General features: G+C 50.0%; 1 protein-coding gene and 1 long non-coding RNA gene across 2 annotated transcripts; both read right to left on the bottom strand.

The window, feature by feature from the left end:
- Positions 1-28,598: 28,598 nt before the first annotated feature.
- Positions 28,599-87,721, bottom strand: LOC144599171 (uncharacterized). Its single transcript, XR_013547973.1, has 3 exons — positions 87,585-87,721; positions 37,146-37,283; positions 28,599-28,676 (listed from the first exon to the last, which is right to left on the bottom strand). It is a non-coding gene; the product is annotated as an uncharacterized LOC144599171 (long non-coding RNA).
- A 21,843-nt stretch (positions 87,722-109,564) lies between these two features.
- Positions 109,565-117,553, bottom strand: LOC144599170 (transmembrane protein 212-like). The gene is made up of 4 exons (XM_078409907.1): positions 117,395-117,553; positions 113,694-113,753; positions 110,382-110,702; positions 109,565-109,692 (listed from the first exon to the last, which is right to left on the bottom strand). The coding sequence occupies exons 1-4, from the start codon at positions 117,551-117,553 to the stop codon at positions 109,672-109,674; spliced, it is 561 nt and encodes a 186-aa protein (XP_078266033.1). The 3' UTR covers positions 109,565-109,671.
- Between the last annotated feature and the right edge of the window lie 10 nt (positions 117,554-117,563).

Below are 117,563 nucleotides of genomic sequence, written 5' to 3'. Positions count from 1 at the left end.
GATCGGCGATATTTCGGGTCTAGGTCTGAAGAAGGGTAAGCAGTGCACTGGTACAGTCGCTGCCTCACAGCGCCAGAGATCTGCGTTTGATCCTGACTACGGGTGCTGTCTGTACAGAGTTTGTACGTTCTCCCCGTGACCGTGTGGGTTTTCTCTGGGTGCTCCGGTTTCCTCCCACACTCCAAAGAGGTGCAGGTTTGTAGGTTAATTGGCTTCGGTAAAATTGTAAATTGTCCCTGGCGTGTAGGATCGTGCTGGTGCACGGGGTAATCGCTGGTCAGTGCGGAATCGGTGGGTCAAAGAGCCTGTTTCCACGCTGTAGCTCTGAAGGCTAAAGTCTAAAGTCATATGGTTCTGCATTACCTCAGAAAGGCAGCCAGCATCATCAGAGAGCCACACCACACTGGCCACACTCTCATCTCTCTGATACCATCGAGACGTAAGAACAGGAGCCTGAAATCCATGACCTTCAGGTTCAAGAATACTGTCTGTCCCGTAGCCAGTGGCTGGTGGAGCCAGCCGTGTCTTTATTCCTTGGAGCGCAGGAGGGTGAGGGGTGATCAGTTAGAGGTTGTACAAGATCATGAGAGGAACAGATTGGGTAAACGAACGCACAGAATCTCTCATCCAGAGTAGGGGAATCAAGAACTGGAGGTCATATGTTTATGGTGAGGGGGGGAAAGATTTTATATGAACCTGAGGGGCATCTTTTTTTTACACAAAGGGTGGTAGGTGTATGGAACAAGGTGCCAGAGGAGGTAGTTGAGGCAGGGCCTATCACAATGTTTAGGAAACATTTCAACAGGTACGTGGATAGGAGAGGTTTAAAGGGATATTTGACCATAGTGGACCCATTGGGCCCAAACCTCTCCTGCATTGGTACAGCACCCTCTCCTCCCCCCCCTCCCCCCCCTCCCCACCCCCCCCTCCCTCCCCCTCTGCTCCCCTTCCCCTCCACTCCATCCCCCTCAACCCCCCCTTATCCTCCCTCCTCCCCCTCCCTTATCCTCCCTCCTCCCTCCCCCATCCTCCCCCCTCCCTTCCTCCACCCCCCCCCCCCCCCCACCCTCCCTAGGAGATAGATTTAAACTTTAAAATGTGAATAACTTAAAAAATATAACACTGATTTCAATGAAACCTCTTCCATTAGCACCAAAGCGACGACGGTGAGTAAGGTGGGCCTAAAATTGTCGCGCTATCGGGTACAGTTTTGGCTGTAGTTCAGTAACAAACAAACAAACAAACGAGAGTTTTAGTATATAGATGGGCCAAAAGCAGGCAGGTGGGATTAGTGTAGATGGGGCATGTTGGTCGGCGTGTGCAAGTTGGGACGAAGGGCTGTCTCCATGCTGTATGACTCTATGTCTGGAGATTATGGATAGGTAGGAAAGAACTGCAGATGCTGGTTTAAATCGAAGGTAGACACAAAATGCTGAGTAACTCAGTGGGACAGGCAGCATCTCTGGAGAGGAGGAATGGGTGACGTTTCAGGTCAGTCTGAAGAAGGGTCTCGACCCGAAACGTCACACATTCCTTCTCTCCAGAGATGCTGCCTGTCCTGCTGAGTTAGTCCAGCATTTTGTGTCCACCTTCGATTATGGATCGGTGATGTTTTGGGTCTGAAGAAGGGCCCCGACCTGAAACGTGCCTATCCGCGTTCTCCAGAGATGCTGCCTGGCCCGTTGAGTGACTCCAGCACGTTGTGCTCCGTACGGGACCTCCGCTGGGTTTCCCATTGTGAGGGCCTGCTATTAGGGTATTTGCGGCACTCAGCAGGTCTGACATCAGACAGCATCAGGAACAAACAGCAGCACAACATTATTCCAGGGAAACATGCGGAAAATCACATTAGCAAACCATTTTAATCTGGCGTTTCAGAGTAACACGCCGAGAGCAGTCCCTGACTTCCCAGTGTCAGTCTCTGCCATCCCCACCGGCCACAGGTTCAATCCCCAGGAACAAGACAACCCCTTCCCCGGAGCGCCGAGGTTTGAGGGGCGGCCTGGCAGAGGTGCATCAAATTAGGAGAGGCACAGATCGGGTGGACAGTCAGAATCTTATCCCCATGGATGGGAATGTCAAGGGCGAGGGGGCATAACTTTGAAGTGAGAGGGGCAAAGTTTAAACGGGATGTGCAGGGGGAGTTTTTTTAAACACAGAGTGTGGTGGGGGCCTGGAACGCGCTGTGGGAGGGTGGGGTGGAGGCAGGTACGACAGTGGTGTTTAGATAGGCACATGGATATGCAGGGAATGGAGGGATATAGATTACGTGCAGACAGAGGAGATTAGTTTAACAAGGCATCATGTTCGGTATGGACATTGTGGGCTGAAGGGCCTGTTCCTCTGCGTCCTGTGTTCTATGTTCTATGAACCCTGCACTGCCAGAGGACTTACCTCACTGATCCAACCTCCCTCTCTCTCTCTGGTGGCCTATGGATTTCATCCTCCCTCCAGGCAAGGGTCGTTCAGATACAGCATGAAAACAGGCCCTTCAGCCCAGCGAGTCCAAGCCGACCATCGATCACCCCTTCACACTATCCCACTTTCCCATCCACTCCCCACACACCGGGGGCAATTAACCTACAAACCTGCACATTTTGGGGATGTGGGAGGAAACCGGAGCACCCAGAAGAAACCCACATGGTCACGGGAAGAAGGTGCAAACTCCACACAGACAGCAGCCGAGGTCAGGATCAAAGCCGGGTCTCTGGTGCTGTGAGGCAGCGGCTCTACCAGCTGCACCAAACCCTAATTTGCACCAATAAACAGTCAACAAAAAGGTATTATCAAACATAATTTCTGCAAGAGGAATTAGAGGAAGTAAGAATGCTAACTATTCAGATTTAAGGCCGAAACTCAAAGTAATTCAGAATTACCTAATTTACTTGCAGAGCCGACAGAATGCTCCTGATCACAATATCCCGTGATTCACGATCCCGATAATGCACAACAATCCCCCACGCCCATTAACACAGCGACAGACCCGTCCCCACCAGTACTGTACCCTAGTGTTATTCAGTGACAGACTCGTCCTCACCAGTACTGTACCCCAGTGCTATACAGTGTCATACCCATCCCCACCACTGTACCCCAGTGCTATAGAGTGTCATACCCATCCCCACCAGTACTGTACCCCAGTGCTATAGAGTGTCATACCCATCCCCACCAGTACTGTACCCCAGTGTTATAGAGTGTCATACCCATCCCCACCAGTACTGTACCCCAGTGCTATAGAGTGTCATACCCATCCCCACCAGTACTGTACCCCAGTGCTATACAGTGTCATACCCATCCCCACCACTGTACCCCAGTGCTATACAGTGTCATACCCATCCCCACCAGTACTGTACCCCAGTGTTATACAGTGTCATACCCGTCCCCACCAGTACTGTACCCCAGTGTTATTCAGTGACAGACCCGTCCCCACCAGTACTGTACCCCAGTGTTATTCAGTGACAGACTCGTCCTCACCAGTACTGTACCCCAGTGCTATACAGTGTCATACCCATCCCCACCAGTACTGTACCCCAGTGCTATAGAGTGTCATACCCATCCCCACCAGTACTGTACCCCAGTGTTATACCGCGACAGACCCATCCCCACTGGTACTGGAAGGAGAGAGGGATGGAGGGAGAGAGGGATGATGGAAGAGTGGGTGGAAGTAAGGAGGTGTGGACAGCGAGAGCGATGGAGGGAGTAAGAGAGAAAGAGGGAGAGAGGGTGAGTAGGAGTGAGGGAGAGAGCGATGGTGGGAGAGTGGGATGGAGGGAGAGAAAGGTGTTCAGTGAGAGGGAAGGAGGGAGCAAGAGATAGAGGGAGAGAGGACACAAAGTGATGGAGTAACTAGGTGGGTCAGGCAGCATCTCTGGAGAACATGGATAGATGACATTTCTGGTCGGGTCTAAAGAAGGCACAGTGGTGCAGCGGTAGAGTTGCTGCCTTCCAGCACCAGAGACCCAGGTTCGATCCTGACTACAGATGCTGTCTGCATGGAGTTTGTACGTTCTCCCTGTGACCCTGTGGGTTTTCACTAGGTACTCCGTCCCAAAGACGTACAGGTTTGTAGGTTAATTGGCTTCGGTACAAATTATAAATTGTCCCTAGTGTGTAGTATAGTGCTATTGTATGGGGCGATCGCAGGTTGGCACGGACTCGGTGGGCCGAAGGGTATGTTTCTGTGCTGTATCTCTAGTCTAAAGACACCTATCCATCCTACATAGAAACACAGAAAATAGGTGCAGGAGGAGGCTATTCGGCCCTTCGAGCCAGCACCGCCATTTATTGTGATCATGGCTGATCATCCACAATCAGTAACCCGTGCCTGCCTTCTCCCCATATCCCTTGATTCCACTAGCCCCCAGAGCTCTATCTAACTCTCTCTTAAATTAATCCAGTGATTTGGCCTCCACTGCCCTCTGTGGAGGTCAAATCTCTTCTCCAGAGATGCTGCCTGATCTGCTGAGTCACTCCAGCACTGACTTTAGATACAGCGCAGAAACAGGCCCTTCGGCCCACAGAGTCCACGCTGACCAGCGATCACCCCTATACACTAACCTACACACACTCGGGACAATTTTACAACTTACCAAAGCCAATTAAGCTACAATGGGGAGGGACTGCCTGTGTCTGTCCTGTGTAATCTAAGGTGTATTATATCCCCAGCAGTCTTGGCTCACTACTCCTGAGTCAGTCTGGGTCTGGCATCGATGGTGATCCACTGCCAGCGCTGGGCCCAAGCCCGTGAAGATTTCCACACAGGCAGCTGGGGAATGATGTTCAGCTAATCAATTAATTCGTCTCAATAATGACCGGCAAATTACTTAATTAGCGTAATAATTCAGTTAGCTCAGAAATTCCCAACAGGGTGTGTTTCTCGTCTGGCCACTATGTCACTCGTGACCCAGCTATCAGTAGGGCCTTTGCCTCTCTGACATGGCCCCAAGGCACCTCTCTGACATGGCCCCAAGGCACCTCCCTCTGTGACATGGCCCCAAGGCACCTCTCTGACATGGCCCCAAGGCACCTCTCTGACATGGCCCCAAGGCACCTCCCTCTCTGACATGGCCCCAAGGCACCTCTCTGACATGGCCCCAAGGCACCTCCCTCTGTGACATGGCCCCAAGGCACCTCTCTGACATGGCCCCAAGGCACCTCTCTGACATGGCCCCAAGGCACCTCCCTCTCTGACATGGCCCCAAGGCACCTCTCTGACATGGCCCCAAGGCACCTCTCTGACATGGCCCCAAGGCACCTCTCTGACATGGCCCCAAGGCACCTCTCTGACATGGCCCCAAGGCACCTCTGTGACATGGCCCCAAGGCACCTCTCTGACATGGCCCCAAGGCACCTCCCTCTCTGACATGGCCCCAAGGCACCTCTCTGACATGGCCCCAAGGCACCTCTCTGACATGGCCCCAAGGCACCACCCTCTCTGACATGGCCCCAAGGCACCTCTCTGACATGGCCCCAAGGCACCATGAGTTGGGGACAATTAAACAGACATATTCAATGCTGGCTTCATGCTAACCGGTGTGAACATTCATACCACAGAGTGGATTACACAATGAAGCCGTGACAATCAGATCACCATTATCCCAACAGGCCAAGCCGTGTCATGGGGGTCACACGGCGTAGAAAGGCCCCTCGGCCCATCTACACTAGTCTCACCTGCCCGCGTTTGGCCCATATCTCTAAACTTCCTATCCATGCACCTGTCTAAATGATTTATAAACATTGCAATTGTACCAGCCTCAACTATCGCTTCCGGCAGCTCATTCCACATACCTGCTACCCTTTGTATGATAACGCACCCCTCAGGTTCTTGTGAAATCCTCCCCCCTCACCTTAAACGTATGTCCTCTGGTTCTCGGTTCCCCTACTCTGGGCAAGGAGCTCTGTGTGACTGCCCGATCTGGTGAACCATGGTCTCACTGAAGATGAGACAAGTAGTGAATGTGGACACGGGGAATTGCAGACACTGGTTTACAAACGAGACGCTAAATGCTGGAGTAACTCAGCGGGTCAGGCAGCATCGCTGGAGAATATGGACAGGTGACGTTTTGGGTCAGGACCTTTCTTCGGACTCAGCAGGAATTAAATAGGGGGAGCAGCGAGAGAGGGTCAAACTGAAGATGGATCCCCACCCTTCATTGGTCGGGCTATTGAGTATAAGAGTCAGGATGTCATGTTGCAGCTTTATAAAACCTTTGTCGGCCACCTTTGAATATTGCGTGCGGTTCTGGTAGCCTTATTACAGGAAGGACGTGGGGTCTTTGGAGAGGGTGCAGAGGTTTACCAGAACGCTGCCTGGATAGAGGGTATTAGCTGTACGGGGTCCAAGTCCACAACTCCATCAAAGTAGCAGCTCAAATAGACAGCGTGGTAAAGAGGTCTTATGCTATGCTTGCCTTCATAGGTTGGGCCATCGAGTGTATGAGTCAGGATGTCATGTTGCAGCTTTGTAAAACTCTGCCTCAACCTATCCATGTTCTCCAGCGATGCTGCCTGACCCGCTGAGTTACTCCAGTGCTTTGTGTGTTGATTTTTTCCAGGAGATGGATGACTTGATCCCGCTGTTACTTAGAGGGCTTCCCCAGTGCATCACAGACAGACCATGAAACCAAACCCTCGGCACAACCTCGCCTTTGGCCACCGTTGCCCATCTCTCCTTCCTCTGTCTCTCACCTCCCCCGTCCGTCTCTCGGTGTCTATCTCTGCCCCTCCCCCGTCAACCCCTCAGTGCTCCCCGCTGTCCAGGCATCTCGGTCCAGCTCGTGATTTGACTCGCTGATCGGACACGGTCCCAGATGTCGGACTGTCACACTGGCTTACGCATCCGTTCAGGAATGTTCAGAGGACTTTCGCAACGGAGCAGCCAAAAGAAAAGGAGAATGCTTCAAACCGTGGCCCACAACAGCTGCCCGCTGCACTGCCAACAACGCGTCACGGAGCAGGCATCTGTTGTACACGCAGACACTCTGCATTCATGGGCAACCGCCCAGCGGCCTGCTCCAGCACCCCGTTCCGTGCCAACTCTGTGCACCCACCACCCCTAGTGCCCACACACTGGCACAGCAGGAACATGATCGGCTGGGAAAGTGGGCTGAGGAACGGCTCATGGAGTCTCACGCAGATAAGTACGAGATCATAGTTTAGTTTAGTTTATTGTCACGTTTACCGAGGTACAGTGAAAAGCTTTTTTTATTGTGTGCTAGCTATCCAGTCGGCAAAAAGACTACACATATTTACAATCACGCCCTACACAGTGCAGATATACAGGATAAAGGGAATAACGTTTAGTGAAAGATGAAGTCCAGCAAAGTCCGATTAAAGATAGTCCGAAGGTCTCCAATGAGGTAGTTGGGAGGTCGGGACCGCTCTCTAGTTGGTGATCGTTCAGTCGCCTGATAACAGCTGGGAAGAAACTGTCCCTGAATCTGTACCTCAGTCACCTTGTGGGAGAGGGGAGAAGAGGGAGTGACCGACCGGTGTGAGATTCGTCCTTGATCGTGCTGGTGGCCTTGCTGAGTCTGTATGAATTGTGGATGGGGTCAGTGGAAGGGAGGTCGGTTTGTATAAGTGATGGTCTGGGCTACGTCCGCAACTCCCTGCCATTTCTTGCGGTCTTGGATGGAGCCGTTCCAAAACCAAGCTATGGTGCATCTCAATAAAATGCTTTCTATGGCGCTTCTGTAGAGGTTTCCGGGAGTTGTTGGGGACATTCCCAACTTCCTCAGCCTTCTAAGGAAGTCGAGGTGTTGGTGTGCTTTCTAGGCCATAGAGTGATACAGCACGGAAACAAGCCCTTAAGTCTAACTCCATGCCAACCAAGATGCCCCATCTACGCTAATTCCACTTAGTTTAAGAAAATAACTGCAGATGCTGGTACAAATTGAAGGTATTTATTCACAAAGTGCTGGAGTAACTCAGCAGGTCGGGCAGCATCTCGGGAGAGAAGGAATGGGTGACGTTTCGGGTCGAGACCCTTCTTCAGACTGATGCCCACTTAGTTGAGTTTAGTTTACTATTGTCATGTGTACCGAGGTACAGTAAAATTATCTTTTGTTGTATAATATCCAGTCAGCAAAAAGACTATGCATGATTAAAATCATGCCATCCCTAATGTACAGTTACAGGGCACATTTCCTATCCTATAAACCTTTCCTATCCACATACGTGTTCAAATGTCTTTTAAATGTTATTACAGTATCTGCCTCAACTACCTCCTGTGGCAGCTCGTTCCATACACCCACCACTCTGTGTGAAAAAGTTGTCCCTCTGGTACCTATTAAATCTTTCCACTCTCACCTGAAACCTATGTCCTCTGGTTCTTGTTTCCGCTGCCCTGGGGGGTAAAAGACTGTGCATTCACCCGATCAATTTCCCTCCTGATTTTATACACCTCTATAAATTCATTCCTCAGCCTCCTGTGCTCCAAGGAATAACGTCCTAGCCTGCCCAACCTCTCCCAATACTCAACCCCTCAAGTCCTGGAAACATCTTCGTAAATCTCCTCTCCACTCTTTCCAACTTAATGGCATCCTTCCCATTGCACTGTGTTATATACTGAATTGCTCCAACACTTTATGTCTTTCTTTACACTGGTACTCAAGAACTGTGTCTCTTTTTTGTAGATGCTGCCTGACCTGCTGAGTTACTTCAGCACTTGGTGCCTTTTTTTGTAAACCAGCACCTGCAGTTCCTTGTAACTACTACAAAATCCATCCTGATTAGCGTCAGCTCTAACCTCCGCTCTCTCTGGGGAAGGAAATCTCTTTGGAAAGAGCCAGCAGATGTTTCGACTTTGCATAAGTATCTGTGGTGATATCATGGCATCTGCATCCATTTTCTGGGCTCCAGGATCTGATGATCGGACTGGTCACCGATCTCCGATCCCGCCAATCCCAACTCCTCAATCCCCATTTTGCCCGTTAACCTCTATCCCCCCCCACCCCCCCGCTCAGCCCATTCCCATTTGTGAAACACCATGTTTCATGCCTGATCTCGACTCAAATTCAGATTGTTCAGTCTGAAGACGGGTCTCGACCCGAAATGTCACCCATTCCTTCTCTCCCGAGATGCTGCCTGACCCTCTGAGTCACTCCAGCATTTTGTCTCAACCTTCAACTCAATGATCAGTCCCACCTCTGGTGTCTGAGTCAGCAGGTTTAGGGGGGTTCAAAGGGGCAGCAGTGGTTGAGTTGCTGCAATAAAGTGCCAGAGACCCGGGTTCAATCCTGACGATGGGTCTGTCTGTATAATGTTTGTACCTTCTCCCTGTGACCTTGTGGGATTAGTGTGGGATTGATACCGGGCTGTGGGGAGAGAGTGGGACAGTGGGATTAGTGTGGGATTGATACCGGGCTGTGGGGAGAGAGCGGGGCAGTGGGATTAGTGTGGGATTGATACAGGACTGTGGGATTGAGAGCGGGGCAGTGGGATTAGTGTGGGATGGATACAGGGCGGTGGGGAGAGAGTGGGGCAGTGGGATTAGTGTGGGATTACAGCAGTACAAACGGGCTCCTGCTGTGCCTTGCACCTCTCTGGGCCCCTGTCCTGGGATGGTGCAGTGCTGAGATGTCAGGGGCTGGGCTGCGGCAGTGAAGGAGTTAACTTGCCAGTCTGACGTTCTCCTGCTGTGTTCCAGATGCCAGCCGCAGAACCCGCCCATCGGTTCCAGAGTCAACGCATCGCCCACGTTCCACGCTCACTGCCCAGATCACAGCTGGACTTGCACCACCCCGACCCCCCCGTCCCCGTCCCCCCGTCCCCACCGCCACCTCCCCTCCCCTCCCACCCCCAACCCAACCACAACCCCCTCCCCTATCTCCACAAGTCCAATGAACCCATTGGGCCAGTGGTCAGTCCACTGCCTGTAACTCTCTCTCCCATCTTCTCCTCGCACTCCCTCTCACTCTGAGTAAAATAGGTTGTGACTCCAGCAGCTGTAACGTTCCATTGTGGAAGCCTTTAACTCTTTGCAATCCTGGGAGTTTAATTTCATTTAGTTTAGAGATGCAGCGTGGAAACAGGAAGCAGGAGGCGGCACGATGGCACAGCAGCAGAGTTGCTGCCTCACAGCACCAGAGAGCCGGCTTCCATCACGACCTCGGGCGCTGTCTACAAGTGTGTTTTCTCCGGGTTCTCCGATTCCCTTCCACACTCCAAAGGATTACAGGTTTGGAGGTTAATTGGCTTTGGTCAAAATTGTAAATTGCCCCTAGTGTGTAAGATAGTGCTAGTGTCGGGGTGATCACTGGTCGGCACCGACTCGGTGGGCTGAAGGGTCCGTTTCAACGCTGTATCCCTGAAGTCTAAAGTCTAAGTATAAAGTCTTGTACAGGCCCTTTGGCCCCACCGGGTCCATTCCGTACCCTGCATATCCATGTGCCTATCTAAAAGCTTCTTAAACACCACTATGGTATCTGCCTGCACCACCACCACTTCTTGCAGTGTGTTCCACGACCGCCTGTGTAAAAAAAACTTGCCTACACATCCCCTTTAAACTTTGCCCCTCTTCCAGGGAGTTAAGGCCTTGGACCCAAGATCCCTCCGTGCATCAGTGCTGTTATGGATTTTCTAGCCATCGTTGAAATTCAGGAAGGCCTGGATGGAGTGGATGTGAAGACGATGTCTCCACTACTGGGAGAGTCTAGGACCAGAGGCCACAGCCTCAGAATAAGAGGACGTACCTTTAGAAAGAAGACGAGAAGGAATTTCTTTAGTCAGAAGGTGACGAACCTGTGGAATTAATTGACACAGATGGCTGTTGAGGCTAAGTCAATGGATATTTTAAAGGTGGAGATCGATAGATTCTTGATTAGTACTGGTGTTAGGGGTTACGGGGAGAAGGCAGGAGAATGAGGTTGAGAGGGAAAGATAGATCAGCTATGATTGTCTGGCGGAGTAGACTTGATGGGCCGAATGGCCTAATTCTGCTCCTAGAACGTATGAATGCAACACACTGGAACAGCATGGGGCCAACTCCTGCATTCAACGGACTTTATTTGAGATCCATCACCCGTGGAGTCATAGAGTGTGAGAACAGGCCCTTCGGCCCAACTTGCCATTATTGACCAACATATCCCATCTGCACAAGTCCCACCTGCCTGCGTTTGGCCAATATTCCTCTCAACTTATCTGATCTATGTACCTGTCTAAATGTTTCTTAAACGTTGCAATATACCTGCGACCCCAACTCTCATCCTCCCCAGACCAGCCTCTCCACAGAGCGAGGCAGCCACCGACCAACCCTGCCAGCCTTCACTGGGGAACATTAGAGTTAAACACATCTTCCCCCCCTTCCTCCCCTCCCCTCCCAACACAACACAACACAACAAACCCAAGCATTTCTAATATAAATGGGAAATTAAGTGGGTGAGTTATTTCATTGCCATTTCAAATATCTGGAGCTGTTAATGTAATCATTCAGCTGGGTTGCAGCTTGCTGTTTTCATTAACCCCTCTCCATGTTCTCATGGACACTGTCCCTCTGACTCACTCTCACTGTTTGAACCTCTCTCTCCCTCTCTGACACTCTCTTTCTCGCTCTGACCACTTCCCTCACTGACACTCTCTCGCTCTGTCCCTCTCTCTGTCTCTTGTCCCCCTGTCTCTCTTCCTCTGTCTCTCCCTCTGTCTCTTTCCCTCTCTCTGTCTCTCCCTCTGTCCCTCTCTCTGTCTCTCGCTCCTCTCTGTCTCTCTCTGTGTCCCTCTCTGTGTGTCTCTCTCTCTCTCTGTCCTTCTCTCTGTCCCTCTCTCTGTCTCTCTCTGTGTCCCTCTCTGTGTGTCTCTCTCTCTCTCTGTCCTTCTCTCTGTCCCTCTCTCTGTCTCTCTCTGTGTCCCTCTCTGTGTCTCTCTCTGTCCCTCTCTCTGTCTCTCTCTCTCTGTCTCTCTCTCTATCTCTCTTGCTTTCTCCCTCTCTTTCTCTGATCCCCTCTGTCCCCCTTTCTGTTTCTCTTTCTCTCTGTTTTCTTTCTCTGTTTTTGTGCGCACTGTCTCTCTCTCCCTCACTGTCTCTTCCTCTGTCTCTCTCCCTCTCTGTGTCCCTCTGTGTCCCTCTCTGTGTCCCTCTCTCTGTCTCTCTCTCTGTGTCTCTCTCTCGCTTTCTCCCTCTCTTTCTGTGATCCCCTCTGTCCCTCTTTCTGTTTCTATTTCTCTCTGTTTTTGTGCGCACTGTCTCTGCCTCTCTTTCTGTCTCTCTCTCTGTCTCTCCCTCTCTCCCTCTCTCCCTCCCTCCCTCCCTGCCCCTGTCAGTAGGAGGCGTGCTGCTGTGCTCCTGGCACGGGGCAGCTGCAGACGGTGTTGCTGTGAGCTGGATTTCCTGATGACGTGGCTGCCCCAATGCAGTGGAGTGGAGTGTGGGAGTGTGTCAGTGGCACAGCGGGAGGGCCAGCTGACGCACCCCCCCCCCCACCCCCCTCCCCTCCCTCCCCTTGCTCTCCTTCTCATGGTGTTTCTTTCCACCAACCTGACCTGAACACAGGACGGCAAGCACGTTTGTATGTTAAAGTAATACTGACCCAGACTCCAACCACTTCCATGCCCTGCAGAGATGCTGCCTGGCTCGCGTTTGGAGAAACTTTGTGTCTTTTTTTGCACACCAGCAGCTGGAGTTATAAAATCAGAGACATACAGCATGGGAATAGGCCCTGTGGCTCATCATGCCCATGCCCCATCTATGCTAGTCCCACCTGCCCGCGTTTGACACATGTCCGTCCAGACCACTCTTATTCCATGCATCTGTCCAAGTGTCTTTCAAATGTTGTTATAGAACCTGTCTCAGACATTGGACTCTAGATACAGTGCGGAAACAGGCCCTTCGACCCACCAAGCCCACGCTGACCAGCCATCACCCCGTACACTCGCACTCGGGACAATTTACAATTTACAGGAGCCATTTAACCCACTAAACCTCCCTTGGAGTGTGGGAGGGAACCGGAGCACCCGGATCACAGGGAGAACGTGCAAACTCCGTACAGACAGCATCCATGGTCAGGATTGAACCCAAGTCCCTGTGGAAACAGGCCTTTTGCACCACCGAGTCCATTCCGTTCAGTGATCAACCATTCACAAGGTCTATCAGAATTTACAGATGTCAATTAACCTACAGACCTGCACGTCTTTGGGATGTGGGAGGAAACCGGAGCACCCGGAGGAAACCCATGTGATCACAGGGAGAACGTACAAACTCCACACAGACAGCACGCCGGGTCAGAACCCGGGTCTCTGGTGCTGTCAGGCAGCGACACTACCGCTGTGGTATTGTGCACCCACTGATTATTGATTCCCCTTCTCTGGATAAAAGACTGTGCATTCACCCTCTCTATTCCCCTGGTGGCCCAGTTCCTTGTGTCTCTAACTAAACATGTCTTCCTAACCAGAACAATCTGGAATTAATCTTAGAGACCAGCACATATCTCCTTCATGAGTCAAACTAGACGGTACATACTGGTACAAGTCTTAAAGGTGCGGACATTCTTAATCCATACCACCTTGCTTTCCCTTTCAAAAAACTAATAAAACTATAACAATGACTATATGCATTAAATTATATCGACAATATAAAACTGTAATAATTCATTACACGTAGCCAACTAAAATAATTGCCTATTTTCTAATCCACTCACCGACAACAGCCCAATATACTCGAGAGTCACACAGACAGAAACAGGCCCTTCAACCCACTGAGTCCCTGCTGAAAATCAAGTAACACAGTCTGATGGGTCCTGACCCGAAACGACACCTATCCGTGTTCTCCAGAGATGCTGCCTGACCCGGTGAGATACCCCAGCACTTTGCGTCCTTCTGAGAATCATATTCCTACCTGTACAAATTCAACTTACCTTCGGCCCACCTAGTCCACACGGATCAACGATCCCAGCACATTAACACTACCCTACACACATTCGGGACAATTTTACATTTACACCAAGCCAATTTACCTACAAACCTGTATGTCTTTGGAGTGTGGGAGGAACTCGAAGATCTCAGAAAAAAAACTCATGCAGGTCACCGGGAGAATATACAGTGCCCTCCATAATGTTTGGGACAAAGACCCATCATTTATTTATTTGCCTCTGTACTCATCAATTTGGGATTTATAATTTTAAAAAATCACATGTGGTTAAAGTGCACAATGTGAGATTTTATTAAAGGGTATTTTTATACATTTTGGTTTCACCATGTAGAAATTACAGCAGGGTTTATACATGGTGAAACTAAAATGTATAAAAATGGCCTTTATTCAAATCTGACAATGTGCACTTTAACCACATGTGATTTTTTCTATTACAAATCTCAAAGTGTGGAGTACAGAGGCAAATAAATAAATGATGGGTCTTTGTCCCAAACATTATGGAGGGCACTGTATAAACTCCGTACAGACAGCACCCGTAGTTGGATACAACCCGGGTCTCTGGTGCTGTAAGGCAGCAACTCTACCACAATGCCACCGTGCCACCTCTAGTACTCGGTATTAGAATAGATCGGGCAAACGCACAGTCTTCTACCCAGAGTTGGGGAATCAAGAACCAAAGGACAGAGGTTTAAGTCAGGGGTGGGGGAAATTTAATAGGAACCAGAGTGATGGGTATAAGGAACGGGCTACAGAGGAGGTGGTTGGGGCAGGTACTATCACAATGCTTAAAAAAAACATTTGGCCAGGTACATGGATGGAATTCATTTTATTTTAGTGTAGTTTAGATTATTGTTATATGTACTGAGTAAAAAACTTTTTGTTGCGTGCTAATAAGTCAGCAGAAAGACTACATATGATTATAATCAAGCTGTTCAATCAATCATCCTACCACAACTAAAGAGGAGTGCTGAACTGCTATCTAGCTCCCCAGTGATCTTCAGACTCTCCTTGATCGGACTTTGCTGGCTTTTCCTTGCACTAAACGTTATTCCCTTATCGTATATCTATACACTGTAAATGGCTTGATTGTAACCAGGTATTGTCTTTCTGCTGCCTGGATAGTCAAGTCAAGTTTATTTGTCACATACATATACAAGATGTGCAGTGAAATGAAAGTGGCAACGCCTGCGGATTGTGCTAAAACTACAAAACAGAATAGAAAAAAAAAATTTAACACAAAAAAAAAATTAATAAAGTAAATTAAATTAGTCCCTGGTGATATGAGAGTTAACAGTCCTGATGGCCTGTGGGAAGAAACTCCGTCTCATCCTTTCTGTTTTCACAGCGTGACAGCGGAGGCGTTTGCCTGACCGTAGCAGCTGGAACAGTCCGTTGCTGGGGTGGTAGGGGTCCCCCATAATGTTGTTGGCTCTGTATCTGCACCTCCTGATGTATAGGTCCTGCAGGGGGGCGAGTGTAGTTCCCATAGTGCGTTCAGCCGAACGCACTACTCTCCGCAGAGCCTTCCTGTCCTGGGCAGAGCTATTCCCAAACCAGATTGTGATGTTTCCGGACAAGATGCTTTCTACAGCCCCAGAGTAGAAGCACTGAAGGATCCTCAGAGAGACTCTGAATTTCCTCAACTGTCTGAGGTGGTAAAGGCACTGCCTTGCCTTACTCACCAGTGCGGCAATGTGCGGCAACAAAAGCTTTTCCCTGTACCTCGGGACGATTAACTAAACTGTCGCTGTTCACAATGTACAGGTACACGAGAAAGGGAATAACGTTTAGTACGAGATAAAGCCCAGTAAAATCCGATTAAAGATAGTTTGAGGGTCTCCAATGAGGTCTCCAATGAGGACCGCTCTAGTTGGTGAGAGGACGGTTCAGTTGCCTGATAACAGCTGGGAAGAAACTGTCCCTGAATCTGGAGGGGTGCGTCTTCACACTTCTGTACCTCTTGCCTGATGGAAGAGGGGAGAAGAGGGAGTGACCGGGGTGAGACTGGTCAATGATGTCAGTGGCCTTGCCTGGGCAGCGTGAAGTGTAGATGGAGTCAATGGAAGGGAGGTTGGTTTGCGTGATTGGACTACGTCCACAGTTCTCTCTGTAAATCAGAACATCGTCACTCTGGCTATCTTCCTGAATACCTCTTCCAATAGTGGGGAGAAGCATCTTTGGCAGGGAAAACTCAAAGACAAGATGTGCGGAACAGGATCCAATGGCCAAACACAGCTCTAATTAAAGACAATTGTCAAATCTTGGATCGGTATGGAAGTGCTGTGCGGGACACTCTCGAGAACCGGTTCCAACTGAAACATGTGCTCACCAGTATGTCACCAGAAAGTGGCCATTCAGCCCATCGATCCAGTGCCAGCATTGTGAACGTGTTCTCCAATTAATCCTTCTGACCCTCTCTCTAGAGTCATAGAGCTGTACAGCATGGAAACAGGCCTTTCGGCCCACTTTGTCCATGCTGGCCAAGCTGGCATATTGGGCTAGTCTCATTTTCCTTCGTTTTGCCCATCTCCCTCTACACCCATCCTATCCTTACGGTGGTGCAGCAGTAGAGCCGTTGCCCCTCAGCGCCAGAGACCCGGATTCGATCCTGACCACAGGTGCTGTCTGTAAGGAATTTACACGTTCTCCCTGTGACCACGTGGGGTTTCTCCAGGTGCTCCAGTGTCCTCCCACTTCCCAAAGACGTACAGGTTTGTAGGTTAATTGGCTTCGGTAAAGATTGTAAATAGACCCTAGTGTGTCGGACAGAGTTACTGTATGGGGAATCTGGGTGGAAGGGACTCAGTGGGCCGAAGGGCCTATTTCCACGCTGGATCTCTAAACTATCCATATATCTGTCCAAATATCTTTTAACGGTGGTAATCGTTTCCGCTTGTACAGCTTCCTCTGGCAGCTCGTTCCAGGTACAGACAAACCTGCCAGTGAAAAGGTCACCCCTCTTAAATCTCACCCTCTCACCTGGAGCCTGTGCCCTCCAGTTTTAGAATCTCTACCCTGGGGGTAAAAGACTGTGAGCGTTCACTTTATCCATGCCCCTTATGATCTTGTACTCCTCATCAAGGTCACCCCTCAGCCTTCCACAGTCCAAAGGAAAAAGTCCCAGCCTGTCCAGCCTCCCCCTACAACTCAAACCCGCAGGCCTGGGCAACAATTATTTTTTCTCTTTTCCATGTTTTTTTTCTCCAGACCTGTTTGGAAAGTTCTGGGCGGTGGGTGCCAGATCACAGTGACTCACACGAGGGTTTGCTCTCCACCTCAGGCTAACCTGCCAGTGATGTGACCCACTCTGTCCTGAGAATGTTGAACTGTACTGGCCTTTCGGCCCATCGAGTCCATGCCAACCATGACGCTAAATTAAACCAATCCAGAGATGCTGCTTGTTCCGCTGAGTTAATCCAACACTTTGTGTCTATCTTCGGTGTAAACCAGCATCTGTAGTTCCATCCTAAACTAATCCTGCATTTGGCTGAGCGTAATCTCTACCCTCCATTCCCTGCGTGGCCACGTGCCTTTCTGAATGCTCCTCAAACAGTGCCACCTCATCTGCGTCCACCACCACCCCTTCCAGACACCCACCACACTCTGTGTAAAACAAAATTGTCCCGCACATCTCTTTTAAACTTTCCCCTTCTCATTTTAAAGCCATACTCTCTAGTCTTTTTGACATTTCCACCCTTCCGAAAAGTTTCTGACTGTCTACCCTATCCATGCCTCTCATAATTGGATACACTTCTGTCATGCCTTACAATCAGGCCCCGATGTTTCAGAGAAAACATAAAACGTTGAACATTACAGCGCAGGAACACTTCAGCCCATAATGCCTGTGCCCAACATGCTGCCAAAACTAACTCTTGTCTGCCTGCACATAATCCATATCCTCACTGGAGACTTTTGAGCCATCTTTAATCGGACTTTATCGTGCACATGAATGATATACCCTTTATCCTGTATCTGTACACTCTGGACTGCTTGATTGTAATCATGTACAGACTTTTCGCTCGTCTGGATAGCATGCAACAAAAAAGCTTTTCACTGTACCTCGGTACACATGACAACAATAAATTAAGCTAAACTAAACTAAATTAAGCATTCTGGTAAACCTCCCCTGCACCCTCTCCAAAGCCTACACATCCTTCCCGTAATAGGGCAACCAGAACAGCACATAATTCTCTATATATGGACTAACAAAAGTTTTATAAAGCTGCAACTTTATGACTCTTCATGACTCTTATACCCAACCAATGAAGGCAAACATCCCATACGCCTTCTTTACCACTCTATCTACTTGTGTGCTTGCCAGGTAATGTCCTGACATTTACAATCCTTATTCCCTCATCTTGTCTGATACTTTGTTAAAGGTTCTGGGGAAACTGATAAAACAAAATTGTTTGGACCTGTGGTGCAGCAGGTAGAGCCACTGCCTCACAGCGCCAGAGACCTGTCTTCAATCCTGTGTTCAATGCTCTCTGTATGAAGTTTACATGTTCTCCCTGAGACCACGTGGGTTTCCACCAGGTGCTCCGATTCCCCCCCCCCCCCCCCCCCCCACATCCCAATAAAGTTAATTGGCCAATCGTAAACTGGCCCTTGTGTAGCTCAGTGGCAAGAAGGTCACAGGGATGTCACAGAGTCGTACAGCACGGAAACAGGCCCTTCGGCACAACTTGCCCCTTCTACACTAGTCCCAACTGCCCATGTTTGGCCCAAATCCCTCACAACCTTAGATAGATACAAAATGCTGGAGTAACTCAGCAGGTCGGGCAGCATCCCTGGAGAAAATGGAGAAGTGACATTTTGGGTCGGGACTCTTGTTCAGAAATCATTCCCGCTAAACCTTTCCTATCCATGTACCTGTCCAAGTATCGTTTAAATGTTGTAGTAGTACGTGCCTCAACTACCTCCTCTGGCAGCTCGTTCCGTATACCCACCACCCTCTGAGTGAAAATACTTGCCCCTCAGGTTCCTATTAAATCTTTGCCCTCTCACCTTAAACCTCCAGTTGTTGATGATTCACTGATACTTTATTGTCCCACGTACCTGGGGGCAGTGAAATGCTTTGTTTTGCCGACAACCCGGTGGAATCATGCAGCAGACCTCGCCGACGCAGTACACAAGTGCCGCCATGTTTTGGCGCTGACAAAGTTGCACAAAAGTTGACCGAACAGTCAGTCGCATCTACTGCCTCCCGCCACATGTGGCAGCAGCCCCCCCCACCGAGCCCCTCCCTGCTGATTCCCCCATCCTGGGTAAAATATTCTGTGCATCCACCCGATCTGTCCCCCTCATGACCTTAGACACTGGACGGGCAGGTGGGAATAAGTAAGAGGGTTATAGGGTAGTGAGGAGAGGGGGACTGATACGTTTCCCTGGCATTCGGCATGGGTCGGATGAGCCGACAACTTGATGGCAGCTATGGGACCACTGGCAAGGCCACTGGCGGGGAGGACTCACTGCCAGAGGCACAGGACTCCTGCCTAGAAAATTCCAAGAAACACATAGGAACTTGGCGAGAAGCTGGAAAAGAAAACAGGAAGCTAAGCCTGGCCTGTTTGTAAATAGCTTTGGTTCAGTTTAGTTTAGTTTAGAGATACGGCTCTTTTTTAAGTTCTACCCCTCTCAACTTAAAGCTATGCCCTCTCCAGTTTGGCATTTCCATCGTGGCGGAAGAGGCCTCTCTCTGACTGTCAACCCTGTCGATGCCAAAACGGTTTTTTTTGACGCAGCAGGAAAACAGGCCCTTCACCCAGGTCCTATCATAACCTTTAAAAGACATTTGGACGGGTAAATGGTTTGGAAAGGTTCAGAGGGAAGTGGGCCAAATGAGGGAAGGTGGGACGAGTGTAGATAGGGCATCTTTGACAGCATGGGCAAGTCAGGCCGAAGGGCCTGTTGCCCTGCTGTATGACTCTATGAGACGTTGCACAGTGAGACGTTGCACAGTGCCGCAGCTGGTAGAGTCACTGCCTCACAGCGCCAGGGACCCGGGTTCGATCCTGACCTCGGGTGTTGTCTGTGCGTGGAGTTTGCATGTTCTCCCTGTGACCGTGTTGGTTTTCTCCGGGTGCTCCGATTTCCTCCCACATCCCAAAGACATGCAGGTTTTGTAGGTTAATTGGCCCGTTGTAAATTCCCCCTAGTGTGTTGGGACTGGTGTGAAAATGGGATAACGCAAACCTAGTGTGAACCGGCGATCGATGGTCGCATAGACTCGATGGGCCGAAGAGCCTGTTTCCATGCTGTATCTCTAAACTAAACTGCAGTCTCAGGGACATATCCCAGACCACATTTACATGAAGTATTGGTATGAGCAATCAATGGTATAATCACTGAAGGAGGGTCACCTATGCATGTTCTCCAGAGATGCTATCTGACCCGCTGAGTTACTCCAGCACTTTGTGTCTATCTTTGTTTTCACAGAGACATTGTTTGTATGCATTTAGAGTTCTATGGGAAAACTTGTGTCAAGCCATGTTCTCTAGAGATGCTGCCTGACTCGCTGAGTTACTCCAGCACTTTGAGTCTATCTCCGGTGTAAGCATAATGGAGTTCACAGGAACATTATCAAAGAGCGCTTGGCTCAAACGACATAAGGAGCTATTATCTTTAATTAAATTCTTTAATTAGGCCTCCTCCCAGTGCACGCTTTCGCGCAGTTTAGTGTGCCAGATTTTGAACAGTTCAATGAAACATTTCCATCTCATCTCTCAGGAATGCTCTTGCCATTCCCCTGCATTAGTGGGACCCACTTTCCCGGAGACAGACCCCCGCACATCTCCGCACCCAAGCTTCCACAGATGGCTGCAAGGCCCGGTGTCAATGACAAAGCCCCAGCTATGGCAGAACCAGTGATTTCACAAACGTATGCCATAACTTCCTCTCTGGGTAGTCAGATCAAAGAGCCGGCCTGTGCAAACAGACGGTTCCCAGGCAGTTGGAGAGCCTGGATGTAACTGACAACAACTCCCTGGCAGTCACTGTCTTCTGCTTTTCCCTGCTGGGATAGAACACGGTACAGTACAGCAAGGGAACAGGCCCTTCGGCCCACAATCTCCCTGCCCGACAGGCTGACAAAACCATCTCTTATCTGCCTGCACGTGATCCTTATCCCTCTATTCCCCGCATATCCATGCGCCTATCTAGAATCCTCTGAAACGCCTCTATTATATCTGCCTCCACCACCACCCACTTGGTTTACATTCTCCCACAAGAGGAAACCATCTCGACTGCCTTAGAAGATCAAGGAGACTCGGTATGTCGATGAATATCCTTATTGAATTACTGCAGGTGTACGCTGGAGAGCATATTGACTGCTTCCATCACGGCCTGGACCGGCAACTTGAACGCTTAGAAACAAAGGCAATTGCAAAACTCTCAAATGCTGCTATCGTATCTGCCCCCATCGCTAGCCCTGGCAACACGTTCCGGACACTCTTTAAAAACTTGCCCTGCATGTCTCCTTTAAACTTTACCGCTCTCACCCCAAAGCTAGGCACTCTAGTCTTGGCCATTTCAATCTACGCCCTCTGGTCTTGGCCATTTCCCCACCAGGAAAAATGTTGAGACGGTTGACCTTTGCAACGCCTCTCATAAGTTTACACACTTCTATCGGGTCTCCCCACAACCTCAGACGTCCCAGAGAAAACTATCCTGCGGTTGATACCCCCTAATTCAGGCATTTTTCTGGTAAACCTCCTGTCCACCATCGCCAAAGTCTCCACAACCTTCCTGCAATGGGGCGGCCAGAACTGCACTCACTACTCAGGGTGGCACAGTGGGGCAGTGTGGTAGAGCTGTTGCCTCACTGCGCCAGAGACCTGGGTTCGATCCCGACTACGGGTGCTATCCGCACATAGTTTGTGCGTTCTCCCTGTGACTGCATGGGTTTTCTCAGGGTGCTCTGGTTTCCTCCGACATTCCAAAGGTTAATTGGGTTCAGTAAATTGTCCCTGGTGTGTCGGATAGTGCGAGTGTAAACGGCCGATCACTGGTCGGGTGATCACGGGTCGGCGAGAACTCGGTGGGCTGAAGGGCCTGTTTCCACGCTGTATCGCCAAGGCAGGCCATGCCAAGCTAAGCCGCCAAACCAAACCAAATCAAATCACTCCAAAGGACAATGCTTGCAACATGCACGGTGGATGAAGCTCTCTCTCCTTCCACAGGTATGTCTGTAATACACCCCCTAATGCAAAATCACAAAGAACAAACTCTATCCCAACTTGCCCCCAGGGCAAAACCATTTTTTTAAGACAGTGAAATTAGCTAGGATTTATTTCTGTCATAAACATCAAAGGCCAAGGTACAAGAGGAACTCGTCAAGTTTCCAAAACTAATTTACCCAAAGGAAAAACAGCAATTGGGATGCCATCGTCGCAGAGGTTAATTACAGTACGGTGTGTGAGATGAGCTAACAAGCAGACAAAGGCCCTGTTCAAAGCAGCTTTATTAAATTGCATAATTCACACTCGACGGGCACAGTGGCTCCCTTCCTTTGATTTCCTTGTGGAGACCGTTTAAAAGCAATATTTTCTTTTCATCAACACAAAACAATAGGGTGGAAAGAACAAACAGCACAAAATTGGATCTCAGCAAAACCTCCCGACTCAAAATTCCACAACACTGTGGGCAGCGCGATTGTAATCACGTGTGGTCTTTCCGCTGACTGGGTAGCAGGCAACAAATAAGCTTTTCACTGTACCTTGGTCCACGTGACAATAAACAAAACTAACTAAAGGTCCACTGCTCAAAACTCCACTACTCAAAACCCCACTATTCAAAACATAATTGAAAGATTTTGCTAAACTCACTAACAGGTAGTCATAGTGTCAAAGAGTCATGCAGCATTGAAATGGGCCCTTTGGCCCAACTAGCCCATGCCGACCAAGATGCCCATTTAATCTAGTCCGATTTCCCCATGTTTGGGATATAGACCTTTTCTATTTAAATAACTGTCCAAGTGTCTTTTAAGTGGTGTTATAGTACCTGCCTCAACTACATCCTCTGGCAGCTCGTTCCTTACACCCACCACTCTCTGTGTGAACAGGTTTTTCCTCAGGTTCCTATTAAACCTTCCCCCTCCGCCCTTAAACCAATGTTCTTTAGTTCTTGATTCCCCTACTTTGGGTAAAAGACCATATCAATGCCCCTCATGATTTTATACACCTCTACAAGATCACCCCTCAGCTTCCTGCCTGCCCAACCTCTCCCTGTAGCTCAAGCCCTTGAGTCCTGGCAACATCCTCGTAAATCTTCCATGCACCCTTTCCAGATTAATGACATTCTTTCCTATCGCAGAGTGACCAAAACTGAACACAGTTCTCCACATGCAGCCTCTTGTACAACTGTCACATAACAACCCAACTTCTATACTCATTTAGACACAAGGAGCAGCAGATGTTGGTTTATAAAAAAGAACACAAAGTGCTGGGTAACTCAGCAGATCAGGCAGCATCTCCGAAAATCATGGATAGGTGTGTTTCGATTCAGAGCCCTTCTTCGGCCCCAACCCAAAACATCACCTTGCTATCTGCAAGAGGAAGGGTGTCGTTAAGCTGGAAGGGGTGCAGAGAAGATTTATGAGGAAGTATAGACATGGGTCAAACGCAGGCTTGTGGGACTAGTGTGGATTGGGGCATGTTGGTTGCCATGGACAGGTTGGACTGAAGGGCCTGTATCCATGTTGTAAAACTCTATGACTATATGAGTTGAAGTTTGTGGATTCTACTCAGGCTATGGGGAGCCAAAAGTGTGTGTGCTTTGGAGATCGGCCTTTGTTAATAAGCTATGTGCTTAGCATAGAGCAAGGGCAGGTCAGAACACCTTGCTCTGGCATTCGAACATCGTCACCAGGTCACTCCTGTTCAGTCTCCAGGCTCTTGGCCAAAGATTCGTCGAGATGGTCTCAGCTGAAAGCTAGGCGGACCATTGGGGTATTCTGAAGAATGGTCCCGACCGGAAACGTCTCCTATCCATATTCTCCAGAGATGTTAGCTGACCCATTGAGTTGCTCCAACACTTTGTATCTACCCGTGATAGTCAAACTGCCCGGGACCCAAAACAAAACCAGAAAAGCCCAGGAGGTTGAACAGCATCTGCACGGAAAGGAACAGGCAATACTGAAGAGGAATTTCTTTAGCCAGCGAATGGTGATTCTGTGGAATTCATTGCCACTGATAGCAGTGGAGGCCAAGTCATTGGGTATTTTTAAAGTGGAGATTGATAGGTTATTGATTAATAAAGACGTCAAAGGTTACGGGGAGAAAGCAGATGAATTGGGTTGAGAGGGAAAATTAGATCAGCCATGATCGAATGGTGGAGTAGACTCAATGGGCCTAATGGTCTAATTCTGTTCCAATGTCTTATGATAATTGTGTGGCAAAAACCACATAACGGCCTTTCACCTGAACAACGAGGAAGCTCAACGCCAGCTAACCGTCACCCTCAATGGGTCACCCCTACTCTACAACCCATTTCCTACATACCTCGGGGTGAAACTAGATTGGCAGCTGACCTACAAGCAACACCTTGAAGCACTCCGTGCTAAAGTCTCGGCACGGAACAACCTCCTGCGTTGCTTGGCTGGATTGTCATGGGGTGCCAAGACATCTACTCTCCGAACCAGTGCTCTTGCACTCGTGTACAGCGCCACTGAGTACGCCGCCCCAGCATGGTGCCGCAGCGCTCATACTAGCATGCTAGACGCCACCCTCAACAGCACCATGCAGATCATCACTGGCTGCCTACGCCCTACTCCGACAGATCTCCTGCCGGTGCTCGCAGGTATCGCACCTGCCAAGCTTCGCAGAGAGTTCTTCGCTCATAGGCTGGTGTGCAAGACCCCATCTGAAGCCAAACATCCTTTGCACCACCTCGCCCAGGATTCACAGCAACTGGGACCTCAACGCCTGTCATCTCGTCGCCCCTACTCCCGTCACGCAGCGACCCTCTGTGGCTCCGGCTTCAACATACTAGGAGCATGGAGAACCAGCTGGGAACAGACTTCGCGACCTCCTCAATTCACTGTCGCACCGAACACCACAGCCCCACCCGGCTCGGACATGCCCCACAAAGAGTGGGTCGCCCTGAACGGCTCCGCACAGAGGTCGGCCGGTTCAACGCCAACATGCATCGTTGGGGTTTGCGTTCATCAGCAGCCTGCGTGTGTGGAGCAGACCAGCAAACAGCGCAGCACGTCATTTTCGACTGCGCTATCCCCCGTCCCCCTGGTGGAGGGGTAGACCTCACGGCCCTCGACAACAGCACATTGCACTGGCCACAGCGCCTGGAGGGCGTTACATAATTTCTGCTGCCTCAAACGCAAGAAGAAGCAGATGATAATCTTATGACATAGACAAAACTATTGAACCAAGTGCTGGTCAATGGGCTTGTTATAGATTGGTGTTTGAAGGTAGCATGGATGTGTCGGGCTGAAGAACCTGACTCCACGAGACAATGGAGTCATTCGGAGTCTGGTTGGTGAGATATCACTGGGAGGGCCCAACGAGGAGAAGGCAGGACAACGGAGTTGAGAGGGAAAGAGAGATCAGCCATGATATTAGCAAAGCTGACTCGATGGGCCGAATGGTCTAATTCTGCTCCTATGCTCCTCATAGTCTAAATTTCTGACCAAAGCCCACGCCTTGAGTATCTCACTCTACACAAATGCCTTCCTTCTCCCACTTGTTTCCACGCAGTGTGACTTTATGACTCTCTGTGACTATGAGACGTGCCCCTGCCTCTTGTGTTAGTTGGGCCGTTGCTTTGTTTATCTGTAAAACTCAGAGCCTTTCTCCTGGCGACAGACGCGCACTGCTCCGAATAAAGTACTGGAGCCTCCACGTCTGCCGCTGGGATAAGAGCGACCGATTTAGAACTCGAGTGTTGCAGCTGAACACACAGCACACGCCGGCCGGCCGCCTCTCCAATACCCCTCTCCCCCTCCATCAGTCAGCGCACTGAGGATGGAGTTTGGGACACACAAGGAACCCCTGATGATAGACACAAAATGCTGGAGCAACTCAGCGGGTCAGGCAGCATCTCTGGAGAGAAGGGATAATTGGCGTTTCAGCTCGAGACCCTTCTTCAGACTGAAAGTCAGGGGAGAGGGAAACCAGAGGATGTGAAAAAGTACAAAGAACAAATGAACGAAAGGTATGAAGAGTATAAAATCAATACGGAGGGGGAGCAGCGAGAGAGAGTGTTGCAGAACTGAACAGGGTGTTACAGTCTGAAGAAGGGTCCCGACCCGAAACATCACCCATCCTTTTTCTCCAGAGATGCTGCCTGACACGCTGAGTTACTCCAGCACTTTGTGTCCATTCCTGGAGAGCATGGGCAGGTGATGTTTCGGGTGAGGACCTTTCTTCTGACTGATTGTAGAAGGGGTGAGAAAGCTGGAAGAGAGGTGGGGGTGGGTGGGGCACGTTGTAGGTTATTTGGCTTCCATAAATTGTGCCTAGTAGGACAGTGCTAGTGTGCGGGTGATCGATGGTTGGCATGGACTCCCTCTCCCTCTCCCTCTCCCTCTCCCTCTCCCTCTCCCTCTCCCTCTCCCTCTCCCTCTCCCTCTCCCTCTCCCTCTCCCTCTCCCTCTCCCTCTCCCTCTCCCTCTCCCTCTCCCTCTCCCTCTCCCTCTCCCTCTCCCTCTCCCTCTCCCTCTCCCTCCCCCTCCCCCTCTCCCTCCCCCTCCCCCTCTCTCCCTCCCCCTCTCCCTCCCCCTCTCCCTTTCCCTCCCCTCCCCCTTTCTCTCCCCCCCCCCCCCCTCGCTTCACTAATTTTTTCCCATGAAAGGCATCGCAATGTTTTTTGAAAAAACCCATTTAAGGTGCAATGGGCAAGCAGGTAACTGAGTTACCCGTGGCAACCAAACAAAGACACCGAACAGCGTAAAATAACAGCTCGACACTTGACCTCTGGTGCATGTTAATTGCGAGTCCCTGACCCTGGGATCCTGAGGTTTATAAGTTCATACATTATAGGAGCAGAATTTGGCCGTTCAGCCCATCAAGTCTACTCTGCCACTCAATCATTGCTGATCTTTCATTCCCTCTCAACCCCATTCTCCTGCTTTCCCTCCTTAACCCCCTGACACCCCCTAATGAAAAACTGTGAATCTCTGCGTTAAAAAAGCCAAAGACAGCCTCCACATCGTGGCAATGAATTCCACAGAATCAACACCCTCCGACTAAAGAAATTCCTGCTCATCTTTCAAAAGGTACGACCTTTTATTCTGAGGCTGTTCCCTCTGATCCCAGACTCTCCCACTAGTGGAAACACCCTCTCCACATCCACTCTACCCAGGCGTTTCACTATTCGGTAAGTTTCAATGAGGTCTCCACTCATCCTTCTAAACTCCAGTGAGTACAGGCCCAGTGCCGTCAAACGCTCATCATACGTTATTAACCCAGTCATTGCTGGGATCATTCTCTTAAACCTCCTCTGGACTCTCAGTCAGGCAGTCAGTCAGAAACATCCCATCAAACCTCTGGCACCAGCGGCTCTGTGCGCCCAGGGGATTGTAAAGCAAACAGGCGAGGCAACCGGAGACATGGGCTGACTCACAAACAACCATCAAACCTAGATTTCACTTTGTCCATCATTCCTATCTTGTATTGACAGCGTGGAGACAGGAACCTCTGCCATCGAGTCCGCATCGACCATAGAACATAGAACAGCACAGCACAGGAACAGGCCCTTCAGTAAAACACACTGTGAATTCACCCTATCTATTCCCTTCATGGTTTTATACACCTCTGTAAGATCACCCCTCTTCCCCCTGCACTCCAAGGAATAAAGTCCTAGCCTGCCCAAACACTTCCTGTAGCTCAGGCCCTCGAATCCTGGCAACATCCTCGTAAATCTCTACACCCTTTCCAGCTTACAACATGCAGCACAGGAACGGGTCCTTCAGCCCACAATGTCCGTACAGAACACAAGCCAAGTTAAACTAATGTCTGCCTGCATGCAATCCATATTCCCATCCATTCCCTGCATATCTAAAAGCCTCTTAAACACCACCATCTTTCCTGCCTCCAACCCCACCCCCTGGCAGAGCGTTCTAGGCCCCCACCACCCTCTGAATAAAAAAACTTACCCTTTAAACTTTCCCCTCTCAACTTTAAACATATGCCCTCGACTTTAGACTTTAGAACAGGCCCTTTGGCCCACCGTGAATGGGGCGACCAGCGATCACTTTGTACACGAGCGAGCACTATCCTACACATTTGGGACAATTTCCAATGTTACAGAAGCAAGTAAACAGAAGCAGGTAGATTTATCCTCCCACATACTAAAGGTCTAACTTGTACCTCTTCGGAATGTAGGAGGAAACCGGTGCGCCTGGAGAAAACCCCCGTGGTCACAGGGAGAACGTACAAACTCCATACAGGCAGCACCCGTCGCCAGGATTGTATCCAGGTACCTGGTGCTGTGAGGCAGCAACTCTACCACTGCACCACTGTGCCACCTTGGTCTTTGTCATTCGCACCCTGGGAAAAGGGTTCGAAAGTGAGCGTTTATCTTATCTATTCCCCTGATGGTGAGAAAATGGCATCAGGGGACAAGACTGCCATATCTGGGATCTTGTCCCAAGTGATCTCGCCCTCCTGCCTCACCACACCAAACGCATGTGCATTGCGTTAGATGGTTTGCAGAGAAGATGCCACCACCTCTCTCTGGTCTCTACCCTTGGTGTCACGGACCTCTGTCCACGGCTGGCCGGCTTACCTTGGATGCACTGCAGGGACCCATCTTCTGCCCTGATGGTGAATGTTTCTCCAGGGTTAACCTGAACCAGAATGACCTGTGCAGGACAGAGAGACAAGGGTTAGCTACAGATCCAGCGCTGAATGGCCCAGACCCAGACCCACCCCACTGCTCATCTTCCGGGGACTGGAAGGCCCAAAACGGCCCCTGTCCACATTGAATGTGGGTCCTGTCCATCCATGGAAAAGATGGACACAACCCTCACCGCATGACAACATCAAAAGCAGCTGGGAACAACATTTTAGGATTCAAAAGGAGATAAGAGGAACTGAAAATGGTGGTTTACCTAAAAAGAAGGGTCAGAGGAAGGGCCCCGACCCAAAACGCCACCTATCCACGTTCTACAGCGATGCTTTACATTAGACTTTATAGATACAGCGGGGAAAAAGGCCCTTCGGCCCACCGAGTCTGCGCAGGCCAGCGATCACCCCATACACCAGCACTATGCTGCACACTAGGGACAATTTACAATTGTATCTAAGCCAATTAACCCACAAACCTAGATGTTTTTTGGAGGAAACCGAAGCAACCAGAGAAAACCCACATGGTCACTGGGAGAAAGTACAAACCCCGTAAAGACAGCACCCGTAGTCAGGATCGAACCCGAGTGTCTAGCGTTGTGAGGCAGCAACTCTACCGCTGCACCACTGTGCCGCCTCACCACTGTGCCGCCCCACCACTGTGCCACCCCACCACTGTGCCACCCCACCACTGTGCCGCCCCACCACTGTGCCGCCCCACCACTGTGCCACCCCACCACTGTGCCGCCCCACCACTGTGCCGCCCCACCACTGTGCCGCCCCAAGATGCTGCCTGACCCGCTGAGTTATTCCAGCGCTTCTGTTTTTGGGACTAAATGTGGCCAGAGGTACTGGTCACCACTGGGCTTAGGAAGATGTCATAGAGTCACACAGCACGAATACAGGCCCTTCAGCCCAACCCATCCATGCCCACCAAGATCCCCCATATAAACTGGCCTTGTCTGCCTGCATTTGCCGCGTTTCCCTCTAACCTTTCCTATCCATGCATCTGTCCAAGTATGTTTTAACTTTGTGACCTTTGGTGTGATCACCAGCATCTGTAGTTCCTTGTTTCTACTACCCATGCACCCATCCAAACGTCTTTTGAATGCTGTTATATTACCTGCCTCCACAACCTTCTCTAGCTGCTGGTTCCACATATCCATCACCCTCTGTGTGAGGACATTGCCCCTCAGGTTATGATGAGTTTACAGTGGCGTAGCGGTAGAGCTGCTGCCTGACAGTGCCAGACACCCAGCATCAGCATCAAATTGCCCCGAGTGGGTAGGGTGTTTGAGGATGCTGAGTGGTTTGCTACGGTCATTGACAGCAACACACAAAGTGCTGGGATATAACTGCGGCTCAGGCAGCATCTTGGGGCAGCACAGTGGCACAGCGGTAGAGTTGCTGCCTCACAGCGCCAGAGACCCGGGTTCGATCCTGATTACGGGTGCTGCCTGTACGGGGTTTGTACATTTTCTCTGTGACCACGTGGGCTTTCTTCAGGTGCTCCGGTTTCCTCCCACACTCCAAAGACATGTTAATTGCAGGTTAATTGGCTTCGGTAAAAATTGTACATTGCCACTAATGCGTAGGATTGAACTAGAGTGTGGTGAGATCGATGGTCGGCTTGAACTCGGTCGGCCAAAGGCCCTGTTTCCACCCTGTATCTCTAAACCAAACTAAAGCCACAAATACCATCACCACCAACATGAAAGAATTAACCATTGCAATCTGATTATAAATAAAGTCCATGGTCTGTAGCTTACTGCTAACTCTCAGGAACACTAATCTTTCCTAGTTTTGCAGTAAATAGTTGCCACAATTGTTGCTAGTTTATTTTTGTCACGTGTACCGAGATACAGTGTGAAACTTTGTTTGTGTGCGACCCAGTCCAGCCATGCCATACATGAGTACAACAGGTCGTGCAAAGAGAAAAATACCAGAGTGTAGAATATAGAGTTACAGCATGACAGCGATACAGAAACTGAGAAATGTTTCCAGTGTTGGGGGAATCCAGAACCAGGGGCCACAGTCTTAGAATAAAGGCGAGACCATTTAAAACCGAGGTGAGAAAAAACGTTTTCACCCAGAGAGTTGTGAATTCGTAGAATTCTCTGCCACAGAAGGCAGTGGAGACCAATTCACTGGATGAATTTTTAAAGAGAGTTAGATAGAGCTCTAGGGGCTAGTGGAATCAAGGGATATCTAGAGAAGGCAGGCACAGGTTTCTGACTGTAGATGATCAGCCATGACCACAATGAATGGCAGTGCTGGCTCGAAGGGCCAAATAGCCTCCTCCTGCACCTATTTTCTATGTTTCTATGTTTCTAAAAAGTGCAGATAAACAAAAGGCCAAGGGTTGTCGTTTCATTAGCATGCAATCCTGTGGCTGTGAAATGATTGCTCTCAAATTGATTGAGATAGGTAACGAGGGATTGTTTTCTTAATTTAGACAATACACAATAGACAATAGGTGCAGGAGGAGGCCATTCGGCCCTTCGAGCAAGCACCGCCATTCACTGTGATCATGGCCAATCATCCGCAAACAGTACCCCGTTCCTGCCTTCCCAATATCCCTTGACTCCGCTATCTTTAAGAGCTCTATCTAACTCATCGGCGATTATATTTACCAAATATAAGCGTCAATTACTGCCCGTTCCAATTGTCCCTTGATAAGGTGCTGATGAACCACCTTAGAAAACTAAATGTAGAACAGCACAGCACAGGAAGAGGCCCTTCTGCCCATGTTTGTGCCAAACATGATGCCAAATTAACCTAATCTCCTCTGCCTGCATGTGAACCATATCCCTCCATTTGCTGCACTTCTATGAGCCTATCTAAAAAACTCTTAAATGCCACTATGGTATCTGCCTCCACCACCATCCCTGGCAGCACGATCCAAGCACCCACCACTCTCTGTATTAAACTTTGCCCCTCTCAACCTTAAAGCTATGCCCTCTAGTATTTGGAATTCGCACTCTTGAGACTTTGTAAAGCTTTTTAGATTTTTAGAGACACAGTGCAGAAATAGACCCTTCAGCCCCCCGAGTCCGTGCCGACCAGCAATCACCCCGTACATGAGTACTATCCAATACGCTAGGGATGATTCAACAATTGTATTGAAGCCAATTAAACAAACCCACACATCGTTGGAATGTGGGAGGACACCGGAGCACTCGGAGAAAACCCACGTAGTCACAGGGAGAACGTACAAACTCCACACAGACAGCACCCAGAGAAAACCCACGCGGTCACAGGGAGTACGTACAAACGCCATGCAGACAGCACCCATAGTCAGGATCGAACCCAGGTCTCTGGCGCTGTGAGGCAGCAGTGCACCACTGTGCCACCTCTGGGAAAGAGCTGTGGCGTTTATCTTATCTATTCCCCTCAAAGTGAGAAAGTGGCATCCAGGGACAACATTGCCTTGTCGGGAGCCATCTCCCAAGTGATCTCACCCTCCTGCCTCACTATAGCACAGCAGTCACCACACCAAACACATCTGCATTGTGTTAGCTGGTTTGCAGAGGATGGGAACATCCCCAGGGCCAGGAAGGATGGCAGGCAAATTCAAACCTTTGCTTCAATAGCTGAAGATAATGTCAAGGCAGTCTCCCGATCAACACACTGTTGTGTCTCTGCGTGATTTCATTGGAACAGCCTGTCTCCTGCCTTCCTGGTTTCCTTTAACCCATCGTTTGCAGAGTCCAAAGATAGACACGGACTGATTGGCAAGGGTGTCAGTGGTTATGGGGCAAAGGCAGGAGAATGGGGTTGAGAGGGGAAGATAGATTAGCCATGATTGAATGGCTGAGTAGACTCAAGGGGCCAAATGGCCTAAATCAGTTCCTACACCTTACGGGCCACACAATACTGGAGTAACTCAGCGGGTCAGGCAGCATCTCTGAAGAAAAGGAGTTGATGATGTTTCCGGTCAGAACCCTTCTTCAGACTCTTCTTCAGAATCCAACTCTGTACCTTGGTACACTTGACAATACTGATCCCAAATCCAAGCCTGTGGAATCTTTCATCTACCACAGAGGGAGTGCCACACTGCCAACTGTGCCATCTCTTGGGCTGAGACACCAGGTTTAGGTTTATTATTATCACTTGTTCCGAAGTGCAGCATTGTTTTGCATTGTCAAGCATTGTTTTGCATGCGATCCAAACAGATCAGATACAGGTGATATCGTACACAAATACAATAGTGTCAAACTCAAGTACTGTAGATAGAGCAAAGGGGAAGCTACAGTGTGAAGGATATAGTTCTCTGCATTGTAGCCCATCAGTTCCATAGTTTAGTTTAGATTATTGTTGTCTTGTGTACAGAGGGACAGTGAAAAGCTTTTGTTTGTGCGCTATCCAGTCAAGAAAAAGACGACTTAAATCAAGCCATCATCCACAGTGCAAAGATAAAGGATAACGGGTGCAACATTTGATGCAAAGATATAACATTAAAGTGTGATATAGTCCGATTAAAGGTAGTCAATTAGACAAATGTCCGTAATGGGGTACAGATGAATCAGACAGTACCCTAGCTTATGGGAGGACCACGTGGGATAGAACTATTGTGTGTGGGATAGAACCATAATGTGTGGGATAGAACCAGTGTGAACCGGTGATCGTGGTTAACGTGGACTCGGTGGGCCAAATGGCCTGTTCTCATGCTGTATCTCTTAACTAAACTAAACTACCCTTTGTTTAGTTTTCTTTAGTTTCAGGAAACAGCATGGAAATAGGCCCTTTGGCCCACCAAATCTGCACCGACCAGCGATCCCAGTGTCCTACAGACTAGGGATAATTTACAACCGGAGCCAATTAAGCTACAAATGAACTAAACTAAACTGAACTAAATTGAACTAAACTAAACTGAGCTGAACTGTACAGAGTTCAAAACCACCTGCCCCCTCAGGGAAAGGTTCATCAGGAGTGTTGCTCAAGGGACAATAAGTTTCTGTCAGGTGCCTTTCCCTGTCATAAAAGTCAGTGCAGGAAACCCTATCTTTGCTCCCGGACATTGGAGATAAGTGCCAAGGCAGTCTCTAGTGTGCAGGGTTGTTTTGTCTGGGAGGATTCTCTAGGGAATTGCGATGATATCAGCTGTAGCCGCTCAAAATCAACAGCATTGCCAGATCGAGGCTTTAAGATTACACCAAGAACTCCAGATTCACGGACAGTTCCTTCCCAGCTGTTATCAACAACTGAACCGTCCTACCACCAACCAGAGAGTGGTCCTGATCCATCATCTACCTCATTGGAGACTCTTTAATCTATCTTTAATCGGACTTTGTCTCGCACCAAACGTTATTCCCTTTATCCTGCGGACGGCTCGAATGTAACCATGTATAGTCTTTCCGCTGATTAGATATCGTGCAACAAAAAAGCTTTTCACCATACCTCCCTACACGGGACAATGAACTAAACTAACTAATGCTGGAATCATGAGCAAAACACAAAGTGCTGGAGGAACTCAGCGGGGCAGACAGCATCTAGGGAGAGAAATGGACAGGCAACGTTTCGGGTTAGGATCCTTGTTGAGACCGATGCCTGAAATTTAACCTGTCTGAAGAAGGGTCCCTCTAAACCTTTCCTATCCATGTACCTGTCTAGGACAATAATTATCTAAATGAAACTATGCAACTGATGCGCGACAATGCAAAGAAATATATTCTGCACTCTGTATCTTTGCCTGATCTACAGTACTTTAGTTTGACACAATTATATTTATGTACTGTATTACCCTGGCCACCCTCAACTACCTCCTCTGGGGCAGCTCATTCCATATACCCGCCACCCACTGTGTGAAAAGGTTACCCCTCAGGTTCCTATTAAATCCGTCCCCTCTCATCTTAAAGCTATGTCCTCTGGTTCTTGGTTCCCCTACTCTGATTAAAAGGCGAAAAGACTGCATTCAGGGCATGGATAGGTGACGTTCAGGAGAAGGGCCAGAAACGTCATCTGTCCATGTTCTCCAGAGACGCTGCCTGGCCCGCTGAGTTACTCGAGCACTTTGTTCATGTTTGTGTATGAACCAGCATCTTTGTTTCTATACTCTGTGCATTCACCCCATCTTATTCTCCTCATGATTTCATACACCTCTGTCAGATCACCCCTCAGCCTCCTGCGCTTTATCCCTATTACATTGTGAGGGACTAAACCCTTTGCCCTCCAGGAAGGCTCTGCAGACTTGGCAACGCCAATCCCATCAGCTTTCTCCCAGAGGCTTGATTGCTTTTGTTCTGACAATAACATGGCAAGACAAACAGAGACGTCGCCCTGGCAACAGTCTGTTGTCGTGGCAACATGATATGCTTCCCACGTACTGCAAGGCATGTTGGATGTCGTAGTCCAACTATAGTGAGGCTTCGGCCTATAACAGCTGAAGAAGGGCCCCGACCCGAAACGTCACCTATTCCATTTCTCCAGTGATGCTGCTTGAACCGCTGTGATACTCCTGCACTTTGTATCTATCTTCGGTCCGTTAACGCCAACCATTAAATTTTGTCACTTCCGGCAGTTCCAAATCAAAATGGGACAAACTTGCACAAAGTCATGTTTTCAATGTCGAGTTTTGTTCTCAAGCTATTTCCCCGTTTATTATAGAGTCATAGAATCATACAACACAAAACAGGCCCTTCAGCCCAATCTGCCCATGCCGACTAAGATGCCTCATCTACACTAGTCTCACCTGCCCAAAACTGCCCCACAACTTTCTAATTCTTTCCTATCCACATACCTATCCAAATGTCTATTAAATGTGACATGAAGAGTAAATGGTGGCTGTTTGATAGCAGAATCAGGTTAAATTCAATAGGTTTTTAGAGATACAGCACAGAAATTGGTCCTTCGGCCCACCATGCCCATGCTGACCATCGATCACCCATTCACACACTCGTTCTATATTATTCCACTTTCTCATCCAATCCCCACACAGTAAGGTGCAATTCACAGAGAGCCAATTAACCTACAAACCCACACGTCTTTGGGATGTGGGAGGAAACCAGAGCACCCGGAGGAATCCCATGTGGTCACTGGAAGAACGTGCAAACTCCACACAGACAGCACCCGAGGTCAGGATCAAAGCGGGATCTCAAGCGCTGCGAGGCAGCGGCTCGACCCACCGTGCCATTGTGCTGCCCAATAATTACGTTTGATCTCCCCATCTCGTGTTCCGTCTCCCTAACGGCTGAAAATGGAGATCAATTATAGTTTGCTCCTTCACACACATCTGAGAAATCAGCATTTAATGCTCTCTTGTCTGTTGCCACAGCAATGACCGTGATGCTGAGGTATAGTTGCAGTTAATCCATTCTCCCTCAACGTTAAGGCACTAATTCTCTCTGCATCACTGAAGTGAAATTCATCAGCTCTTTCCCCAAATAATATCCAATGCATACTTTGCAACGTACTCTGCATCCAACCTATGCTGTGCCTTCTTTGGGGGTGCGTGATTTGACAGTGTAGAGGGAGCTTCACTCCGTGCCTGACTTTGGGAGTGTGTGATGGGACAATGTAGAGGGAGCTTCACTCTGTGTCTGAGCCTGGGAATGTGTGATGGGACAGTGTAGAGGGAGCTTCACTCCGTGCCTGACTTTGGGAATGTGTGATGGGACAATGTAGAGGGAGCTTCACACTTGTTTTTTATTCTCAGTGGCAGCTTATTCCAGATACCCTCTGGATGAGAATGTTTGTAGGAAGGAACGCTGATGCTGGTTTATACCGAAGATAGACACAAACTGTTGGAGCAACTCAGCGGGTCAGGCAGCATCTCTGAAGAAAAACATTTTTGGAAAATGTTGGTCCTTAATTAATTTGGAGGCTTTCCTGAGGCCACGTGGTGTAGATGGCATCAATGGTGGGAAGTGTCTGAGTGATGGACTGGGCTATATCTGCAACTCTCTGCAATTTCTTACGGTCTTGTCCAAACTTCCATCGGGCAGAAGATACAAAAGCTGAGAATAACAGGTCTGTTGACTTTAGACTTTAGAGATACAGCACTGAAACTGGCCCTTAAGCCCACCGAATCCATGCCAACCAGCGATCACTAGCATTATCCCACACTCTGAGGACAAATTACAATTTTACTGAAGCCAATTAATCTACAATCTGCACTTTTTTGGAGTGTGTGAGAATGATCAGCCATGATCACATTGAATGGCAGTGCTGGCTCGAAGGGTCGAATGGCCTCCTCCTGCCCCTATTGTATATTATATAACCGGAGCACCTGGAGAAAACCCAGGCGGGCACAGGGAGAACGTACAAACTCCGTTCAGACAGCACAGGTAGTCATAATCGAACCCGGGCCTCTGGTGCTGTAAAGTAGCAGCTCTACCACTGTGCCCCCGTCTTGACTTGACACATGACAATAATAAACCAACAGTATCATATCATGGCAGGGACACCCCTCTCCCCGACCCCCCTTTCGGACAAAGACCCAGAGTCGCCCCCTCCCCTCCCCCACCCACCCCCACTCACTCACTCACCTGTTGCGACCCGTCCCCGTTGACCAGGTGGGGAATCATGGGGACATCTCCATTCAACAAAGGAGGGAGTTCCAAGGGTATCTGGTCTGCCATCATCATTGTGACATACATTCATGGAGACTGCTGCACCCCAGCTTCCTGCACACGGGACACACAGCAGAGAGAGAGGCGTTAGACAGTCACATGCACCAGGAACCACGGAAGCACAAATCATGAGCAAAACACAAAGTGACAAAAACAGTGTCAGACAGGGAAAGTAGAGGCGTGAATTGTCAGGCCAGAGAAAAGGATGTATGTGGTAGAGGAGGGGAGAGAAGGGAAAGGGGAGGGGGGTATGGTGGGAGAAATAGGAGCACATCCAGGTGGGGCACAGAGTGGGGGTAGAGAAAAGAGGGAGGGTGGGGGGGCTCTTTTGCTTAGATAAATAAAATTGGAGAATTAAAAGCTCATGCCATTGGACTTTAGACTTTAGAGATACAGGTCCTTCGGCCCACTGAGTCCGCACCAACCAGCAATCATTAGCACTATCCAACACACTAGGGACAATTTACAATATTTACCAAGGCCAATTAACCTGCAAACCTGTACGTCTTTGGAGTGTGGGAGTAAACCCACACGATCACAGGGAGAACGTGTAAACTCCGTACAGACAGCATCGAACCCGGGACGGTGTCTGGCGCTGTAAGGCTGCAACTCTACCGCTGCGCCACCGCGCCGCCCCTGAAGCTGCTCAAGCGCGATACGAGGAGCTGTTCCTCCAGTTTGCACGTGGCCTCACTCTGGCAATGGAGGAGGCACAGGGCACAAAGGTCAGTCTGGGAATGTGAAGGGGTGTTAAAATATTTGGCAACCGGGAGATCCAGTAGGCCTTCGTGGACCGAGCGCAAGTGTTCGGCGAAACGGTTGCCGAGCCTACAGTTGGTCTCGCCGATGTAGTGGAGGCCACATCGAGAACATCGAATGCAGTAGATGCCTAATTGGAAGTGTAATATTCCTAGCGAGCAGCATGCCAATTATTTAAATGGTTCAACATTTTTCAACTCAGTTGACCCAGCTTCCAACGCCAGAGTGTGATGATTGGCCGGGGCATAGTGGTGGCTTCAAGGGTCGCTCCTGACACCTTGAGATGTCCCACATTGGGATCAATCTCAGTCAACATCTGCCTGTGCCAAATGGAATCAACCTTTAGACTCTAGATTTTAGAAGTACAACACGGAAACTGGACCTTCGACCCACCGAGTCCATGCCTGCCAGCGATCACCCCGTAAATTGCCCGTAGTGTGTAGAGAGTGGATGAGAAATTGGGATAACAGTGGTCGATGGGCCGAGGCCTTTGGTTATGTTGGCTGCTTTCCCGAGGCAGCGTGAAGTGTAGATGGAATCGATGATGGGGAGTCTGGTCTGTGTGATGGACTGGGCTACATCCACAACTCTCTGCAATTTCTCGCGTTCTTGGGTGGTGCCCTTCCCAAACCAAGCTGTGATGCAACCCAACAGTTTGCTTTATAGAAGTTTGTGAGAGTTACGAGAGATATGGTAAATTTTCTCAAGTCTCCTGAGGTGTGTCTCGGCTGTCTCTTCAATGTGGTTGGTCCACGACAGATCATTGGTGATATTATTGAATGGTAGAGTCAGGGAGCAATGGGCCGAATGGCCTGAGGTTGGCAACGCTGCTACACACCACAGTGTGATGCTTCCACAAGTAGGGTCATGGGGCGGGGGAAAGGTCAGAGTGCACACCGGTGACTTTCTGTGAGGACTGCTCAGAGTCACGTGGCCAGCTAGTGCTATGGAGGGGGGTAGACCACCCTTCCCCCAGAGTGTCCTGGGTGGAGAACAGAATCCAGAACGTTAACACTCCAGACCTTAGGAGCCCTCTACCTGTAACCACAGCAACAGCCGAGCGAGTCGTCTGGGTTTCCAGGAGTCACCATGACAACCGCCGGCCATAATCACAGGCTTGGCAATGCTCCAGAACATCTCCAGCGGCCAGCTTGTCCAGGGGCACGAGGAGGTGGGGGAGGGGAAGGGGGGAGGGGGGGGGATGAGGGAATCATTTGTCATCTGCTACAGAGGGGAGGTTCATCAAAATCCAGAGACACAAATCCGTCCACAAATCCGTCTGGGAAGAAGGTTGTCACAAGATTCCGAATTTGAGAGTTACACAGCTTAGAAACAGGCTGTTCAGCCCAACTCATCCATACCGACCAAGATGCCTCATCTAAGCTAGTCCCACTTGCCTGCATTTGCCCCAAATCCTTCTAAACCACTCCTGTCCATGTACCCGTCCAAGTGTCTGTTAAATGTTGTTTTCGTACCTGCCTCAGCTCGTTCCATATACTTTCCATACAGCCTTGGGAAGGCAGCCAACATTATCAAAGCCTTGTCCCTGTCCCACCCCAGTCACTCCTTCATCTCTCTGCTCCCATCCAGCGGAAGGTACAGAAGCTTGAAAGCACGCACCACTAGACTCAGGAACAGCTTCTTCCCTTCTGTTATCAGGTTACTGAACGGTCCTTCCATAAGCTAGGGTACTGTCCGATTCATCTCTACCCTATTGTGGAGCCTGTACTTTGTCTGGACCCAATGTGCTACTTTGCTGAGAACTATATTCTGCACTCTGTATCTTCCCCGCTGCTCTACCTATTGTACTTGCGCTTAGCTTGATTGCATTCATGCATGGTATTATCTGATTTGTTTCAATAACATGCCGAGCAAAGTTTTTTACTGTACCTCAGTGCTCGTGACAATAATAAACCTAAACCTAAATGGTGTTTTAGTGCCCAGCTCAACTAAATCCTCTGACAGATCGGTCCATACGCTCATCAGCCTCTGTGTCCCTCAGGTTCCAATTAAATCTTCTCCACTCACCTTCTTAAACAATTTAAATTTCTACCGCACCTTTAACATTGCCACACTCCCTTGGATATTCTGCGCTGACCAACTATCATCCCGTACAATAGTTCGATCCTGCACACTAGAGGCAATTTACCAAAGCCAATTAGCTTTAAAAAAACTGCACGTCTTTGGAATGTGGGAGGAAACCGAACCTCCCAGAGAAAATGCACGCAAACACAGGGAGAACATACACGTTCAGACAGCACCCGCAGTCAGGATGGAACCCGGGTACCTGGTGCTATGAGGCAGCAACTCTACCCACAGTTCCACTGTGCCGCCCAAAGGTATAGTATGATTTGGAGACACTTGTAACTGCGGATGCTGGAATCCTGAGCAAAACACAAAGTAATGGAGGAACTCAGCTGGGTCAGGCAGCATCTGTAGAGGGAATGGACAGGTGACGTTTCGGGTCGGGATATTTCTTCAGGCTGAAGGCAGCTCCCGGCTCAAACCGTCGCTTGTCCATTCTCTACAAAGATACCGCCAGACCCGTTGAGTTCCTCCAGCACTATGTCCTTTGAGTGACATGACCGGATAGTACACATAGAAAGTTTCTCTCTGTATCTTGGCAGATGTACAATAATAAACCAGAATCAATTTGTTGGAGCTGAATGATTGGTCTCAGGGATTAACTGACTGAGCCCCATCTGAACCATCCCAAATTCAAGGACATCTTCCTGTGATAAGGAGACCAGTTCTCAAGCTCACCAATGACCTGTACAACCTCTACAAGTCTTCCCTGCTCTTAAAGTACGTCCCCTTTGCAATAAAGGCCAGTAATCCAAACAGCAGCTGCCTCACAGCACCAGAGACCCTGGTTTCAATCCCAACCTCTGATGGTGTCCGTGTGGAGTTTGCACGTTCTCCCCGTAACCGTGTGGGTTAGCTCCCACATCCCAAAGATGTGTGGGTTTGTAGGTTAACTGCCCCTGATGTGCAGGGCGTGGATGTGAAAGTGGGATAACATAGAACTAGTGTGAACAGGTGATCGGTTGGCGTGGGCTCGGTGGACCGAAGGGCCTGTTTCCAAGCTGCTTAAGCTGAACTAAATTAATACCTAAAAACCATGACCAACGGGTTCAAGAACAGTTTCTTCCCAACTACCATCAGGCTCTCGAACGCTACACAACACGAACCTCCTAATTACTCCATCCTAATCAATTGAAAGGGTCCCGACCAAAATGTCACCGATCCATGTTCTCCAGAAATGCTGCCTGACCCGCTGAGTTACTTCTGCACTTTGTGTCTTTTTATTCTTCCTAATTACTTGCTGTGCTTCCACACTATCTTCCTATTTTTTTAACATTTAACCTCATTTTACCCGATCTGCCAACTTCACGTGCACCCTGAACCAGTCTATCGCTCTGCATCCACCTTAAGTAACCACCTAGCTTTATGTCAACAGCACATCTGCACACTGAGTCCTTTCACCCAGGTTATTAATACAGATTGTAAATCAGTGAGGTCCCGGCACTGACTACTGTGGCACTCCACTCGTTACTGATTGTCAGTCCAAAAATAACCCGTGTAACCAGAAGACAGACACAAAGTGCTGGAGTAACTCCGCGGGTCAGGCAGCATCTCTGGAGAACATGGATAAGGTGACGTTTCGGGTTGGAACCCTTCTTCAGACCCAAAACATCACCTGATTGAGAATGATCAGCCATGATCACATTGAATGGCGGTGCTGACTCGAAGGGCCGAATGGCCTCCTCCTGCACCTATTGTCTATTGTCTATTCCTTTTCTCCAGAGATGCTGCCTGACCCACTGATTTACACCAGCAATTTGTGTCTATCTTCGGTGTAAATCAGTTTCTGCAGTCCCTTCCTACACATTTAACCAGAATCTGTCTTCTGTTAGGAGACACAAGATGCTGAAATGTTGAGCAAAAAAAACCAAACTGCCGGAGACTAAAGGGTCCCGATCCAAACCTGTCCATTCCCTCCACAGATGCTGCCTGACCTGCAGTGTTTTTTCCCGGCACTTTGAGTTCGGCCTTGCCTTCTGTTAGCCAGCCATGCCTCAGTCCATATTAACACTAACCCTGTGTGCTCTTAACTTGTGAAATCTTCTCATGGATTGAGAACAGCGCTATCCAAGATGGCACTAAATTGCGGATGCAGCCCAGACTATCACAGAAGTGTGAAAACGCACACCTCCAGATTCAGAGGGAGTTTCTTCGCAGCTGTTATCAGACAACTGAACTATCCTATCACCAACTAGAGAGTGGTTCTGACCTCCCATCTACCTCATTGGAGACCCTCGGACTATCTTTAATCAGACTTTACGGGACTTCATCTTGCACTAAACGTTGTTCCCTTTATCCTGTATCTGTACACTGTGGACGGCTCGATTGCAATCAGATATAGTCTTTCCACTGACTGGATAGCACGCAACAAAAAAGCTTTTCACCGTACCTCAGTACACGTGACAATAAACTGTGTCTATCTTCAGTATAAACCAACATCTGCAGTCCCATTCTACAGACTTTGTCTACTTCATTGTGAAATCTCCTCAAGATATGCCTATGAAGAAGCTCTCTTCCTCTCTCTGATAGGAGTTCAGTGAGACCCTCTCTCACTGCTTCCTCTCTGTGATTCATACTACTCTCCGACTCAGACCATATTTTAACTCGATGTTATGGGCTCTACCCTTCCTTTGTCATCCGTTGCCGGCCCTGCTTTGTCCTGGCCTTTTCTTAGCTCAATTTCCCTTCCATATACTTTCCGTCTGCTGAAGGGTCCCGACCAGAAACCTCACCCATCCTTTCTCTCCAGAGATGCTGCCTGGCCCGCTGAGTTACTCCAGCACTTCGGTACAAACCAGCATCTGCCGTTCCTCCCCACGCACAAAACGTTCCCAAGTCCCATGACAGGAGGTTAACACGTCAACAGGACAAAACCAAGAAAGAGGAGCGGCGGTGACCTTTTCAAACGTTAATTGATATCCCCAGCAGAAGACCGTAGGCTGTAAATCCTACCCCCACTGGAACGGAGGTGGTGAAAGGTTAATTACATGGTGAAATGTCACAGGGCTCGCTCTGACAGCCGTGACATGGGTCTCTCTCTAATGCCCGGGCCACTCACAGGCAGCACGGCATAGATGCCACGTTCACAGCCTACTGGTGGGCAGGGAGTGGGCTAATGACGTGCACCCTGGCACTGGAGAAAGCTCCACAGACAAAAGCCCTCTTTAATACGAAGCAGAAAGGCCACCAACAAGTCAAGCTGCCTCTCCCAGGCTAATGTACGCACCGCAATTAGTTTCGTTTATTAGTTCACTTTAGTTTATTAGTTTAGTTTATTATCTTACTTTATTACTTTAGTTTATTTCAGATCAGTTTAGTTCAGAAGATAACAAAGACCTGGAGTAACTCAGCAGGTCAGGCAGCATCTTTGGAGAAAAAGGGTAGGTGACGTTTCGGGTCGAGACCCTTCTATAAACTCAGTTAGGTCTGATTTAATTTATCGTCACGTGCACCGAGGTACAGTGAAAAGCTTTTTTGTTGCACGCTATCCAGTCAGCGGAAAGACTGTACTTTAGTGGGCTTTATTCCCTTTATTCTGTATCTGTGCAATCCGCAGTGCACAGGAATAAAGTCCAGTAAAGTATGATTAAAGATAAACCGAGGGTCTCCAATGGAGTAGGTGGGAGGTCAGGACCTCTCTCTAGTTGGTGATAGCATGGTTCAGTTGACTGATAATAGCTGGGAAGAAACTGTCCCTGAACAGCAGCGCTTGCCTGCACAAGACTCCCGGCGGAAACCAGCGCAGAAACAAGAAACTGCAGATGCTGGTCCACGAAAAAAGACACAAAGTGCCAGAGTAAACTCAGCAGGTCAGGCAGAATCTCTGGAGAACAGGTGATGGTTCCGGTTAGCACCCTAATTTATTCCTGCTCTGTGGACCTGAAATGTCGCCGAACCACCTTCTCCATAGATGCTGTCTGCCCCACTGCATTACTCCAGCTCTTTGTGTCTATCTTCGGGTTAAACCAGCATCTGCAGTTCCTTCCTACACAAGATGATCATTGTATCTGTACCTCCTCTGCACACTAGTATGTCAAAAGTGACTAATGTTCACATTGAACCTTCCAAATAATAAAAGGCTTAGTCGAGCCAACACACAAAAACACATTGTATCCAGCACCCTGTCTCTTTCCATTCATTCTACCTATTGTAACCAAGACTGGTTTGATTGTCTTTATGTATTAGTATTTGATTTGTATTTATGATAGTATTATTTGATCTGATTGAATAGCATGCAAAACAAGGCTTTTCATTGTGGATAGACACAAAGTGCTGGAGTAACTCAGTGGGTCAGGCGGCATCTCTGGAAAAAAGAATAGGTGACGTTTTGGGCTGAAACTCTTCCTCAGACTTGTACCGCACTGTATATCGGTACACGGAACAATAATAAACTTGACCGGAAAACAAATTAGACATACTGGAAATGACACATAAAATTCCTAAAAGAAAGAAATACAAGAGATGAGGGCAAAAACACAACAGAAATAAATCAAGTCCCTGCTAGTGCAAGAGGTGGTGGTCCGTGGTGGGCTGTTGCCGAGGTGGGATTAGGGTCGTGCGTGTCAGTTCAAGAACCTGATGGTTGTGGGAAAGTAGCTGTTCCTGAACCTGGTGGCGTGGGACTTCAGGCTTCTGGGCCTCCTGCCCGACGGTAGCAGTGAGAAGAGGGCACGGCCCGGATGGTGGGGATCCTTGATGATAGATGCCGCCTTCTTGGGGCAGCGCCTGGTGTGGATGCTTTCAATGATGGGGAGGGCTGCGCCCGTGATGGACCGGGCTGAGTCCACCACTCTCTGCAGCCTCTTGCGTTCCTGTGCGTTCGAATTGCAGATCCAGGCCATGATGCAACCTAAACTTTCTAAACTTTCAACGGTTTAGTTTAGTTTAGCGGTAACTCTTTTTCTCCAGAGATACTGTCTGACTCGCTGAGTTATTCCAGCATTTCGTGTCGATCTTTGGTGAAAACAGGCTTTTCGGCCCACCGGGTCTGCACCAACCTTTATATCACCTTTATACTAGTTCTATCCTACACACTAGGGACAATTTACAGATGCCAATTAATGTACAAAACCCGCATGACTTAAGTGTGGGGGGAAACCGGAGCAGCCGGTAAAAACCCACGTGGTCACAGGGAGAATGTACAAACACCGTACAGAAAGCACCCGTACTCAGGATAAAACCCAGTTCTCTCCCTGATGTCTTGTAGCCCCCCTGCATCAGAGTATCCGAGGATACATGTCTTGTAACCTCAGAAATGCCTCAGCGACTCTGCCGTTGCGCCACCGTGCTGAGGCATTTCAGAAGGTACGTGCAGCATTGAATAAAAATTGGCATGAGCCCACAAGGGTGGTGTCAGAGCTGGTTACTAAACATCCAGGCAACGAGTGAGATTTTGCTGTACTTGTTCAAAGTGAAGGGAGGATTAGAAGGGTGGGGAGCTTTGGGCTGGGAGTGGAGATAAAGGTCAGGGCTGCGGGAAGTAGAGACAGGGGCAGCAGAGAGTGGTGGGTGCCTGGAACAGCCTGCTGGTCAGTGATGGTCGTGGGGGCAGATACCATCGTGGCATTTAGAGAGGCACGCGGAAGTGCAAGGAATGGAGGGATACGGATCAAGTACATGAAGAAGGAATTAGTATAACGGCATCACATTCAGCATGGACATTGTGGGCCAAAGGGCTTGTTCTTTTGCTGCACCTACAACCTAACGGTATGAACATTAAATTCGCACATTTTAGATAACTAACCAATAAACAACACTTTCTTTCCTCCCCTGTGCACCACATGGGTCTCACACTTTTTGTCCCCTCTCTCTCTCCATCTATATTCCTTTCTCTCGTTTCTCAACTGACACCTCTTCTATCTCATACCTTTGTCCAACCATCTGCTTATCAAACTGCCCCTCACATGTTTCCACCTAGCACCTGCCAGGCTTTGTCCTGCCCCTCCTCTCTTCCTGCTTTCTCCCCCCCCCCCCCCAGTACAATCAGTCTGAAGAAGGGTCCCGACCCGACACGTCGCCGATCCCATGTTCACTGACAGTTTCTCTCTCCACAGACACTGCCTGACCCACTGAGCATTTCCACCATTTGCTGCTTTGTTTCAGAGCTCTCTGCCTCTCCTCTCCTCTCCTCCCACAGTCCTGCAGACTTTTCAGCTTCAAAAGCTTTTCTTGGCCCCGTTTCCAGCACCCTATCAATAGATGTTAACAACTCTGGATAAAAATATTTCGCTCCATTTCCTTCCAGACCCTCGCACAGTGGCTGCAGTTAACGGCAGCAAGCGAAAGCTGTTGCTAAATAGGAAAGACGCGCAGCGAAGTTAAAGCAGGGCAGGACCCTGACAGTGGACAGTGAGGCCCTGGGGAGTGTTGTGGAGCAGAGAGAGCTAGTACATAACTAGCACCAGGACACACAAGGTCCCAGATCCAACTGCATGCAGATGGCCAACAGAATCCAGGAGCAAGCAACCTGTGTGATCAGCACTGCATACACTTCCCGCCTCCCGAAACATTTCTCAGCAGTGCACTATCTACAAAATACACTGCCGAAACTCACCCCGGCTAGTCTAGTTTAGTCTAGTTTAGTCTCTTCCTGTCGCGTGTACCAAGGTACAGTGAAAAGGTTTTTTGTTGCGTGCTATCCAGTCGGCGGAAAGACTCTACATGATTACAATCAAACCATCCACCATGTACAGACCCAGGATAAAGGGCGTGACATTCAGAGAAAGATAAAGGCCAGTAAAGTGATTCAAGATTGTTTGAAGGTCTCCAATGAGGTAGATGAGAGGTCAGTTTAGTTTAGTTTAGTTTAGTATAGTATATTATTGTCAAGTGTGTTGAGGTGCAGTGAGAAGCTTTTGTTTGTGTGCTATCCAGTCAAAGGAAATACATGATTACAATCAAGCCATGCACATTGAAGTCCAATTAATGATAGTTCACAGGTCTTCAAGAGGTGGACGGGAGGTCAGGAACGCACTCTAGCTGGCGAGAGGACGGTTCAGTTGCCCAATTGCAGCTGGGAAAAAAAACTCCGACCAAACTTCCAAAAGCTGTAACTCCTGTAACTTCCACCACCTTGTAGGGCTAGGGGTAGCACGTACAGGCAACACCATCCAAACATTCCCCTCCCACACCATCCTGAATATGTCCCTGCTCCATCCCAATGGAATGTTGGCCTTCATAACAAGGGGAGTTGAGTATAGGAACAAAGAGGTCCTTCTGCACCCTGGTCACTCTCTCTTCTGCCCCTCCCATCAGGCATGAGGTACAGAATTGTGAAAACGCACACCTCCAGATTCATGGCCATACAGTTTCTTCACAGCTGTTATCAGGCAACTGAACCATCCTATCACCAACCAGAGCGTGGTCCTGAGCTACCATCTACCTCATTCGAGACCCTCGGACTATCTTTAACTGGAGTTTATCTTGCACTAAACGTTATTCGATAAGATACGATACGATAGAACTTTATTCATCCCGGAAGGAAATTGGTCTGCCACAACAGTCGTACCACACGTGGTACAGGAAAACTTGAAATTTAAATTAAATTAAAAGTGAAAAAAAAAGAAAAAGACAAGCAACTGTTGGCTGGCTGCCGTGTGCACAGCACCTTAACCGGAACGAACGAACGAACACACAAACAAACAAAAACAGGCTTATCCCCTGGGCAGAGGATTCTGAAAACAGTGCCCCCCCCCTCCCCCACGCCAGGTCCTCCATTGTTCTCCCACCGCCCCTCACGCAGTCCCCCCACGCCGGGCCCTCCATTGTTCTTCACGGCCCCTCACGCGGTCCCCCCACGCCCGGTCCTCCATTGTCCCCCCCACGCCGGGTCCTCCATTGTTCTCCCACCGCCTCTCACGGCAGCAGTCCCCCCACGCCGGGCCCTCCATTGTTCTTCACGGCCGTCCCCCCCATGGTTCCCTTTAGCCTGTATCTGCACACTGTGGTCCACTTGATTCTAATCATGTGTAGTCTTTCCGCTGACTGGTTAGCACGCGACAACAAAAGCTGCCTGGTCAGGGTTGGACCCGGCCGGGGCTCTGGTGCTGTGAGGCAGCAACCCCGACCACTGCACCACCGTGCCGGAGACAGCAACGTGGAGGATGTGGGAGTGACGTTTTGATGGGAAGGGGGAGCAGCGCGGCACACTGAGGGTTGTTCGAGGACAGACTGCAGCGATTTTTAATCTTGGCCTCGTCCCAGCTGGGACTAGCAGAGTGAGCCAGAACAAAACAGGGGCTGCGAGATTCCATCGTCTGTGTGTGCGGGAAGGAGACGAATGGCAAGGCAGGGCGATCTGAATCTCAGGGCACGGTCACTTCCTAGACTTCTCGATGGGGTCGGCCGAGGAATGTGTGTTTGGAGAAAAATGGCACGTGTCCAACCATGACAGAATGGAAGGAAGAGGCTGTGTTTGGAAGCAGAGTAATGTGACCGGCGTCTAACTCACTTGCCACAGCTACGTCTCCCAGTTACCGTGCAGGGGCGTGTCTACGTCTGTCTGACAGAAAGCTTTACGGGAACACCAGAGATATTCCCACCAGCACCAATGACTTCTTGCCCCGCTTGCCCTGAACTTGGCTAAACTTAAACCATCACTCAGGCCAACCTCCCTTCCATCGACTCCATCTACACTTCACGCTACCTCGGCAAGGCCAGCAGCATAAACAAGGACCAGTCTTCACCCCGGTCACTCCCTCTTCTCCCCTCTCCCATCAGGCAAGAGGTACAGAAGTGGGAAAACGCGCACCTCCAGTTTCAGGGACAGTTTCTTCCCAGCTATTATCAGGCGACTAAACCGTCCCATCACCAACTAGAGAGCGGTCCTGACCTCCCATCTACCTCATTGGAGACCTGTGAACTACATTTAACCGGACTTCAATGCTACATCTTTGCACTAAATGTTGCACTCTTTATCCTTCATCTATGCACTGTGCAAAAAAAGACCTAGCATATTTAAGTCTGAACTACACAGGAACTGCAGATGCTGATTCACAAAAAGACACATAGTGCTGGGGTCAGGCAACATGGATAGGTGGCGTTTCTGGTTGGGACCCTTCTTCAGTCTCATCAGTTTGAGGTACTCCAGCACCTTGTCCATTTTTTTGTAGCCTCTGCACTTGTCTCTGTATCTCAAACCTTCTAGATCCAATAACATCCCCATAACATCCTTTGTACTCTTTACAGTTTAATCCATTTGAAGAGGAAGCTGGAAAAATGTTTGGGAATAGAATTTTTCCGTGAGCTGGCCCAGACTCGATAGAACCAAATAATTGGAGTATTGTGTTCAGTATTGGTTACCTTGCTGTAGGAAGACTGCCTTTCAACTGGATGCAGAGCAGATTTACAAGGACGTTGCCAGGACGCAAGGGACTGAGCTGTAGGGGGAGGTTGGGCTGGATAGGACTTATTCCATGGAACGCCGGAGGCAAAGGGGTGAACTGAGGGAGGTATATAAAATCCTGAAGGGTATAGATTGGGTGAATGCAGGGAATGCCCAGCATAGGGGAATCAACAACTATGCATAGGATTAAGATGGGAGGGGGAAAGTTTTAATAGGAACCTGAGGGGCAATTCCTTCATACAGGGGGTGGTGGGTATATGGAATGAACAGCCAGAGGAGGTAGTTAAGGCAGAGACTATAACATTGGGTATGACATTTGGACGGGTACATGGATGGGAAAGGTGAAGAGGAATATAGGTCAAACACAGGCAAATGCAATGAACTTAGATGGGGCATCTTGGTCAGAATGGCTGAGTTGGGCCGAAGGGCCAGTTTCCATGCTGTATGACTCTATGACCAAAGGGTCAAAGGGACTCCGGTAGCACGAGGGAACAGGATCTTCAGCAAGGTGGTCAAGGTGCGATGAAAATACGTTTAAGATACAACAGTGGCGATTAAGACGCTGTTAGGTGGTAATGCTGGAAATAGGGAGATATAGATTATGTGAAGGCAGATGAGATCAATTTAACTTGGCATCATGTTCAGCACAAAAATTGTGGGTCGAAGAGCCCACACTGCTCTGTGCACTATGTTTTATATCAATTCTTCATAAATTCATAGGAGGAGGTTACAGGAGCAGGATTGCCATTTGGTCCATCAAGCCTACACTTGCCTTTTAATCATGGCTGAGCTATCTTTCCTTCTCAACCCCATTCTCCTGCCTTCTCCCCATAACATTGTTGAAAGGCTGGAGCGATTGGGCTTGTATACACTGGAATTTAGAAGGATGAGGGGGGATCTTATTGAAACATATAAGATAATTAGGGGATTGGACACATTAGAGGCAGGAAACATGTTCCCAATGTTGGGGGAGTCCAGAACAAGGGGTCACAGTTTAAGAATAAGGGGTAGGCCATTTAGAACGGAGATGAGGAAGAACTTTTTCAGTCAGAGAGTGGTGAAGGTGTGGAATTCTCTGCCTCAGAAGGCAGTGGAGGCCAGTTCGTTGGATGCTTTCAAGAGAGAGCTGGATAGAGCTCTTAAGGATAGCGGAGTGAGGGGGTATGGGGAGAAGGCAGGAACGGGGTACTGATTGAGTGATCAGCCATGATCGCATTGAATGGCGGTGCTGGCTCGAAGGGCTGAATGGCCTACTCCTGCACCTATTGTCTATTGTCTATTGTCTATAACCCTTGGCACCTTCACTAATCAAGTATCTATCAATCCCCACTTTGAAAATACCCAAAGACGGCCTCCTCAGCCGTCTGTGGCAATGAATTCCACAGAGTTACCACCCTTTGGCTAAAGAAATTCCTCCTCATCTCCTTTCTAAAGGTATGTCCTTTCATTCGGAGGCTGTGCCCTCTGGACCTAGACTCTCCCGCTACATCCACTCTATCCAGGCCTTTCACTATTCGATTACGTTCAATGAGGTCCCCCCTCATCCTTCTATTCTGAGGCTGTGCCCTCTAGTCCTAGACTCTCCCACAAGTGGAAACATCCTCTCTATCCAGGCCTTGCAGGATTCGATATATTTCAAGGAGGCCCCCCCCCCCCTCACCCTTCTAAACTCCAGTCAGTACAGGCCCAGTGCCGTCAGACGCTCATCATAAGTTAACCCAGTCATCTCTGGACATCTCCAATGCCAGCACATCCCTCCTACGATATGGGGCCCAAAACTGCTCATAATACTCCAAGCTTATATCCACAAAACTCACAACCTTGTTTATGGTGAGGGAGCTGGCCTCGCGGGCAAGAGGGGTAACGGAGAGCAATCCCCACCCTGCGTATTGTGGACAAGCAGACCACGACCTTAGACTTTAGAGATACAGCGTGGAAACAGGCTCTTCGGCCCACTGAGTGCGTACTGACCAGCGATCCCCGTACTATCCTACACACAAGGGACAATTTACAATTTTACTGAAGCTAATTAACCTACAAACCTGCACGTCTTTGGGAGGTGGGAGCACCCTTGGAGAAAACCCACGCGGTCACAGGGAGAACATGCAAACTCCGTAAAGACAGCACCCCTAGTCAGGATAGAACCGGGGTATCTGGCGCTATGAGGCAGCAACTCTACCGCTGCGCCACTGTGCCATACTGTGAGCCTCCTAGCCCACGCGGAGTGAGTGAGTGAGGGGGGGGGTGGTTGAGAGGAGGGGTGGGTGGGTGAGTGAGAGGGAGAGAGGGGAGGGAGGGGGGAGGGAAGGAGCCTCGGGGGGGGATTGGCAGCAGGAATCCCGAGCCTGCGGAATGCCAGACTCTGTCCCAGAACAAGAAGGGACAAGGCAAGTGTCCTGAAGGATTTACACGGTGGCTGCACCAGGAATGTCGGACACGCCGCTGACCGCAGCGAGGGCAGTCTGCAACACACCACCACCACGAGCAGCTTTAACCCATCGTTGCACCCACTCCTCAACACCCCTTCCATTCCAGACCCCCCCCCCGTCACTCCCCTCTCCCATCAGGCAAGAAGCACAGAAGGGTGAAGACGCAACACCTCCACATTCATTCTTGCTCCCCCCGTCCTTGAACTGAGCTACAGGGAGAGGTTGGGCAGGCGAGGGGTTTATTGAGGTTGGGAGGTATAATACATCTTATAGAGGAGTATAAAATCGTGTGGGGAATATTCAGGGGGGATGTACAGGATCTTTTGTTGAGGATTCCCACTTCTCCCCCCTCCCCAATAAGGCAAGAAGTACAGAAGTGTGAAAACGCACACGGTTTCTTCCCAGCTGTTATCCAGCAACGGAACCACCCTCTCACCATCCAGAGCGTAGTCCTGACCCATGGATTATTTTTAATCGGACTTTACTGGAATTTATCCCACGTTTAACGTTATTCCCTTTATCCTGTATCTGTATACTGCGGACGGCTTGATTGGAATCGTGTATAGTCTTTCCACTGACTGGATAGCACGCAGCAAAAGTTTTTCACTCCACCTTGGTACACGTGACATAAACTAAACCAAACTAAACCAGTGGTCAGGCACCACCCAGCAAGCGACAACAGCTTTTCACTGTACCTCGGAACACGTGACAATGATAAACTGATTCCTCTAGCGATCAACTCTCACTCGGCCCATTGAGTATCAGAGTCGTGTTGCAGCTCTACAAAACTAAAGGACACAGAGTGCTGCAGTAACTCAGTGGGTCAGGCAGCATCTGTGATGAACATGGATAGGTGACGAACCATCTGTGGGAGTGAAGGCATGGAAAGAGGGAGGGGAAAGAAGGTAGGGGGAGGGGAGGGGAGGGGAGAAAAGGCAGAAGGTGGGAGAGAGGGAAGGGAGGAGTGGGGGGTAGAGAGAGAGAGTGGGGTGGGGAGAGTGTGGGGTGGGGAGAGTGCGGGGGAGAGAGTGGCGGGGAGAGAGTGGGGGGGGAGAGAGTGGGGGGGAGAGAGGGGGGGGGAGAGAGTGGGGGCGGGGAGAGAGTGGGGGGGGAGAGAGTGGGGGGGAGAGAGTGGGGGGGAGAGAGTGGGGGGGAGAGAGTGGGGGGGGGGAAAGAGTGGGGGGGAGAGAGTGGGGGCGGGGAGAGAGTGGGGGGAGAGTGTGGGGGAGAGAGTGTGGGGGAGAGAGTGTGGGGGAGAGAGTGTGGGGGAGAGAGTGTGGGGGAGAGAGTGGGGGGGAGAGAGTGGGGGGGGAGAGAGTGGAGGGGAGAGAATGGGGGGAGAGAATGGGGGAGAGAATGGGGGAGAGAATGGGGGGGAGAGAATGGGGGACAGAAAAGGGGGAGAGGGGCTAAAGGGGGCTAGAGGGGGTGAGAGAGCTGAGATGAATGTCAATGGGAGACTGCCGTGCAAGGTTGGTGCGACAGGGATTAATGGCTTGGTGCTGTGTGTCGCTGGAGAGGGAGCTCGCTGTGTGACACAGCTACAGGGGCTGCCTACCGGCACAAATACCAGGGATTCCACACAGACACACGCACACACAAAGGCCGAGAACAGAACTTTCCATCGACCGAGGCCTCTCAGCCCCGACGTGTTGCAACACGGAGTCAAGGCAGCAACTTCGCCTCCAGGCGCTGAGCACAGCTCACAACAGCTGGGGAGGGAATCGCTGAGCAAGAGGGGGGCTCGACGGACCACCTCAAATGGCAAGGTCACTGGGATCATCTGGGGAAGGGTCAAACATGAAGAATGCTCTCCAAGCACCACCACAGAGATGGAGCAAGAAAGTTTTAAACTACCACCGGTACTGTACCCCAGTGTTATTCAGCGACAGACCCATACCCACCGGTACTGTACCCCAGTGTTATACAGTGACAGACCCATACCCACTGGTACTGTACACCAGTGTTATACAGTGACAGACCCATACCCACCAGTACTGTACCCCAGTGTTATACAGTGACAGACCCGTCCCACTCCTTTACTTTGCACCAATATTTGACCCTTCCTCAATCTCGACGCAAAACATCCACTGTCCATCCCCTTCACAGATGCTAACTGACCCACTGAGATCCTCCAGCACTTTGTGTTTTGGCCTTTAAACCACCTCAGCTCCGCAAACAGCCATGGCCGTGAAGAAAGTGGGATAGTAATTAACCAGTGTGAACGGGAGCTAGAAGGGGCTGCTTCCATGCTGGCTCGCTCAACAAAATATTCTACAGCTCTGCGCAGTTCTCCATCGGTTCCTTCCGGGGAAAATATTAAGGCTTCAACCAAAATCACTAAAGACTCAAATAGTTTAGTTTAGAGATACAGCATGGAAACAGGCCCTTCGGCCCATCTTGCCCGCATTGACAATTGATCACCCGTTCACACTAGTTCTGTGTTATCCCACTTTCTCATCTACTCCCTACACACTAGGGGCAATTTATAAGGCAATTTTCAAGGCCTCAGAAGGCAGTGGAGGCCAATTCTCTAAATGCATTCAAGAGAGAGCTAGATGGAGCTCTTAAGGATAGCGGAGTCAGGGGGTATGGGGAGAAGGCAGGAACGGGGTACTGACTGAGAATGATCAGCTATGATCACATTGAATGGTGGTGCTGGCTCGAAGGGCTGAATGGCCTCCTCCTGCACCTATTGTCTATTTTCTCCCTGTGATCGCGCGGGTTTCCAACTGGTGCTTCAGTTTCCTCCCACATCCCAAAGACGTGTGGGTTTGTAGGTTAATTGGCCCTCTGTAAATTGCCCCAAGTGTGGAGGGAGTAGATGGGAAAGTGGGATAACGTGGAACTAGTGTGAACGGGTGGTCGGCAAGGGCCCGATGGGCCGAAGGGCCTGTTTCTGTGCTGGAAACGCTAAACTAAACTAAAACTTCCCATCCTTCATCCTGACCCTCTGGGCCTTTCGTTAACTTCTCACAGGAGTTACAGAAAGAAATGAAATACATCTCCATCCCCTCATTAATGGGAAAGCCTGACACTCAGAGTAACTAAATATTTACAGAGGTTAAAATCTATATGTTAGTGCTTGTAGAAATATTATATTCATTCGGAGTATCTGTCTTAAATCTGGAGCTGGATGTGAGCCAAGCCTGTCAATAGATCTTGCCAAGTGTTTTTTTCTGTAGCCCCAGGCCAATAATACATCAGATCCATCCCACAGAATGGCTCAACCTGCAGCAGTTACTGCCTGGCGTGCTCAGTGGATCAAGGCACACATGGGGAGAAGGGATGCTCCCTCCGAACTTCCGCTGGCTCGCTCCGAACCCGGCCCGGACCGTTCAACGCCCACACTGACGTGAACGCTCACAGTCTTTATCCCACTGGGGTAGAGGATTCTAAAACTAGACGGCACAAGGTTTAAGTGACAAGGGAGAGACTTTAGTGTAGTTTAGTGTAGTGTAGTTGTGTTTATAGTGTAGTGTAGTGTAGTTTAGTTTGGTGTAGTGTAGTTTATAGTGTAGTGTACTTTAGTTTATAGTGTAGTGTAGTTTATAGTGTAGTGTAGTGTAGTGTAATGTACTTTAGTTTATAATGTAGTGTAGTGTAGTGTAGTGTAGTGTAGTGTAGTGTACTTTAGTTTATAGTGTAATATAGTATACTTTAGTTTATAGTGTAGTGTACTTTAGTTTATAGTGTAGTGTAGTGTAGTGTAGTGTAGTGTAGTGTAGTGTAGTGTAGTGTACTTTAGTTTATAGTGTAGTGTACTTTAGTTTATAGTGTAGTGTAGTGTAGTGTAGTGTAGTGTAGTGTAGTGTATTTTAGTTTATAGTGTATAGTTTAGTTTATAGTGTAGTGTAGTGTAGTGTACTTTAGTTTATAGTGTAGTGTAGTGTAGTGTAGTGTAGTGTAGTTTAGTTTATAGTGTAGTGTAGTGTAGTGTAGTGTAGTGTAGTGTAGTGTAGTGTACTTTAGTTTATAGTGTAGTGTAGTGTAGTGTAGTGTAGTGTAGTTTAGTTTGGTGTAGTGTAGTTTATAGTGTGAATGAGCAATTGATGGTCGGTGTAACTCGGTGGGCCGAAGGGCCTGTTTCCATGCTATATCTCTAAACTAAAGAAGGAACCTTTTCACTCAGATGGTAGTCAACATCTGGAATGAACTGCCAGAGGAAGCTGTAGAAGTGGATACAATAATTTCTTTGAAAAGACATTTGGACAGATATATGGATAGGAAGGGTTTGGATGGATATGGGCCAAATGTAGCCCAGAGCTTGGCCAACTTGGCCGATCAGTGGTTGGTTCCAAGGTAGCCATCGAGGCTTACAGTCCCCGCCACTGCTGGCCACAGCTGGCTGAGTTACACCACCTTCTTGTGTTCGTGTTTGGTCACCTCATCCGACAAAGAGACTGGTCATTCCCAAAACACTCTTGAATCATTTCCTCTGGCTAGCTTGTGTTTATGTTGAGAAATCCAGCCTGGAAACCGGCCCTTCAGCCCACCGAATACGCACCGACCAGTGATTCCCGCACATTAACACTGTCCTACACTAGGGACAATTTTTACATAGAAAATAGGTGCAGGAGTAGGCCATTCGGCCCTTCGAGCAGGCACCGCCATTCAATGTGATCATAATAATAATAATAATAATATAATATTCATTTATTGTCATTGCAACGAGTACAACGAAATTAAAAAATAGCCAATCCTGACGGTGCGTACAAACATATATGCAATAAATGCAAAAACAAATAAATACATAAATACAATTAAATACAATTATGTTAAGTACAAAGATTTTTTAGTGTTGCCTAGTGCAAAGGTAGTGTTCAGTTCTCGTATGGCCCTGGGGTAAAAACTGTTCTTAAGTCTGTTTGTTCGGGATTTTATCGACCTGAAACGTCGACCAGAGGGCAGATGAACAAACAGACGGTGGCCGGGGTGGGATGGATCTTTTATTATTTTGCCTGCTCTACTGAGGCAGCGTAGGCTGAACAGGTGCTCCAGGGAGGGCAGTGAGCAGCCGATGATTTTCTGGGCCGTCGTGATGACCCTCTGAAGGGCCTTCCTGTCCTTTTCTGAGCAGCTGGCATACCATGTGGTTATACAGTATGCCAGCACACTCTCGATGGAGCAGCGATAGAAGGACAACATGAGCTTCTCCTGCAGGTTGGTTTTCCTGAGGATCCTCAGGAAGTGGAGTCTCTGCTGTGCCTTCTTTACTGTGGTGATGGTGTTGGTAGACCAGGTGAGATCCTCTGCGATGTGCGTACCCAGGAACCTGAAAGCTGGTACCCTTTCCACACAGACCCCATTGATGTAGAGTGGGTCGTAATCTCCACTGGTTTTCCTAAAGTCAATTATAAGTTCCTTTGTTTTGGAGGAGTTCAGGACCAGATTGTTCACTGAACACCATGCTGCCAGCCTTTGGATTTCATCCCTATAGGCTGTCTCATCTCCTTCTGAGATGAGTCCAACCACAGTCGTGTCATCCGCGAACTTGATGATGGTGTTGGTGGGATGGGTGGGGGCGCAGTCGTGAGTGTAGAGGGAGTAAAGGATGGGGCTCAACACACAGCCCTGTGGTGAGCCGGTGCTCAGTGTAATGGTGGAGGAGAGGTGAGGGCCTATTTTGACTGTCTGGGGGCGGTTGGTCAGAAAGTCCTTGATCCATTTGCAGATGGTTTGGGAAAATCCAAGGTCGGAAAGTTTGGTGACCAGTCTGCTCGGGATGACCGTGTTAAAGGCAGAGCTGAAGTCGAGGAAGAGCATCCTCACATAGCTCCCCTGGTGTTCAAGGTGGGTCAGTGCAGTGTGAAGAGCAGTGTCGATGGCATCCCCTGTAGACCTATTTGCTCTGTAGGCAAACTGGTGTGGGTCGAAGGTGGGTGGGAGGCTGGCTTTGATGTGCTGCAGGACCAGTCTCTCGAAGCACTTTGTGATGACCGGTGTGAGTGCTACCGGACGGTAGTCGTTAAGACTGCTGATGACAGACTTTTTCGGCAGTGGGATGATTATGGCGGACTTCAGGCAGGGAGGGATGGTGGATTTTAAAAGGGACAGGTTGAAGATTTTTGTGAAGACCTCAGATAATTGGTCTGCACATTCCCTCAGCACTCTGCCCGTCACACCATCGGGGCCTGCAGCTTTCCTGGGATTCACTGCTCTGAGCACGCGCTTAACATCATACTCCTGCACAGTGAAGGTGTTGCTGTCAGGTGCTGGAGAGGGTGTAATGTCTGCCACTGTAGCTTTCACCTCGAAACGAGCAAAGAAACAGTTAAGTTCCTCAGCCAGCGAGGCGTCGCCGTCGGCAGTCGTGCGGTTGCTGGTCTTGTAGTTGGTGATGTGCTGGATGCCTTGCCATACCCGCCGTGGGTCATTGTTGGAGAAGTGGTCTTCAATCTTCCTCTTGTAGGACGCTTTGGCATCATGGCTGGTCATCCAAAATCAGTACCCTCGTCTGGCTTTTCCCCCATATCTTGATTCCCTTAGCCCTAAGACTTAAATCTAACTCTCTCTTGAAAACTATTGAGAACTATATTGAGAGCACTAGTAAATAGGGCATTAGGGGAGAGCACAAGTTAATGGGGAATTAGGGGAGAGCACCAGTAAATGGGGAATTAGGGGAGAGCACAAATGGGGAATTAGGGGAGAGCACTAGTAAATTAGGGAATACTAGTAACATTATACCTAGCCAAATAACCTTTAAACCTGTACATCTTTGGAGTGTGGGAGGAAAACGAAGATCTCGGAGAAAACCCATGCAGATCACGGGGAGAACGTACAAACTCCATACGGACAGCACCCGTAGCCAGGATCGAACCCAGGTCTCTGGTGCTGTAAGCGCTATAAGGCAGCAACTCCACCACTGCGCCACCGTGTCAATCTCTTCCCAGAACAGAGGTTGGAAAAAGTGCTGGAGTAACTCTGCTGGTTCGGAGAACATGGATCGGTGACGTTTCGGGTGGGGACCGGGTGTAACTTGGGTGGCATTAGGCGCCAGCCTCTGACTTCCTGGCCCACAGACAACAGTCATGTCCAACACACAACCCTACCGCACAAACCACCAAAGAAACCAAGTCATGCAACGCTGACATTTAGAATCTTTAGTTTAGTTTAGTTTAGTTAGAGACACAGCATGGAAACAGGCCATTCGGCCTGCCGAGTCCGTGCCGACCAACGATTCCCACACATTAACACTATCCTACACACACAAGGGACAATTGTTTAAACATTTCATACCAAGCCAATTAACCTACAAACCTGTGCGTGTTTGGAGTGTGAGAAGAAACCGAAGATCTCGGAGAAAACCCACACAGGTCATGGGGAAAAAGTACAAGCTCTGTACAGACAAGCACCCATAGTCGGGATGGAACCCGGGGTCTCTGGCGCTGCAAGGCAGTAGCTGTACCGCTGCGCCACCATGCCACCCTTAGAACATAGACCTCGGTAAACCCACAGCTCGCGCAGCTACAGGACACATCCTCCAGTGTGCGTGTGGGGCCCAGAGCTAGGCCCAGGGATCCTGCTTTGGGTCTTCGTACAGCTTGACCTCATCTCAGGTTTAGGTTTATTATTGTTTTGCATGCTATCCAAACAGATCAGATAACACTACACATTAACACAATCAAGTCAAACTCAAGTACAATAGGTAGAGCAAAGGGGAAGGTACAGAGTGTAGAATTAGTTCTCAGCATTGTAGCGCGTCATAGAGTCACACAACATGGAAACAGGCCCTTCGGCCCAACTTGCCCATGCCGACCAACATGCCCCATCTACACTAGTTCCACCTTCCTGTGTTTGGCCCAAATCCCTCTAAACTTACCTTATCCCATTTACCTGCCCAAATGTTTATTCAACTTTTCAATAGTACCTACTGTAACTCCCACCTCCGACAGCTGGTCCCATACACCCAACACTTCTCCCCAGCATCTATCAAGCTGTTGAACACAGCACAACACGAACCTCAGCAACCAGGATCATTTATGGACCGTCTCCAGTTGCACGAGGAACTGTGGATTATTTTTGCATAAAGATTACAGTAATTAACTTATTGAATTATTTTTAACTGATTTTATATTGTCCGTGTCATTGCGTTTGTGGGCTGGTTAATCTGCTACAAGCAATGATTGTAATGTTCTGTCGTTAGCACATACATGAATTAAACACCGTTGCCTTGACTCGCGACTCCTCTCCTCCGCCTGCGTGTGATCCATTCTCTTGCCACTCCCTGCATATCCGAGCCTCGTAAACACCACTGTCGCATCTGCTTCCATCACTACACGTAGGATGGCCAGTCAGAACCTTTTACCCCCAGGGTGGGAATGGCAAAGACGAGAGGGCACAGCTTTACGATGAGAGGGGCAAAGTTTAAAGGAGATGTGTGGGGCAAGTTTCTGTGTGGGTGGCAGGAACACACAGCCAGGGGTGGTGGTGGTGGTTCATACAGATCACTATGCCAAGACCAACCTTTATCTGCATCCTTCCATTCCCTGCATATCCTGACGCTGGGCTGAAGCAAGAGCTGCCATTCAGAGTAACCCCTGCCCAGCTGAGCCACGGTGACCATTCAGAACACACTGAGCCTTGGCAGTGTGACCAAGACTGACCTCCACACTCCAATGTGGCCTCATCAACGTTACAGTACGACCGCAACGCAATGCGTGCAGGGCAGGGCAGGGTGGAAATTGGCACAGGGTGTGGAGGTACTGCAATGTTTTCATTTCTGCATGGGCACCCATGCTGTTTTTAATGCGGCAGGGAAAAACAGAGGTGGGAGATGGTGCCGAAATAGAAGGTGAAGTGCCCTAGCTTATGGGAGGACCCTTCAGAAGCCTGGCAACAGAGGGGACGTAGCTGTTCCCGAGTCTGGTGGTGCGCGCTTTCAAGCTTCTGCACCTTCTGCTCGACGGGAGCGGGGAGAAGAAGGAATGACTGGGGTGAGGAAGTCTTTGATTATGTCGGCTGCTTTCCCGGGGCAGCGTGAAGTGTAGATGGAGTCGGTGGTGGGGAATCTGGTCTGCAGTGGGGACTGGGCTGCAGTCACAACTCTGCAATTTCTCGCGGCCTTGGGCAGAGCTGCTCCCAAACCAGGCCGTGATGGAACCCGAGAGGATGCTCCCATAGCACGTCTGTAGATGGCAGCGAGAAGAAGGACTCAATACTGCGTGCAAAGGCTTGGAGTCTGACAATCCACCTTCACCAAGCCGTGTGCTGGTAACCTGCAACACCTCGCCCAAGAGCTGGATGCCCAGCAGGAGAGGATCGCCAAACACCACTTGCTCAAGAGCTGGCTGCCCAGCACAGACCAGCAGGAGAGGACCACCAAACACCCTGTGCTCAAGAGCTGGCTGCCCAGCACAGACCAGCAGGAGAGGATCGCCAAACACCCGTGCTCAAGAGCTGGCTGCCCAGCACGGATCAGCAGGAGAGCATCGCCAAACACCACTTGCTCAAGAGCTGGCTGCCCAGCATAGACCAGCAGGAGAGGATCGCCAAACACCACTTGCTCAAGAGCTGGCTGCCCAGCACAGACCAGCAGGAGAGGATCACCAAACACCCTGTGCTCAAGAGCTGGCTGCCCAGCACGGATCAGCAGGAGAGCATCACCAAACACCACTTGCTCAAGAGCTGGCTGCCCAGCACAGACCAGCAGGAGAGGATCGCCAAACACCACTTGCTCAAGAGCTGGCTGCCCAGCACAGACCAGCAGAAGAGGATCGCCAAACACCTCAGCAAAACATGAAGACATCACCGGTCGGCAGAACAAAAAGCAGAGTACTTTAACCAGGACAAGGGAGTGTGGGTGAATGTAAACGAAAGATGTCAACACCCAGAGGATGATAAATCTCTGGATCTCTCTACATCTGACGGCTGATTGAAAGGCATGAGAGTTCAGAGGGACCTGAGTGTTAATAGAACATGGAAGATGGGAGATGGGGCCCAAACAGGACTGGACCTAAGAGAGGCAGACATAAGCCCTTGTGAGTTACCATAGCAACACCTTTGAGGCCTAAGTAGTCTATTCAGGTGAAGAAACAACTTTCCCCCCCTTCTCTCAGACATAATTACTGTGGTGTAGGAAGGAACTGCGGATATTGGTTTATATCAGTGATAGACACAAAATGCTGGAGTAACTCAGCAGGTCAGGCAGCATCTCTAGAGAAAAAGAATAGGTAACTTTCTGGGCCAATACCCTTTTTCAGACTGAGAGTCACAAGGGAGGTATGAAAACAAATCAGAGCCAGCACCGATGACCCATGAAAGGGGGAGCCCCATCTACACCAGGACCGTCTGTACGGAGTTTGCACCTTCTCCCTGTGACTGCGTGGGTTTTCTCCGGGTGCTCCGGTTTCCTCCCACATTCCAAAGACGTGCAGGTTTGCAGGTCCATTGGCTTCTGCAAATTGTCCCTGGATTGTAGGACAGTGCTAGTTAGTGTAAGGGTGATCGCTCACAGCTCAGACTCACGTGGCTGGAGGGCCTGTTTCCACGCTGCACCTACAGTCTAAAGTCACCTGCCTTTGGCCCATATCCCTCTAAACATCTGCGATCCCAAGGGTGGCACGGTGGCGCAGAGGGTAGAGCCGCTGCCTCACAGCGCCAGAGAATCGCATTCAAAACTGACCTCGGGAGCTGTCCCTGCGGAGTTTGCACATTTTCTCTGTTTGCCAGCCACATCCTAAAGGCGTTGGGGTGTGCGGGTTAATTGGCCCACTGTAGATTGCCCCTAGTGTGCAGGGAGTGGATGACAAAGTGGAATAACATAGAACTAATGTGAACGGGTGATCACTGGTGGGCATGGACTGGGTGGGCCACAGTCCCGTTTACATGCGGTATCCTTCCATCAATCAATCAACTAATTAATCCATGTTTGTATGGAAAGGATCTGCAGATGCTGGTTTATAGTGATGATAGAGACAAAGTGCTGGAGTAACTCAACGGGTCAGGCGGCATCTCTGGAGATAAAGGATGGGTGAGGTTTTGGGGTCAAGACCTTCTTCAGACCCTTCAATCCATGTTCCTGACCAATGCCTGGTGCATTCTTTGCTTTTATTTCAGATTTCAAACAGCTGCCGTACGTGCTTCTGTGTTGAAAGGTCAGGCACCGTGTGCTTGCCTCGTTACACTGTTTAATGGGGGTTAAGATTCTTGCAAGATCAACTTCAGACCATCAGTGCTTGGAGCAGGCAGGAGCTGCAGCTGAAACAGGCTCCCCACACAGGAGCATCAGCCACTGCACTGTGCTCCCACAATGAGCAGCCTGTCAGCCCCACACACTCTACATCTGCAACGGTTCCAAGCCCACAGCCAACTCAATCACTTCCTGAGCAGTGACTGGCTGATCACACAACGCCACATCATCAAATGGGGCCGGCAGAGGAGCACAGGCAATGGTGTGGGTGGGAGAGAGACAGAGAGAGGGGGAGACAGGGAGGGGGAGACAGAGAGAGGGGGAGACAGAGAGAGGGGGAGACAGAGAGGGGGAGACAGAGAGGGGGGGAGACAGAGAGAGGGGGAGACAGAGAGAGGGGGAGACAGAGAGAGGGGGAGACAGAGAGAGGGGGAGACAGAGAGAGGGGGAGACAGAGAGGGGGAGACAGAGAGGGGGGGAGACAGAGAGGGGGAGACATAGAGACGGGGAGACAGAGAGAGGGGGAGACAGAGAGAGGGGGAGACAGAGAGAGGGGGAGACAGAGAGAGGGGGAGACAGAGAGAGGGGGAGACAGAGAGAGGGGGAGACAGAGAGAGACAGAGAGAGACAGAGACAGACAGACAGGGGGAGACAGAGAGAGGGGGAGACAGAGAGAGACAGAGAGAGACATAGAGAGACAGAGACAGACAGAGACAGAGACAGACAGAGACAGACAGAGAAAGACAGACAGAGAAAGACAGACAGAGAAAGACAGACAGAGAGAGAGACAGAGAGACAACAGAGAGACAGACAGAGAGAGACACAGACAGAGACAGAGACAGAGGAAAGAGACAGAGGAAAGAGGAAAGAGACAGAGAAAGAGAAAGAGGAAGCGGGCTAAGAAGAAGCAAGATAACATAGGGAAGAGAGAGGGCAAAGAGAGCAAGGTGAAGAGGGCTCTGAACGGAAAGGGTGAAGGAGACCAAGTGCGGAGTGGACAGAGCAGGCCTGTTACGCGAGGAATAAAGAGTCCTTCTGCTTCTCCCCCTGTGAATGCCCTCCTTCAGCCACTCCATGCTAAGCGAGGACCTTTAGCACAGTGCTGGTAATGAGGAACGCTGATGGGCTTGGGAAATGAGGAAGTGAGTGGGCGTTTATCTGATTCATCACCTTCAAAGCAGCGAGCCTCAAGTGCAGCCTTTCGACCCTAGTGAGGCAGGAGACCCGGGGCACATCCCTGATCCCGACGGGCTCGTATCCGGAGATCCCGGACATATCCCCTTTCCCAACAGGCTGGGGCCTGAGATCCCGGACACATCCCCTGATCCCGATGGGATAGTATCTGGAGATCCCGGACACATCCCGTGATCCCGATGGGATAGTATCTGGAGATCCCGGACACATCCCCTTTCCCAATTGGCTGGGGCCGGAGATCCCGGACACATCCCCTGATCCCGATGGGATAGTATCTGGAGATCCCGGACACATCCCCTGATCCCGATGGGATAGTATCTGGAGAACCCGGACACATCCCCTGATCCCGATGGGATAGTATCTGGAGATCCCGGACACATCCCCTGATCCCGATGGGATAGTATCTGGAGATCCCGGACACATCCCCTTTCCCAACTGGCTGGGGCCGGAGATCCCGGACACATTCCCTGATCCCGTCGGGCTGGGTCTGGAGACCAGAGTTCCCACTGGGTTCAGGACAGCTTCTTCCCTCGTTTTGATCAAGATTCCAGCATCTGTAGTTCCTGGCTCATCCACAGACAGCTGTGGAGGCCAAGTCGTTGGGTATTTCTCAGGCGGAGATCAGCAGGTTCTTGGTTAGTGTGGGTGTCAGGGGTTATGGGGAGAAGGCAGGAGAATGGGGTTGAGAGGGAAAGGCAGATCGGCCATGAATGAACGGTGGAGCAGACGGCATGGGCTGGTCGCTGGTCGGCGTTGGTCCGATGGGCCGAAGGGCCTGTTTCCACACTGTGTCTCTAAAATAACTAAACACTCTGCTCTTGGTCAAGCCCACATAACACTAGGGCCCACAGCGCTGGACAATCTCCCAATATTGGTCGGCTTCCTGTTGTCATTGAAGCAGGAAGTGAGGGTTGGCACTCAAACTGTTGGGGAGTGTCTGTCTTTCTTTCCTTCTTCCAAGTGCTGGGCCCCTGAGGCACAGAGGCTCTGAATTGTCCTTTGTACCTTTTCTTATCTCTAGTTTCCCCCTCCCCTGACTCTCAGGATGAAGAAGGCTCTCGACCCGAAACGTCACCCATTCCTTTCCTCCAGGGATGCTGCCTGACCCACTGAGTTACCCCAGCATTTTGAGTCTACCTTCAGTATAAACCAGCATCTGCTGTTCCTTCCTACACACGGAGGCTGTCTCTGGTGTTGACACCCTCTCCTGCACCGTCAGTGGGCAGAAGGTCTTCAGAGGCACTCCGAAAACAAGAGGGAACCTCCAACCACAGTGGTCCTGACCTCCCATCCAACCCATTGGAGACCCTCGGGCTATCTTTAATCAGACTTTATCTTGCACTAAACGTTATTCGCTTTATCCTGTATCGGTACACTGTGGACGGCTTGATTGTAATCACGTACAGTCTTTCTGCTGACCGGATAGCACGCAACGATAAGCTTTTCACTGTACCTCAGAATAAACTAGAGTAAAGAATCCTGCCAAGGATGCCTCTTTGGGGCGCTGGAGGTCACGGGTAGACCTGGTGGAGGGGCAGAAACATGTGAGAGGCACAGACAGGGTAGACAGTCAGAACCTTGCTTCCCAGACTGGAAACGTCAAAGACTAGCGGGCAAAGCTTCAAGGTGAGAAGGGGCAAAGTTTAAAGGAGTTGTACGAGGCAAGTTGTTTTTATACTGAGAGTGGTGGGCACTTGGAACGTGCTGCCAGGGGTGGTGGTGGAGGCAGATACGATAGTGGCATTTAAGAGGCTTTTAGATAGATCTATAAAACGTGAGGTGCTCGAGTGCCCAGCAGGTCAGGCAACAACTATGGATGGAATGCACAGGCGACATTTTCTGTCTGGATCCCTCCTCAGACTAATTCCTATTAGATAGGGACATGGATATGCAGGAAACGGAGGGATAAGGATCACACGCAGGCAGAGAAGATTAGCTGACTTGACATCATGTCCCGCACAGGCATTGTGGGCCAAAGGGTCTTTGTGGAATCTGCACGTTTTCCCTGCAACCATGTATGTTTCTCTGGGTGCTGGTTAGTCGGTGAATCGGCCTCTGTAAACTACCTCTCACTTGGGTAGGTGGCAGAAAAATCAATGGGGAGTTGGTGGGTATTTGTGGGAGAGAATAGGTTGCAGGGGAGTGCAGGGGGAAGGAGAGGGGTACAGGGCTGATGTGAACGCTGGGCTGGGCTGGAACTGACCACTGGGATGTGGAAGCAGAAAGATCTCCCAGCAGGTACAAGAAAGGTCTCGAGCCAAAACATCACCTGTCCAATCCCTCCACAGATGCTGCCCCCAAAAGCACATGCGCGCACACGCGCACACACACGTGCACACACACACACACACACACACACACACACACACACACACACACACACACACACACACACACACACACACACACAGCCAACCTTCACGCACACACCTTCACACAAACACTACTTCACACACACACACACACACACAGCCAACCTTCACGCACACACCTTCACACAAACACTACTTCACACACACACACCTTCACAATTGCACACACACACACAGCACACGCCCCCACGTCTTCACACACACAATCTTCACACATTCGCACACACACACACCTTCGCACACACACACACACACCTTCACACACACACCTTCACACACACACACCTTCACACGCACACACACATTCGCACACACACACCTTCACACATTCGCACACACACACCTTCGCGCACAAACACACACCTTTGCACACACACACACACACCTTCGCGCACAAACACACACCTTCGCACACACACACACCTTCACACACACCTTCGCACACACACACACCTTCGCACACACACACACCTACACACACACACACACACACACACACACCTTCACACATACACCTTCACATGGACACCCTGATGAACCTGTGCAGACGCACGCACACACACACATCCCCCTCACAAGGGTCGGGGCAGAACCGCGAGCGTGTGCTGGCTTCCCCTCTCTGTGCTCCGCTCTCTTTTCTCTGATGCAGCCTGGCTGGGAAGAGGCCGGGGCCGAGTCCCTGTGGGGAATGAATCACTGAGCACACACTGACGGCTCCCCACACACCAGCCTGCCTCATTCCCTGCTCCACACAAGGCCCCTTTCTTGCTCAGGCAAGCCGGCTGGAAGTGATCCATTCCAATCCGTATGAAATCATGTCCCGCCTCTCTTCACTGCCGGCACGTCCCGCAGGGTGCACTCCTGCAGCACCTCTGCTGCTGTCTATGTGGAGTGCGCACGCTCTTCCTGGGACCGTGGGTTTTCTCCAGGTGCTCCACTTTCCTCCCACATCCCAAAGACGTGCAGGGTTGTAGGTTAATTGGCCCTCTGTAAATTGCCCCTAGTGTGTAGGGAGTTTAGAGTAGAGATTATAGGGTATATTCTCTGTTGGACATTACTTTAGACGTTAGAGATACAGCGTGGAAACATGTCCTTCAGCCCACCGAGTCTGTGCCGAACAACAATCACCCTGAACACTAGCACTATCCGACATTCCTGAAACTATTTACAATTCTGCCAAAGCCAATTATCCTGCTAACCTTTACTTCTTTGGAGTCTGGGAGGAAACTGAGGCACTGGAACAGCACCCGAAGGCAGGATCGAACCTGGGGTCTCGGGCACTGCAAGGCAGTGAGTCTACCGCTGCACCACTGTTCCTCCCACATCCCAAAGACGTGCAGGTTTGTAGGTTAACCAGCACTCTGTAAATTGTCCCTAATGTGTCTGGAGTTGATGAGAAAGTGGGACAACATAGAACTAGCCACTGTGAACATGTGATCAATGGCCAGTGTGGATGGTGGGCAGAAGGGCCTGTTTCCACGCTGTATCTCCAAACTAAAGTAAAACAGTAAGAATCTTGTTGTTCCGTTTTTGGTACATACGACACTCTTTAGTCTGTGGACCTGATTCCTGAGGAGATGGCCTGAATTCTGAGCCCTTGGGTAGGAGGATGAATAGATATTACAGGCAAGGCCTTTGCATTTCACCCAGTTTGGGTAACTGTGCAGAAAGGAACTGCAGATGCTGGTTTATACCGACGATAGACACGATGTGCTGGAGTAACTCAGCAGGTCAGGCAGCATCTCTGGAAAGAAAGGATGGGTGACAATTTGGGTCGATTGGACTTCTTTGGACTGATAGTAGAGGGGGAGGGAACTGGATGTAGGAAAAGGCCAGAACAAAGCAGGGCCGACAGCAGATGACTAAGGAAAGATGGAGCCCGTAATGGCCCGATGTTGGCTGGGGAAGGGGTGATAGTGAAGGGGTACCAGGATGCGAACAGTGGCACTAGTAGGACAACTAGGATGGAGGAACAAGGGGGGGGGGGGGGGGGGGGGGGAGAGAGGGAGTGCAGGGGTTACTTGAAATTAGAGAATTCAATATTCATATGCTGGGTTGCAAGCTGCCCAAATGAAATACGAGGTGCTGTTCCTCCAATTTGCATGTGGCCTGACTCCGACAGTGGAGGAGGCCCAGGACAGAAAGGTCAGTGTGGAAATGGGAGTTATAGTGTTTGGCAATCGGGAGATGGTGTAGGCCAAGGCGGACTGAGCGGAGGTGGTCAGCGAAAGGCACGGTCAGTCTGCGCTTGGTCTCACCGATAGATAGGAGAGATGTACACGATATGTGTGATAGTTAGTCCAGCTTGGGTAAATGATTTGCCGACAGTGATCTTTGTTGCAATGAAGGCCCAAGTGTGTAATGTGCATGTTGACACAAGCTAAAGCAAATAATCTCACTTTGCCACGCACAGAGTAACACACACTCTGAAGAAATCCTCAGCAGGCCTGGGGCTCAGCTCAGCTCCCTCAGGTAGCCCTGAAGGAGCAGGGAGCCAGTGTCACCACCCCCCCCCCCCCCCCCCCCCCCCCCCCCCCCCCCCCCCCCCCCGCCGGGCGCAGGGCTGGGGATCTCAGCTCTCTGGGGCAGCGTCCAGACACTCACCACCCCCCACCTCACCAGCAGTGGGTGACTCTACCACTCAGGCCAGCAGAGATACGGGCACCTACTCTGGCAGACGGGCAGTGGGGCCAGCCTTGCATACAGCCCACACACTCCACAACGTGAAACCCAGCAACATTACCTGCACAAAGTTCCCATTCACCCTCAAGATCCAGTGTTTTAGTAAACAGGAGTAAGAATCACAGTGTCGTAGGGGACAGGAACGGAGAGGGTGAGAGAGACAGGGAGAGAGAGACAGGGAGAGAGGGGGAGACAGAGAGAGAGGGGGGAGACAGAGAGAGAGGGGGGGAGACAGAGAGAGAGGAGGAGACAGAGAGAGAGGGGGGGAGACAGAGAGAGAGGGGGAGACAGAGAGAGGGGGAGACAAAGAGAGAGGGGGAGACAGAGAGAGAGACAGAGAGAGAGGGGGGGAGACAGAGAGAGAGGGGGGCAGAGAGAGGGGGAGACAGAGAGAGAGGGGGAGACAGAGAGAGGGGGAGACAGAGATAGGGGGGGAGACAGAGAGAGAGGGGGAGACAGAGAGAGAGGGGGAGACAGAGAGAGAGGGGGGGAGACAGAGAGAGAGGGGGAGACAGAGAGAGAGGGGGGGAGACAGAGAGAGAGGGGGAGACAGAGAGAGGGGGAGCCAGAGAGAGAGGGGGGAGAGAGAGAGGGGGGAGAGAGAGAGGGGGGAGACAGAGAGAGAGGGGGGGAGACAGAGAGAGAGGGGGGCAGAGAGAGGGGGAGACAGAGAGAGAGGGGAGACAGAGAGAGGAGGGAGACAGAGACAGGGGGGGGAGACAGAGAGAGAGGGGGGGAGACAGAGAGAGAGGGGGGGAGACAGAGAGAGAGGGGGGGGAGACAGAGAGAGAGAGAGAGGGGGAGACAGAGAGAGTGGGTGAGACAGAGAGAGAGGGGGAGACAGAGAGAGGGAGAGACAGAGAGAGGGAGAGACAGAGAGAGAGGGGGAGACAGAGAGAGGGGGGAGACAGAGAGAGAGGGGGGGACAGAGAGGGATGGAGGGGGGAGAGAGGGACGGAGGGGGGGAGAGAGGGACGGAGGGGGGGAGAGAGGGAGGGAAGGGGAGGGGCAGACAGGCAGGGAGACAGACAGGGAGACAGACAGGGAGACAGACAGGGAGACAGAAAGAGAGTCAGACAGAGACACAGCGAGAGACAGATAAGCAGACACAGTTAAATAGACCCTTCGGCCTGACTAACCCATGGCGATCAAGATGCCCCATCCAAGCTAGTCCCATCAGGCATGTGCAGACAGAGGAGATTAGTTTAACTTGGCATTAAGTTTGGAACAGACATAGTGGGCCAAAGGGCCTGTCCCTGCGCTGTACAGATTGATGATCACATGATATCAAGACACAAGGGAGAGAACTAGATAAAGCCGAGACCACCACGATATCTGACACTACCCCAGCTGTAATACTGAACACATTGCCCACCAGAACAGCTGTACCTCTCAAGCAACATGGTGGCACTGAGGTAGAGTTGCAGCCTCACAGCGCCTGAGGCCCGGTTGCTGTCCATATGGAGTTTGCACGTTCTCCCCGTGACCATGTGGTTTTCTCCAGATCCCACATCACAAAGACGTTACAGATTTGGCTTCTGTAAATTATCCCTTGTATGCAGGACATACAGTGCCCTCCATAATGTTTGGGACAAAGACCCATCATTTATTTACTTGCCTCTGTACTCCACACTTTGAGATTTGTAATAGAAAAAATCACATGTGGTTAAAGTGCACATTGTCAGATTTTATTAAAGGCCATTTTTATACTTTTTTGTTTCACCATGTAAAAATGACAGCAGTGTTTATACATAGTCCCCCCATTTCAGGGCACCATAATGTTTGGGACACAGCATTGTCATGTAAATGAAAGTAGTCATGTTTAGTATTTTGGTGCATATCCTTTGCATGCAATGACTGCTTGAAGTCTGCGATTCATGGACATCACCAGTTGTTGGGTGTCTTCCCTGGTGATGCTCTGCCAGGCCTGTATTGCAGCCATCTTTAGCTTATGCTTGTTTTGGGGGCTAGTCCCCTTCAGTTTTCTCTTCAGCATATAAAAGGCATGCTCTATTGGGTTCAGATCGGGTGATTAACTTGGCCACTCAAGAATTGACCATTTTGTAGCTTTGAAAAACTCCTTTGTTGCTTTAGCAGTATGTTTGGGATCATTGTCTTGCTGTAGAATGAACTGCCGGCCAATGTGTTTTGAGGGATTTGTTTGAACTTGAGCAGATAGGATGTGTCTACACACTTCAGAATTCATTATGCTACTACCATCAGCAGTTGTATCATCAATGAAGATAAGTGAGTCAGTATCTTCAGCAGCCATACATGGCCAGGCCATAACACGCCCACCACCGTGTTTCACAGATGAGGTGGTATGCTTTGGATCTTGGGCAGTTCCTTCTCTTGCCATCACTCTGACATAAGTTAATCTTCGTCTTATCTGTCCACAAGACCTTTTTCCAGAACTGTGGTTGTTCTTTTAAGTACTTCTTGGCAAACTGTAACCTGGCCATCCTATTTTTGCAGCTAACCAGTGGTTTGCATCTTGCAGTGTAGCCTCTGTATTTCTGTTCATGAAGTCTTCTGTGGACAGTGGTCATTGACGAATCCACTCCTGACTCCTGAAGAGTGTTTCTGATCTGTCGGACAGGTGTTTGGGGATTTTTCTTTATTAGAGAGAATTCTTCTGTCATCAGCTGTGGAAGTCTTCCTTAGCCTGCCAGCCAGCCCCTTTGCGATTAGTAAGCTCACCAGTGCTTTCTTTCTTCTTAATGATGTTCCAAACAGTTGATTTTGGTAAGCCGTAGGTTTGGCTGATGTCTCTAACAGTTTTATTCTTGTTTCTCAGTCTCATAATGGCTTCTTTGACTTTCATTGGCACAACTTGGTCCTCATGTTGGGAAATAGCAATAAAAGTTTCCAAAGGTGATGGAAAGACTGGAGGAAAGACTAGGTGCTGAGAGCTCTCTTATACCTGCATTAAGGAGGCATTTAAACACACCTGAGCAATTACAAACACCTGTGAAGCCATGTGTCCTAAACATTATGGTGCCCTGAAATGGGGGGGACTATGTATAAACACTGCTATAATTTCTACATGGTGAAACCAAAATGTATAAAAACCAAAATTAATAAAATCTGACAATGTGCACTTTAACCACATGTGATTTTTTCCTATTACAAATCTCAAATTGTGGAGTGCAGAGGCAAATAAATAAATGATGGGTCTATGTCCCAAACATTATGGAGGGCACTGTAGAACTAGTGTAAGGGGGGTCGCTGGTCGGCGCGAACTTGGTGGGCCGAAGGGCTTGTTTCCACACTGTATCTCTAAACTAAAAAGCTAAATCTAATACCTCCTCACGATCCTGTTGCACTTGCCATCTATGCCAGTGAAAAATTACCCAGGTATGTCCTGGATAAGCAGGATAAATGCACCGAGCTAATTACCACACAATCAGTCTGCTCGCAACCATCCGTCAGTGAGGGGTGGTGGCCTCATTAGTACTGCCAAACCACACGTATCATTAAACAAAGACACAAAGTGCTGGAGTACCTCAGCGGGACAGGCAGCACTATTTGTATTTTACGCAAAATGCCGGAGTAACTCAGCAGGCAGGCAGCATCTCTGGAGAGAAGGAATGGATGACAATCTGAAGAAGGGTCTCGACCTAAAACGTCGCCCATTCCTTCTCTCCTGGCCCGCTGAGTTACTCCAGCATTTTGTGTCTGTCTTTGGTGTAAACCAGCATCTGCAGTTCCTTCCTCCATCATTTGTTCTTTGTACCTTTTCACACCTCTTCCACTCCCCCAACTCAGTCTGATGATAGGCACTGCCTCAAAATGTCACCTATTCCTTTTCTCCAGAGAAGCTGCCTGACCTGATTAGTTACTCCAGCATTTTGTCCATTTTCAGTGTAAACCAGCATCTGCAGTTCCTTCCTGCACCTCCGGAGAACATGGATATATCATATATCATATATCATATATATACAGCGCGGAAACAGGCCTTTTCGGCCCACCAAGTCCGCGCCGCCCAGCGATCCCCGCACATTAACACTATCCTACACCCACTAGGGACAATTTTTTACATTTACCCAGTCAATTAACTTTTGGTGACTAGGTGACTTTTTGGTTCAGGACCCTTCTTCAGACCCAAAACAACACCCATCCGTGACCTCCAGGGATGCTGCCTGACCCGCTGAGGTACTCCAGCACTTTGTGTCTCTTTTTTTGTAAATCAGCATCTGCAGTTCTTTGCGTCTGCTTGTTAATAAATAGTTAGTTAATGCCCAGTTTTAGGCTTTGCCAGCAAAACACAAAGCGCTGGAGGAACTAAAGCAGCAACTGTGGAGGGAAATGGACAGATGACGTTTCTGGTCGTGACCTGTCTCCAGTATCTGCTCCACTGTGAAATCTGCTGTGCGAAGGGGCTGCAGATGCTGGTTTAAAGGCTGGAGTAACTCATCGGATCAGAGAGCATCAAACCCATTCCGTTTCTTCAGAGATGCTGCCTGACCCGCTGAGTTACTCCAGCTTTTTGTATTTATCCCACCGAAGAAATTCTCCTCAGGAGTTTGTGAGGAAAAGAACAGGGGTTTTGTGAGCAGTCTGACGAAGGGTCCTGTCCCAAAACGTCACCTGTCCAATCCCTCCACTGACCCACTGTTGGTCCTCCAGCACTGTGTGTTTTGCTCCATAGTCCGGCGTCTGCCGTTCCATGCGTTTCTGCGTGGGCTTTAGCAGGACTGCTCAGCTCCTGATCGCACCACTTTCCTGGTCAAACTATGGACCAGCTGCTGACTGTAAACAAATGTAGCACCAAGATGCCGTGGGGACAACAGAAATGGGCAGCAAAGAGGCTCTAAAGGATCCCGGCCCAAAATGCTGTCTAACCATTCCCTCCACAGATGCTGCCTGACCCATCGTGTTCCTTCCTTCCTCTGGCTTTCCAATTCGCAGCTCTTCAATCCTCTTGTCTCACACCTTCTGTCTTTTCATCTCTGGCCTTTTTCCAACCATCTGTCTATCAATGAAAAAGCCTTTATCTGTATGAACCTATTCCCTGCCAGACTTTGTCCTGCCCCCCTCCTCTCTTTCAGCTTTCTTTCGCTCACCCTCTCCCCACTACAGTCAGTCTGGAGAAGGGTCCTGACCTGAAACACCACCTGTCCGTGTTCTGCCTGACCTGCTGAGTTGCTCCAACTCTTTGTGCCCTTTTTTGTAAACCAGAATCTGCAGTTCCTTGTTTCTTTAGAGATTTAGGGCGGAAACAGTCCCTTCGGCCCACTGAGTCTGTGCCAACCAGCAACCACCCCATACCCGAGCACTATCCTACACACGAGGGACAATTTTACATCTTACCGAAGCTAATTAACCTACAATATGCACACAATGCTGGAGTAACTCAGCGGGACAGGCATCATCTCTGGAGGAGGAATGGGTGATGTTTCGTGTCGAGACCCTTCTTCAGACTGCAAGTCACGGGAAAGGGAAACGAGAGATATAGATATGCAAGAATGCAAAGCTGTTGTGACTTGGGTGGGGGAGGGACGGCGAGAGAGGGAATGTGGGGCAAGTGAGAGAAATCATCATTCATACCACTGGGCTGTAAGCTGCCCGTGAAATATGAGATGCTGTTCCTCCAATCTGTGTTTAGCCTCATCTGACAATGGAGGAGGCCTATGACAGAAAGGTCAGTGTGGGAATGGAAATGGGAATTAAAGTGTTTAGCAACTGGGAGATCAGGTAGGTTCAGGCGGGCTGAGCGAAGGTGTTCAGCAAAACGATCGACCAGTCTACATCTGGTCTCGCCGATGTATAAGAGTCCACATCTTGAACAACGGATACAGTAGATGAGGTTGGAGGAGGTGCAAGTGAACCTCTGCCTGACCTGAAAGGACTGTCGAGGTCCTTGGACAGAGTCAAGGGCGGAGGTATGTTGCATCTCCTGCGGTTCCAGGAGAAGGTACCTGGGGAGGGGGTGGCTTGGGTGGGAAGGGATGAGTTAACCAGGGAGTTGCAGAGGGAATGGTGGAAAGGGGTGGAGATGGGGAGATGTGACTAGTGGTGGGATCCCGTTGGAGGTGGCAAAATTGTTGGAGGATTATGTGTTGTATGCGACGGTGAATTAACCTACAAACCAGTTATGCCTTTGGAGTGTTGGAAGAAATCGGAGCACCTGGAGAAATCCCATGCGGTCACACAGAGAACGTGCAAACTCCATACAGACAGCACTTGAAGTCAGGATCGAATCCGGGGCTCTAACACAGTAAGGCAGTAATCTACCGCTGCGCTACCATGACATTTCTATATTCTAATTATTTGTTTTTGAGTAGTCACAGTCAGAAACCAAGCAGTTATTCTTACACAGCAAGATCCCACACTCAGGGCGATATGAAAATCACCAGTTTAAGTGTTTAGTTTAGAGATGTAGCATGGAAACAGGCCCTTCGGCCCACCGAGTCCACGTCAACCAGCGATCCACGCACACCAACACTGTCCTGCACACTAGGGACAATTTACAATTAAACCAGGCCAATTAACCTACAAACCTGGACGTCTTGAGTGTAGGAGGAAACTGGAGATTCCAGAGAAGACCCACGCAGGTGACAGGGAGAACGTACAAACTCCATACAGACAGCACCCATGGTCAGGATCGAACCCGGGTCTCTGGTGCTGCAAGGCAACTCGACCGCTGTGCCACCATGCCACTCTGAGGCGCTCCAGTGATGTCAGATAAAGGTTCCACAGACAGAACAGCTTTCTCTTAAAATAAATAACAGACTCACTTACAGGCACAAAGTTCTGGATTCACTCAGCGGGTCAGGCAGCATCTCTGGAGAATATGGGTAGTAGGGTGATGCTTTGGCTTGGGCCCTTCTTCAGACTGATTGTAGATTCAGACTGATTGATTGTAAAAGTGTTATAAAATCACTTTTCCTACAGACTTTTCGTTTAACTAAGGGAGTAGATGGAGTGTCAGCGACATTTGTTTTTACACTGGCGGGGGCCAGAGTGGGGGATGAACCCACATCCAGACCCGGGGGTGAATGTGCTCCCCCTCCGTACCAGAGGCAAGAAGGACAGGCAATTGGTGAGCTGGAAGGAAGGAAAGTGTTGCGTGCGATGGGGACTTGGAAACTGCGGCCAACATTGCAGAGAAAACGTGGGGGGCTTCTTTGAAATTCGAAACAAATCACTAGGCTTTAGTTCAAAGCCTGAGACCCATAGCATTGAATCAGCCATATGTCCCACATCCCAGATAGTTTGCACGCATTCTCCAGGGCTAACATCATCGGAATCCGCAGGCCCAATCACTGCTCTGTGTGCCAGCCCCAACTAACCATTCTGTGGCATCCCTCAATGGCACGGCATTCCCATGCAGGAGTCTGCGCACGACTCCCAGACTCCACGCTGAAGGTACGTTTCTCTCCAGCCTTTATCCCAGAACCAAACAAACAGGTTTCCAGTCTTATCGGCGCTCAGCAAAGTCTTGCAGCGAGTCGGTAAGGCTCTAACATGCACACGCACGCACACACGCACTTGCACACACACGTGCACATGCACACACGCACTCGTACACACGCACACACACACTAAAGCCGCTCCATAAACCCGAGGGCTTGTGGGATCACAGCGGGAGGAAGCACTCAGCCCCTCCAGGGGCAGAGCAGCGCGGGTTCGATCCCGGGTTCAGGCAGTGGCTGAGTACGTTTGTATGCGCACGTATATGTGTGTGTGTGTGAAATTTGCACATTCTCCTTCTGATTGTGGGGGTTCCCTCTCACATCCCAAGACGTGTGGGTTTGTGGGTTAATTGCCTTCTGTAAATTGACCCTGGTGTGTCGAGAAGGAATGAGAATGTGGGGTAAGCTAGAACTGGTGTGAACAGGTGATCGATAGTCAGCATGGATTCAGTGGGCCGAAGGGCCTGTTTCCATGCTGTATCTTTAAACTAAACTAAACCACAGCCTGTTCTTGGACAATCTACAATACAGTCCACAACATGCAAACAGGCCCTTCTGCCCAACTCGTCCATGCTGACCTATAAGCCTTGATGTCAATCCCATTTGCCAGTCTATGAAGAACATAGCACAGTACAGCTCAGGAACAGGCCTTTCAGCCCACAATGTCTGTGCCAAACATGATGCCACGTTAATCTGGTCCCTGCTGCCAGCACGTGATCCATTACCCTCCACTCCCTGTATATCTGTGCGCCCATCCAAAAGACTTTTAAACCACTATCATATCCGCCTCCACCACCACCACTGGCACCACACCTAAAAACACTTGCCCCACACATCACCTTTACACTTTGCCCCTCTCACCTTAAAGCTATGCTCTCTAGTTTTCCACCCTTTGGAAAAAGGTTCTGACCATCTCTGAACACTGAAGAAGACCACCCCGCCCATGCAAGGCCATCTTCAGCTTATCCTGTTAGTTGAAGGATTTTAACAAATGACAAAATTAAGTGGTAGATCAACTTGGTCATGGGGGACTTGAAAAACAGAATCAGGCCCTTTGAGCCACTTGTCATTGCTTCCAAGTTGCCCTAGTGGGAAAAGAGCTTTCCATGTTACCCCAGAGTTATACAGCGACAGACCCGTCCCCACCGGTACTGTACCCCAGTGTTACACAGTAACAGACCCGTCCCCACCGGTACTGTACCCCAGTGTTATACAGTGACTGACCCAACCTGCCGGGATTGTAATCCAGTATTATGCAGTGGGTAGAGTACTGCCGGGACTGTACCCCAGTATTATGCAGTGGGTAGAGTACTGCCGGGACTGTACCCCAGTATTATGCAGTGGGTAGAGTACTGCCGGGACTGTACCCCAGAGTTATACAGTGACAGACCCGTCCCCACCGGTACTGTACTCCAGTGTTATACAGTGACAGACCCAACCTGCCGGGACTGTACTCCAGTATTATGCAGTGGGTAGAGTACTGGTGGGACTGTACTCCAGTATTATGCAGTGGGTAGAGTACTGGTGGGACTGTACTCCAGTATTATGCAGTGGGTAGAGTGCTGGTGGGACTGTACTCCAGTATTATGCAGTGGGTAGAGTACTGCCGGGACTGTACTCCAGTATTATGCAGTGGGTAGAGTACTGGTGGGACTGTACCCCAGTATTATGCAGTGGGTAGAGTACTGCCGGGACTGTACTCCAGTATTATGCAGTGGGTAGAGTACTGGTGGGACTGTACCCCAGTATTATGCAGTGGGTAGAGTACTGCCGGGACTGTACCCCAGTATTATGCGGTGGGTAGAGTACTGGTGGGACTGTACTCCAGTATTATGCGGTGGGTAGAGTACTGGTGGGACTGTACTCCAGTATTATGCAGTGGGTAGAGTACTGCCGGGACTGTACCCCAGTATTATGCAGTGGGTAGAGTACTGGTGGGACTGTACTCCAGTATTATGCGGTGGGTAGAGTAGTGGTGGGACTGATCTGTCGGTGTTATGCACGGTTCTTGATCTGCTGAACATTGAGGGGCTGAGTCCCTCGAACAGGTTGGCAGTGGCACGAGGTGCAAGGGTGATGGTATCCGCTGAGGCTGCTGAGATTGAATGTACAGTCACTAGCAATTTTACTTTTGTTTAGAGATACAGCGTGGAAACAGGCCCTTTGGCCCACCGAGCCTATACTGACCAGCTATCACCCCGCACACTATCCTACACACTAGGGACAATTTACAACTTCTACCAAATCCAACTACCCTACAAGCCTGCACGTCATTGGGTGTGGGAGGAAACCAATGTGGTCACGAGGAGAACGTACAAACTCCGTACAGACAGCACCCTTAATCAGGATCGAACCCCCAGCTCTCTGGCGCTGTGAGGCCGCAACTTTACCGCTGCGCCATTCGATAAAATATTGAATGTGTACAATTTGGATTTTTTAAGTTGCAGGCAGATTTTGCTTTAATATAGCATATGGGTATGTGTGTACATGTATATATTTTATATACGTGTGTATGCGTGTAAAAACAAAAACAGTCCACAACTCTTAATGTATATTAACTCTTAATTTAACTCTTGACTCTTAATAAGGTAAAAGCTGGTAGAACTCTTAATACATCCTAAGTGTATATATTCAATATTATAGGTAGACAGAAGGGTCTCGACCTGAAACGTCACCCATTCCTTCCCTCCAGAGATGCTGCCTGTCCTGCTGAGTTACGCCAGCATTTTGTGTTTATCTTCAATATTATAGGGATGGCACAGTGGTTCAGTGGTAGAGTAGTTGCCTTACAGCTATATATATATATGTATAGATATAAATAATATTTATGCAAATAATTTATTTGGTTATTTATATATTTTTTGCAAATAAAGTCTATTTTGGAAAGATGAAACCTGCCCATTTCCCTCCGCAGATGCTGCCTGACCCGTCGAACTTTGCTTTCTGGTGGAGAGGCTCTTTGTGTGCAGTTACCGAGTGACTAATCCTGGCCGTGGGGAATAACCCATCTGCTCACAGTTACACTGTGCCTAATCCCATCGCAGGGGAGTGTTTAGTGCATTCACAGAAACTTCCAAGCCTCTGCGGTGGCTGGAGGTGTTTAATGCAGTGCAGAGTGTGCAGACGCAGAAGGTGCTGGTTTGAACACAGAACAGGGAAGCTTTGATATTCTGGTAGAGGGGAACATGGCCCTGAATGTTTGATAGAAGCACAACCAGAATCAAATGAAACTCTCCCCTCAAACAGCTCTTATCAACAGCCTTACTCAAGCTGAGAGTACTGTGGAGACAGGACAGGGGTGGAGGCAGATGAAGTTTGGGGGAGGTAGGGGTGAGGAGTTCCAGTAGTTTAGTGCGTGTGTGCAGATTTCAGCCTTTCTCAAGCTAAGAGGACAGGGGAGACAGGACAGGGGTGGAGGCAGATGAAGTTTGGGGGAGGGAGGGGTGAGGAGTTCCAGTAGTTTAGTGCGTGTGTGCAGATTTTTAAAAGAGAGAGAGATTAATCTTGTTACAATTAATCCTCGGTACTGACCTCCCCACCATTGAAGGGATCTAGATCATGACAAAGAAGCAGAATTAGGCCATTCGGCCCATCGAGTGCTCCGCCATTCGATCATGGCTGATCCTACCTTTTCCTCTCAATCCCATTCTCCTGCCTTCTCCCCGCAATCTTTGCGCCCTTACTAATCAAGAATCTGTCAATCTCCACTTTAAAGATACCCAATGACTTGGCCTCCACCGCCGTCTATGGCAATGAATTCCACAGATTCGCCACCCTCTGGCTAAATAAATTCCTCCTCGTCTCCTTTCTGAAGGTATGTCCATTTATTCTGAGGCTGTGCCCTCTGGTCTTAGACGCTCCCACTACAGGAGAGCCCCACACCACCCCAGCCATGCTCTTGTCTCGCTGCTACCATCGGGAAGAAGATACAGGAGCCCGAGGACCATGACCTCCAAGTTTAAGAACAACTTCTTCCCAGCAGCCAGTAGGCTTTGGAACCTTGCACAACACTAACCTCAGCAGCTATGATCTTCTATGGACTTTGGAAAACACAGAGTGCTTAAACACCTCTCGAAACACACCCCTCATCCTCTTGCGCTCCAAAGAATAAAGCCCTAGCCTGCCCAATCACATCCTTGTAAATCTTCTCTGCACCCTTTCCAGCTTAACAATATCTTTCCTATAACAGGGTGACCAAGACTGAACACAATACTCGAAATGTGGCATCAGCAATGTCATGTACAACTGTAACATGACCTCCCAGCTTCTATACTCAATAACCCAACTGATGAAGGCCAATGTGCAGAAAGCCTTCTTCACCACCCTATCAAACTGTGACACCACTGTCAAGGAACTATCCCATCCATCCTTCCCTCATCTTCTCATAGAACATAGATAGGTGATATTTCGGATCAGACGTTTCAGATCAGGACCTTTCTTCAGACTTTTCTATCCATGTGTCACACTTTTTGTCTTTTCATCTCTGGCCTTGGTCCAGTCATCTGCCTTTCAAAGCTCCTCCCTCACCTCACCAGTATCCACCTATCACTCACCAGGCTTTGTCCTGACCTCACCTCCGGCGATGCTGCCTGACCCGCTGAGTTACTCCAGCGCATTGTGTCTTTTTCCACTAGTGGGAGTCTAGCACAAGAGGGCACAGCCTCGGAATAAAATGGAGATGAGGAGGAATTTCTTTAGCCAAAGGGTGGTGAACCTGTGGACTTCATTGCCATAGACAGCGGTGGAGACCAAGTCATTGGGTATTTCTAAAGCGGAGGTTGATAGGTTCTTGATTAGTAAGGGTGTCAGGGGTTACGGGGAGAAGGCAGGTGGATGGAGTTGAGAGGGAAAGATAGGCCAAATGCCCCAACTCTGCTCCTATGACTTATGAGCGTGTTTCACTTGTGCCGGGTGCTAATTAAAGGTCTTTGACCTGAAACCTTAACTCTGGTCTCTGTTTCTGCAGATGCTTCCAGGCCCACTGAGAGTTTTGAGCGCCTTCTATTTATAATCCACATGAGACAGTCATAAAGTCATATAGCATGGGAAAGGGCTATTCAGCCCAACTTGCTTATGCTGACCAACATACCCGCATATGGCCCATATCCGCCGAAACCTTGTGTAAGATGGAACTGCAGATGCTGGTTTAAACCAGTCTGAAGAAGGGTCACCAATTCCTTCTCTCCAGATGCTGCATGTCCCGCTGAGTTACTCCAGCTTTTTGTGTCTATCTCCCCTCTAAACCTTTCCTATCCATGTCCCTGTCTAAATGTCTCTTAAACATTATCTGCCTCAACTACCTCCTCCGGCAGCTCATTCCGTATACCCATTATACCTTGGTGAAAGAAAGTTGCCGCTCAGGTTCCTAACAAATCTTTCACCTTAAACCCATGTCCTCTAGTTCTCAATTCTCCTACTTTGGGTAAAAGACTCAGTGCGTTTACCCAGTCTATTCCTCTCATGATTTTATACACCTCTATAAGATCACCCCTCTGCCTCCAGCACTCCAAGGGATAAAGCCCTAGCCTGCCCAACCTCTCCCTGTAGTTCAGGCCCTCGGGTCCTATAGAAAGTAGATGCACTGTAGAACGCATCCCGACTGGTTGCATCGTGGCCTGGTACGGCAATTTCAAAGCACAGGAGCCTGCTTTCACCCGATCTATTCCACTCGTGATCGTGTTCGTCTCTTGATCTCCGGTTTCATTTCTGGGTTAGCCACGCTGCTCACAAAGGTTTTATTGAGGTCATAGAAGGATCTGAAACAAATGCTCCACAAAGCTCACCTGAGCTGACCCAACAGAACCAGCCCACACCGCATCGCAACGCCTAGCCTCCCCCTGTGGGCCAGACTGCAGATTGATAACCGGCTGTCTACCCACCCTGCTGGAGCAATTAGGCTTGTATACACTGGAATTCAGAAGGATGAGGGGGGATCTTATTGAAACATATAAGATAATTAGGGGATTGGACACATTAGAGGCAGGAAACATGTTCCCAATGTTAGGGGTCCAGAACAAGGGGCCACAGTTTAAGAATAAGGGGTAGGCCATTTAGAACGGAGATGAGGAAGAACTTTTTCAGTCAGAGAGTGGTGAAGGTGTGGAATTCTCTGCCTCAGAAGGCAGTGGATGCCAGTTCGTTGGATGCTTTCAAGAGAGAGCTGGATAGAGCTCTTAAGGATAGCGGAGTGAGGGGGTATGGGGAGAAGGCAGGAACGGGGTACTGATTGAGAGTGATCAGCCATGATCGCATTGAATGGCGGTGCTGGCTCGAAGGGCTGAATGGCCTCCTGCTGCACCTATTGTCTATTGTCTATTGTCACCCCGGTCCTGTTCTCTGCAATCGGCTGGTGAGACACTCCCTCATCTCCCCACTCCAAGGACCAGTCTCACTCCCTCATCTCCCCACTCCCACCAGGCAAGGTTGCACAAAGGACACAAAGTGCTGGAGCAACTCAGTAGGGCCAGGCAGCAACTCTGGAGAACATGGGCAGACCCACCTACACTTCACGCTGCCTCGGCAAAGCCACCGGCATAACCAAGGACCAGTCTCACTCCCTCTTTTCCCCTCTCCCATCAGGCAAGGGGCACAGAAGTGTGAAAACGCACATCTCCAGATTCAGGGACGGTTTCTTCCTAGCTGTTATCAGGCAACTGAACCGTCCTTATCAACAACTAGAGAACGGTCCTGACCTCCCATCTACCTCATTGAAGACCCTCAGACTATCTTTAATCAGACTTTACTGGACTTTATCTTGCACTAAACGTTATTCCCTTTACCCTGTGTCTGTACACTGTGGACACCTCAATTGTAATCATGTGTAGTCTTTTTGTTGATCGTATAGCATGCAACAAAAAAGCTTTTCCCTGTACCTCGGTACATGTGACAATAAACTAAACCTAAGCTAAACCTAAGCTAAGCCAAGCTAAACTAAGATATACTAAGCTAAACTCTGTGCCAACTGACTTGTTATTGGTGGCAGCTAACTCTACTCTGGCAGGGTGCGGGTGTGAGGGAAATGTGGAAACAAGGTGTAGCCACATTTCCAGCTGTTTCTGAGGTTGCTTTGAAAGGTATTGCAGTCTTCCATCGCCCTCCCTCCCTCCCTCCCTCCCTCAAACGCACACAATGCACAAAAGCAAGCCAAAGATCACAGCTGACCGCGAATCCTTGAAGCAGGAGAAATTCCTCGGCACAAACCAGCAGGTCCTTGCATTCCAATTCACCAGAGATAACCTGCTCATGGTACCAGACCCTCGTGCCAGCACGTGGACTTCACAGGTGCCTCTCCGACCTTGCTAAAAGGACGGATTCATGAAGTGTATCTCCTCTGAATATCTCAGCCAGCCCAGAGCCCATTGCAGATATATAACATAACAAAGGAAAGAGGCAAATGTGGTTTCCAAGTCTAGTATTGTTTGTTGGCTTCGGTTACAAAACCTCGTAACCAGAACATAATAATCCTCACAATCCATCCAATTTTCATCTGCCAGGAATGGGCAAGAAAGACACTATTCTTCTTCCTTCCAAAGACAATCAACTCCACTCAAGTCAACTCCATTCCTTAAGAAATAGGTACAAGGAACTGCAGGTGCTGGAATCTTCCTTGATATTCAAAGTGCTGGAGTAACTCAGTGAGGCAGGCAGTTTATCTTGGCATCATGTTTATTAACACAGACATTGTGGGTCGAAGGGCCTGTTCCTGTGCTGTACTGTTCTAAAGATAGACAGTGCTGGAGTAACTCAGCGGGTCAGGCAACATCTCTGGAGAAACACGATGGGTAGACAGAATGCAGAAGGGTCCCGACCCGCAATATCACCCATCCTTTTTCTCCAGAGATGGGATGGTGTAGAGAGAGGAAGGTTCACTCTGTGTCTGACCCCAGGCGCGTGTGATGGGACGGTGTGTGGCTAACCCTGCTAGTGTGTGATGGGATGGGAAGGGGGGAGGTTCTCTCTGTGTCTGACCCCAGGCGCGTGTGATGGGACGGTGTGTGGCTAACCCTGGTAGTGTGTGATGGGACGGGGTGGGGGGAGGTTCTCTCTGTGTCTGACCCCAGGCGTGTGTGATGGGACGGTGTGTGGCTAACCCTGCTAGTGTGTGATGGGATGGGGTGGGGGGAGGTTCTCTCTGTGTCTGACCCCAGGCGCGTGTGATGGGACGGTGTGTGGCTAACCCTGGTAGTGTATGATGGGACGGGGTGGGGGGAGGTTCTCTCTGTGTGTCTAACCCTGGAGAAAGGGGGAGGGGGAGGGTGAGGGGAAGTGGTTCAAGTTGGGTCTTGCATCTCATTGCCTGCCCCGTGATAGTCCTGCAGGCACTACCCCACACCGTTGTGTGTCTACCTTCATGCCCTGACATTCCACCAGCACCCCCCCAGCCTTGGCCCCGAGTCAAAGCAAAATATTTCTGCAACAGACTTATTTTTGTTGAGTGGGGTGGGTTGAAGTGAAGTCGTGTGATCCACAAGACTATTATCTCCTCAGTCAACCCCAGTTTCCAGCTCCCTGGCAAAACTTGCCAACGGTCGTCGCTTCAAAATTAAACTTCTGTAAGAATTCCCGGCTTTGGCAAGATCAGCCTCCTGGAATGTCTGACATTTTTCATAACCATCTCATCCCGTTCGGATCAGGACTGAATGTCATGGTTCACTGCTCGAAACACACGGAAAATACTGCACCTCGCCTCTCCCCACCTCCCACCTCTCCCCACCTCTCCCCACCTCCCACCCACCCCGCCAAATAAAATCCATGCAATAAAAGAACTGGTAAACCAGACACAACATGTCGATTTTTTAAATTAAAAATACAGTCCACCATGTCCCTCCAATAGTCTTGCAGCATTTCAGTTTGGAAAAGTTCTCATTTCCACACGACTGGAGGCAGACAGAATGGTAGTGCTGTCAATCCCTGCCTGCCTGTCTACTCCTCTCTCCAATATGACCCATGCATCCAGATTTTATTTTTGAAAGCCAGATTCTCTTCAGGCTGTGTCTCGGGGGGGGGGGGGGGGGGGGGGGACCTAATGCTTTCTGAAGAGATATCCTAACTCCAGCTATTCACAGTCTCACACACACACACACACACACACACAGTCTCTATCTGACTCTCCTTCTCTCAGTCTGTCTCGCTCCCTCCCTATCCGTCTGTCTGCCTCCCTCTCTCTCTCTCTGCCTCCCTCTCTCTCTGTGTCTGCCTCCCTCTCTATCATCTCTCATCTGTCGGTCTCTCTGTCTTCCTCTCTGCCTCCCTGTCTGCCAGCCTCTGCCTCTCTCTCCATCTGCCTTCTCTCTGTCTGTCTCTGTCTCTCTCTCTCTCTCTGTGTCTGCCTCTCGCCGTCTGCCTGTCCCTACCTCTGTCTCTCTCTGTCTATCTCCCCGTCCGTCTCTGTCTCTCTCCCTGTCTGTCTCTCTTTCCCTCTCTCTCTCTCTCTCTCTCTCTCTCTCTTTCTGTCCCTGTCCGCCTCTCCCCCTCTCCCTGTCCCTGTCTCCCTTTCTCCGTCTGCCTCTATTTCCCTCTGTCTCTCCCCCTCTCTCTCTCTCACACCCACACCGACCGTCTGCTACTGAAGTCTGACCCTTCCAACCATTATCAAACAATCTCCAGCCTCCGGACATAATTTTCGCTCTTTCTCTTTCCCTCCCTCCCTCTTTCTCTCTCTCCCTCTCTGTCCAACACCATTGAAATACCAACATTATTTTTTTTTTCACCTTTCCAGCTCGACTTCATATTTACTTTGACGCGAGAAAAATAAAGGAATTTGGGGGGGGGGGGTGGGGGGGAGGTGGTGAGAAGAGAAATGTCTTAAAATGTCTTACGATCTTGTGTTTCCCCCCCCCCCCAACCCCCACAAATAAGTCTGAGTTTGGGCTTTGGCCAGGCCGGGCTCTGACTCACGTCTCTGTCAAGGAGCCGAAATCGACACAAATCCCCCATTTCATCCCCCCCTTTTTTTTCCACCCCTCCTTCGGAATTAGGAGTCCGTCTGGAATGCAGGAGTATGTTGGGAATGCAAGAAGTGGACACACACACTCTCTCTCTCTCTCTCTCTAGATATCCCTCGCAAATATTATTTTTAGAAGTAATTTTATACATTAAAATAAAATCACCAGCTGCAACAATTGGGAAGGGAGGGGGGGGGGGGGAGGGAGGGAGGAATGGGTGTAGAAAAGAAAATCACTGCAGTTTCTTTTTATTACACTAAAACCCAGAGTTAATACAAAATACGTGGCAATACAGCCCCATGACATCGAGGACGCTTTTTTTTTAAAAACCCACTCGAGTGACTCCTGGTCTCAAGAAGACCGCTCCCCCCCCCCCCTCTTAAATAATAGGGAGAGAAAAGTGGGGAGAGACATCTACAAGCAAACTTTTATATGCGATGGAAGCAAAATTCCTATTGCGACCGCACACCTCAAACTGAGAAGTGAGTGACTTCTACCTGAAACATTTCAACCCCCTCTCCCCACCAACCCATAAAAAAGTGGGGAGGTAATAAAAAAAAGGGGGGTTGAAAAGTTGAGGAATAATTCATTGATTCTTTTGTTTTAAAGGATTGACACCCAACAAATGCCAAGAACCCAATCCCCCCCGATCCCCGCTCCAGCTCAGCAGCGAAAGAGTCGAGAAGAAAAAAGTCACACACACACACACAAAAGTTTTAAACTTTGGTAACTTTTTTTCCCCTCTCCGTCCCCCTTATCTGTGTATCTCGCTCGCCTCTCCGCCAGGAAAACTCCACAGCTCCCCCTCTCCCCCTCTCCCCCTCTCTCTCAATCTCTCCCTCTCTCTCACACACAGAAAAATTCCAAGCTTAATTCCATGAAAAGAAGATTAAAAAAGGATGTACATTTCAGCCCCACTGTAACAACAATCCTCTCATTCCTTCCCCCCCCCCCCACCCTCCCAAAGGGGTTTGTTCTGCTGGTTTGAGATCTCTTACCTTGGTTTCTGAGTGTGTGTGTGTATTAATTCCTGGGATCTCAGTTCCCTTTATCCCCCCGGCCGTTTACAAATGCCCTCGGTTATGGATACCCGTGCTGGGGAGGTGAGCTGGGAAAAAGAACAGCCTTCGCCATGTTACTGTCGAAGGCACTCGCACTGCCAGAGTCCCAGCCTATGCTACCGTATTCCGGCTAATACACACTCCAGTTAAAAAAACAAAGGGAGACTTGCGTCTCTGTAGCGCCCTCTCAGCAGCTCGAGTTTGAAAGCTTCAAATTAACTAGGAGCAATCATCACGAGCAACTTCGCCTGGACCCATCCATAATTGAAGCAATGGGCAAGAAAGCCTCTACTTCCTTGGACAATAGACAATAGGTGCAGGAGGAGGCCATTCGGCCCTTCGAGCCAGCACCGCCATTCAATGTGATCATGGCTGATCATTATCAATCAGTACCCCGTTCCTGCCTTCTCCCCATACCCCCTGACTCCGCTATCCTTAAGAGCTCTATCCAGCTCTCTCTTGAATGCATTCAGAGAATTGGCCTCCACTGCCTTCTGAGGCAGAGAATTTCACAGATTCACAACTCTCTGACTGAAAAAAGTTTTTCCTCATCTCAGTTCTAAATGGCCTACCCCTTATTCTTAAACTGTGGCCCCTTGTTCTGGACTCCCCCAACATTGGGAACATGTTTCCTGCCTCTAACGTGTCCAACCCCTTAATAATCTTATACGTTTCGATAAGATCTCTTCTCATTCTTCTAAATTCCAGTGTATACAAGCCTAGTCGCTCCAGTCTTTCAACATACAACAGTCCCGCCATTCTGGGAATTAACCTAGTAAATTTACGCTGCACACCCTCAATAGCAAGAATATCCATCCTCAAATTTGGAGACCAAAACTGCACACAGTACTTCAGGTGCGGTCTCACTAGGGCCCTGTACAACTGCAGAAGGACCTCTTTGCTCCTATACTCAACTCCTCTTGTTATGAAGGCCAACATTCCATTGGCTTTCTTCACTGCCTGCTGTACCTGCATGCTTCCTTTCAGTGACTGATGCACTAGGACACCCAGATCTCGTTGTACGTTCCCTGTTCCTAACTTAACACCATTCAGATAATACTCTGCCTTCTTATTCTTACCACCAAAGTGGATAACCTCACACTTATCCACATTAAACTGCATCTGCCATGCATCCGCCCACTCACACAACCTGTCCAAGTCACCCTGCAACCTCATAGCATCTTCCTCACAGTTCACACTACCACCCAGCTTTGTATCATCTGCAAATTTGCTAATGGTACTTTTAATCCCTTCATCCAAGTCATTAATGTATATTGTAAATAGCTGCGATCCCAGCACCGAGCCTTGCGGTACCCCACTAGTTACTGCCTGCCATTCTGAAAGGAACCCATTTATCCCCAATCTTTGCTTTCTGTCTGTCAACCAATTTTCTATCCATGTCAGTACCCTACCTCCAATACCATGTGCTCTAATTTTGCCCACTAATCTCCTATGTGGAACCTTGTCGAAGGCTTTCTGAAAGTCAAGGTACACCACATCTACCGGCTCTCCCCTGTCAATTTTCCTAGTTACATCCTCAAAGAATTCCAGAAGATTAGTCAAGCATGATTTCCCCTTCGTAAATCCATGCTTGGAAGGCTTAAGACGTTCGGCATGACCCCGTCATCAACTCTCACCAACTTCTACAGGAGCGATGGAGAAAGCATTTAATTGGGATGCATCATGGACTGGCTTGGGAACAGCTCCACAAGATCGCAAGATATTGCTGAGAGTTGTGGACACAGCCCAGACCATCACGCAAACCAACCTCCCTTCCATTGACTACATGTACACCTCACGCTGCCTCGGGAAGGCCACCAGCACAATCGAACGCCAGCCTCACCCTGCTCACTCCCTCCTCTCTACAAAGATATAACATTTGAAGTCTGATTAAAGATAGTCCGAGGGTCTTCATTGAGGTAGATGGGAGGTCAGGACCACACTCTAACTGGTGAGAAGATGGCTCAGTTGCCTGCTGACAGCTCCAAGTCTCACCATCCTGAATATGTCTCCAATCCTTCACTGCAAATCGCTCTAATTCCTCACTTTAAATTCATGCTGCCTCGGCAAGGCCATTAGCATAGTCAAGGATCAGTCTCACCCCGGTCACTCCTTCTTTTCCGTCTCGCCCCGGTCACTCCCTCTTCTCCCCTCTCCCATCAGGCAAGAGGTACAGAAGTGTGATAACGCACACCTCCAAATTCAGGGACAGTTTCTTCCCAGCTGTTATCAGGCAACTCAACCATCCTCTTACCAGCTAAGGTGGCCCTGACCCCCTACCTACCTCATTGGAGACCGTTGGACTATCTTTGATTGGACTTTACTGGACTTAATCTTGCACTAGACGTTATTCACGTTATTCTCTTTATCATGTACACAGTGGATGGCTCAATTGGAATCACGTATATTATTTCTGCTGACTGGTTAGCACACAAAAGCTTTTCGCTGTACCTCGGTACACGTGACAATAAATTAAACTCAACTAAACTAGATGACGTTTTGGTTCTTTAGACTAAGCAAGAATGAAGAACTGGCTAATATCTATATATCGAGGGTGTTGAGCCAAAACGTCACTTGTCCATGTTCTCCTGAGATGCTGCCTGACCCGCTGAGTTACTCCAGCACTTTGTGTCTTTCCTTGATTATGTTGGCTGCTTTCCTGAGGAGTCGGTGGGTGGGGAGGCTGGTCAGATTGATGGACCGAGATACATCCACGACTTTCTGCAGTGTCTTGCGGACCTGAGAAGAGCGGTCTTAGACTTTTTGGACTTTACAAAAGAGATACAAGTGCAGAAGCAGGCCCTTCGGCCCACCGAGTCTGCGCTGATCAGCGATCACCCCGTACACTAACACTATTCTACACTCGAGGGTCAATTAACAATTTTTTACAAAGCCAATCAACCTGCAAAACTGCATGTGTCTTTGGGATGTAGGAGGAAACCGGAGCACCCGGGGAAAACCCACACGATCACAGGGAGAACGAACGAACTTCATACGGCAGCACTCGAGGTCAAGATCGAATCCAAGTCTCTGGCGCTGTGAGGCAGCAGCTCTCCTGCTGCGCCACTGTGCTGCCTGTCCTCACACTGAGCAGCGATACATCACAGGGGATGCTTTTGTACGGTGCATCTGTCGAAATCGGAGAAATTAATGACTGAAGGAATGAATTAATGAATTATACTTTTGTGTCACATGGCGAATTTCTTCAGTGACTGGGAAGTGTCTGAAAGTACCGTTTCCCCTTCCTTACTGACCAACCTGCCCTGTAGCAGGGGTGGGGGTGATTTTAATGTTCGAGCTCCCTCGAGTGGTAGCTCTCTCCCCTGAGATGGAGACATGGTGAGATGGCAGGGCATACACCTGACTGCTACCTAGTGACCCCTGCTGGCCACACATCCGCCCGCCAGCCCAGGACACCGGGCGTACACTGCACCCTCCCCCAAAACACAGGCTGCTCACATTTCCCTTTCAACCCAAATGGGTTTAGCATCGGGACGGGAGTGATGGATTTTCCATCGTTCATGCAACCTCACTTCCCCAATGTCTTCACCACTCCTTGCAGAGGCTCGAGAATCAGTCTCACTTCCAAACTACCAAACTACCACACTCTCCTCTCAGCTCTATTTCATCTGCTTCTCTACACCCCCCTCTTTCTCTCTCTCCCTGTCTCTCTCTCCCTGTTTCTGACCCCCCCCCCATCCTTTCTCTCTCTCAGTCTGTGTGTGTCTCTCTCTCTCTCGCTCTCTCTCTGTCTCCCTCCCTCTCTCTGTGTTTCTGACCCCCCCCTTCTCATTCTCTCTCTCTCTCTCTCTCTCTCTCTCTCTCTCTCTCTCTCTCTCTCTCTCTCTCTCTCTCTCTCTCTCTCTCTCTCTCTCTCCGTCTCTCTCTGTCTCTCTCTCTCCCTCTGTCTCTATTTCTCACCCCTCCCACCCCCTCCTTCTCTCTCACTGTCTTTGTCTCATTCTCTATCTCCCTCACTCTCTGTTACCCCTTTTTTCTCCCTCCTGTCTCTCTCTCTTTCTCTCACTCCCATCTCTCACCCTTTTCCCTCTCTATCTCTTATCCGTCAACTATAGAATCATAGTCATTCGGCAAGAAATGAGGCCATTCAGCCCACTATGTCTTTGCTGACCAGATGGGACCCATCCATATTAATCCCAACCTCCAGCATCGGGTCCATAGTCTTCAATCATGGGTGATTCAAGAGTATGGCCACACCTTTCTTAAACACTATGCAGAAACAAAGAACTGCAGATGCTATTTTATACCAAAGATAGACTTTCACACAAGATAGATTTTCACACAAAGGGTGGTGGGTGTATGGAACAAGCTGCCAGAGGAGGTACTTGAGGCTGGGACTATCCCAACGTTTAAGAAACCGTTAGACAGGTACATGGATAGGACAGGTTTGGAGGGATATGGACCAAACATAGGCAGGTGGGTCTGGTGTAGCTGGGACATAGTTGGCCGGTGTGGGCAAGTTTGGCCGAAGGGCCTGTTTCCACACTGTATCACTCTATGACTCTATGACTCTATAGACACTGGACTAACTCAGCGGGTTAGGCAGCATCTCTGGAGAAAAAGGGTGGGTGACGTTTCGGATCATGACCCTTATTCAGACTGCTGGAAAAAGTTGGGGGATAGGGCCAGTGTACGCCTGGAATAAGAACTGTTTGACATACCCGACAAACAGGCAGGCAGAGCTTGGGCCCATGCGAGTGCCCATGGCTACGCCTTCAATTTGGTGAAAGTAAACAGTCTGAAGATGGGTCCTGACCCAAAATGTCACCCGTCCATTATCTCCAGTGATGCTGCCTGACCCGCTGCATTACTCCAGCACTTTGTGCCTATCTTTCTTAAACACTCTCAGTGACTCTGCCTCCACAACTCTCGAGCAGTGCTTTCCTGGTACTCACCACTCGCTGGTGATCAATGACACCTCAGACCCGACCCCTCGGAATACAGCTTGGCAGGATGGAGCAGCAGTCGAGTTGCTGCTTCTCATCGCCAGAAACCCGGGTTCGATCCTGACTGTGGGCGCTGTCTGCACCCAGTTTGTACATTCTCCCTGTGACCACGTACGTTTTCCCCAGTTGCTCCGGTTTCCTCCCACACTCCAAAGATGAATAGGTATGTGGGTCAATTGGCTTAGGTAAAAATTGTGAATTATCTCTAATCTGTAGGGTAGTGCTTGTGTACGGGGTGATCGCTGTTTGGTACGGACTCGGTGGGCCAGGGGGCCTGTTTCCGCACTGTATCTCGAAACTAAACTAAACTAAACTAAACTAAACTAAACTAAACTCTCTGAATCTCTTCCCCCTTACCCTAAATCCATGTCGCCTGCCTTTATCTACATCTGTTTCGGGGAACATAATTTTATATATACCACTCGCCTCCCCTCCTCACCCCCTCCAGTCTGCAGAGAACAGTCCCGGTTTCTCCAGTCCCTCCTCACAACTGAAAGACTCCACCTCGGACAATATCCTGGTTGACACCAGCAACCGCAGGTGCGGGAATCTTGAGAAAAACACAAAGTGCTGGAGGAACTCAGCGGGTCAGGCTGCCACAGGTAGATAAGGTGGTCAAAAATGCTTTCGGCAACTTGGCCTTCATCAGTCAGGGTATTGACTTTAGAAGTTCGGAGGTCATGTTACTGTCGTATAAGATGTTGGTGAGGCCACATTTAGGGTATAGTGTTCTGTTTTGGGCACTACGTTATTGGAAAGATGGTGTCAAGCTGGTAAGGGTGCAGAGAAGATTTACGATGATGTTGCCAGATCTCGAGGGCCTGAGCTATAGGGAGAGGTTGGGCAGGCTAGGACTTTATTCCTTGGAGTGCAGGAGATGAGGGGTGATCTTACAGAGGCATGTAAAATGTGTTTTGCCCAGAGTTGGGGAATCGAGAACCAGAGGACATAGGTTTATGGTGATGGGGGAAAGATTTAATATGGATCTGAGGGGTGACCGCGTGGGTTTTCTCCGAGATCTTTGGTTTCCTCCCACATTCCAAAGGCTTACAGGTTTGAAGGTTAATTGGCTTGGTACAAATGTAAATTGTCCCCAGTGTGTGTGGGATAGTGTTAATGTGCAGGGATCGCTGGTAGGCCCATGCTCGGTGGGCCGAAGGGCCTGTTCAAGCGCTGTACCTCCAATCTAAAGTAAAACACTCCACCCAACTATCCAGCTGTTCCACGCCCCACTGTAGAGAACCATCGTGACTATGAACGACTCTGCAGCTTGCACTTTGTTTGTAAGCGTGCTCATCAGGCCACCCTCATTCTCATCCGAGTTATTATAAACATATCTATTATAAACACTACTGATCCCTGTGGTAGACAACTTGTTGCAGGCATCCAACAGAAGTATTCCCATCCACCACCACCACCTACCTGCCAGAGGGGGGGGGCTGAAAAAAGGTGGAAGTGAGGGGGGGGGGGGAGGAGGGGGCAAGACAAAACATGGCCTCTCCCCACTTTCCTCTTCCTCCTTTCTCCCCTCTTACAATCAGTCCGAAGAAGCATCCTGACTTGGTAGGACAGCAGCACCTACAGTTCCATGTTACTTCAAATCTGCCCAACCTCTCCCTGTAGCTAATATTCCCTGATCTAGGCATCATTCTGGTAGTTTTGGACATGGCCCAGTCCATCACACAAACCGACCTCCCTTCCACTGACTCCATCTACACTTCACGCTGCCTCGGCAAGGCCACCAACATAACCAAGGACCAGTCTCACTCCCGCTTCTCCTCTCTCCCATCAGGCACAAGGTACAGAAGTGTGAAAACGCACACCTCCAGATTCAGGGGCAGTTTCTTCCCAGGCAACTGAACCGTCCTCTCACCAACCATAGAGTGGTTCTGACTTCCCATCTACCCCATTGGAGACCTTCGGACTATCATTCATCAGACTTTACAGGGCTCTATCTTGCACTAAACATTATGCCATGTATCCTGTATCTGTACACTGTGGACGGTTTGATTGTAAACATGTATCGTTTTTAGCTGACTGGATTGCGCGCGACCAAAAAATCTTTTCACTGTAACTAGGTACATGTGACAATAACAAAACTAAACTACAACTAAACTAAACCTCCTCTGATGTAAAAGGAAAAATAAAACCCCAAAAATTGGAAAAGTATTAAACAAACAGAAGTTTATTTTCTATCCCAGAATCTCCGTTGAGTTGAATAGAATGAAATGGAGGAAAGGGTGTTAATGCCTCTAGAATAAGACTGTATGTCTGCACTCTCGTTTTCACTCTGGGATACTGCTCCTAACCAAGGGGGAGGTATGTATGGTGGCTCCCGTCTCCGTGTGACTCCGGCTCCACACCAGCACAATCCACTTATTTCCTTCTCCTTCCATAAGATGCAGCAAATTGGAAAATGCACGTTGCCCTGGCAACAGAGGATGGTGAATTAGTACAGCAGCTTTCTCAGTGAAATCTGCATGCCCTTTGTTTTATTAACCGAAGCAGCGAATACAAAGGAGAGAAGTTGGTTATTGGTATTGGTTTATTAATGTCATGAGTAAAACTTTGCTTGTGTGCTACCCAGTCAAATCATGCCCCACATGAGTGCAATCATGCCACACACAAGTGCAACAGGTAGTGAGTGCAAAGAGTAAAATACCAGAGTGCAGAATATAGTGTTACAGCGTTATGGTGTTACAGGCCCATGATCAGGTAGGTTGGGAGATACAACAGTGACGTTTAAGAGTCTTTTAGATAGATGCATGTATATGTGGGGAATGGGGGGATATGGATCATGTAAAATATACATATAAAATTCTTAAGGGGTTGGAGAGGCTAGATGCGGGAAGATTGTTCCCGATGTTGGGGGAGTCCAGAACCAGGGGTCACAGCTTAAGGATAAGGGGGAAGTCTTTTAGGACCGAGCTGAGAAAACATTTCTTCACACAGAGAGTGGTGAGTCTGAGGAATTCTCTGCCACAGAAGGTAGTTGAGGCCAGTTCATTGGTTATATTTAAGAGGGAGTTAGATGTGGCCCTTTTTGCTAAAGGGATCAGGGGGTATGGAGAGAAGGCAGGTACAGGCTACTGAGCTGGATGATCAGCCATGATCATATTGAATGGCGGTGCAGGCTCGAAGGGCCGAATGGCCTACTCCTGCACCTATTTTCTATGTTTCTATGTTTCTATGTGCAGACAGAGGAGATTAGATTCACTTGGCATCATGTTCAGTGCAGACATTGTGGGCCGAAGGGCTGTTCCTGTGCTGTACTGTTTTACATTTAGACTTTACTTTATACTTTAGAGATCCACTGTGGAAACAGGCCCTTTGGCCCACCGAGTCCGTGCCGACCAGTGGTCACCCTGTACAGTAGCCCTATCCTACACACTAGGGACAATTTACAATTTTACCAAAGCCAATTAACCTACAAACCTGTATGTCTTTGGTGTGGGAGGAAACCGGAGCACCCGGAGGAAATTCACATGGACACAAGGAGAATGTGCTAACTCCATACAGACAGCACCCGTGGTCAGGATGGAACCCGGATCTCTGGTGCTGTAAGGCAGCAACTCTATCGCTGCGCCACAGCTCCGCTCTGAGATTGAGATAGAGAGAGACGGCGAGAGAACTTTGACCTGAGCCGCCCACGGAAATTATTGCAATTTTCTCCTGTTGGTCCAAAGTAAACACAATTTCAAAAACAGTTCCCATTCAAGGGAACCAAATGAGAAGAGCAGACACTTTAACTATTTGACAGCCCCAGTTAGGTGGGATGGACGGGTCTTTGTTGGGAGAGACCAAAGAGAATGGGAGATGCCAACTCCTCCAATGGCAGAGCAGACACGAGTGGCCAAATGGAAAAAACAGTCAGGAAATGTTTGGAGGATGTAACGAGGAGTTGACTATAGGAGCAAAGAGGTCCTTCTGCAGTTGTACAGGGCCCTAGTGAGACCGCACCTGGAGTACTGTGTGCAGTTTTGGACAAATTTGAGGAAGGATATTCTTGCTATTGAGGGCATGCAGCATAGGTTTACTAGGTTAATTCCCAGGCGGGACTGTCATATGTTGAAAGACCGGAGCGACAAGGCTTGTATACACTGGAATTTAGAAGGATGAGAGGGGATCTTATCAAAACGTATAAGATTATTAAGGGGTTAGACACGTTAGAGGCAGGAAACATGTTCCCAATGTTGGGGGAGTCCAGAACCAGGGGCCACTGTTTAAGAATAAGGGGTAGGCCATTTAGAACGGATATGAGGAAAAACTTTTTCAGTCAGAGAGTTGTGAATCTGTGGAATTCTCTGCCTCAGAAGGCAGTGAAGGCCAATTCTCTAAATGCATTCAAGAGAGAGCTGGATAGAGCTCTTAAGGATAGCGGAGTCAGGGGGTATGGGGAGAAGGCAGGAACGGGGTACTGATTGTGAATGATCAGCCATGATCACATTGAATCGTGGTGCTGACTCGAAGGGCCAAATGGCCTACACCTATCGTCTATTGTCTATAAGAAAATAACTGCAGATGCTGGTACAAATCGAAGGTATTTATTCACAAAATGCTGGAGTAACTCAGCAGGTCAGGCAGCATCTCGGGAGAGAAGGAATGGGCGACGTTTCAGGTCGAGACCCTTCTTCAGAAGACATTGTCTATTGTCTATTGAAATTGGGTACAGGTCCACCACCGATTTTCCGGGACCCTTGGTTCCAGAGCCTTTCTGGATTATCCATTTTCCCGGACCAACAAAGGTCACGGCCTTTGAGAGGAGTCCAACGGTACTGGAGCGGTCTGCCTAGGCCGCCAGGAGGGCCGAGACACCGGCCCGCAAAGTTGGCCTCCGAAGACGGATACGGGAACGGATTTGCCGTTATTGGCCGGGCCAGAGTTCCAGAGCCCTGGACACAGGGGGGTAAATTCAACTCACCGATCGGCGGCAGAAGTCGCGATGTGATGGAGATCGGCCGTCTCACCCAGCCCAGGCAACACGTTTTCGGGGGGTGGGGGGCGGGACCTCCAGGGGAGGGGGATTCCAAGTGCGCTCTCGTAATTTTCTCCGGATTAAATGAGGCGCTGGGCCACCAGTCGCCAGAACATCGGTGGTGGACCTGTACACAAATTAGGACATTATGTTACACAAAAGGACACAAAGTGCTGGGGTAACTCAGTGGGTCAGGCAGCATCTCTGGAGAACATGGATAAGTGAGGCTTCAGGTTGGGATCCTTCTTCGGAATTGTTTTTAAAGTTGTACAAGACATTATTGAGGCCATACCTGGAGTATAGCATTCAACTTGCGTCACTCTGCCACGAGAAAGATGTTGTAGAGTCATAAGGACGTACCTTTAGAAAGGATATGGGAAGGAATTTCTTAAGCCATAGGGTAGTGAATCTGTGGAATTCATTGCCACAGACGGCTGTGGAGGCCAAGTCTTTGGGTATTTTTAAAGCGGAGATTGGCAGATTCTTGATTAGCAAGTGTGTCAAAGGTTACGGTAGGAGAATGCATCGTGGAAACAATTCCCCGCCCCAGTGGAGTCCCTGTCGACCATCGATCACACGAGTACGACGTTATCCCACTCTCCCATCCACTCCCTACATACTGAGGACAATTTACAGAGGACAAACAAGAGCTCGTGTGGGTTTCTACCCACACTCCAAAATGTGTGAGTTTTGTAGGTTAATTGGCTTCAATAAAAATTGTAAATTATTCCTAGTAAGATAGTACTAGTTAACAGGCTGATCACTGGGCCGAAGGACCTGTTTCCATGCTGTATCTCTAAAGTCTAAGGTACTCTTCCTCATCTCAAGAGCCAAAGAGTATTTCATTGTCACATGTACCGCCTGTGGAACAATTAAATTCTTATTTCCAGCAGCCTGTTCACTCTATCTATTCCCTTCATGGGTTTCTACACTTCCATAAGATCACCCCTCAGTCTCCTGCGCTCCAAGGAATAAAGTCCTAGCTTATCCAACCTCTCTCTTGATGCTCAGACCCTTGAGTCCTGGCACCATCCTCGTAAATCTTCTCTGCACTCTCTCCAGCTTAATGGCATTTGGACAGGTACACAGACAGGAAAGGTCTGGAGGGAAATGGACCAAACACAGGCAAATGGGACTAACATGGGGATCTAGGGCAGCATGGACGATTTGGGGATGTTTCTGTACTCATAGGGTCATAAATTCATGTTGGAGGTGTCAGGGATTATGGGGAGAAGGCAGGAGAATGGGGTTAAGAGGGATCATAGATCAGCCATAATTGAATGACAGACTTGGTGGGCTGAATGGCCTAATTCTACTCCTATCATATGATCTTATGATGTTATGTTATAGGAACAGAATTAATCAATTCTGTCCATCGAGTCTACTCCATTCAATCATGGCTGATCTATCTTTTCCTTTCAACCCCATTCTCCTACCGTAACCTTTGACACACTTGCGAATCAAGAATCTGCCAATCTCCGCTTTAAAAATACCCAAAGACTTGGCCTCCACAGCTGGCTGTGGCAATGAATTCCACAGATTCACTACCCTATGGCTTAAGAAATTCCTTCTCATATCCTTTCTAAAGGTACGTCCTTATGACTCTACAACATCTTTCTCATGGCAGAGTGACGAAAATTGAACGCTATACTCCAGGTATGGCCTCGATAATGTCTTGTACAACTTTAAAAACAATTCTGAAGAAGGATCCCCTGGCCAAGGACCGAGTGAAATTGTAACGCTGTCTTGTGCAGGATCAAGGATTGGGTTGGATCCAATGTCTCATTTTCAAAGGCCAAGGGACCTGGCACATCCCAATAACTCTCTCTCTCTAAATGCATTCAAGGGAGAAGGCAGGAACGGGGTACTGATTGAGAATGATCAGCCATGATCACATTGAATGGCAGTGCTGGCTCGAAGGGCCGAATGGCCTCCTCCTGCACCTATTGTCTATTGTTTATTGTCTACAACATCAGCCACGGGGGGCTTGCTGACTCTTGCCCCTTGATCGGGTTCAGTAGAGAGCTCTGGGTGCTCCAGTCTTCCAACAGGGGCACCCAGAGAACACCCTCGCAGTCACGGGGAGAACGTACAAACTCCGTACAGACAGCACCCGCAGTCGGGATGGAACCAGGGCCGTTTTTACAGCATTATGGGTCCCCGGGCAAAGCAGTGTACTGGGGCCCCTACCGTTACTCTCCCCCACCCCCCTTTCCCTACCAGCCCCCCCCTGTCGTGCCGGCGAAAAGCACTTACCGAAAAGCACTTAGCGATGGACTTAGGGTGCTACATTGTTGCGAAAAGCACTTACAGATCGCTGTGAGAAGCACTTAGTGACCGAAAATGTTGCGAAAAAAGCACTTATTGAACCTACATTTTTAAAGTAGTATTTATTTATTGCAAGTCACTTAACATACACAGATCAGCATGGGGCCCCTATGCTCGTGGGGCCCCCGGGCAAGTGCCCATCAGGCCCATGCGTTAAGACGGCCCTGGATGGAACCCGGGGTCTCTGGTGCTGCGCCACCGTGCCGCCCACAGTGGTTGAATGGTCCTCCCTCCCTGGAGATCCCCGCCGCTCTCTGACTGGCCGCCACACCATAATAACTGTGCTTTCATTGGCTGGTTAAATAATTGCGGCAGCAGAAGCCGTGTCTGGCCAGAGGCTGCACGGACCGTCGGGGAACGGGTCCCTGGTGAGGGTGGCGTGAGGGTCCTGCTCCCACTGATACCACTGCAGGAGGGTAATCACTGCACCTGGAATCTGAGGGACACATTCAGACACCAGCCTGTGGCCAGATCTCACAAACCTTCCTGCTCCAGTAACAGCCTCCTCTCGCAGCCAAACCCTGTACTTGACAGCCGGCCAAAGAATGTTCCAGAAAACCTCTTCCGACTCGAAAATATTATTTGCAACTGGAGTTTCTGCCAATCTTTCGACTGTTTGCAAAACCCTTCACATCTGTTCCGCGGGGGCTCCAGACCAACGCTGCCTTATTCTCTTCAGTGGTCTCTCCCTCTTCCACCTTCCCTCCCCCTCCCCTCCCATAGTTACACCTCAAACCCTCTACCCTCCCTCCCATCCCCTGCCCCAACTGCGCCTTCTCCCCCCTCCCCTCTCCCCCCCTCTCCCCTCCCTCCCATCCCCAGCCCATCCTCTCTCTCCCCCTCTCCCCTCCCTGCCCCATCCTTCCCCTCTCCCCCCTGCCCCCTCCCCCTCCCCTCCCTGCCCCATCCTTCCCCTCTCCCCCCTGCCCCCTCCCCTCCCTGCCCCATCCCCTCTCCCCCCCTCCCCTCTCTCCCCTTCTCCTCCCTCCCATCCCCAGCCCCATCCTCCCTCTCTCTCCCCCTCCCCCTCTCCCCCCCTGCCCCATTCTTCCCCTCTCCCCCTCCCCCCTCTCCCCTCGCTGCCCCATCCTCCCTCTCCCTCTCCCCTCTCCCCCTTCCCCTCCCTCCCATCCTCTGCCCCAACCTCCCTCTCTCTCCCCCTCCCCTCTACTCCCCTCCCAACTGCCCTCTCTCCCCTCCCTCCTATCCCCTGCCCCAACCTCCATCTCTCTCCCCCTCTCCCTTCTCCCCTCCCTGTCCCATCCTCCCCCTCCCCCCTTTCCCTCTCCCCCTCTCTTCCCTCCCTGCCATCCCCAGCCCCATCCTCCTTCCCTCTCCCCCCTCCCCTCCCTGCCCCTCCCCCCTCTCCCCTCCCTGCCATCCCCTGCCCCATCCTCCCTCTCTCTCCCCTCTCCCCTCCCTGCCCCATCCTCCCCCTCTCCCCCTCCTCCTCTCTCCCACCAGCTCCCCTCCCTGCCATCCCCTGCCCCATCCTCCCTCTCTCTCTCCCCCTCTCCCCTCTCTCGCCATGTCTTGGGTTCCTTTCTCCCGAGCACCAAAGGGGCATCGTGGTGGTACAACGGTAGGTTGGGTGCCTTACAGCGCCAGAGGCCCGAGTTCGATCCCGACTGCGGGTGCAGTCCTTACGGAATTTGCATGTTCTCCCCGCGACCGCCTGGGTTTTCTCCGGGTGCTCCCATTTCCTCCTGCACTCCACAGAAGTGCGGGTTTGTAGTTTAATTGGCCTCTATAACATTATCCCTAGTGTGTAGGATAGAACTAGTGTGAATTTGTGATCGCTGGTCGGCACAGATCCGGTGGGCCGAAGGGCCTGTTTCCACACTTTATCTCTAAACGAGACTAATCGAAACTACACTAAACTAAATCAAACTAAACTAAACTAAGTAAAAAGGACACTAAAAAGAAAGCTTCCTATGTGTGTAGGATAGAAGTTGTGTGAATGATTGATCGTTGGTCAGCACGGATGCGGTGGGCCGAAGGGCCTGTTTCCATGTTGTATCTCTAAACTAAACTAAACTGAATCAAACTCATCTAAATTAAATCAAACTAAGCTAAGCTAAGCTAATCTAAACTAAACTAAGCTATGCTGGCGTAGCATGGTGCTTGTAGGCCTCTCCTGGTCAGAGCCAGCATCAGGTCCAGGTGGGCACCACTAACCTGGTGCTGGTGAGGGGGGGATTCTCAGGGTGACTTTCCCTGTGATCACCTCCCGAGGTGCGGCACTTTGAGACCCTGCTTCTCCAGTGCTGGAGTGGTATGGGAGGCACTGTCTGTATGTCTGCCCCCCTCTCTTCCCGGAGCGAAGTTGGAGGGTGCCCAAAATCCCAATGCTGAAGTCAATGGGTTTTTATTTGCAGAGCGTGGAAGGGGTGGACAGCCAAGTTTGTCGCTGGCTCCAGCACACAGCACACGATCCAGAGGCCCCAACTCAAGCTGTTTAAACAGCAGGCAGGCCACAGACCCAGAGCAAAAACACACAGTGCTGGAGGATCTCAGCGGGTCAAGCAGCATCTGTGGAAGGAATGGATCGCTGATGTTTCGGATCCAGATCCTTGTGTCTCCGAGCCACATTTCCTTTATTGGTTTATTGATTTTTAGTTTAGTTTATAGATACACCATGGACACAGGCCCTTCCACCCACTGCGTCCGCACCGACCAGCGATCCCTGCACATTAACATGAGCCTACACAGACTAGGGACAATTTACACTTTCCATTTCTTTCCATTTTTCTCCTATGAACAGTACAGCACAGGAACAGGCCATTCGGCTCACAGTTAGTTTTATTTTTAGAGATACCGTGCAGGAAACAGGCCCTTTGGCCCACCGACTCCATGCCGACCATCATTCACACTAGTTCCATGCTATCCCACTTTCTCATCCACTGCCCACACTCTAGGGGAAATTTACAGAGGGCCAATTAACCTACAAACCCACACGTCTTTGGAATGTGAGAAGAACCCGGAGAAACCCACGCGGTCATAGGGAGAAACTGCAAACTCCACGCAGATAGCACCCAGAGATAGGATCCAAGCCTGGTCTCTGGCGCTGTGAGGCAGCAGCTCTAGCGCTGAGCCACTGGGCCGCACTGATGTCTGTGCAACACATGATGCCAAGGTAAACTATTATCTGCCTGCATGTGATCCATATCCCTCCATTCTCTGCATATCCATGTGCCTATACAAAAGTCTCCTAAGCACCACTATTACGTCTGCTTACACTACCATCCTGGCAGTGCGTTCCAGGCACCCACCAGCCTCTGTGGAAAAAAAACTCGCCCCGCACATTTCCTTTACACTTTCATTCTCTCACCTTAAAACTATGCCTTCTTGTTTTAGCGGCACGGTGGCGCAACGGTAGAGTTGCTGCCTTACAGCGAATGCAGCGCTGGAGACCCGGTTCGATCCCGCCTACGGGTGCTGTCTGTACGGAGTTTGTACGTTCTCCCCGTGACCTGGGTGGGTTATCTCTGAGATCTTCGGTTTCCTCCCACACTCCAAAGACGTACAGGTTTGTAGATTAATTGGCTCGGTAAATGTAAAGATTGTCCCTAGTGGGTGCAGCATTGTGTTAATGTGCGAGAACCGCTGGTCGGCGCGGACACGGTGGGCCGAAGGGCCTGTTTCAGCACTTTATCTCTAAACTAAAAACTAAAACTAAACTTTGACATTTCCACCCTGGATAAAAGGTTCTGACTGTCTACCCTATCTATGCCTCTCATCAAGTCAAGTGTTTATTGCATGTGTACGGCAAGGTACAGGTACAATGGAAAGCTTGCTTTCAGCAGCATCACAAGCAGGTAGACCCAGCCAAACACACAGAAGCATAAGTTGTACATAAATTCAATTATTAGTTGCAAGATATAGCACGGAATCAGGCCCTTCGGCCCACCAAGCCCATGCCGACCATCGATTACCCATTTGCACTAGCTCTACGGGTTATTTTCAGGCAGATAAGAGTCTGTTTTGGCATCATTTTCGGCACGGACATAGTGGACTGAAGGGCCTGTTCTTATGCTGCCGAGCTCGGCCCTGAAGACCAGAGAGTGGAGGAGGAGGATGCCGTTAGCGACGACGGACACAAGGAGTGGGCCAGTCGGAGGGGGACCGGCGTAATGCCTCCAGCACCTTCAAGGTTGGCTGCAGGAGGAGCCCCCGGGACAGGGGAGGAGGCTGGGTGAGGAGAGGGACGCAGGTTAGCGGGCCGAGCCGGTCGAGGGCGATGGAGGAGGCTCTGCAGCAAGCCTGTGCTGGGAACAGCTCCAGCACATCGAGCGCATCGACTTCGAGCTTTTTGTAAATGCCGCCAAAATATGGTGACTCGTGCATGTGTGAGCTGTTCACAAATAATGTCACGGTGCAGTGCACACATGACAATAAAGCACCATTGAGCCATTGTACTGTTCTATGCCCTATGATGTGGTATGCTCCAGACTCCAGCATCTGTAGTTGCTTGTTCCCCCAGGCCGCCTGCTCTGATGGTTTCACTGACCAAGACCCAAATACCTGGGATTGTTTCCATACACTGAAGCCTGACAAATTTTGGAAACTCAGCATTGCAAAGATTTTATTGTCCCATTTTTGCGGAGTTAATGGCTTTTCACAAGCTGTGTCTCGACGCTCTTCATCGGCAGCGCAGACGAGAGCTTTGCGGATGAGAATTGTAGGCAAAAGGGACTAGCCCAGTGTTTCTTTGCATACCTTTCATTAATATTTTCTTTGTACCTTTTCATATCTCTAGTTTCCCTCTCCCCCTGACTCTGTCTGAAGAAGGGTCTCGACCCGAAACGTCACCCATTCCTTCACTCCAGTGAGGCTGCCTGACCCTCTGAGTTCCTCCAACACATTGTGTCCATCTCCAATGTTTCTGCAGTTCCTTTAATCTTCTTCTGGCAAGTGATAGGTGGACGCAAGCAAGGATGGGTGGGGGGGGGGGGGGGGGGGGGGGGGAGGGGTCAGTGGCAGATGGTTGAACAAAGCTCAGAGATAAAAAATAAGACCAAAAGTGGGAGATAAGATCTGGATGGAAGTGGTACGAATTGTGAAGACAGAGGAGGGAATATAGGTAGAAGGGGATGGAGTGGGGGAAGGGAAAAGGGAGAAATGGGTGTGTATCCCTGTGGGGCAGAGGGGAGAGAGAGGGGAAAGAGAGGGGGGGGGGTATGGTTTGTATCTAAAATTGGATAATTCGACGTTCATACCATGTAGACCCAAGGAACTGCAGATGTTGGTTTACAAAAATAAACACAAAGTGCTTGAGTGCTTCATTGGGTCAGACAACATCTCTGGAGATCACGGTACATGGTTAGGTGATGTTTCCGGTCGGGACTCATCTTCAGACTGTGTTACTTGATTCTGAGCATGGACTCGATGCCGGGCTGAAGGGTCTGATTCTGTCTGTTCTGCAAGAAGCAGTCTGAAGAAGGGACCCGACGCGAAAAATCACCTATTCATGTTCTCCAGAGATGCTGCCCGACCCGCTGAGTTACTTCAGCACTTTGTGCATTTCAATATTCATACTGTTAGTTTGCAAAATGTTCCCCTCTAGATGGCAATACCGGCCATGGGCTGTGGATGGCAGCCCTAGCCAGGGGAACACACTACTCTCAGCGTCGCCCTCTGGCTGGGACAGCCGGGACTGCAGCTCTGTCTTGCTCGGATCATTTAAAAATTAGTCTTTTGCCAATTCACTCCCCTGTGACCCAAAATGCTCTGGAACTCAAGCAGAAGGAGTTTGCTACATTGCAAAATCACCAAGGTTTTTGGCACATTGGCCTTCATCAGTCAGTATTAGTCCGCCTTAACCAATCTGATCTCCCGGTGGCTGAGCACTTCAACTCCCCCTCCCACTCCCAGTCTGACCTTTCTGTCATGGGCCTCCTCCAGTGCCATAGTGAGGCCCACCGAAAATTGGAGGAACAGCACCTCATATTTCGCCTGGGCAGTTTGCAGCCCAGTGGTATGTTCGACGAGAGCATAGTTGGGAGGTCATGTTTTAGTTTAGTTTAGTTTAGTTGAGTTTAGTTTACTTTAGAGATGCAACATGGAAACAGGCCCTTCGACCCACCGGGTCTGCGCCGGCCAGTGATCCCTGTGCACTTACACAATCCTACACACACTCAGGACCATTTACACTTCCACCAAGCCAATTAACCGACAAACCTGCACGTCTTTGGAGTGTGGGAGGAGACCAGTGATTCCGGAGAAAACCCACATTAGTTTCGTTTTAGTTTAGAGATACAGTGCGGAAACAGGCCCTATCGGCCCACCGGGTCCGTGCCGACCAGCGATCTCCACACATTAACACTATCCTATACTCACTCGGGACAATTTTTACATTTACCAAGCCAATCAACCTACATACCTGTACGTTTTTGGAGTGTGGGAGGAAACCGAAGATCTCGGAGTAAACCCACGCAGGTCACGGGGAGAATGTACAAACTCCGTACAGACGGCGCCCGTAGTCGGGATCGAACCCGAGTCTCCGGCGCTGCATTCGCTGTAAGGCAGCAACTCTACCGCTGCGCCACCGTGCTGTCACGGGGAGAATGTACAAACTCCATACAGGCAAGGACCCGTAGTCAGGATCAAACCCGGGTCTCCGGCGCTGTAAGGCAGCAACTCTACCGCTGCGCCACCATGCCTCCCCTGTTGCAGTTGTATAAGATATTGGTGAGGCCCCATTTAGAGTATTGAGTTCAGTTCTGGGCACCATGTTATAGGAAAGATGTCAATCTGGAAAGACAATTTACGAGGATGTTGCCAGGACACGAGAGCCTAAGGTATAGTGAGAGGTAGAGCAGGCTAGACTTTATTCCATGGGCACAGGAGAATGAGGGGTGATCTTATAGAGGTTTATAAAATTATAAGAGGAATAGATCGGGTAGATACACAGAGTCTCTTGCCGGAGTTGGAGAATCAAGAACCAGAGGACATAGATTTAAGGTGAAGGGGGAAGATATGATGGGTAACCTTTTCACACAAAGGGTGGTGAGTGTATGGAACGAGCTGCCAGAGGAGGTAGTTGAGGCAGGGACTATTGCAACGTTGATAGACAGGTACATGTATAGGACAGGTTCAGAGGGATATTGGCCAAATGCCAAGTGGGACGAGTGTAGATGGGACATGTTGGTTGCTATGAGCATGTCGGGCCGAAGGGACATGCTGTATGATTGTATGACTCTATGACCAAGCAGGCTTGCCGTCAACCCCTGAAGCCCAGAGATTATCCACAGGTTGCTGCAGAGAGTCACGGACACTGTGCTGGCAACAAGCGGCACACTTGCATTGCACTGGCGCTGCATTCATCCCATTGTTCTCAAACAGTTGCCCCCCTCAGCCGCTCGGAGTAACCAACAGCAGGCAATTGACCCACCGACCTTGCACTTGTCTGGAGTGAGGGAGCAAGGTAATCAGTCAGAAACCTTTTCCCAAGGGTGGAAATGTCAAAGTTTAGTCTAGGTTAGAAGGTTTGCAAGGTATGGCATTCTACTTCTTCTTCTTCTTCTGTCGTATGTCTTTTAGACCTGCAGGCCGCAGAACGTCAAGGTATGGCATAATCTTCCACCTCTCTGTGGATTCTGGGGTGGTGCCTGACGACCGGTTCAGTTTAGTTTCGTGCGGTTTAATCCAGTTTAGTTTAGTTTAGTTTAGTCTATTGTCACGTGGACCGAGGTGCAGTGAAAAGCTCCCCTTAACCCCAGTCAGTGGAAAGACTATACATGACACAGTGTACAGATACAGGACAAAGGGAATAGCATTTAGTGCAAGATAAAGCCCAGTAGAGTCCGATTAAAGATAGTCCGAGGGTCTCCAATGAGGGAGATGGTCACTGAGGACCATCTCTAGTTGTTGACAGGATGGTTCAGTTTCCTGACCACAGCTGGAAGAAATGTCCCTGAATCTGTAGGTGTGCGTTTTCACATTTCTCTACCTCTTGCCTGATGTGAGAGGGTGTAGCTTTAAGGTGAGAGGGACAAAGTTTAAAGGAGATGTGTGGGGCAAGTTTTTTTACACAGAGGGTGGCAGCTGCCTGGAACGCTGCCAAAGGTGGTGGTGGAGGCAACTAAAATAGTTCCATTTAAGAGACTTTTAGATAGGCACATGGATTAGGTTCAGGTTTATTTTTGTCACGTGTACCGAGGTACAGTGAAAAGCTTTGTATTGCATGTTACCCGATCGGATCAGATAATACCATACATAAATACAATCAAGTCAAACTCAAGTACAATACTTAGAGCAAAGGAGAGGATACAGTGCAGAATATAGTTCTCAGCAATGTGGTGCACCAGTTTATAAGTTCATAAGTTACAGGACCCAGAATTAGGCCATTCGGCCCATCAAGTCTACTCTGGCATTCAATCACAGCTGCTCTATCTTTCCATCAGCCCCATTCTCCTGCCTTCTCCCCATAACCCCTGACACCCCAACTAATCAAGGATCTGTCAATCTCTGCCTTAAAAACACACATTGACGGCCGTCTGTGGCAATTAATTCCACAGATTCACCACCCGGTTTCTGGGATATTCAGTAGATGGAGCAATGTGGATCATGTGCAGGCAGAGATATTCTTTTATCTTAGCATCGTGTTCAGCACAAACATTGTGGGCCGAAGGGTCTGATCTTGTACTGGACTGTTCTATGAAGCCAGAACACCAAAGGTCACGCAGTCACAGGGAGAACGTGTAAACTCCACACAGACAGCACCTGAGGTCAGGATTGAACCCGGGTCTCTGTGTTACCTCTCATCCTTGTCAAATCTCTCACCCTTTCCTGTCTCTGTCTCTTCCTCCAGCTGCCACAGTCAGATCTCCAAACTCAGATCCCCAAACTTATAGAGTCATACAGCATGGAAACAGGCCCTTCAGCCCAACTTATCCAGGCTGGCCAAGATGCCTCATCTAAGCTAGTCTCATCTACCTGTGTTTGGTCCATATTCCTCTCAACCTTTCCTATCCATGTACCCATTCAATATCTGCCTCAACTACTTCCATTTGCAGCTCGTTCCATATACCCACCACACTCTGGATTAAAAAGTTGCCTCTCAGGTTTCTAATACTGAGCAAGAAGTGGAGAGAGAGGGGCTGAGAGAGAGAAGGGTGAGTGAGGAGAGAGAGTGGGGTAAGAGGAGGGAAAGAATAGGAGAGACAGACAGACAGACAGACAGACAGACAGACAGACAGACAGACAGACAGACAGACAGACAGACAGACAGACAGACAGACAGACAGACAGACAGACAGACAGACAGACAGACAGACAGACAGACAGAAGTGGGAATGGGGAGAGAGGGAGAGTGGTGAATAGAGGGAGAGAGAAGGGAAAGGAGAGGGGAGAGGAGGAAGAGCAAGAGGAGAGAAAAGGAGGGAAAGCAAGTGGGAGTTGGGAGAGAAGGTAGGGGAGCATAAGAGGGGTAAGAAGGAGGGGAAGGAGAGAGAGAGAGAAAGATAGAGTGTGCGGACAGGGGAGGGGTGCAGATGGCCAGAGGAAGGGAGGGAGACAAGGGTAAGGATGGAGGAGGGAGGGAAAGAGGTAGGGGTGGGGAGGGAGGGAGGGAGGGAGGGAGGGAGGGAGGGAGGGAGGGAGGGAGGGATGGGAATGGAGGGAGGGAGGGTATGGGTGACACAATGACTCCACTCGCTGGGCCCCACCAGGACATTGCCCTGGTTACGCAGTGTTCCTCCGGTCACTCCCGGCCGGGCAGCGGTCCAGAGGCCGGGAGAGTGCGAGGCAGATCCTACCAGCTCCAGTGGTGACCCTGGGGAGAGGGAACGGAAGATGTGAACCAGGTTCCTGCTCCAATGGGTTGTCGGATTGCATCGGCAACTGAGCTCCTGCAGAGGGAGTTCCTGGGGGAGATGTCGTCAGATGTTGGGGGAACGCCTGTTAAGGAGTTGTGGGAGACACATCTGGGAGTTGGGGGGGGAGATCCCTCACAGTTGGTGGAGATCCGTCAGCGAGTTGGGAGAGATACATTGGGAAGTTGAGGGGGATCCACCACGTAGACGGGGAGGGGCGATCACTCAAGGCATTGGTGGGAGATCCCTCACAAAGATGGGGAAGATCCCTCATGGAATCGGTGGAGATCCCTCAGGATTGGTGGAGGTCCCTCAGGGATTGGAGAGATCCCTCACAAAGTCTATGCAAGCCCACACCACCCAGGAGTGGGCATCACCGACGAAGGGTTCCTGAAGCCAAGTTGAAGACCACCCTTCCCCACCTCCCCCAGGATGTCTCTGTTCCCCCCAACTCCTCTTCCCCCCGATTTCCTCGCTTGTCCTTTCTGAGGGTCAGTGAGGAGGTGGCGGGACCTCCCTGGTCCACACCCGGAGTTCCATCCTCCCCCAAACTTCACCCCACCCTCCCTCCCACCCGCCTGCGTGCTGGCAGGGGTCGGAGGTCGTAAGTCGTAAGGTCAGGCCCGGGTGGAGGGAAGAGGTCACGTACACGGAGGGTTCCTGTGGCGTTGAACCTGAAGGCGAGGCGGATGCAGTGGGCGAGGGCCAGGCTGAAGATGACCAGGGCCAGGGCCATGGCCAGGAGATGTAGGCCGAGGTGGTAGAACTCGAGGAGCGGAGGGTCGAGGCAGAGCGGGGGCAGGCGGTAGGGGTAGGGGAAGCTCACGGCGTAGCCCAGGTACCCCTGGCCTGACACCCCCTGCAGGGCAAAGTAGCACAGCGGGCCGATCAGCACAGCAGCCAAAGCAACAGCAAACTGCAGGCACGACGTCACCAGGGTCACCAGGCCAAAGGTCAGGCCAGCGCCGGGCTGCCAATGGAAAGGGAGCGCAGTCAGAGGGAATGGTGACACCCTCCCTGACCATTCCCTGACCCCTTCCCGAACCCTTCCCTGACCCCACCATAACCCCATCATAACCCCTCTGACCCCCATCTTAACCTCTCCCTGACCCCACCATAACCTCTTCCTGGCCCCATCATAACCCCTTCCTTACCTCATCATGACCCCTCCCAAACCCCATCATCACTCCACCATAACCTCTCCCTGACTCCATCATAACCCTTGACCTGATCATGACCCCTCCCCGATCCCACCATAACCCCACCATAACCTCTCCCTGACCCCATCAAAACCCCTTGTTGACCCCATCCAGAGATCAGTCCTGAACTACCATCTACCTCATTGGTGACCCTCGGACTAATCTTGATTGGACTTAGCTGGCTTTACCTTGCACTAAACGTTATTCCCTCATTATGTATACACTGTAATGGGTCAATTGTAATCATGTATTTAGCACGCAACATAAGCTTTTCACTGTACCTCGGTACACGTGACAAAAAAACTCAACGCAACTAAACTCCACATCACCCTTCCATGAACATCTCTATGACCCCTCCATAACCCCTCCTGATCCCTCCCTAACCTCTCCCTGACCCCTCCGTCACACATCCACCATCCCTCCATGACCCCTCCATCACCCTTCCTTGACCCCTCGCCGAACCCGCCGTGACCCTCCCTGAACCCTTACCACTTCTCCTCAGTCCTTCCCGCATCTCCCAACCCTTCCCTGACCCAACCATGACCCCACACTGCCTTGACTCTGACCCTGACCCCTCACCGACCCAGCCGTCACCTCTGCTGACCTCTGCCATCTCTTCCCTTGACCTTACGGGATCCCATCCCCTCCCCCGAGCACCAGCGTCTCCGGAGGACATGAATGGGTGATGTTTCGGGTCGGGACACTTCTTCTTGGTTCTTGGTTCTTGGTCCTCCAAAATATTCCAAATGGAATTTAAACTGGAGGTGGCGGAGTATGGACCTAAGCAAGAAGGGCTTCTTGGAGAAGAAGAGCTGCCTTAAATTTAGTTGCGTCTGGTTGAGTAACTACAGTAGGGTGAAGACTATTCCATGCATTAATTATGCAAGGGAAGAATGAATTGTTCTACACATCTGTCTTGATAGCTGGTATCTCAAATTGAATCGAATGCCCTCGTCTACTTCTGATAGGTTTGGGCTTGGTGTAGATGTGTCGAGCTGACCATTTAACATTTTGTAAATCAGGTCACGCGGTGGGCTTTACGTCTGTCGTGGAGAGTGTTCCACACCAATGAATTTAGAAGTTCAGTCACACTCATAGGTATTTGTAACAAAACAAGCTGCCTGTCTTTGGACACGTTCGATGGAAGAAATGTGTTTATTTGTGTATGGGTCCCATGCTGCAACTGCATAGTCCAAATGTGGTCTAACAAGGATGAAGTATAACTTCTCCTTGATAGAAGTTGAACAATGATAAAAGTTGCGTCTCAGAACATTTAGGACACCTGTTGCTTTCACCGTTGCATGATGAGTCTGACCATTCCAACGTAGATCGTTCTGTAATTTGATGCCAAGATACTTGGTCTGTTTGGATTCTTCAATGGGGGCACTCTTCAGACTGAGTGTGGTTGATGAGGGCAGGGGAGAAAGCTGGAGGAGAGGAATGGGCAGTGACAGGTGGGCACAGATGAGGTGAGTGATAGGAAGGCACAGGTGAGGGGAGGGGGGTTCACTGGCAGATGGGTGGACAAAGGCCAGAGATGAGAAGGAGACAAAACGTAGACAAGGAGAATAAAGGATGTCAGATAATGGGAGGATGTCAGATCGGTGAAATATAAAGCCAGAGGGATTCCCCCTGACCCGCCCCCACGCCTCGCATCTATAGGTTGAAAGAGATGGGAGGGGGGGGGCGGAAGGAATGGGGATGAGAGTTGTGGGGAAAAGGGGGGCAGGATTGTAGAAAAATATTCTTGAGTTCTCTATTCTCAAATTCAGGTGAAAGGTTTATGGCTGATTGATTCATTCCGTTTCTCTCCCCTCAGATGCTGCCCGACCTATTGAGAGTTTTCAGTACAGAATGTGTTAGAGAGAAATGGACAGACGACATTTGAGGTCGGGATCCTTCTTCAGTCTGAAACCTGAAACGTCGCCTGTCCACTCCCTCCACAGATGCTGCCTGACCTGCTGAGTTCCTCCAGCACTTTTTGACTTTTGCCCAAGATTCCAGCGTCATTTCTACCGAAAGGACAAATCAATGGCCATTCACAGGTCTAAATAGCAGGCTGTTTTAATGGATGCTGGCTTGTTTTCGTTAATGTTAACAAGTCTAACTCAGAGATGGAATGTAGAAAGGAACTGCAGATGCTGGTTTACACTGCTGGTTAGAAACAGAATGCTGGAGTAACTCAGCGGGTCAGGCAGCATCTCTGGAGAAAAGGTATAGGTGGCATTTTGGGTTGAAACCCCTCTTCAGACCCGAAACGTCACCTGTTCCTTTTCTCCAGAGATGCTGCCTGACCTGCAGAGTTACACCAGCATTTTGTGTCTATCTTCAGAGATGGAATGTTCAGCAACTTGGTGATTTATACATTAGGAGCTGCAGATGCTAGATCATTCAAATAAGGACACAAAGTGTTGGAATAACTCAGTTAGTCAGGCAGCATCTCTGGAGAACATGGTCCGAAAGAAAGGTCCTGACTTGAAATGTCACCTATCCATGTCCTCCAGTGATGCTGCCTGGCCCGCTGAGTTACTCCAAAATTTGTGTCCTTCTGTTGTAATCCAGCACCTGCAGTTCCATGTGTCTATCCAGACTTTGTCCCACCTCCAGCTCTCTTTCCCAGTGCTCTCCCCCCTACTCCATCACTCTGAAGAAGGGTCCTGACCCGAAACGTCACTTATCCATGTCCTCCAGAGATGTGGCCAGAGCCAGTGAGTTACTCCGGCACTTTGTGTATATTGATACTGCTGTTTAAGTGTTCTTACCAGAGATCGCGAACTGTATTCCTTCTCTGCTAACACAACCAGCACACCCACAATCAAAGTCTGTGAACGAGAGGGTGACGGGGTAGTGTTAAACTTGCTCATTCATTCTCCTCCATTCTCACTCCCACTCCCCATTTTCCTCCTCCTTTATTGGAGGTTTATTGACAATGTCACAGCTAATATTCCAGGACTAATCCTAGGTTTATTGTACCAATGCTGAGTTAAGGGAGCATTGTGGGACGTGTGGGACTGAGGGGAGCGTTGCACTGTGGGAGGGGCGGTGAGGGAGCGCCGCACTGAGGGAGGGGCGGGTACTGAGGGAGCGCCACACTGTGGGAGGGGCGGTACTGAGGGAGTGCCGCACTGTGGGAGGGGCGGTACTGAGGGAGTGCCGCACTGTGGGAGGGGCGGTACTGAGGGAGCGTTGCATTGTGGGACGCGTGGGACTGAGGGAGCGTTGCATTGTGGGACGTGTGGTACTGAAGGAGCGCCGCACTGTGGGACATGTGGTACTGAGGGAGCGCTGCACTGTGGGAGGGGCGGTACTGAGGGAGCGCCGCACTGTGGGAGGGGCAGTGAGGGAGCACCGCACTGTGGGAGGGGCTGTACTGAGGGAGTGCCGCTCTGTGGGAGGGGCAGTACTGAGGGAGCGCCGCACTGAGGGACGTGTGGTACTGAGGGAGCATTGCATTGTGGGACGTGTGGGACTGAGGGAGCGTTGCATTGTGGGACGTGTGGTACTGAGGGAGCGCTGCACTGTGGGAGGGGCGGTACTGAGGGAGCGCCGCACTGTGGGAGGGGCAGTGAGGGAGCACCGCACTGTGGGAGGGGCTGTACTGAGGGAGCGCCGCTCTGTGGGAGGGGCAGTACTGAGGGAGCGCCGCACTGAGGGACGTGTGGTACTGAGGGAGCGCCGCACTGTATTTTCTTAATCAAAAATAATTCATGCAATTACGATACAAAATAATATTTACAAACTAATATCGTGGTAACACACACACCACCATAAATACAAAATCACCAAATAATACCATCCTTATTCACCAGTAATTTCCATCCTGCTCTTAAATATACTTAGACCATCTCCGACATCTCCCTACCGTTTCTGGATCTCACCATCTCCATCACAGGACACAGACTAGTGGCCGACATCTGCTACAAACGTAATGACTCCCACAGCTATCTTGACTACACTTCTTCTCACCCTGTTTCCTCTAAAAAGTCTATCCCCTACTCCCAATTTTTCCATCTACGCCACATCTGTGTCCAGGATGAGGTGTTTCACACTAGGGCATCAGAGATGTCCTCATTCTTTAGGAAACGGGGGTTCCCCTCTTCCATTATAGATGAGGCTCTCACTGGGGTCTCCTCAATATCCCGCAGCTCCACTCTTGCTCCCCCTCTCCCCATTCGTAACAAGGTTAGAATCCCCATTGTCCTCACCTTCCACCCCATCAGCCGTCACATACAACAAATTATCCTCCAACATTTCTGCCACCTCCAACGGGATTCCACTACTGGCCACATCTTCCCATCTCCACCCCTTTCTGCTTTCCGCAGACACCGTTTCCTCCGTAACTCCCTGGTCCACTCGTCCCTTGCCACCCTAACCACCCCCTCCCTAGGTACTTTCGCCTGCAGGAGATGCAACAGCTGTCCTTTTACCTCCCCCCTCGACTCCATCCAAAGACCCGAACAGTCTTTCCAGGTGAGGCAGAGGTTCACCTGCACCTCCTCCAACCTAATCTACTGTATCCGCTGTTCCAGATGTCAACTTCTCTACATCGGCGAGACCATGCTGCCTGACCCGCTGAGTTACTCCAGCATTTTGTGTTTACCATCCTTATTGAGGATACATTCCACCCCCCATGGTGTCCAGAAGTCCCGGAAACCCCCCAGGGTGCCCGTGGACAGTGCGTAGTCCCCCTAGAAAACCACCCAGGCACGGACATAACCCCGGAGAGGGGCCTCTTCCGCCTGGCGCCATAACACGCGGATGGGCAGCTTGGTCAGGCCTTGGAACAACCCAAGTAGGACATCTTCAGCTCTACCCTCTCCCCTACGCACAGAGTGTCCAAAGATGAGGATGGTGGATGTGAAGTACAGCCAGAGGGCTGCACTTCTCATCCACCATCCTCATCTTTGGAAACCCTATGTGTAGGGGAGAGGGTGGCATCGCACTGTGGAGGGGTGGTACTGAGGGAGCATCGTAATGTGGGAGGAACGGTGAGGGAGCGCCGCACTGAGGGAAGGGCAGTACTGAGGGAGCGCCGCACTGTGGGAGAGGCGGTACAGGGGCGGTGGGGGAGTGCCGCACTGTGAGGGGCGGTGAGGGAGCGCCGCACTGTGGGAGAGGCGGTACAGGGGCGGTGGGGGAGTGCCGCACTGTGAGGGGCGGTGAGGGAGCGCCGCACTGTGGGAGAGGCGGTACAGGGGCGGTGGGGGAGTGCCGCACTGTGAGGGGCGGTGAGGGAGCGCCGCACTGTGAGGGGCGGTGGGGGAGCGCTGCATTGTGGGAGGGGAGGTACTGAGGGAGCGCTGCTTTGTGGGAGGGGCAGTGAGGGAGTGCCGCACTGTGGGAGGGGGCAGTGAGGGAGCGCTGCACTGTGGGAGGGGCAGTACTGAGGGAGCGCTGCATTGTGGGAGGGGCATTACTGAAGGAGCGCTGCATTGTGGGAGGGGCAGTACTGAAGGAGCGCTGCATTGTGGGAGGGGCGGTACTGAGGGAGCGCCGCACTGTGGGGGGGGCAGTTAGGGAGTGCTGCAGTTTTTTTTTTCTTTTTCTTTTCACAAATACTTTATTCCAAAACAAAGACAAACATTCAGAGTAGTAATGCGATCAAATCAAAGGCTGCCTATATTGGCAGTTTACAAACAAAACAGTTATCAAAAACTAATATTTTGCCAATTTTATCAATAATACATTCGACCCCCCGTGGTGACCAGCGTTCACAGAAGGCCTCCAGCGTCCCCGTGGACACCGCGTGTTCCCTCTCCAGGGACACGTGGGTACGGACGTAGGCCCGGAAAAGGGGCAGGCAGCCAGCCCCTATGTGGCCATCAACTACCCGCTGCCAGGCCCAGGAGCAGACCGACAGGGAGAACCCGTCCTCCCTCCCGACCCTCCCCCCTCTGTACCGGGTGCCCAAAAATCAGAAACGTAGGGCTAAAATGGAGCCAAAACTTGAGAAGCAGCCCCTTCAGATAGTCGAACAGGGGCTGCAGCCTCTCACATTCCATGTACACATGAAACACAGTCTCTTCCTCGCCGCAGAAGTGACAGGCGGCTGGCAAGTCCGTGAACCGGCTCAAGTACCTGTTACAGGCCACGGCTCTGTGCAACACTCTCCACCCCAGGTCCCCGATGTGAAGGGGGAGGACTCCCTTATAGAGAGACCTTCACTGGGGACCGCTCCCGCCGTCAGGTGGTAACACGGACCGCCAGGGCGTGTCCGGACGGAGGACGAGGGCGAGGACGTGTAGAGTGTGCAGGAGCAGCCTGTACAGTACGCGCCTCTCCCCATCACGGAACGGCACTGTGGCAGGGGTCATACTGAGGGAGCACCGCAGTACCATCAGTACAGTACTCTGCCTGTACTTAGCAACTGCTGAGAGACAAGGTAGGAAGACTCTCCACAGCAGGACAGTAGTGGGGTGGGGTGGGACGGTCAGTGAGATGTTGGGACAATCTCTCCTCCTACCACAACTCCGTTCCAGATGGGACAGGCAATCCGTACGCTCCAGTCAGCAAACCAGGGCTTGTAGGAAAAGACCGGGAAAAAGCTGCCGATTCCCAGGACGATGCAGATAATCCCCAGAGCAATGAGGGAGCGCCCCACGTGGAGGAACCGGCTTCTCATTCCTCTCTCT

This window comes from Rhinoraja longicauda, chromosome 13 (assembly GCF_053455715.1).
Source record: "Rhinoraja longicauda isolate Sanriku21f chromosome 13, sRhiLon1.1, whole genome shotgun sequence".
Classification (NCBI taxonomy): domain Eukaryota; kingdom Metazoa; phylum Chordata; class Chondrichthyes; order Rajiformes; family Arhynchobatidae; genus Rhinoraja; species Rhinoraja longicauda.
The sequence above is the reverse complement of the archived record's forward strand: the minus strand, read 5'-3'. Positions and strand labels throughout refer to the sequence as shown.

Bases quoted from the DNA above. Each gene is read 5' to 3' on its own strand.
- LOC144599170 (XM_078409907.1), bottom strand. From the start codon at position 117,553: ATGAGAAGCCGGTTCCTCCACGTGGGGCGCTCCCTCATTGCTCTGGGG. The intron at 113,754-117,394 runs GTAGGAGGAGAG...TCTCGTTCACAG, and splicing joins CCATCTGGAACGGAGTTGTG to ACTTTGATTGTGGGTGTGCT. The intron at 110,703-113,693 runs GTAAGAACACTT...TTCCATTGGCAG, and splicing joins AATACAGTTCGCGATCTCTG to CCCGGCGCTGGCCTGACCTT.